The 144,179-nt window shown below is 38.4% G+C and overlaps 1 protein-coding gene and 2 long non-coding RNA genes across 4 annotated transcripts; 1 reads left to right on the plus strand and 2 right to left on the minus strand.

Moving 5' to 3' along the window:
• Positions 1 to 8,858: 8,858 nt before the first annotated feature.
• COL3A1 (collagen type III alpha 1 chain) lies at positions 8,859 to 62,769 on the minus strand. Of its 2 annotated transcripts, XM_064452029.1 has the most exons (51): positions 62,529 to 62,768; positions 43,973 to 44,178; positions 42,138 to 42,176; positions 41,412 to 41,537; positions 39,225 to 39,296; positions 35,656 to 35,721; positions 34,997 to 35,050; positions 34,743 to 34,796; positions 33,939 to 33,992; positions 33,728 to 33,781; positions 33,196 to 33,249; positions 32,626 to 32,670; positions 32,367 to 32,420; positions 31,353 to 31,397; positions 30,569 to 30,622; positions 29,972 to 30,070; positions 29,802 to 29,846; positions 29,584 to 29,682; positions 28,740 to 28,793; positions 28,495 to 28,602; positions 27,235 to 27,288; positions 27,015 to 27,113; positions 25,821 to 25,874; positions 25,365 to 25,463; positions 25,163 to 25,216; positions 24,984 to 25,037; positions 24,292 to 24,345; positions 23,884 to 23,937; positions 23,621 to 23,665; positions 23,431 to 23,529; positions 23,226 to 23,333; positions 22,616 to 22,669; positions 21,561 to 21,614; positions 21,408 to 21,461; positions 20,743 to 20,796; positions 20,298 to 20,405; positions 20,071 to 20,124; positions 19,530 to 19,583; positions 18,121 to 18,282; positions 17,887 to 17,994; positions 17,015 to 17,122; positions 15,793 to 15,846; positions 15,516 to 15,623; positions 14,864 to 14,917; positions 14,646 to 14,753; positions 13,527 to 13,580; positions 13,193 to 13,300; positions 12,243 to 12,519; positions 11,557 to 11,744; positions 11,126 to 11,368; positions 8,859 to 10,021 (listed from the first exon to the last, which is right to left on the minus strand). In XM_064452029.1, the coding sequence occupies exons 1-51, from the start codon at positions 62,605 to 62,607 to the stop codon at positions 9,875 to 9,877; spliced, it is 4,386 nt and encodes a 1,461-aa protein (XP_064308099.1). In that variant the 5' UTR covers positions 62,608 to 62,768; the 3' UTR covers positions 8,859 to 9,874. The 2 variants fall into 2 exon arrangements, with proteins under 2 accessions (XP_064308099.1, XP_064308101.1); XM_064452031.1 differs by lacking the exon at positions 39,225 to 39,296 and having other exon boundaries at positions 62,529 to 62,769.
• A 7,086-nt stretch (positions 62,770 to 69,855) lies between these two features.
• LOC135313691 (uncharacterized) lies at positions 69,856 to 87,602 on the minus strand. Its single transcript, XR_010373230.1, has 3 exons — positions 87,556 to 87,602; positions 83,570 to 83,720; positions 69,856 to 70,038 (listed from the first exon to the last, which is right to left on the minus strand). It is a non-coding gene; the product is annotated as an uncharacterized LOC135313691 (long non-coding RNA).
• Positions 83,187 to 85,251, plus strand: LOC135313690 (uncharacterized). Its single transcript, XR_010373229.1, has 2 exons — positions 83,187 to 83,244; positions 84,304 to 85,251. It is a non-coding gene; the product is annotated as an uncharacterized LOC135313690 (long non-coding RNA).
• Positions 87,603 to 144,179: the final 56,577 nt, after the last annotated feature.

Consider the following 144,179-nt stretch of genomic DNA (forward strand, 5'->3'; position numbering starts at 1 on the left):
AAAACTGATCACAGTGCTACTTTTTATTGGATACATGCCCAGTGGTTCAGCTGGGCAGTATTAATATTGCTTTATATACTATATAATTCAGAAATATTAATATTATAAAAAATAAAAACTGTTCTTGCTCCTTCTGTATTTCCTAGAGGACCCCAGCTCTCAATGTTATCATAGCCTCCCTGCTGCATAAGAGCCTTCTTGCAGAGAGCACTTTATACTGAGCAGTTCTGGATGCTTAAAATGTAAGGCAAACAAATGGAATTGATGGTTTAAGTCCTCTCTGAACAAAAAGTTTTTTCCGAATCACAGTTTTGGATTTATGTACCTCAGTTTTAGAGTGACTCTAAAGAGCTTACATTTGGGCTGAACGCTGCTCTTTCAGAAGGCTGGTGGAGCAGCTTAAGATGCATCTCCTCTACCTGCCTTCTATATAGACCCTTCTGTTTTGGAACTCCCCTCTAGCTCAGTGGTTATTCTGTTGTCTCTGGATGCATGAGAGCATAAGTGCAAATCTCATGGCCTCTCCCTCCCAAAGCTTCCTTGTAGCTATCATAAACACTCATATCTAAGTTTTTAGTGTTAAAAAGATTCTGTAGAGTACCAGGAGTACTACATGCAGTAGAAGAATGCATCAAGCAATACAGAAATGTAAGAAAAAATGTCACAGTATTATAGCTAGAAACAACACAGCCAAAGCCTACAAAATATAGGAAGCAAATAGAGGAGAATGAGGAAGATTGTTTTTTCTCTCTGTGAATGCAAGTAATGAGTCTACAAATGGGTTAAGAGCAAAAAGCATTATTTTTTCTTATTGCTGTAGGGTAAGAGCCCCTCGGTTTCTTTTATCTCCTGTAGCTGCCTGAGATTGAGCAAAGTAGTTACTGGACTGATAAACATTCTTACAATCTATGGTGTTTTTAATTTTTTTTTTCAGGAAATGAAGGCTCTACTGAAAGTTTAATACTCACTAGGCAGTTGGTCTCACTGAGAGAGGATATTTATAAAAAGAATAGGATTCCAGAAAGACAGAGTAAACCAATTGCAAAGATAAAACCAGAACTAAATGGAAGTATAGAAATGGTGATGGAAGAAAAGAAAGATTTCCTGCAAGTAGGCAAATACCATAGAGAAAACAAAGTAAAAATGATAGTATTAGGCCATGATGGTATTATCATTGTCTTGGTTTTAGCTGGGATAGAGTTCATTTCATGACAAAATGTAGAACAAAATCAGCAGTTCAATAGCTGAAGTAGAAGTGCTAATGAAACTGCAGACCCACAGATCCAGTTGGCCAAACTGCATGTTTATGATACAGAAAAAATAATCACTTTGATTCTGGATTATTATGTCCAGTCTGGAGAAGACTGAAGGGGGATCTTATAAATACTTATAAATATCTGAAGGGTGGGTGTCAAGAGAAGGGGACTGGACTCACTTTAATAGTGCCCAACAGCAGGACAAGGGGCAATGGGCACTAGTTGGAAAACAGGAAGTTCCACCTAAACATGAGAAAAACCTTCTTTCCTGTGAGGGTGCCAGAGCAGTGGCACAGGCTGTCCAGGGAGGTTGAGGAGTCTCCTTCCCTGGAGACATTAAAACCCTCCCTGGACGTGTTCCTGTGCCCCCTGCTCTAGGTGTGCCTGCTCAAGCAGGGGGGTTGGACAAGATGATCTCCAGAGGTCCCTTCCAACCCCTACCAGCCTGTGATTCTGTGCTCTGCAGAGTTCAGAATAGCGATAATGGAGACTTCTTGGGCAAAATTGCTAGATGCATACTAAAGAGTCAGATTCAGTTTCTTAAAAGGCAGAATGTTTTTAACCAGCCTATTTTACCTGCTGTCATGCTATTCAGAAATTTAGCTCATGTTAAAATCAGAGGTAATGCTTATTAATGTATGAAATAGAGATTGTGAGAACCATTATGAAGAATATAATGAATTATGATTAAGAATCACCGGCATTAAACCCTGACTTCCCCAAGACAACATATGTATGGTCACAAAGGGAAAACTAAGTACAAAAGAAGAGCTCTCTTGTGAAGCTGCTGCTCATTCCTGTGAGGTGATTATTGGCCAATACCTTTAGAAATAGTAAAAGAAACTGTCTGCTTTTTCCACAAGCCAAGGTAGTAAGGACACAGGAGAGTCAATGGGGGACCTGAGCAGGGTGATGCAAAGATTAAAACTGAAGCACTTTATAGATTTACACAACATGGGAGAAAACTCAGGGAGCTTGATTGCTAATGTATCTGTTGTGCTATGAGCTTTACATGTTTTATAATTTGTTGGGAGAAGGTCTGGAAAAGTTTTAAGCTACCAGGCAACACTAGTTTGAGCCAGATGCTGGAAGAGTAAATTTTTTTCCTCCATCACCCATAGTTTCTGGCACATTTTTATTTCCTTTCTGTTAGAGTAAGAAACCATCTTTCTGTAAGCTCTGGCTTAATGTTTCTTTAATATTTCATAATCATTATGGTCTGTTGTGGCCTTATCATCACAGAACAGTGCACTATCAAAAGTTTCTACTGTAGAATTAGTTTGTCAACTGAGGTATTACTGTCCATGCTCCAGGGAAGACCGTAACCTTATTTAGGAGTGTTTGTGCAGAAAAAAACAAACAAAAAACAAACCCATGTAAGTTCACGTCTGACAAAGCATCGCGTAACTGCTTTTCCACCTTAGTCAAATGAGTGAGAAAAATCTGACACAAACTGAACCAAATATAACAAAAAAACCCAAACATTATTAAGATTCTAGAAAATTCACCAAAATGTTTTTACATGTTTGGTAGGGAGCAATCTTCCCTGCGACAAAGAAACACAACATTGACAGAAGATGGTAACAATTGTAGGAGCTGTCATTGTAATTTAGGAGCCTCTTCCCTCTAAAGAGCATGCTGTGTCATTCTACACAAAAATCAGAGTAAGTCAAAAGCTTACTATATTGCTGCTATATCAATTCAGCCATTTCCTCATAGGAAACTTAATCTCTGCAAAGCGGATGCTACCAAACTGAAAGGAGAAAGAAGTAGACATTTTCAGGTGTCTTGGCGTTAGTATAACTGTCCTGGTTTCAGCTGAGATAGGGTTAAATTTCTTCGTAGTAGCTAGTACGGGGCTACGTTTGGGATTTTTGCTGGAAACAGTGGTGATAATGTGGAGATGTTTTAGTTGTTGCTTAGTAGCGCTTACACTGGTCAAGGACTTTTTCAGCTCCCCGTGCTCTGCCGGGTGCACAAGAAGCTGGGAAGGGACACAGCCAGGACAGCTGACCCCAACTGACCAACCATATGACCATATTCCATACCATATGACGTTGTGCTCAGTATATAAAGCTGGGGAAGAAAGAGGAAGGGGTGGGACGTTTGGAGTGATGGTGTTTGTCTTCCCAAGTAACCTTTACGTGTGATGGAGCCCTGCTTTCCTGGGGATGGCTGAACACCTGCCTGCCCATGGGAAGTAGCAAATGAATTCCTTGTTTTGCTTTGCTTCCACGCACAGCTTTTGCTTTACCTATTAAACTGTCTTTATCTCAACCCCTGAGCTGCCTCACTTTTACTCTTCCGATTCTCTCCCCCGTCCCACTGGGGGGGGGGTGAGCGAGCTGCTGCGTGGTGCTTGGTTGCTGGCTGGGGCTAAACCATGGCAATAACAAAGACAGTAAAGTTGAAATGTGAGTTATGATAGGAACACTCACAAAATCCCACTGAAATGGGAACATCTCCAGTGCCTCCAAGAGTGATCTTTTGATGTTTGCATTCTCAGTGGATGTGGACATGGATTCAGCAACAAAACTTAAGTTTTGACCCTTAATCCAGAGATGTCCATGGCATACTAAAAAGAAGTTATGCAGTTTATCTCATGAATGTCCTCTGGCAGAGAGAAGTTTTGGATAGGGTTAGCTTTGCCAGGCACAACTTATGGAAGAGAAAAAAGAAAAAAAAAAAGAGATTATGGCCTTCAAGGAAGGAGATATCACAGACAGGAGTGGCTGCTGTGATGGGAAAGCAGCAGTATGGGTTACAGACAATGCTTCCAGAAGACAGCCTCTGGGCTGAAGCTATTGCAAGACAACAGGTGGGAAGAAAAGACCACCAGGATTTTGTTCTGGTGGACTTCATTCATCCTGGAAGAGCAATCCTTCAGTGTAGGGTGAGCTATATCTTGCCTTCTCCCAGCAACCAAGTAGGCAGAAACACAGCAAACCTTTTCATCTCCCAAATCCAAAAACCTCCTGCAAAGTATCTTTCTTTTCTAATATTTTAAATCTGCTTTTAAGGTTAACAGCTTTTAAGAGCATAACAAGGTATAATCAAGGATATCTGATTCCAAACTCATGTTGAATTAAAATGCTAAATTATAATGAAAATATTTCATACATTACTGTAGCATAAGGTTTGTGCAACATGTGCCTCTTCACGCCCATTTACAGAAGAGAAGCAATTCATTTAAAAATCAGAGTCTGGTAGGCCTACATCTTTCCTGATAATGAGAAAGGGAAATGATTTTTTTTTAAAGAGCCGTTAAGGTTTCAGTCTTAGTTGAAATGGGTAGGTTATCTGTAATAAGAAATATATTGTAATTTGGTGACTACGATGAAGCCTGTGTAACCATCATAAATAATAACCAGCCCTCCAAAATAACACATTTTCCAACATATATAAATAATGCATTGCTGACAAGGAACGCTAGACATTAAATTTTTCTACTAAAGCTATCAGGACAGCCATAGCATGGCAAAGTGTGTGTTGGGAATATCTTCACCATTTACGAATTCAAAATTCTCCTTGAGCGCTCTTCTTCCAATTTACCACCCGCAAATAGAGGCTTAAGACTACTTAGCTAATATCACAACTAAGTGAGGGTTACAGATTATACTGCTGCTTATTTAAATGTCTAGCTTCTTTTTTTTAACAAAGTTTTTGCTAATTAGCTGGCTTCCAGAAAAAAATTCCTAGTAGCTATTCAAAATCTGAAACCAATCCCGTTAAAATCAATTGTTTGCCCTGACCTGGTTCTAGCTGCAGACTTACCACTGAGGTGAAGAGCTGCAGAGATACAACCTCACAGAGCTCACCTCTTGCTAGTGGCTGTCCTAGGAGGTTGCCGCCAATGGGGAGGCCTGCCGAAGCCAAGCTGTTTCTCCAACAATTTCTCATGCTGTACCATCAAGAGCTGTGAAAGGGTGCTTGTGCGGATTTTAAAGGAGTGCCTGGAGCTGCACAGAAGCTAGATATGATGGCCATGGAGAATATCTTACCTATTCCCCAAAGGGAGGTAAGGCTCTGCAAGTGAGTGAGTGATTCACAGGTGCTTATAAATTGGTTAAAATTAGGGCCTAATCAGATAGCAAAGTTTTTCTGTTAGAGAGGTTTGCCAGATTGTTGTCATGTTTTGGTTTTGTGGGTTTGGTTTGGTGTTTTATTTTTAAAACATAATTTCCATAAAGAATGTAGAAAATAGGTGTGGAAATAGTTCCTGTGCTGCAGACAATAGTCAGGGAGGTCACGTTCACCAGAAGAAAAGTGCTGTTGTCTTGTGAAAGAGCTACACCTTTAGGTGATAACCTGCAATTAATTGGAAAGGTGAAGGTCCATGGAAATATTTAAACCTAAATTAATGATATCTTAAAGCTGTTTGAGGCATGGTTTTTTGTTTTTCTTTTCTTGTTTTCCCCAAAGAGCCATAGTAATGTGGTGCTATGAAGTGTAAGAATATCACCTGGCATAACATATGACTGAATAAGAAGCGGTGGGTCAGAATGAGAAATTTCTTATATCAATCTTATTACTGTGTGGGCAACTTCTTTCCTTATTTTTTCATGCCTCTCTTTCAACTTTATGGCTCTGTTTCAGCAATATAGACTACAGTATTATTTTTTTTTTATTATTTTTGCTAATACAATTTTAAATTTATATGTAAAGGGAAGATGCACTTGATTATGTGCCTTAAAAAATCAGCTTAGCACTTGAAAGCAGGTGTTGGCGTTTCCATACTGCCTTGAAGGCCTTCTATTAGTTACCTGTGCAAAAGGGGGTTCTTCCCAGAAGTGCTGTAGTCTATGAAGTTGATGTGCCTCTCTGTAACAGTAATGGCGCTGTTACCCTCAAAGTAGCAGGTAAGTTTGTTGGTTTTTTTGTAAATTATATTTGCCATGAAAAATAAAAGCTAGAACCTTTTGCAGGCTGACACAATAAATCAGAGTAAAAAAATATTAGAATCTAAACCCTCTGAAGGCTATCCTTATTTTCTAGCTAATTCTTGTTTATTAACCTGATCTGTTTCATATTTCTATTATCTGTCAGTAGTGCCAAGAGAACTTGACTCTAAGAGGAATTGTCCAGAGGGTGGAGTGGTGTGGAGACACTGTGGCCAGGCTCTGTGATAAATGGGGACTCTGGGTACCATGGGGCTGGTATACTGCACGCTTGGCCAGACTCTGTGACCATGGAGCTGATACACTGCACATTTGCTACCCTGAGCCAACAGTCTGTCATGCTATTGACAAAATGCTGCCCTTTTTATCATTATAATACCAAAACACACCTCCATCTCAAAAGCTCCCTGTCTCTAAGGTGCAACCACCCCTCACTGGGCAAAGCAAGGAAATTTTACACCAATCATAATAAAGGTATGTATGACTAGTGTCACTCAAGCGCCACCTGAAAGGTAAAAAAAAAAAAAGTATAAAATAGGTTAAGAGAAAACGGGTGTTAGGGAAGATACCATCATGTACCACTCTGACTTCTGGGACCAGTGGATGGGCGAAACTCTCCCCCCCCCCCCCCCCCGCATTGGGATGCCTTTGGGTAAGATTTCAGCACTTGGTTATACCAACAGTTTCCCTGGGAAAACTTACTTAGAAACCACTCTATAGCTTCACTTTAAATCTCCAATGCATTAGAGTCACTTCATATTTGCTTAATGCACTTGCAGCCTAGCAGGGTTACTAATTTTCTTAGTATTTGTGTGTCTTGTAACCAGTAATTCTATCACCGGTAATCCAAAGAACTTGTGTATCTGTTGCTTTAATAAATTGTACTATACATTAATCTAGCCATGATCGTTCTCATTGACCGTGACCGGCCTGGGCAGCTGCCAAATTAGTTAACAACAAAAATAGACTCTTCTCTGTGAAGGAGTTTAGAAAGCAAGGGGGGGTCCTGGCTGAACCTCGTGACTCAAGGGTAAGGTCTCTCCTTAGCCACTCCTCAGACTCCTACTATTAACACAACAATTATCTCAAAGATTTTTTATAAAAAATACAGTGATATCAGACTGATGGTGGCTTTAGTGAGTGACCCTCTGAAAAAAATGACGGTATTTGGATCAACTAAATTATTTCGTGGCGGTCTTGGCTATTTTTTTGTGTTTTCTGCAAATGTTCCAGTAATGACCTTTTGTTAGTAGAAATTAGTAATCAAAGACTTGATGACTATAGGTTTTCTTTAAAAAAAAAAAAGCCCCCAAGCCTTCAGTTTTAAGGTTGAGTAATTGCTATTGGGCATTCACTCAGCCACAGTAGCACTGGAGATTACAGAGATGTCCATGCAGATTAACAGGTTTTTTCCAATGCATTTTTTTTGCAAAAGCCAGCATTTTTCTTAAAATTTTAACTCCAGTCAAAAGACTTCCTACCATGTAATATATGTCAGATTGATATTATTATGTACCTATAATTCTCATCTTCCATAACAGTAGCTATTTTCACCATAAAATGAGGAGATTGCTTGTGAAAGCCAATATTTTTAATGAATTGTTGGTGCTATTCTTTTATGTTGCATTAAGTACAGTCATGTCTGTGTTGATACTGCATTTGTGCTGCTAAAGTCTCCCCCGGCCCTCACTATTCTGCTTCTGTGTTGGCTCAGCCAAATTCTGTCATGCTGGAGCAGGGCAGTGTCTTGGCTCAGACTCAAATCTGGTGAGGTTTCTTAAAAAACAACATTTCTCTGCCCAGTTTTCCAGCTTGGCTCAATCCAGAAAGTGTTCTCAGAGAATGCACAATCCATAATCATCAATGAGAACCTTTAAGCATCTGAACTTTTTTCTCCCTAATTTTTATTGTCTGACTTGTAGAGGGTCCTTAATGACCCTGGGCTGTGGAGAAACATGTGGCAGTGTGTTAACAATGAGGGGCCAGGCTCTGTATATTCCTTCATAGGAAAGACTCAGTAGCATCTGAGAGGTTGCTACTGGGAGAGGGTTCATGGTCCAGATTCTGGTGTGTGGCTAGTTTCCGTCTTCTGGCCTAAAGCTCAGGCACCGCCAAACTACTATTGTAGTTGCATCTCCTTGACTTTTTGCTAAGATCTGGGGGTGACTTAGTTGTGCAGCTCCAATGGCCATAAAAAATATCGTGATGCTTAGATTGTCAGCTTCATCAAACTGCCAGTGCCGCTAGCCTGCATTGTAGGAGACCCTCAGGCCATTTATTTAAACTGCCATCTGAAAGAGCAGTAGCCTGTGACTGCCTATTTATTTAGATGAGGGCAGGTTTTTTGTGGGGGAGGGAGGATTAAGCGCTTATATTTTCTCCAAACTGATTTGCCTAGGTGCACAGGTGCTGTTTTGGATCTTGCTGTCAGAGCTGAATCCATGCTGATAGTCAAAGAAGCTCACCATGCTTGAAAAAAAGAGCCACTGGATGGAGACAAGTGGAAAAAAGTAAAAACGAAAATGTCATAGTATGATGCCATAAACTGCATCCCCCAGGATTACCAAGTTTTCCTTCAAACAAGTTATCTGAGAAAAACCATTTAAAGTGGTACCAGAATTGTGTCCTGGCTTATTAATTTGTTTGAAGAAAGAGATACAGAGAGTAAAAAAAAAAAAAAAAAGTCAATTTTATGAAAAACAAGGAGTTTTAAGATATTTTATTATGTGTCTCTGTAAGGAATAGACCAACAACCATATAAAAGCTTACAAAGATGATTAACCTTCAACACTATAAATGTGTTAACGTGACAGAAGTAGTTCACAATTTTGCATCTTTATTGACTTTTACAGAGTGAAGGGAGAAAGTTCTCAACTATGACATGCCAATGATGATATTTGACAGGAGACATTTAAAATTGCTTTAAATTCTTTACTTTTTTTTTTTTAAGCAAGTCAATAACCCTGACTTGCAGAGTTAGGAGTGAAAAATACATTAGCACCATCATATTATTCTTTTACACTTCCCTAATTTTAGTGGTCTTGACCAGCAATGACAGGAAAGTAGAGAAGCACCTTTGATAACAGAATACAATCCAACAATAAAATTATAGTGACTACTGCCATTAAGGTATTAAACTCTTAAAATACACTGTACTTTTTTCACAGCTAATCAGTACAGAAATAGACAATTTTGTACCAAATGATTCCACCAAATTGACCAATGGGTCCAGTGTGTTTTGATTGATTTGTTTGATTGATTTTTGGTTTGACTCATCAGACACATCCCAGTTTCTGTCCATGTTGAGGTAGTTGAAACAGGGAGGTCTTTCTAGCTTTACGGACTGCATCTTAGAAAAAAAGGGTAAACTTTGGTACTGGGAGCAATCAGTGCTTTGTAAATTGGCTAACATTCAACTAATAGAACACAGTGTTGTTTTATTAAGTGTTGAAGTTGTATTATAGCACCACGGAGACATGTTTTGAAGATGGAATTTGGTAAAAAAAAAAATAGAGCAAAAAAAAGCATTTTTACTGTACTTTGTGTAATAGCGAAAAAAAATAACCCTTGATATCAAATTGATTTTTCCCCCAGAAATTTTGTTAATAAATAACTGGGATACAGATGGTCACCTGTACTAGCTGACAAGGCTAAAACAAAGGAGCACAGTTGGAGTGTGAATCTGTTTGCTGGGGTTTCAGAAAGAGCAGGTTCTTTGATTTATAAGAAGCAGACTGGGCCAATGTCCACGCCAAATTCCTGATCAGGACCACCAATATCTATGGGTGCAATATCAACCACAGGCAACCTCATTGTCTTGCGCGTTCTGTATTCAAAAACTGTTTTACCCCATTCACCAGTGTGTTTCTGTAAGGTTAAAAAGAAAAGGAAAAACAAACAAAAAACATGTTAGAGAAATCAGTGTTGGGCTATAGGTGGAAGTTATCCTACAGTTTGCTAGATTTTATGCTTTCTCTTTCCTTAATAATGTGTCCCTCTCAACACCATGAGACTGGTTGCAGTCTTTCTAGAAATGAACATGAACATTATTTCTGGACATTTCATGTAAGGTCTTGTGGGGTTGTAGACCCCACGGCTCAGAAGGGATGGGATCCCTAGAACAATGTACAGTAGACTACTCCAGAGCCGTACCAGTGCCCCAATTTAGGACTGAAATGTGCTCTGCATACTGGGGGTTAGAGTAGCCATTTGTACTGTTTGGAAAGTGGTTTCGGCCTCAGCAAGCCGTGACAGCAGTAATGAGGTAGCGCTTCATGTTCATGTTAAAAATAGTGGCTGCAAAGTAGATGTTTTCATGTGTTTATGTATCCTTAAACAGCAGGTCTGCCATAGGTGTCAATGTCTGTTGTGCTTTTGGGACCTTAAAGAGCAGGAGGGAGAAACTGTGGATAGTGTTAGAGTTTTGTATTTGTTACTGAAAAGGCTGCAGATGCTCATTGACCAGCACGCTCATCAGTGTTACTGCTCCTCTCCTGTACTTTCTGCTGCAGTGAGCAAGGCACAGGGAAGCAATGTTGCAGCTGCAAAATGACTGTGTTTGCCCCTTTCCATAGTTTCAAGCCTATGGCTTGAATCAGCTAGCCTTGATTTTCTGGTATGACTAAAATGATTCCTACTATTCTTTGACTTTTACAGAGTGAAGGGATCAATGTTTTAGAATTGAGACAGGAAGGATCAAAACTTGGTCACTGTGACTTCACTGTCTTTGACTCTAAGGCAAGGAGATACCTGGGAAGCACAGATGTAAGTGGGAGTGCACCTCTCTTTCTACAGTTGCTACACTACTGCAGGAGTGACACTTCTGGTGCACAGAACCTAAGCTTCCCCTGCTAGGTGTAACTGTGTCCTTTCCTTACCCAGGCCATGCAAACCTCTCATCCTTTATTATGGGTCTAGTCCTCTAGAGGGAATTATTTATTAAACTACCATACTAAAGTCTTGTTTACTTACGGTACAGCCATCTTCCAGAACAGCATAAGTGAATTTGCTGTTTCCTTCAGCCTTGATCTCACTTTCCATAGAGCTCATCAGTTTCAGAGCTTTTTTAACGTTTCCGCTGGCTTGGTCCATGTAGGCAATGCTGTTCTTGCAGTGGTAGGTGATGTTCTGGGAGGCACGGCTGGAGAGGATGCGGAGGAAAGCTAGCTGAACTTCTGAGACATCCTCTGGAAGCTCAGGATCTCCGTAGCTGAACTGCAGAGAGCAATACATAAGCAACAGTTTTTGTTTAATCATGTCTGGGGACAGTCCAAATAGTTATTATTTCACACACTAAATGTTTCAGTTAGTTTCACTTCAGATTTATTTACCAGTACATTGTGATGTATGTGAGTACAACATGTGTACTACCTTTTGGGCTGTTAACTGTCATAATATCTTACCTGGAAGCCTCCATTCATAGATTCTCCAAACCAAATGTGTTTGTTTCTACTGCTTTCGCTGGTCCACCAGTTCTTCTTTGGCACAGTGCTGGGGTTAGCATTGAGGCATGTCTCACCAGTTTCCATATTACAGTATACTTTAATAGCATCCATCTTGCAGCCTTGGTTAGGATCAATCCAGTACTCCCCTAGAGGTTAAAAAAAAATGTTTAGGGGCTTAATATATTTGGAGAAGAATCTGAATGTGTTATGGTGAAGCTTATTTCTATGCTAGATTCCTGAGTCAAATTAGGAAGCATATTAATTTTGACAGAAGAGATGCCACAGAAAATAAGATGATGTACAAATCTGAGTTGATGGGAATATGGGAATACTGTAATATGACTGACATTTGAAATAAATGTAGAATTATACTTGTAATGGGATTTTTCCTATAAAATTATTTTTAAAAATAATGTTATTTTCTAAACATGGAAGGAGTGAAGTCAGTGCATATACTGCGTAAATGTATAGTAAAGTTTAAATTATTGCAGATCTCTGCATTTAAATACTCAAAGACAATAGCAGTCATAAAAAAAAATAAATAAAAAAACACCACAACACAAAAACCCAAAACTGAACCACAAACCCAAACCCCAAACAAATCAAGATCTTCTACCATTAGTAACAATAAAAACCTAACATACCACTCTTGAGCTCAGGATGGCAGAATTTCAGATCTCTGCAGTTACGAGCTGGATTCTTCTGTGACCCATCAGGACTAATGATATTTTCAATCTGGTTATTAATTGATTTCATTGAAGATATGATGTCTCCCAGATTGATATTATTTTCTTTTGGCTCATCTCGATATTCATACCCATAGCCTGCTGGGCCTTTTTCACCAGCCACAGTACCACAACATGGACCAGGAAGACCAGAAGGACCAGGAGGACCAGGAGGACCAGCCTGGCCTGGTGGACCCTAAAAAAATAGTGAACATAGCACTGAGTAGAGATCACAGGTTAAAACTAAATGTCTACGTTGGCCCTAATCTTAAAAAAAGAGAGAATTCTCACATAAACATTTAATTTATTTTTTCATTAAATAATAGCATTTACTATGCATAAACATCTGTTAGAGTTTCCAGGCCTTTATTTTCCCAAAATTGGAATTTTCTTTTCTTAATTTTGTCAAGCTGTGACTGCTCTTCTACCTGGGCTTTGAGAAGGAGCCCTTTCCACCAAATCCAGAGAATAACCATTTCTTGGCTATAGAAGAAATTAGTATGCCAGTGACTTCTGCAGTGCTGGCCTTTCTCAAGGAGTCTAGGAAACCTACTTCATAGCTTCCAAGACACAAAGGGAGTCTGTGTTCTGAAGTGAAGAGGAGATCCTGCCCTCCCATTATACCCAGAGATGTCAATGGTTATCTGAGACTAACATAATGTCCGGTGCATCAATATGCATCAATAGTTACACTGACCTACAAATGATCTGTATTTTTCTTTAATTTAGCCTTGATAGCTAGATACCCCCTACCACAAACTCTGTCCATCAAGTACAGAATTTTCTGAGGGATGTATTTAAATGGGAGAGCACGCTATCATTCCTGAATAATCCCTGAAGATTTGTTTGAGTGTGCACTATTTACTTACTGCAGGGCCACTTTCACCTCTGTTACCACGAGGGCCAGGAGGACCAATTGGACCTGGATAGCCACCTCTACCATCTTTTCCAGGTGGCCCAGCTGGTCCTGGGGGACCCTAGAACAATGTGGAACACAAATAATATGGTCAAAATAGTTAACCAGAAAATCTCAAATTCAGAAATACTTTGAGAGAGATTTCAAACATTTCTGTATGATTTAATCAGGTGTCTTTCTTCAGCTGTTGCCTGTTAAGATGGTCAATTTAAATTTTATTTTTTTTTTTTTTAACCAAACAGTCTGAATCTTCCTTCCAGTTACACTAGGTAAGGCGTTTTTCTTACCCTTGCACCTGAAGGTCCTGGACTTCCAATTGTGCCTTGTGGACCTAGGGGACCCTATGAAGAAAGAAGTAAGTCATACATTTCCCAGTAATATTTTGTATCTAGCTGAAATGTACCTTAGAAAGAGATATTGCAACATCTTTAAGATTATATGAAACTTATAAATGCAAAATGCTGCATATTACCATAAAATCATATTACCAGTAAATTTAAGTAATTTAACACTCATGTTTTCAAATGCAGTAAAAAATTTTCTCTAAGCATGCACCACAAAGAACTAAGCCATATATTTAAAAATTATTAATCATCTTGCTTTCATAGTGTATATGAGAATTTAACAGACTTTTCTTTTTGCTCATGTTAAGTGAGAACAACAGGTTATACTGTGTTGTTAAATAGGTTGGTATTGGTGGCATTTATAGATACCAATTCCAACTTTTTACCATCATTGGTAGATTAACTAGGTGAGTTTGGGTTCCGTGATTCTCACTTGTATCATGAGTGCTATTAATAGTACTTTCAGTATAATTCCCTCTTAAAATTTTTACTTCTTATAAATACCTCTGGCATGCCTGTCTATTACCCTTCAATCCTTGTGGCCATTATTAACTGTTCAAAAGGGTAATGCATGTTTACAATTCAGTAGTTTACTAAGTTTACAGTTTTGTACCTGTTTTGCCCTAATATTAATTACTGCAAAAGATGCATGACAGAATTGAAGTATTTGGACTCTGTGTAGCTTTTTCATGGCTGTCAAGCATAGATTTCTAATAGACAAATATTTCAACCCCTATTTCTATCTTACAATTTAATCATAAATAGCCTATATAAATGAATGGAAAAAGTGTTTGTTCCAGGCAAAGGCAGACATGTAGCTGAAAAGGATTTTAGTAAACCCAGCTTTAGCTCCTAGCAACAGCTTCCAGTTCTTCATTAACACTTATTTCAGGTTGATTCAGGGAATCTGGACTTTTGAACACATTTGACAATCAAATTACACAGGTTCTTTATACATATTTTATTTCCTCAGTATATTAGTTAAGGCTCACTAGTTCCCTGGGACCCAAACCACAGGAACTAAGAACAGCTGTAATTACCAGTCCAATAAAATATACTCACAGGAGGACCAGGGAGACCGGGGGAACCAGGAAAACCTCTATGACCCTTTATGCCGTTGCTGCCTCTTTCACCTTGTTCACCTTTATCACCACGAAGACCTTGGGGACCCTTTAAAAGTAGATTTGCAATAAATGGAATACATAAAGAAATAAGAAAGATACCCAAATAACAGGAAATAGTGAATGTCTGATATCACAAATACTTTAAATATGACTTACAGCAGGTCCTCGAGCACCAGCAGGACCAGCAGGGCCAGGAAGGCCAGGTGGACCCTGTCACAGAATAAAAATAAGATGACATCGATTACTTGGAGTTGACTAGACTGCCTTTATTTCCAGATAGTATATTCAAAGTCAACAGCTGTTCAGAAACAAGGGGAAGCTCCACACACACTATATAATCAGCAGGAACTTTGGTCAGTGCCTACTGCTTGTAGGCACTGATACATACCACATGCACTAGGCACCTTCATTTTGTGAGGTGCTCAGTGCTCAAGCTGTGCTAGTGTCAGCACTTCTCAGAAATAGTTGAAGATTTCCAAAATTACTCTCTTAGTTTAAATAAATAACATCGCTTGTGCTGCATAAGTACCAGATGGGATGGAAATTAAGACAGGGTCTGGTGGGATGATGTGCTCTTTGGCATCCTAAGGAATATGTGGATTTTGAGCTTAATTTATATACAGTTATCAGGAACATAAACTGTGATGTCTTTCCCCTTGATGTTCTTATAAAAGAGGCCCTCATTGCCAAGAAACTATGACAGTAACAAATGTATGACTCTTCCAAACTTCCACTTATTACAGCATGAAATGGGCTTTGCTTAGGAAACTTATATAAGTAAGCAGTAAGCTATTTAATTTGGTCTTACCTGAAATCCTCTTTCACCAGCTTTTCCAGGTGCACCATTGATACCTGCAGGTCCAGGGTGACCAGGAGGTCCTGGAGGGCCAGGAGAGCCACTTTCACCACGGTCACCCTGCAGATAGTCACAGTTAACAGGGTACAAAATTTAATGTTTTACAGAACTACAATGTAAAGAGTATATTCAGTAGAGGAACAAATTACATAGCACAGAAGTAGCTATGTATATTGTCATCTCTACATAACATTTATCTGGCAATCTAAAGATATTGGTGATTCCTTACTTTGCCTCCTGGGGCTCCATCACGTCCAGGCGAGCCTTCTGAGCCAGGGCTACCCTGACAGAAGAAAAAAACAAAAACAAAACAAAACAAAAAAAAAAAACAAAACCACACAACAAAGAGAGAGGTACAGTTTGCTCATAAGCTGGATGATGAATAGACAGCTTGTTTTCCATTAAGCTTAAATAATGCTCATCAAAGGGAAAGTTTTCAAGAAGGAAGAGTTCCTTGAGGTGGAGGGATCTATAAAAGATCTATCAGACCTACATTATTTTAGAATAGAATAGAATCATTAAGGTTGGAGAAGATCTCTAAGATCATCAAGTCCAACCATCAACCCAACACTACCATGTCTCCTAAACTATGCCCTGAAGTGCCAAGTCTACATGTTTTTTGAACACCACCACCTCTCTGGGTAGCCTCTTCCAATGCCTGACCACTCTTTCAGTAAAGAAATTTTTTTCAAATATCCAATCTAAACCTCCTCTGGTGCTGCTTGAGGCCATTCCCTCTGGTCCTATCACTAATGACCTGGGAGAAGAGACCAACAGCCACCTCGATACAACCTCCTTTCAGGTAGTTGAAGAGAGCAATAAAGTCTCCCCTCAGCCTCCTCTTCTCCAGACTAAACAACCCCAGGTCCCTCAGCTGCTTCTTATAAGACTTGTTCTCCAGATCCTTCACCAGCTTCGTTGCCCTTCTCTGGCCATGCTCCAGCACCTCAATGTCCTTCTTGTAGTGAGGGGCCCAAAACTGAGCACAGTATTTGAGGTGTGTCCTCACCAGTGCTGAGTACATGGGCATGATTTCTTCCCCACTCCTGCTGGCCGCACTGTTCCTGATACAAGCCAGGATGCTGTTGGCCTTCTTGGCCACCTGGGCACACTGCTGGCTCATGTGTAGCCGGCTGTCAACCAGCACCCCAGGTCCTTTTCTGCCAGGCAGCTCCCCAGCCATTGCTCCCCAAGCCTATAGCGTTGCATGGGGCGTACAGGCAGCGCAGTGTCTTGTTCAGTTCAAAGTGAGACAGAGACGTGCTCCACAGGTAGTAAAAGGTATAGTGGAGACAGCAGGCTACACCACCTTACATGAGGATGTAATCTGCCCAGGCCCCTGTGCATGAGGCACTTGAGGAAGGCTTTGTGAACCTTAAAGCATATTTAGTTCCCCAAGTCTCCTGTTAGTAATTCACAAGCTAGTGGGAATGTCTAACACATCCACTCACATCTCTGCCAGGCTCTCCAGGTAAGCCTCTTTGTCCAATAGGACCTTGTGGACCAGGAGGACCGCGTTCTCCTGGGACACCATTGGTGCCTGGTTTACCGTCTTCACCCTGAACAAAAAGGGAAAGGATTTCATTGCAGATAACGTAGTTAAGAAATATGATTATATTATACATCTTTAATTAAATATGCAGTGATTATGAAGGAGCCCTAATAAAGTGAAGGGCCAGTGTAACTTTGGTGATTGTGAATACTCAAAAGTAGAAGGATAAATTTTGGCCAGACTGGCTTGGTCATCACTAGTAATATTCTTGCAAGGACATTGAACCCAAGGAACGTTCCTTATTGTTTTGTCAACTAAGAAAAAGAAATGGGTATGTCTCTTCTTAAGTGCCCAAAAACAACAGCCAAAGCAGTTACAAAAATGCTGGTCTATCACAATATTAGCTATAAAATACAAACCAAGCTTCACACCACCTTTTCTGGAGGGAGGTGAAAGTATTTGCCTGTTTGGGTCATAATATTTAAGCAAAACACATATTGAGAATTAAATAAACAACGTGCGGTTGGTGAAACTATGACTCAGTTCTTGTCTCAAGAGGAGTTTGTAGCCCATTGCCCTCCTTAAGTGGGCAAAGCTGGTTATATACTTCTAGAAAATCTGATCCAGGACTCCGGGTAATAGAGACTAAAGACAACCTCACATCCTACAGCTGCTTGTAACTGAACATTTTAAATAACTGTAAGTTCTGTAGTTTCTGGACTAAAAATACAACACATTCACTACTTTTTGTAACACTAAGCTATTTTTAGCAGCTGGATTACAGTCATTGCATTAGTTTTGAGGCTATTGCTGCAGTGAATGCACTCTCACCTTGGGACCGGCCATACCGGCTGGACCAATCGGGCCACGCAGACCTGGCAAACCTGTGCCACCCCGGAGACCAGAGCTGCCTGGGTGACCTGTTTCTCCTTGTGGCCCCTGTTTAGGAAAAGGTCAGATCAGTCAATACTGAGGATCTTCAATGTTCAATAACTCGCTTCTTGTTTGTGAGAGACATAATTCCTGTCAATTAGTATAACAGTCCCTGGCTGGACATGTACTTACCCTTTCTCCTCGTGCGCCTGGTGGCCCTTTTTCGCCTGGTACACCAGGCTCACCTCTTACTCCAGCAGGTCCTGGACTGCCAGGAGCACCAGCACTACCAGGAGGTCCAGGAGGCCCATCCTTGCCTGCAGGCCCTGCATTACCTGGGGGACCTGGAGTGCCCTAAAAGGAATTTTAAACAGAAGAGTGTGAGACGTGTTATCTGAAACAGTAGCACACGCTTACTGGTGTTGATCTTTCCTCATGAAAGCTGGTCAGACTTGGTCCATTGCTTGAAGGTAGATTTAGGGTCCAACCTCTATGCACCCAAACCTGATCTGGTCTTATAAAGAGAATTCTTTCACCTACCACTTTCAAAACTTTTTTTTTTTTTCTCCCTACAGTCTGGGCATATGGTTTGCATAATACAATACCTGCAGAATGTGGATGCACAGTGTTTCTAATGCACCCAACACAAGATACACATTCCTTACCCAAGGGTCTGCCACAGAAATTTGAAATAGTTGCAGATCCCACTGATTTCTTGAATCACTCATGCCAGACACATTTAAGGTGATGACTTGGACACATGCAAAATGAATGTCTTTCATTAAAACAGTTAGCTTAGCCAATCAATGGAAAGAATTATGGTGACTTTAATGGCGCCTTAAATAAAAACTCTACTTTTTCTTTTTATTCAGCAATATTCTACTTTGCATCTGTCTGTAACCATAGGACAGAAAATAAACATCTGTTCATTCAAATATTAAAAAGTTTTCTTACTTTATATCTCAGTTACCATACAAAGGATAATGTATAATTTTCCTTTTAACATGGGTACATCCACTGTATTCTTTATACTTTGTATTAAATCGTTCTTATCTCAACCTACAACTTTTCTTACTTTTGCTGTTCTGATTCTCCACCCCATCCTACTAGGGTGGGGGGAGTGAGCAAGTGGCTGAGTGGTGCTCTGTTGCTAAATGGGGCTAAACTACGAGACCATTCTACTGGCAAATAAAAAAATTCTCAACAGTGATCTACAAAATGTAGTTCTGAAAATGCATACCAGTTCAAAATCCTGAACTGAATATTTCTTGCATCATAAAAGAGCAAGATAGAAGACAGCATGTCTACCACCAACAGAAATACTCAAGCACCTGATCCAGGAGAAGGACTTCACTAACTGATGGGCTTTGGAAAAAAACCCTAATAGAAGGAGGAGTATCAAGACAGTCCATGTGAAATAAGAGGAGAGTAAAGTCTCTTTTGCAGTGTTTTGCTAAGCCCCAACATAATATTCAGGGTGCTTTTGCTAATGTTATATTCGTGTCAAGGTATATACAGCTTAATATAGTTGAATATATTAATATATGTCCAAATATATCCTCAAGGTAAGAATAAAAGCAAAGGGGGATAAGACAACTTACAGTGTTACCAGGGGGACCAGGTAGACCACGAGCACCAGGAAAACCAGCAGCACCCTATGAGAGATCAATACTTTTAGTTGTCATTTTCTGAATATTAGAAAAACATTAACAAATAGATTTTTATACAACAGTTGACTTTGAATTATATTTAGCTGTTTTGCTTAAAATCTGATTAAAATGTCCTGGAAGAAGTTGATTACTTTTTTTACCTTCCCCCCCACTGGAAGGTCCCATATGTTCCTCAAAGGTGAACTAATGGGCTCTGAGGAACTTAACAGAGACAGCATGTACATCTAATAACTGTTGAGATAAGCCATGTTATAGCTTTAGGTCATTGTGCCAAAAGTTATTTTGGCACCTTACTTATATTAAAACAAGTATAATCCAGATTACTAAACACCTCAACTTTACTCCTTCTGGAACTCTTTGATTACTCTTGAACTGCAGATATTAAAGTTACTGAAGGTCTTGTTTTTCATTTACATCATGTTTGTTGTAATAGATAGTCATTTATCAGTGACTAAGTCAAAGAAATACTCACAGGGCCTCCAGGAGTTCCACGGTCTCCTTTTATTCCTTGAGGACCAGGTGGACCCTACATGGAAGTAAATAGATAAAGCAAATTATTTGATAAATAGATTAAAATTATAGGAAGTATCATTAAGTTTCAGACATCTCAAATGCTTGCCCTTCGGCCCAGCCACTTTGAGGCTGAGGAAGAACTGAAGGAACTTCTCTTTGTAGCAATAAGGAACAGCTAAAACTTACAGGTGCACCGGGACCACCTTGTGGACCTGCAGCTCCAGGGGGTCCAGCCTCGCCTCTTAGACCAGGTGGGCCTCTTTCTCCTTTCCCACCAGGTTCCCCGTTTTGGCCCTATAGAAAAATGATATTGTAATATTATGACTCAAAAAATGCAGATGATATCATTGTGATTAGAAACATTATCCAAGAGCCTTTCTGAAGGGAATTTAAATATTAAATTAAATGTGAATGCAGTTGAACGCTATTGGTCTACCAGTACAGGAATGGAAGCATAAATAAATGTTGCTTTATGTGTGACTGAATACAGAAAAAGCAGTAAATGAATCAAATGTATGTAGCAGATATGTATATTGAAGGGGTTACAGCAAGCCTTTTGGAGATGTGGATGAACTTAGAGAAACTAAAAACTGATAATCACATTTAATCACTTGTAAGTATTTTTACTTACTGGAGCTCCAGGGAAGCCAGCAGGTCCAGGAAGACCTTGTTCTCCTCGTTCGCCCTGTAGAAAACAACATGTCAGCAATGGAAGATTTTAGAGAGATAGGCTTCTCTTTACAGGTTAGAGAACACTCCCATGAGTACTGCTGAAGTTTCTTTGTCTTATCAGCCTTTGGAGGCAGAAAACCAAACCCAAAACAACAGTTACTCCTGAGCTCTAAAAAAAACTGTTCGGGAATTATCTGATAGTTATCTGAAGTGCGACAAACTGATCTCAGTTACACCTGTATAAACCCTGAGCACAATTCATGTTGTTTCTCAGATCCAACTCAGATCCAGATGTGCTGTTTTATCAATCTAAAATCTAAATATAAGAACAAGAGTATTTTTAAAACTTTATTTAGCTGTAAGACAAGATGGAAACAACTATTGCTCACACTCTTGCCCTGATCTGTCACTGCAGTCCTCTGACCCCTTTACAGTGTAAAAGACTTGATTTTCTGAAGTCCTTAGCACACGTAAATCCCAAGAGTCAACAGGAGCCGAATGTGCTTCATTTATTTTCAACTCAAGCCACAAGTATTCCTGTTAGGGTACGTGCAACACTGATGTCTACACTAGGCTAGAGAAGCCGTAGTAAAGTTCTACTCAGAGAAAAGTACTGTCACTTACAGGACCACCACGGGAACCCGCTGGACCTGGGCCACCTGCTGGACCAGGTTCTCCCTGTAAGGAATAAGAATGATTACTAGGTGTTTTTAGTCTTTAGACAGCCCTGAGTCTGACTGTTTATGGTATCAAACATCATTACAGAGGACGCTTTACCTTCTCTCCAGGTGGGCCGGCAGGACCAGGAGGACCGATGGGACCTACATTACCCTAAGAAATTAGAAAACAGTATATTTTGTATCAAAATAAGACAATGTTAATTCCTCTGTTTTGATCAATAACATTTATGTTTAAGTGTAAACAGGTTGCCAAAGATATTTAAATAGAAGTAAGTCTACAATGCCAGTGTGTTGTTGCACATTACGTTTTGGAGTGACACTGCCAAGATTACACCATTTTGCAATGTGAGAGATCTCCAATTGATTTATCTTTTTTATATTTTTCCCCCACCATCTAAACCTAATCCAAAATCACCTGAATTTAATAGGCCTCCTTCAATGGTAGACAGTAAAATTATCCATTGACCTAACTTTTCCTATAGATAATTGGTCCATATTTCTTCAGTATATGTTCAACATCTTGACTGGCTTCCTGACTTTTCTTTCTTGAGAATTTAATATGTACCCAATGGTTTGAACCACATTTTTGTATTTCTTCCAACTCATACAAGCTGCATTTTTGTATTTGTCATCCCTCATTATTTTGATGTATATATACTTGCATGTAGTCCTTAAATATATGTATTTCAAGTGTCTATTTTATGTGTATATGTGATAGAGATATATAAACGTATTGTATAAAGTAATCTGTAGAAGTATTCTATATGAGAATACTTACTATCAAGATGTCTTTTTTTGCTTCATTATAACCAGCATTTTCCTCATCAGTCAGCTAGATTTAGGAAGCTAGTAACATTTTCTCTACTTTTGTATTGGTGTTTTCCCTCCAAAATATTGTCCCAATTAATTGTAATCTTCTGCTTGCAAAAAAAAAAATATCTATTATATCTACCCTAGCAGCTGTAATCACAAAAACTAGTATTAAGTCTAATTTAGTATATGAAGCCAGATTTGCACTGCTGGAATGGAACACAATGGGATCACTATGTTACCTCTCTGTATGGTATTTATTCAGTATAAGTCTACTCATGTTCTAAGTGTAGACTATGTAAAGCTAAATGATAAACTGTTAGCTGTTTAAAGACTACTTACTCTCTCTCCTCTTGTACCAGGAAGGCCATCAACACCTTTGCCACCAGGTTCACCCTAGCAAGCACAAGATGTAAAAAGCATAAGCAAAAGGCAAGCATGAGGCAAGCATAAGGGGGAAAAAACAAACCAACAAACATTACTGAGGAGAGGATCTCACAGTGAGGGTATCTCAGATTTCCTTGTCGTGATCATACAAATCTAAAATTGGAGATGACACTCTGCCCAGTATTCAGCATCAGATACTGAATACTTTGATGGAAAAAAGCCCAAATTGATTCAAAATTGAGTCTATGTCAAACTGTTTGCCCATGGTATGAACTGTTCTAATTGTTTATTAGCTTAATTAGAACTGTTATAATGTACCCCTCCCCAAGAGATCTAACACAGAACAATATCTAGCATGTATTAAACCAGGTGAAAAATCCTATAGTTTTTTTAACATACAGGTCCCCTATCACACTGCTAAATCAACAGTACTGATACACAGTCAGTACCTCTGTCACCAGGCCAAAAGTGCAGACGTGAATAAAACCAGTGCATTGTGGGAAGCTAACAGTGAGTTAGCATAAAATTGGCAGATCGTGTGTGTGGGTGTGTATGTGTGTGTTACCTTGTCCCCTTTTGGTCCAGGACTTCCAGAAGGTCCTCTTTCTCCTGGCATTCCCTGTAAGCCAGGCAGCCCTGTGCCTCCAGGAGCACCAGGGGGTCCAGGAGGACCCTGAGAGTAACAAAAAATAATTGGAAAAGATTAAAAAAAAAAAAAAAGAACCTGAATGATGCACATAATAGCAGGAAGCAAGTAAGTCTGTGGGTACCTTGGCACCTTCTGAGCCAGCAGGACCTGGCCCACCTCTTGCTCCAGGAGGTCCTGGAAGACCCTGTGCACCACGTTCACCTGGGATACCATTTTCACCCTGTGGCAAAGAAATGTGTTATTCTATGTAGTCAGGCCCATAGTTCATTAGTTCCTTAATGTAATTATAGAACCATTGCTGTAGGGTTTACCTTAGGGCCGGGGAATCCGGGTCCTCCAACATCACCTTTTGGCCCCTGTTTATGAGAAAATAAATGCAGGTTGTCCATACACTTTACTTAGTAAATCTGCATTGTGGTTGGTACCCTATTTCTCTCACCTATTATCCCTTAAAGCAGACTCCTCTGCTCTGCAGAGTGCTGATTGCTGCCTGAATTTGGAAACGTCGTCTAAGAAGAGCTTTTCATATATTTTTCATTGTTTTAGAAAAAAATAAAAAGGAACTACTGCTTACTGGTTCTCCAGGCTTTCCATTCTCTCCAGCTGGTCCTGGTCCACCAGGCAATCCCTATATGAAGGAACAGTATTATCATCTCCTACATAGATAAATTATGCATGTTCCTATTTAGCAAAATTTTTTTGCATCAAGATGTGTACTTAAGTCATTCCAATCCTTTACAAAGTGGGAGATGCTAATTTGATAGCTAGAGGTTTTATGTGGCATAGTCTACTGAGCTAGCCATCTAAAAATTATGAAATACCAAGGAATAACTTTTGTCAAGTGGTTAATCTGTCTTCAAAAATATGATGACATGCACCCTAATGAAAATGTTTAGTTGCCTCCATTTTGAGTGTGAGTGTATGTGTATGTGTTAGTCTATTAAAAAGAATCAGAAACCAGTAAACAATAAACACACAGCACCTGGAGGCCGGGTGGACCTGGTGGTCCTGGTTCTCCTCTATCCCCAGAAGCACCCTAGAATCAAACAAAAGAGAGAGAGAGAAAGAGAGAGAGAGAGAGAGAAAGAGAGAGAGAGAGAGAGAAAGAGAGAGAGAGAGAGAGAAAGAGAGAGAGAGAGAGAAAGAGAGAGAGAGAGAGAGAAAGAAATATTCTGAGAACATTTCAACATATGAACAGCTCCATGCCACCTCTATCTATGTCTCCTTATCATGATCTGATGGTGATGATTGCACAATCCCGAAGATTAATGTATCTTGGTATTCTGGTATTTACTCTTTTCATTCCAACTGTTAGGTGTAATTCAGCAGACACATTTATACTTGATACTAGTCTGAAATGCTAGCTCTGATAAACATTAAAGGGAGCAATAATATGCTTCAATTTGAAAAGGTGGTAGATCTCCAAAAGCTCTAAATTGACTTTTCATTTCAACTTATACCAGGTATATCTGACCCAGGTTTCTCCTAACAAAGCTTTGAATATTAATTTATTAAAATAGCAAAGAAGAGGTCTTTCATTTGTCCTCACAAAACGACATTTCTTTATACCAGTAAAAGTATTTTCCTTCCCCTAAATTCACAGTGTCTAGCTGTAGATGCCAGACTACCTTGCCAATAACTGATAATTGCCTCTTATGGGACTACCACACTTACAGTAGGTCCAGGAGGACCCGGGAGGCCAACATCACCATTCTTCCCAGCAGGACCCTACACAAAGACAAAGTTAGGCTATGGGTATGGTTGATAAAATGCGAGTCACAAAATTATTATTAATCAATATTATGTCATTATTAAATTATTATATAATTAAGCAAAATGTTAATAAAACTTACAGGTGTTCCAGGTGGTCCACCAGGGCCTCTTTCTCCATTCTTACCTGGTGCACCCTTATAAAAGAGAAAGATCACCTTTAGCATACCTGCTCTGGTCAGCATACAATAACAAAGCTGCAGCACCAGATAGCCCCAGTATAGAGCAACTTAACAGGTGACTGATCAAACATAAGCACAGGAGAAGTGAAGAAATCCCACTCACCTCATTGCCCTTAGGACCAGGGAAACCCATTACACCTGGTTGACCACGTGGGCCTGGGGGGCCAGGTGGACCAGAGCGGCCAGGTTCACCCTGATTACCCTGGGATAAGCAAAAAAGAAATGAAGACATGGTGTCTGTTAGATGAAATAAATGAATATCCAAGACTCATTAAATAGTGAGTGAGGGTGAGATCAGGCTAGAGGCATTGTCATTCAAAACTTGTTATGTGTTTTGCATTTCAACTAATCTGTATTCTCTGTATTTTAAGTAGTAACAAATGACAAGATTTACAGAATGTTATTACAATGACACAGCATATAAAGTGCTCTGGCAATTAAAACAAACATAAAAAGAGGCAATTAATCTGACTGTGATAACAACCTGTCATATAGGTACTGTGGGATGAAGGTAAGTCAGTAGGAGGTCTAGTATAAAATATTTGCACAATGTACATACTGGAGGGCCAGGTTTCCCATCGCTTCCAGGGCTTCCTGGAATTCCGGGCAAACCCTGCAATTGAAGGGAAAAAGTGTTATTCTTCATTTTAAAATGTGTTGTATTAAGCTACAATACATAAATACAACTATATAAAAATATATAAAGATACATTTTAAACTACTGGCTTGATTTTAACCTCTTTAAAAAACTCCTCCCATTTCCCCCCCATTCCATTAAGGGGAAAGATTGGAGAAAGCTAACAAATTCTTTTGTTGGGAGTTTATCGCTTTCTCTGAGAATAATTGTATATAATCAAGGCATTGGACATTAATCAATGTGCACAAAAATTGTATTCTTCCATTATTTGGGAAGAAAACAGTTTCAGATGGTAACAGTCAAGGAATGAAACAATTTTGACTATGTACCTCTACTTAAAAAGCAATATAATTTATAACATATTTTAGTTAACTTGTTTTATATTTTTAAACATATTTTTTGTTATATTTTAAATAATTCATTTTTATTTCCAGTAAAATCTTGTTTAGCTCCCAGAAGCCCACAGTCAGGCTAGCCTTTGAATTTCAAGGTATTTTTTTGTCAAAGTTGCTAATTCTTAGTATAGCTCACAGGATGTTGTTACATTCTGTACATATTACACAAGAGGTTATCTATGAAAATCTGACCAACAGCTTATTTGCCTTAACTGCAAATAAGAAAGAAATATAAGTTAAATACTTAAGCATATTAAAATATTCAAATTAAGGTATAATTTAGTTATTTAAATGTTAAATTTAAGCCTACTTAATTATTTAAAGATGCATATATTTAAATACAGTAATCCAAATACCTAGTAAACGTAATAAACATAAAGCATTTCATAATAAATTATAAAAATTGCTTAAATGTAAATAGACAATACAGAAAACTATCCAATGTTAATTCACATTAAAGCCATATCTCAGGATAGTACATGTCATACTCTGAGAACTGAGGAGCATGTTAGGCTTCTTACAAGCTTCCTCACTCACTTGTGACAGATGTTCTCTGAATGCCCTATGTCTCTGCATGGTTATCTATTACACTATGAATATATGTACTCTACTTAAAGGAATGAATAGAAATTTTTTCAAATTGGACTCCTCCATTATATCAGCTGAGAAGAGACATCTCTAATAGAGTTTATCTCATTTTCTTGGAGATGTCCTGTCTTACTCTCATTCCGGGAAGACCTGGGCCTCCATCTTGTCCACGCTCTCCTGGGGGTCCACCGGGGCCAGAAGGACCTGGGCTACCACGTTCACCTGCAGGACCCTACAAACGAGATGTTGAAATTCACAGCAAGGAAATCAGCATCATATTGAATATAAAATTGTCCATTCAAACTCACATGCATCCTCCAGAAGTTTGGGGTTTTTTTTAAAGGAAGACATACCTTTTCACCTGGAAGTCCATTGCTACCGGGTAAGCCACGGAAACCGGGGGAGCCCTGCCAAATAAAAGAACAAAATATGGATCATAGGCAATATGACTTAGGTAATGGCAACTGTTTTTTTTTTTTCTAAACTATCTACCATTATTCACCATATTATGAAAATTAATGAAAGAAATAGATGTAAATGACATTTCAATGTAGCAAGAAAGCCTACAGAATTATTTTCACTTTGGATATAACCATCTCGTTGAAATAATAGCCCATCCTCCATTATTTTTAAACAGCCATGCATCAGTTACTTTACTGATGAGTTTTCTAACTTCATATCAAAAATAAAACAACACATTCGGTCTTGAACAATTATTTTCTTCTAATTCAATACTGAAAAGAACTCTATTGTATTGTTTTAATATTTATATTTACTATCTTCATTGCTTACAAGAAATTTGAGTTATAAAATTTAATTTGCAGCCCCATTTATTTAATTAATATGAATAATCTATTCACTATAATTCTTTGGTTTCCTCACAGCTTCAGCAAATACTGCAATAAATTCTTAAATTAGGAGTTATAAATAAGGCAGCACAATTTCCTTTGGTTCAGATGGAAACACAAATCTAAAAATTGTCAGGGTGTTGCTATTTGTTTTGTTGAATAAAACAATTCAGGAATTCCTTTGTGAGAAAGCTCTTTGGAAAGTTATTGAATCTGCTAGCTAAAAAACCTGTTGTCAATAAGTATGCTATAACGTAGAAGACATCCTGACAATATCGTTATTGACATTATCAACATTTAAGATCTATTGACAATAAACATGATGGCATGAAGCCATACCTTGAACGTAGAAGAAGTTGCATTAATTTCACTTTTGAGAGCTGAAGTTTTGTAATTGTTCATTTTTGTTAACTGAGAAGTAATTTTGAAAAAAATCTCCCCCACCATGTAGTTCTCACAGTTTATGGTTGCTTTTCAGCCCAATTTTTTTGATAGAACTTCCAGGTATCTAAGATCACTGCTTCTTCAATATAAAAAAAAAATTAATTAATTTAGTTCAGACTGAGATAGATCCAAGCGCTGCAATTCAGGTGAGGAACTAAATAAGAATTCTCCCCAGTTTCATAACCCAGTTTCTTATCTGGAATTTGCTGAGAACAGATATGGAGCCAAATTTCTCCTCAAAGTATTTTGAACACCAGTTTTTGCTGTCTCTGTATTAACTCAGAATGTACTTCATGTGCATGGTCATCTCCAGCAGCTTACCCTTTCTCCAGGTGTACCAGGTATGCCATTCTGGCCGGGTTCACCATTTGCACCTCTTTTGCCTTCCTCACCAGGAGGTCCAGGAGCACCTGGGGTACCATTTTCACCCTGGTAATAACAAAAAAAGAGCCTACCAGTGAAGTTAGAATTCACCAAAAAACCACTCCCCAGGTTTCATATGAGGAATGATTCAGGGTTCAGACTTCCTTGGACAAAGTCTTTGAACACATTTTAAAATCACTTACACGCTCGCCTTTTGGCCCTGGATCTCCTTTTGCACCATTCTTACCAGGTTCTCCCTAAACAGGATAAAATCCCATTAAAATTATGGATTGCAACAGGGTATTATTCTAGAGCAACTAGTGTACTAAAATACTAAGAAATAAACATGATATCTTTCAAATTATTGACTCACATTTATTATTTTACATTCTTCAAAGGAATTAGCATGCACTAGTTTAACCTGGATGGGGCGTGCATGCATGTATGGATTAATGAGGCTTCTTAAAAATTGAGTAAAGGAAAAAAGTGATCCTGTCTTAAACACCACTGAGTAAAATTTTATCTCTGTTTCTGAGTTATTTCAGACATCTTTGAGTCTTTTACTTGAAGCCTCTGAGTAGTTTATCTGAAAAAGAACTGTGTGTGCTGTAAGGCTTTCAGGAAAGAGCCTGCTGGGGTAAATGGCAGTGTAAAAGTAGGTACAACTCACGAGGTATAGCGGCCTGAGGACTCAGCCCATGGGAATTTAAACAGGTGAAGTTAGGATTTTAAACCAACAGATTTTGTCTAACATAGCCATTTTAGACAAGCTATTTTTGTTGTGTGTTTCAGAATTGATGGATAATTTAGGAAAACAAATAAATATTATGATATTTATGTGTAATTTTCTTATATAGCATTATACAAATGTGTGCCAGATAAATATATTATATATGTATAATAATAATTGCCTATTTTTATTGTAAAATAATTTATTAGACCATCTCAAGTGAATAGGCCAAATTAAAAAATTTATTTTTAATGGTATCAGAACTACTTCCACCATATTTGTTCGTACCACCATTGTAATGAATACCAGTAACTCACCGGAGTGCCTTTTGCTCCAGGGCTTCCACTTGTACCAGGAGGACCAGGAAGACCACGTCCTCCTGGCAGACCAGGAGCACCAGGAATACCAGCAGGTCCCTGCAGGGAGTGAACAGCAGACAGAGATGAAGAGATGATGGCATTGTTGGAATCCCAGTCCAAACGGCGGCCCTCACCAACATAGTGCAGCAAAAGACAGAGATACGAAAAGTACCCACCATTTCACCCTTGTTGCCAGGGCTTCCAGCTCTTCCAGGAGGGCCCTGAAAAAAAAAAAAAAGTATAAATAACTGATGCTGCTAACCTACGACTAAACTAAAGTACGTGTAGAGCTTCTTGAAGAGCAGATGGCACAATACTTCTCAGTTCCCCTGAGGTATTTAGGTACCTGAGGCCCAGGTGGCCCAGCTTGACCTTGAGGACCAGGTTCTCCTCTCTCTCCAGGACTACCACTAGAACCAGCAGGACCAGGAGGACCAGTTTCACCCTACAGAAAAACAGTAAAAGGAGAATATGAGTGGATTTTAGTCTTGTCTTCAGGGCAATCAGTATTAGCTTCATGGTTTCTTCCTGTACTGTGGCATCTTTGTGTGATTTGAGAAGGTTACCACCATCATCACCTGAGTGCAAGAGCCAGATCAGCATGGTGACCCTGGTGCTGAGGCACAAGGTACCCATGCACTCCAGCCAGCACATGCAGCACAGCTCCTCTAGTCGTGGGAAGTTCACTTGAGCCCCTCCTATAATGCAAAATAAAGCATTGGGTCTACCACTTAACCATGTTTTGGGGTGGGTATTCTTGGAAGTGATGAGAATAAGGTTTATCTTGTGCTGCATATGAAAACACAACAGTTCTAGGCTCGCAAACAGTGTAATAGCAGCCAGGAAAAGGAGGGGTTCATAAAATAAAGATGTATAGTGACATAGGCTGGCTAACTAGAGAAAGGACCAAATCCTGTATTAGTATGCATCTTTAGCTGAATACCTTAAAACCTGGAGAGCCTGGAAATCCTGAAGTTCCAGGGGGACCTGGGGGACCCTTAAAAGTGAAAGAAATACTATTAATGCAAAAGGTAAAATCCATATGGAATTAATCTTAAGTTAAATATATGTCTGATTATGAGATTTTCCTCTGAGTAGGGAAACACCTGGCAAAATCACAAATGTAAATCATGTTGTAGAAGTTTGGCTAGTCTTAAAATATCACACCTACATCTAAGTTACCCTGACTTTTTACATGTTCAGCTAAATTTCTGTGCTGTAAATTTAAAACTCATGAAAGCTTTCATTAAAGAGTTTAAGTTATAAAAAAGTTCAAAATTTCTTCTAATTATAAAATAGGTTTAGGAGAAAAAAAAAAGCTAATATAGCTGTTACACATACAAGTGGGCCTGCTCAGGTTTCTAGGCAGATGGAAGAGAAAAATTTTTGCCCACCTCAGACAGCGAAATAAAATATTTGATTGAGACCATGCAAAATTTGATCTGTATAGAGAACAGCCATTCTATCCATCTATATTTGTACAATCTGGTTTGGATTTATGCATTTTCTGATTTACAGTTCTCCTATTGCACTGTATGCTTCAAATATCTTAACCAACACATTTATGAAATATAATTCTGTGATTCTGTGATAATTAAACAAACTGTTAATTCTTAAACCAGTGCACCCCCAGTTTTGGGTTTGCCAGCGCTGCAGAATATCAGGTAGAAGTAACTAGTCTTGTGCAATACAAATGCTTAAAGTCAAACATCTGTAAATCATCTTACTGGTGGGCCTGCTGCTCCTGGAGAGCCATCTTTGCCATGGGCACCCTACAGAAAGAAAAGAGGTATTTGGTACAGAGCACTACCCCAGACACAGACCCCACATGTTTTACTGCCCATGACTCATAGACCATATTTTTGTGTCCGTACATTCCCACTTAGTTGACCAAGACCCAAGGATGCCTCAACTGTGAAATTCTAAAATAATAGGTAACTAAATATTTTGTGAAGAAATATCCAATGTGACTTGTACTGTAATGATGAGACAGCAAGATGCAAAAATGTATCCTTACTACATTTCTTGAGGAAGTGACAGTTACAAAGCATCATCTGTGAGGACATTCTTAAGGTAAAATACATAAGATCACAACAGACATATATTTCAAAGTAACAGTTACTTCTAATTCACATAAAAGATTAAAATCTCACTCCAAAAACCTAACAAACAGTGGTAGGATTTAAATCCTGCTGACTGTCTTTTAGACATGTTAGACCAGGTCCGCTGCTCAGGTCATGTAGCGTTTGTATGAACAAGTTGCTGGTTATTATATTTTAGCTGTACTTTGCTATGAAATATGACTTCTTTCAGAGCAAAGAATGCATTCCCTAATCTCAGTCAAAGATGAATTTTATATTTTTCCTGCAAGTTACTTCTGAAATTGCAGTTTTTCCTCTCTCTGCCTTCTGCTGCTGCCCTTTGCTTCCACTCCTCCTCCCTATTCCTCTTGGCTGAACCTGAGCTTGTGCTGAAACACTGAACTCTCCCTCAATGTGGAATCTATTAATTTAAAAACAGGAAATAGAGAATAATATGGTGAACATGTTGTGAGTTAGAAGTGTTACATCTTTAACTGGGGACTGAAAAGTTTTCATGTATGATTTCACAGATGTTATATAGTTTTCTAATCCTTTGCATTACAACTGTTTTAATGTAAATCTATGAAGTTGAGAATTCTCAATGTATTGAAACAAAATACATGCTGCTCCTGCATAAGAACAACAGCTGCAATTACTTACAGGACCACCAGGATTCCCAGGTCTTCCTCTTTCGCCAGCTGGACCTCTCGGTCCCTAGAAAACATAAGAAAACAAGTCTGTTAAATGGCTTCCAAAATAATATGGCTGAACGAAGAGACATTACTCTTATTTGCATTATCTCAGTATTGTTCTATGCATGTGGTGGGGTAATTAAAGTAAAAAGAAAGATAAGTAACTCAGTTATATGGGAAGTGCCATTGGCACTTGCATTTAAATACTACAGGATACATATATTTACCGGTTGGCCTGGTGATCCATTTGCTCCAGGAAGACCAGTTTCACCCTGTTATGGAAAGAAAACACCAATGACAGAATGAACTTTGCTGAGAACATTTTTTGGTTTATTCACACTGACGAGACATAGAAACAAGACACGCCAATCCGTTGCCCCTTTCTGCATGGTGCTGAGTATCCTCAGCATGAATTGAGGTCTGTGAGGTCTGAGAAGTCTAAACAAGTGCCAGAACAAAATATTTAAATAGAAACAAACAAACAAACAAATCAGGAAGACTCAGTCCTTTAATAGTATGAAATAAAGTGAGATGATCCAGGCATGTTTTTCATTTTGGAATCTCATTTTTGTAACAGCTGGAAAATCGGGACATGATGTTGTTCAGAAATTCTGACTCCTTTAGAATGGTTCTCATGCTTTTAGTGGAGATATTCAATCAGTTTGTATAATGTTTAATGGATTTTTATAATTGCAAAATATTTGCATATAATTGTATAATATGCAAAATGTAGATAAATAAAAAATGACTGAGGGTTTTGCTCTATCTATTGCAAAGATGATGCTACAGTTTTTTACCTTTGGACCAGGAGCACCGCTGTCGCCTTTGGCACCATCTTTTCCATCGAAACCCTGTGGGAAAGGGAAGCCATATCTGTGAATAGTATTCCTTTTGCATTCTGAAAAACTTAATTGCTCTTGGCAAAATATTAACCTTCAAGATAAACCTGTATAAGTGGGTTTAAAAAATATTTTTATAATAATATTTTATAATAATATTTTAATATTTTAATAGTGCTATCATCAGTTGGAACACATTTTGAAAGAAAATTCTGGATCCTCCATCTCTCCATGGCCAGTTAAGAGAGGATGTTTTTCTGGAGAGCATGCTTCAGCCCAACATTTGGGATGGAGCTCCACAACTGAGGTAACAAGATAAAATTTAACAGTCTCTGTTATGGAAGGCCAGATTACATTGCTCAGAAATTGATCTTTAATTGTATGAACCAGTCTCTTTAGCTGGGAATTGATGACTGAAAGAGCACAACAGTGCAACACTGATTCAAGTGGAGTAACAGACTCAGCTGTACTCAATATACTCAATACTTACTCGTTGACCTTTCATCCCAGGCATCCCAGGCATTCCAGGGTGGCCCTTGTGACCCTAAATATGCAGATATAGAAAGATCAATAAAACCCATACATACTGTATGAAGGGCACAAGCCAATGTTTATTGTGTATCATGTTCACTTGACCAACTTAAAATGGGAAAAGAAAACCTTTGGTTAAAACAACATTTTTATTGGGTGCTTTTCCATACCGGTATTCCAGGGGTTCCACGGTCTCCATTTCTGCCTGGTCTTCCTGGTTCTCCCTATCGAAAGAAAGTAAATTTTTTTGATTGCTTTGCTATTGCTTCAGTTCTTTGCTTCAGGCAAAGAACTAGGCTTAGTAGGCAGGTCAGAATAAGCAGGTGACATTTCCACCAAATCCAATGGGGAGAATTATAGCAGGGTGATGGTTCAATATATGACTAACTTGTGAAAAACCATTGCCAGAATTTATAAACTCAATTTCTAACAAGATTTCGTTTAATATCTAATTTATTTCAAGCCAACTTTTAAGAAGAGATGATCATAGAAAACTTATTTTTCATGGTGAAACACTCAAATGGACCAAAACTTTAGCTGATTGTCTCGCCTCTTACTATTCCTATTTAGGACTTCCAGCTGTGACACAAAAGATGTTTTTAACAGCCTGAGCTCTCAGAGCCAGACTTGAAGGGAGCAGACAACTACCACTACTGTCTGTTTCTCGTTATAACTGCTAATTTATTTTGCACTAGATCAAAAGAGGGTATTTAATGCTTAGGTTTTCTTTTTTCTTCCTTTTTTTTTTTTTGGTTGTGTCAATTAAATTGCCTGCTAAAATTGAAACTTTTTTTGAATAGATATTCATACCTAATGTAAGCCATATCTAGTTCTTACAATCATGTTGTCAAATTGAGAAATAGGGAGAGGTTAACAATTCTTAAATGCAATGGTATCAATGTGCTCTGCTATCTTACTGTTTAATGAACTTTCTTCCCATTTATTAGTCACTGGATAAATAATAGTGAACTTACATCTTTTCCTGGTGGACCAGCTGGGCCTATCGATCCAAGAGGGCCTGGAGGTCCCTGTAGAAAAATAATTTATATTAACTATAATATCTTTCAAATCAAAAACGCATTTGCTGTCATAAAATACATTTACACTTGACATACATGTAAACAGAGATGATGAACTGTAAAATTTCAATCCAATCCAGTGATGACACTGATTCATGCTTGTAAGATCATCCCTTTAACATATATAGTGATAGGTAATGTATACGTACAGGAGGGCCAGGTTGTCCTGGTTCTCCGGGGGAACCTTGGTATCCAGAAGAGCCCTATAATCGAGCAAAAAAACAGTTAAGATGTGAATAGTGACATGCCTCATTCCATGGTGCTACTACATTTTATAACAATTTCATAATTGTAAGGAAAATGTTAGTCGGAATTGTCACCAAATGACCAAAGGTGAAACGGCAGGACCAAGCACAATACACCTCCATGAAAACAGAATTAAAACTACTCCTCTGAAAGGAGATGCACATAAAAAAACTCAGACCCTTTTTGTGTTCATGGACAGTGTATTAGGATTCCCACTTTCCTTTATCTCCTGAAAAATTTTTGTATGAATAAACATTTGGGAATATTAACAGAGGATGATAGGCAGTGGCATGTCTTAAGACAACCTTAGGTGGCACCCCACAGAATTCCAGAAAGTGCAGAGGAACACACGGACTAAAGCAAGCATGGTATATAGCACTCAGCCACCGAGTCTTGGTGGTATATGCCCATGGTACAGCCCAATTAATAGAAGATGACATTTATTCATAAAATTCTTCAGCAGAGATTTAATCAGCTGAAAATATAACTAATACTTATGACAGAGAAAATGAGAGGCTCATATAAAGGAATGAGATGATAGTGAAAAATTAATTTTACTTACAGGAGGACCTACAGGACCAGGTGGGCCAATGGGGCCAGCGGGGCCGGGGGGTCCTGGAAAGCCAGTCTATAGTGTAGGTTAAAAAATAGTCATTATATTAACGTAAGATAGCTATAAAGCTTAATGTAGTTGCAAGAGTCACCAATAACTGTGAAATAAATTTTTACACATTAGTACAGAGAAAAATCCAAGGTGACATGCACTTGGTGCAGTAAAAAAGACAAAGCAGTATATATACACATTATTAAAAACATTGTTTAGTGCCTACAGTCCCTTCAGAAAGGGTTTCTCTTTGCAGCCTTAGCTAACATACTCCACAAGATATTTTCAAAGCTGTCAATTTTTTCTTTTAAGTCACTATTCCACTTCTCTGGACACCCAGAAGGATGCTCGCAGCTCAGCTTTTCATCTACCTAAACTGTCAGGATAGATAACTGGAACTCTTAATTTGTTAAACAGGGTAAATGAGTTTCACCTTCTCTGCTCTGTAACTGAGCTTTATTAACCTAACCCTACATCTTCAGTGGTGGAGCCAAAGTGTACTAATAACCTTGGCTTGCTAATCTGTTGATGCCAGATTTTGCTTTCTAAAACTAATTTTAAAATTTCTCACCTGCATTCAGGAGCTATATTACATATACATATACGACCCATTAGAAGAACCTTGTATGATAAATCGTTTATGACCCTAGACTTCTTAGGACTTACAGGTATACTGAATTAAGGCCATATTCTTGTTACTTGTTAGTAAGACAACCATTTTCACCACTGAAATATATTCTGAACTTTAGAGTACTAAGCCATAAAAAATAAATGATATCTGGACTAACCAAAGGACTCAGAGGATGGAATCTCAATATGCATGTGTCTTAACTCAAATCAGTAATATTGTTCCTTATTTTAACTGGTAAAAAGGGAGTAAAGTATTAAAAATATTAATAAGGAAATTTGCAATGTGGGAAGAGTGTTACTATTTCTACTTCCTGTAGCAACAGCCACAAAAACATTTATACTGGAAAACAGAAACTATTTGAAAATTAGCACAGTGGTTTGCTGCAGCTGTATGTAGTTCTTTCAAAAAAAGCTTTTGTTAAATTAAACTCTAGAGCCAAAACACTTGAAGTATATGAATTACATGAGAATCACTGTGTGCTGCAGTACTGGCAGTATATTCCATAGCTTAATGTTGTACACAATGTGTTTCATGGGATATTGTCATATAGCATCAGAATAGGTTGTGTATTATAGATGTACAGGAATATAATTCTGCTAATACAAGAATAATAGGATAGCTATACTATACTGGTATACGTAGTATAGTATACTACCATACTACGCATATACTATGTTTATTAGTTCACAGATTGCCTTTTGTGGAAAACAGAGAATCATTGTAATATTTGCTGTTTTCTAAGGCAGGGAGTACAACAAGTGGCAGAGCAGTTAGTGTTGGGGTAAATCAGGTTGCATTCAACATGTGAATACAACAAGCTGTCCCTCACTGCTAATTGTTAGAACTTATTTGGTACAAAATAAATTTGGACTTAGCATGAATTGAAACCATCAACTCATCAATTGCAATCAATTAATTAGACTTATGGCTATAAACAAACAAGATGTTATTTTTCTTCAAGATACACACTAAGGAGATAAACTGAGAGTTAGGCATGGCATTTGCTTGCTGGCAGCATCTCCAGACTGTGAATAAATGAACATACTTTAGTTAGAATATGTGCACTGGTGGAAAGAGGCAAAGGCAATGTGGAGATTATATGAGCAAGTAAAGAGAAACTGAGATGTAAAGTACAAATTCAGTCTACAAGCAGCATAAAAGCTACCAGAAAGACGGCAGTGGAGAGATGTGTGACTGAAGGAATACCAGGCACGGTAACCACCCATGGACAAATACTGGTGCTATAGCTGGCATTTTTTATTTTATTATCTTCCAAATTATTTTCAATTATTTAAATCAAAAGTTTAAGTTAAAAATGTTAAATTCTATTTATAAATTAACAAATAAATTAATCTATGTTATATTAGTGATAAATATTATTCAGTTCTAGTGAGTTCAGTCACATCTGCCTGTAGCTGCTCTGTTACTGGCTTTGCAGTCTTGCACTGCATGATGCAATATAAAAGAACATATGACCTGAAAGCATACAGACAATTCTTGCTGCAGACATTCTAGGGTTCCCAATTAAGTCTTTTATGTTGTTTTTTTTAACCCAAGTCCAGGGATCAGAGCACAAGAAATCACGAAGGACCTCAGGGAAGAATGCCAAAATAGAGAGGAGTAACCATGTGTGTTAGCTGAAAGGTATCTTGGTTATCTGCCTGATTCAGCACATCCCATGTTAAGACACCCAGTAGCAAAATGTAGATGATGTGATAAGCTGTGGGCAACAACCGTGAGGAGCTGAAAGTGAATAAATAAATAAACAAATACAAAAACAGATGGTTGAAGAAGACCAGTGCATGGATGATCATATTAGTGAATGAACAAGGTAGAAATAAACAGATGAAAATAAAGGTGAGAAAACAATGAACTATATTTCAGGAAAAACAGCTGCCATGATAAGCAAAATTTATCTCACAAGATGATCTGATGGAACCCTGAGAAATAACACGCTTCCTTGGAGCTGCCTTGATGTGTTACAACATGTGATACCCAAACCTTGTTAGGCAGCATTGGTCTGAAAATAATGATCGTGCTTAATGAAGCAGCAGCCAATTTCAAATAATCGCAATCCACCACATCCTCTATATAGGAGATTGCCTGAATCAAGAACACTCCATGTCATTGGTGACGAATATGTCTAAATCCTAGTGCCTAAAAGAAAAATCATGAGGTGCAGCATTTAGGTTTATTTTATACAGGAAGCATAGCTCATGCATTATGTTTTCAGGCAAACCATGCTTTATCTCACTAGAAAAACTGTGAAAAGCTTGGGCTAGGCCTAGCAGGCATATACAGCATCCTTATCCTGAATAGCTGTGGGTAAAAAAATTATTGTAAAAAGAAAAAATAAAAAGCTTCTGAGATTAAAAAAATATTATAAGAGGGGTTTACTCACTTCTTATCAGGAAAATTTGAGTTGTGGAAAAGTAAACAAGTATGGAGTATCATACTGAATAAAGATAAAATGCTGCTGAGTGGTTAATGGAAGACTGGAGTCAGTAGAAGAGGTAAAAAAGTGGTGAAAGGGAGGGAAGCAATTAGTAAAAGAATATCAAAGCAGGTAAATGAGGAGGGTATGCAAGGGAGAAAGGGATAAATGTTTAGGTACTGTAAGAACGTGACTCAGAGAGAAATTAGGAAAAAGAAGATAAAAGGAAAAAAGAGAGAGAAAAGGCAAAAACTCCAGATAATCTATAGTTACTTTCTAGAACGATATCGCCAAGCAAACTGCTGCCTTACATCACATTCCACTTGCAGACAACAATTAAATTAAAACTTAGCTTGTTAAATTAAAATCAGGATACATACACATCCAAGGCATAATCTAAGAGCAGAAAATTTGTTCTTTAAAAAAAAAGGAAAGGACAGAAAAAAGGCTATATCATCTTACAATAGGCTGTGGGTAAATGATACCAGATGTACCAGCCTTCACATCATAGGAGTCATACTGTGGAGAAAAACTCTGTAAAAGAAATAGAGAAAAACAGAAAGAAAAAAGAAAAAAAAAAAAAAAAGAAAAAATAGGTGATTGCTACAAATCAAATAAGTCTTTTCTTACGTTGGTATGGCAAATGTATAGAAATAACTCATTTGTATCCCTTGGGTAGTACTTGTTTGACATATAGCTCCCAGATTTCTAACTCAGTGCCAATATCTTTCTCTTGTGGTCATGGTAACGTTAGCTCCCTACGTTGTGTGTATCCAGCTTTCATCTTGATAGCTGGGCCTCAGCTGAGCCAAAAAATTACCTCTCTCCTCTTCTGATTCTTGTTTGACTCCTTTCAAGCTTCCCCCCCCCGCATTTTCTTTATCAGCCTCTTTTCTGTTGGCCTTAGTTGTCACTCAAGGAAGTTGATGAAATGTTTTCTGTTGCACTAAAGAATGCAACAGTTTAACAGTTTATTATTAGTCTCCTCATTTCTTTCACCTGTCATTAGTGAATGTCTCATTTCAGAGTGTTTTGTAGCAAAAATCTCTTACTTATGTATAAGTCTCTCCTTCCCTGAATTACAAATTTTGTTTTTTACCTCATGCATGGGAACTTACACATCCTAGAAAACTGAGCATTACACTTTTTCCTAATGCCATTTACCATCTTTCCCTTTCTCCCTTCCCATTCACTATGTCACTCCAAATAATTCAATCATTACTTTTGAGCCCAAGCAGCCAAGCCTCAATTATTTTGACAATTTATCTTGAAACAAATGGAAGCTCAGCCCAAGGCATGGAGTGAACACATGTCCTGTGGGCCTTTCTGAGGGCAGATAGCATCTTTGACACACCCATTTAGATAAAACGTTGTTTAAAAAAGGAGAAAACTATAAATTCTACAGTCAGATTTTCAAGGAATTAACCTGTAAGCCTCTTAATTGGCATATGCTGATTTTATTATGCAGATGTTAGCAAACTTAGTTGAATAACATGGCATCAATGCAGTTTATTCATTAATGGCCTGTAGGTGGTTGATCAGGAAAGGCTGAATATATGCAGTTTTCTGCCTGATAACCCAAACTGCTGTGGACCTAGTTGCTTCTCTGACCAGGTACAAGACGACTCCTGTGCTAATGCTGTCAACCCTCTTGCTGGGATCCAATAGCATGTCTTTGATACAGTGTTGGAGTGGGTGACTAATTCAGCCTATCATCGTCTCCTCTCTCTGCATCTGCTAACCACAACCCAGTAGCTCTCTTGGCATGTTATTGTGATGTCCACTGAGACTGGTTAAGCAACCCATGGGTGCCTCCCCCAGAAACTCAGTCCTTCAGATATAATCCCTTTCAGAATTAAGTAAAACCAAGACATCTTTCCTCAGCTTTTGGCTTACCTGGTAGTGGGAAGCATACATGGAAGCTATAAATAGTGACCTATGTTCAAAAGCAGCAATTGTTTTAACATAAGATTTTTAAAAGTTTTGTGCCAAAGCAATCCCATCTTGTAAAGCTAGGCTTGCTCAGTTGCATGGGAGATAATGTAATTAACAAAGCACTAGCTGTGGCTCAGGTCTCTTAACAAATCCAACTGCACAGAAACTTTAGTTCAAATTATCTCTCTTGCTGCCCAACTCTTCAGAAGAAAATTCAAGATTCAGTGGGCCAGAAATAAAGAGGGAGCATGACAAATAGTACTTACATGGCACTTCCCTGCAAGCAGAGAATCTGTGTTTTGGTCTAGTCTCCTGGGAATGTTTCTTTATTAAACATGTATTGGGTAAAATATAGGAAAGGAAGTCAGTTCCCTAACCATTAAGCTTGAGGGGATATACTTCCTCCTGCACACTTTCTTTCTGGTCAGATTAATTTCTGAGTTACATATGTCCTGCATCAGATCTGGCTCCAAAAGTTTTTAAAAATAAGATAAAACAGAGATTTAATTGCACTCTAGACAAATTTTGTGGACAAACCCTCAAAATCACAACAAAACCCTACCTACCACTCAGCTGTGTTTTTCAAAGGCTCAAATGAGAGACAGATGCCCCCGAAAGGAAAGTAGGTGTGAAGGTGCAAGGGCTAGGTGCCTACAGTATTGCTTTTTATGCTTATGAGCAACAAGGTAGAAGCTGAATATAACAATGACTTACGCCTCCGTTTATAGTGGGACACGACTGGCAGATCCCAGGGGCGCCAGGGGCGCCAGGGGCTCCAGGACTTCCTGGCTGTCCTGGAGGCCCAGGGGCACCGTTTCTGCCTGGGAGCCCAGGAGGACCCTGCAAAGACACAAACAGAGCAGATACAGCCATCAGCCCTTGCCTCCAACTGCAAGGGCATCGCAGGATGAATCCTTTCATGTGTAACAAAGTCTGTGAGATTGTGGTGGGAAACTTTCTCTGCTAAACATAACTAAGACCACAACCGAACATTCAGGAAAGACATAGACAGTAGACAAAATTCATATATGGAAACACTTCTTAGTTGCTGGAGCCTTATTACTGCTGATATTTGATCAAACACACTACAAATATTAAACAGGTCAATTCCTGAATCTAAAATTATTACTGCTAGTGGAGTCCATAGCTTATGGGGTTTTTTTTTTTTCCTACTGGGAAGAAATATAACAAAAAATAATAATTGTAATACAGTTTGGACTAAACTTTCTCTCTTTCTCTCTGTTTTTCCAGTTTAAATTTTTGAGAGCTCTGTTGAAGCTAAAGGGCTACTTCAGAATAACTATATGGCACAGTCCTGCAGACAGTGCAGATATCAATGATAGCTGGATATCTCAGAAGCTTGAATGGGATATATAGCGCTATAGGAATTGGCTCCTGATTTTGTTAATTTCCTTGGGAAAGAAAAGAAGCTGCACTTACAGGGTCTCCTTTCGGCCCTCCATTGTGTGGAGGAGAAGGCTAGAAAAAAAGGAAAAGTAATTACATTTAGAAAGAAAACCAAAATACAATAGAAAACTGAATATATATATATATAAAACAAGAGGAAAACATATTTAAACATTGGAATATAGATTTATCAAATGAATTCCATTTATTCTTATTCATTATATTTAAAAGCCGTGGGGTTTTTGGTCAATCTTTCATTTACATTTTCTCAGTTCATCCATAAAGCTACAGCTTTCTTGTAGGCAAAAAAAATGGCACTAGTGAAGTCAGTAGAGCTTTGCCATCGAGTATAATGAGGACAGAAGTCCACTGTGGAGAGTTGTAAGGGGCGGTTTTCTTGTATCCTTTTAAGTCCAGCATGTTAAGTGTGACAATGTAGCTAATTTTAATTTCTCAGATCTACTCCTCCAATTCAATAATTTTTCAATTAATAGTTCAGTTACACATCTTGATTCTCAATTAATAGTTCAGAACAGTTTTTATGTATTCAGCTGCTAGTAGTAGCAGAGAATATTCAGCTGAAACTATCTTGGATCTTTCAATATGGCATTTCCCTATATACCATCCAGGGTCAGCACGACAGCTTCCAGTGGGCTGACCAAACTCATACATATCAAAGACAGAGGCTGGAGGAATTAGTCCACATGTCCTTTATTATCAGGAACCACAGAACTGATAAAAGAGTCTCTAGAGTCAACAAGAGAGGGAGCTGTGCTTATATCTCCAGCATGCTTGCATGTACCACTCATTTACATCCTGAAAACTGTTCATTGAAGTAGCTCAGGTAATTCCAGGTAATCCTGGAAGCAGTAGAGTTGCACTAGCATGGTGAAACTAACACTAGGTGATGTATTTGTATATGCCATTTCATGTTTAAGCAGGTATACTAAAGAGGCACAGAAATACATCTGCTCCCTTTCTCTTCCATATACACATCTCTTTCACCCTCTTTTACCTTCTGGATAAGAATCTTCAATGTGCCTGTGGAAATCTATGTACTTTAACAGAATCTCATGGACCTTAATCAAGGATGAAATGTTCAGATAACCTTAGTGCTCAGTATAGATGGTGCTCTCACTGAAGCGGTTTAGGCAGGGGACTTGGCATGAACTAACATTCTTGATTTTCCTGAGGTTAAGTTGCTGCAACTAGTTTAGATAATGTTGGTGTCTATAAACAAGATGATGATAAATTAGGGATGTAGGGCTTGAATCACCTTTCCTTTACAGGGCATTAAGTCAGCAATAACTCTGCAAAAGGAAATTTACTCTGTGATGATGTAGCACTGAGTTGATAAGAAATGCAGACTCTCAGTGTGTTGTGAAAATTGTCTAACTTGCTTTGGCATTAGTTTCATGGATACAGACTGAGCGTGTAGTCAACAAATAAGCTGTTTGCATTATACCTATGCTTCTCTGTAAGATGAAAAATGTAATGATTAGTTGTTGCCCTCTGTCCCTTTCTACTATTTATCTGTGCCTTTTGTCTGTGTAAAACTGGGTTGAAGGACTTCATCCTTTCAGCTGCATAGCCCAAAGGACTAACAAGTATTTTGTCAGATCTGGTACAAATTCTCTGACAGAATACAGAAGTATTCTTGAATTTAACAAAAAAGATAGAACTCTGTGAAAGCTTAAGCTGATTTTTTATCTGATCTGGAAAATTTTGCCTGTCCTACTTATTTGCCTAGAGTCAGAAAGTCAGAAGCTTAGCATTTAAAAAAAAAAAAGTATCTAAAAGAAAATGAATGGAGACTGACATGGATCAAGGTGGCAACACCAAAGTAACAACATTGAGAGCAAACTTACTGTTGCAGGTTGTGGTGTTGTTTGTGGACAAATTGGACAGCACTCTCCAAAGGGAATCTCTGGGTTGGGACAGTCCAGCTCCTGATCATCACAGATGATGTCATCGCAGAGAACAGATCCCGAGTCACACACACAGATTTGGCATGGCTCTGGTTTCCAAACATCCCTGTCAGCATAAAGCTGCCCAAGATGGGTACATCCTGCGACTGGAAAGAAAGACAAAATAGTGTTCAATATTATTTCAAATGTGTTTTCCAAATCAAAGATGACTAACATGAAAGCTGTTGGATAGTCTGTTTTGTTTTCTACTGTAATATAGTTTATGCATGTGAACTAAAAGGCTAAATATTTCTTTTCAGACACTGGGAGGATCTGTTACATTAAATGCAGAGTCTGCTCTGAATCTATAAAAAGACATCAATGGAAACCTCCTGGAGCTGATCCAAAGACCAATTAAATCTGTGATAATCTTCCGTCTCAAGTAATTTTAGTGTCAGACTGAGTTACTGTGTAATTAGCAACTGAATTCTCTGCCGCAGCTAAAAAGAAAATGTGCCAAATCTCTCAAACAAGTGTATCATTGCCCCCCATGTGCCAACATGAGCACTCACACTTGGATGTGGAATAAGTCATCTGTCAAGCAGGAACTCTTGTCACTAGAATCTTGCATTATTAGTTAGCACCAAGTGTTTTTAAAATGGTTTTTTGAAAGCCAATGTATGTGATACAGCTAAAAAAATGTTCACATTAATTGCCCAAATTGTTTGCCATTAATGTGTCATCTGGCCCTCTCAAATGTTACAAGCGTCCATATTTTCAGAAAAAACATTGTTCATCTGTAAAATCCATGGCTTTGTGAATTCCTTCCAACAGCTATTCTACTCATCAAATTTGTTGTAGATAATGAATTCGAAGAGACTGATGAAAACCAGCATCAAACATTAAATTTTGGGTTTGTATTTTCTTAGAGAAACAAGATCCAGGAACCTGGTCATTTAAGCAACCATGAATATGAAAATAACACTACAAAGTTATACAAGTTCCTTGTAAGTTTTGTAGAAGTCTCAGATTGCAAATAGAAGTATCACTGAATATCTTGAATAACCGAATAAGATGTTTTCCATGAATAATTCAAAATATTTACTTTACAAACACAAAATTCTGGAGAAAGGACTATTTGTGTATCTACATCATCCTTAAAACTTTAGTATCAGAATAAGTTATCTACTACACAACACCCTTCAAAAAGGAAAAAAAAATGCCAAAAGATGTAATTCAAAGCTCTGACATTAAAATTATCACTGGCTCCAGACAGAAAATTCTGAATGCCATCAAATTGTCGTAATGGTCATAATTACATAGTATGAGACTGAGTCCAAATTTATGGTGCAGTCCATTCCTATAGGTTATGCAGTCCCTTCTTCCTTTCTCACTTGTAACATCTTTCATCTCTGTTTTTTCTCTTTTCCAAGACTGAGGTAAGAACACTGGTCTCTTTTTCCTCTTTACATGCTTTGTTTTTCTTTCTGTCTGTATTTGTGGGTATCTGCATACCCACACCCATGCTCTTTGGCATATTATCCACTGGGATGTGTTTCCTCCCTTCTCATGCTTCCGCTTCAGTCCTTTTTTCTCTGTTAGGTTTCATCTTTCCCATAACACATAACTTCCCTTTTCATCTTCCCTGAATCCTCTTGTCTTTTGTACTTGAACAGTTCACCTTCTTTACTGCCATGTACTCAGCTGAGCTTAGGTTTTTTGGACTCTGCTCCCTTCCCAGTGTCTCACTCAGCTGCTTTTCCTTGTCTGTATTAACCTGACTTTTTCCTCTATGTCACCCATGAAATTCATCAACTCCTTGTATGTGCTCTGTCAGGGTAATCGGGAATATAACCAAGACCTCCTGGCTCACTGAGTGGAAAACCAGCGTGCGGGTCTCAGAGCAGGGTACTGCATGGGACAGGGGGTCTTTTTTGCCAATTTCAACCCCACTACAGGCTTCCTGTGTACACCAACTTAGGTTACATTTGCACTTCAGCTATAAAAGAAGCAAGCAGGAAAATGTTGCCTGGTTTTGACTACCAGCTTGGTTAGAACAACAAGATCCAAAAGGTTTCAAAAATCCTTTCCAGACCTTTTCAAGCCAATATTTTTTTCTGTGCTTGATGTCAGCCTGGGATCCATTATTTCATCCTCCTTTGACAACACAGAAAATCTTAAAATCTGAAACAGTGCAGCAGCGTATGAAAACTAATCCCCCTCAGACATTTTCTATCACTTAGAAATTAGCTTTTTCCTTTTCCCTTCACTTCTCCACCTTTTGGGCCTCACCAGAAACTTCAGGCCCTGCACAAGGAAGGTGAATAACTCCTTATTTCCCAGACAGTGTCCTCCTCACACCCAGCATGACACAGGGTCATGGCATCAGATGCTGCTTCAAAGGACACTGCCTAACAGGCAGTATCTCTGAAGACCATCTAGACATCCTTTTTTTTAGTCTGACAAGCTAGATTTAGTTTCTAAAACAGTTGCTTAGCTTCCCAGCTCTCACACCACAGAATCATGTCTGTGGATCCCAGTTAAATAAGCTGATTCTCTGCTTAATTAATTGCTGACTGTTTCTGCCAGAAACATTTTCCTCATTTAACAAACCAGGATTTCACTGTGGGCACTTAGGGAAAAAACAATCTGCCCAGCCTTGTAAAGAGTTATGACAAAAGTTTCCTGACAAACAAGAAGGCTGAAATGTATTTTAAAAATTAGATGTGCAGTGTTATGAATAAAATCTTTTTTACTGTCTCTCATGACTAGTGAAAAAAACCTGAATTATAAAGCTGAGCAGCTCAGTGTACGAGTCGCTTGCTGTATACAGGAAGACCTCGAAAACAGTATACTGTGGGAGGCAGAATACCATCAAAGCTCCTGGGGGCATTAGAGCTTGTTATCCACCTGTAAGGAGCTGGTTGGATACACCCTAGAGAGCATGGGTGGACAAAGGTCCACTTCACCTGAGAGCGATGCACTCAGCTCTCATTCTGCTTAAGCACTTCCCAGCTACACAGGTTAAAATGTCCTTCTCATTTACAAACATAATGAGGAAGGGAAGAGATGATTTTTCATTAGTTTAGGACAAAACATAGTTTATATATAACTGTTAAATAAAAATACAATGATATAGGTCTAAAAGAATTAATACTCTTACTGTGTGCACATGTACAGTTATATGAACTGCATAGACATATAAAAAATGCATACTGTACACATACTTCTGTACCCATAAGATGTGTTTATTTTTAATATTCAGATTTTAATCTCTCTGTATCACTCTGTTATAATTTCAAAACTACAATTTTTTTTAAACTATGTGTTTAAGACAGCAAGGTTCTTATTCACTAGGAAATCCCTATCCAAGAATTTGCATTTTCATATGTCATTTTTTTCTTCATCCTTACTTCATTTTCATTGACCTGTTTTGTTATTTCCAGGGACATGATCCTGCTGCCTTACAGTGAAGAGAACAGTGTGAATGGGGAGTAAAAAAGGGCCATCTTTTCCATATTTTTGCACTGCAGGTTAGAAAATGTGCTGTTTTCAAGACAGCTGCTCTTTTCTGAAGCAGAGGCTTTTCTCAGTGACTAATTTTTCATGCTGAGAATACTCACCTTTCCATATTTTAGTCAACAATATTGATGAAAATAATGGAAATTCAAAATATGTCACAAAATGACTGACATAATTTTACAGTAATAAGGAAATAAAGCAGATTTCTCTGCATTTTTACAAGCTCGTCATTCAGTTATTCTACAGTAGATGGCATCATTTAACAGAAAGAAAAGCCAAAATTGGAGACATCTGGATATAATGACATTTATATTTGCCTCTAACTTTCTGGACATTGTTAAATGAATTAAGAAATAAGCTAGGAGAGCTGCAATGAAAATCATTGCAGCCTTTGGCAGAATGAAAGTATTAAATAGGTTTCCAAAGGAAACTTACATCTGGGAAGACTTAGTCTGTTCAAGACACCCCCTTTGTGCCCAGATGTAGATCTATGTGTCAGCATGTTATGACATAATGCATTTTGCAATGCTCATAAAGATTAAACGTTAGCTCCAAAATCCTTTGGAAAGCTGATTTGTGCTAAAGCACTGACAAGTAACATATAGGAATAATAAGGTTATAAAGAAGTTGACTTGCCGCCTTCTAGGCCCACAGTAAAACAGTCACCTACTTGCTTTAGCCAGCTTTTCTTGCTGATTCCTAAACGTATATATTAGCCTAAGATTTCAAAAAGTATTGGAACTCAACAGTATTTGCCTATGGCAATGCAAAATCTTATTCTTCTTCCCAAAGCCCTAAATATGGTACCTATACAATACTTCACTTCTATGGCAGTTATTGCAATGTTTGTTGAAAGCTGTGTCAATCTCTAATTCATTGTACAAAACATTAAAGTTTAGTATTTGGAAGGCTGAATAACTTTGCATTTATGCTGTTTACCGAGCACTCACATTTTTAAAGACTTTGCTGTGAGTAGCGTTTCCCTGGACCAGCCTAAAAAGTGAAGAAAAGAAAAAAAAAAGGTAACACAGTCTTTGTCATATGCTGGTTTTGAATTATTTCCCATTTTCTAAGCAGACTAACAGCTGTATGTAAGCAATCCAATAGGGAAATCTGAAATGAAAATCACCATTTAGTCTCCAAGGACCTGTAAGTGTGGTGTATAAAAAAGCCCAAATGTGTACAGGGGGAAACAAATATGGTTGTTGTAGGCCTGAAGGATGACAGATGTCATAAGGGACATAATCCCAACTCCAGTGAGGTGAACGGGAATTTGTTATCGAGTGCTATGACCTGAGAAGCTGACCTGTTTTATAGTTGCTTTTGGCTTTGCATTTGTGCAAGTGCTGTGATCACGACTTAACCACATTTATATGGCAAAAGGAAAATATCTCCTAATAGTATCCTCAAAAACCACAGGCTTTTCCACTTTGGACAAAGCAAGTGTCCAACTATTGCATTAGCAACAGACTCACATATCCCATTTGTGACTAAATGGTTAGAAATTAAAGAACATCTTGAACTTGTCTGGTTCTGCCTCAGAAAGGGCAATAGTCCACACAGAGGTGACTCACGATCCTCCAGCAGCCACTCAATGATGCCTTGGGAAGCAAAACCAAGGAGCTTTGATCTGTGAGAATCTGATCACAAACACAATGAGTCAAGCAAACAGTTTTTGATGTTATTTAAAGTGAATCTGGTGACGGCTAAAGCACTGAGATGAAGGCAGCCTTGCCTCTGGCTTTGACTGGATCCAAAGTCTGCTGAAGCTAAGAAGGGTCTTTCTGTTGCTTTTTATGGACTTTTAACTGTATAAAGCCTGTTCCTTACTCTGACTTGGTTTTGGCCATTTGCTTTACAGGATGGCTACTTCGAAAATTGTTTTTACGTTTCTCCTCTAGCAAATACATCTATTTAGTGTGTATTCCAGCACTGCTTTATATATTGTTTAAACAAAGGACAAAGTAGAAAGGAAATATATTGTTCATTCTCAATGGAAATGCTGTAACTCTCCCCTACACTTGAGTAGATGGAGGAATCAACTCCAGTGTCTGCAGCATCGTCGCTTTCCATTTACTGAGCAGAAAAGAATGCCATGGCGTCTACCTCAAAGCAAATGGTTTGGGCTCCCTGTCTGGTATTATGATGATGTTTATAAGAAAATCAAACATCCTTGTTCCATCCTGTGATCAGTAATGGAAACAAATGGACTCTCATAACGAACTAATTGGTTTGCTGAGCCAGAATGGCCTGGTTTGTCCGCATGTTCTCCTGTCAGGTAACACTCAAAAAGTCTGAAATAGTGTCTGTTTCATAGAAGTCAGGAAAAGGGGTGGAAACATATGAAAAGAAATAGTTTAACAAAAATTTTTTTTTCAGCTGCAAGGCCTACAAACAGTCTCTCAGCTGGAATTGTCTTAAAACAACCAGCTAACTAATGGAATTAGTTTCACATGGTGAATGAGGACGTAAGGGTCAATTTGGGCATACCTACCTATTAGGACATTTTCAGATTTAATGGTACTGATGTAATATTTTGTAAGGCTTGTCCACCATTTGATTGGAGGTATCAGGAATGACACCTCATTGATGAAACACTTAAATGCAGGCTGTGAGAGGTCAGAGTGGGTCCATCTTAAAAATCCTTTCCTGCTCTGTGTCCTGTAGGAGGAAGAACTACTATCAGGTGGAATGGAAAAGGAGTTCACAGAATTACGAAGTTTCACACCAAAAAGGATAGCTACATCATGTGCTCTCAGACCAAAACTGAAGCTTTCTTACTTCTCGGGATGCTTGTCTGCCAAAAAAGCTGTTGTTTGAACAGTTCTGCCACTATGCCAGTCTCAGTCATTTTCCTCTTTACTCAGATACAGAGCAAGAAAGAGAAAGCAGCATAAAAGAATGCTGTTAATCATAATACTGTAATTGTCTGTCAGAGGTATTGTGGGAAGGAGACACTTTCACCGGCAATTTATCGAAAAGGCTGGATTCTCAGGCAAAGGATCATTATGTCATGTAGTCAAACTGTCCTTGCTCTGAGACCCACCCAATCTGACTTTCAGATTACAAAATGGAAAAAAAAAAATCCAAACCCAGGCCTGCACTGGTACAAACAAGTATCTGCATTTTAAACAAATCATTGCTTGTTCTTTTCATTCATCTTTATAAGGTCCAAATGTTGCAACTTTTAGAAATTTTAGAAATATCAGGGTTAAAAAATATCCTTACACCATAATTGCTACCAAGTAAAACACAAAATGCCTCTATTCTTCTTGCAGATTATTGGCTTTTTCCTAATCATTCAAAGTGTGATTTATGTTAAGAACTCTACTTTTTCTCCTTTATCTTCAGAGGGCTGCTGTTCTTCTGAAAGGTAATATGGTCTAACGTAGCTGAATCTGTCACGTTGTTCTGTCTCAACATTTATGTTTCACGGATTGGTCTGTCCAGGCACTCGCGTTGTCATCCCTGAATGACATTCTTCATGCAACTTCTAAAGGGCACCCTGCCAGATAAGCGTTGCTTTGAAATAAGAACCAGCGATATCCCATCAGTAATACTGTTACGCAATAGCCCTACTGGCTTCAGCTGGTGTCTGACATGAAAAAAATGGCAGAAGAGTTTTCTTGTTTCAAAACTGCTAATAGGAAAATAAAAGTGCAAGGATGGTTTTTTTTGTTGTTTGTTTACTTGGTGGGGGTTGTTTTTGGCAGAGCTGTCATTTCAAACTGAGTCACATGAGGGGCAGGATAGAGCAGACTGCTGTACATCTATCACCTTGCTTTTTTTGGGGCATTGCCCAGAGGACTGTTATACCTGTTTCTGAACTTATAAAAGTAATTTTGAGAAATACATCTGATGGATGCAAGAGATGGCTATACTCTTTTTCTTACTATTAATTCCTTGACAACATCAGGGCCTAAATTGTTTTTTGTAAGGGAGGAAGATATTCCTCATTGACCAGCTGTACTGAGGCGTTATTCCGGGATTTCCTCTCCAAAGTCCTCTCTCAGCAGTTTAACTCTGTAACTCAGACAATTATATTTTTACTTCCGTCTTCTCAGTAGAAATAGACCTTTTTTGCTACAATCTGCAGAATGTGTGTCATTCATTCCTGATGAAGGGTAAACGCCGCCTGAGCAGAACCTCCCTTGATTTTACTGGGCTTTGGATCAGACCTAAAGAACATCAACTTCCAATTATTCTTGTGGGAATTGAAGATCTTCAGTGCCTGACAGATCAAACCTTTAATAAAGGTAACTGCATTAGAGCAGAACAATCAGTAAGTTAGAATTTAATCTCAATTCAGTGCGTTCAATACCTTTTAGAGGGATCATTGCATAATTTTTCAGCCACTCTTCTAATTATTGGTAAAATGCCTATGAGGTTTTTCCATCCCCTCTATTCTTACATTACAATATTTTTTGGCACATCACTTTTTGTGCCATTTGGTGTCACTCTAAAAATAAGCAGCAGGCTGCAATCACTTTATTTGTGGCCATCCCGTTGTAGTGCTGGCATAAATTCTCACTGCTCTGGAGTAATCTGATTTTAATGTGCTTCTTGTCTTTAGAGTGAATGATGCCAAATGGCATGAAGGCTTGTGCCTTAAACCAAGAAGAAACTGATATAAATTCAAGGTCTGATGTGATTACTGAAGATTTTATGGATTTATTAGTTTCCTTAAAGATACATCCTACCCACTCCTTGGGCAGTCAGTGAAAACTTCTACAGTCAGAGTCCAAGTGTCAAGGTAATCTTAATTTTGAACACTTAAACACGTGAACACTTCCAATTTTATTCCATTAAAAGCTGGTCTAACATATTTCTAAAGAAAAGCAATAGCTTCATGCTCAACATTATTAGGATCAATTAATTGGAAAAATTACCAAAATCCAGAACAACATTTTGTCAGGAATTAAAAAAAAAAAAAAAATCACCCCAAGGTATATCTCAAAGACAACACTTCTGCATTGCCAAATTTATCTAGGACCAGGAATAGTTTATAATATTGGAGGGTTCTTTGCACCATTTCTTACAGTAGGTCTGTCCTGGCAAGAATAAAGGAAAACTGGAAAAGTCGTTGTGTACAAGCAAGTTTCCCAGACTGTACAACCAGTCTGACAGATCCAAAGCATCATGAAAGTGAGATTCAGCTTCTGAGCCACTAAGTGAAAGGGAACCACTGGAAACTGATAGTTGTTACAGCTTGTTCTACATAGCAACTTGTATAAAACACTGAACTGTAACTACTTAATTCAAGCTAATTTCAGCTTCTCGTAAGATAAAACCCAAAGGCTGTGAGGGAAAAAAAGTATGATTTTTGTTTTTCATTGCCTAACTTTGTAATTAAAACAATTTTTATCAGGTGATTAAAGTTTCAAGTGGGACATGATGTTCTCTTTCCCCTTAATTCAGTGAGAGGGCTAACAATTTTATGCAATATTTTTTCTGTGGTTTTCCTTGGAAGAAATCAGCTTGACTCAATGCTTCTCTCCTGAGACTGAAACAGATGGGAAATGTAACAGTGCAGTATAGTACATATGGAAATATTCTTTATATTTTCAGATATGTTGGGACTCCATGGCCATAGTGAATTTACATGAGAGATGAGTAAAGCAGCAGGGGGTCAAATTCTACACTAACATTACTCCCTGCAAAATTTTATTGATTTCCCTGTAATTTCAGAAGTTGGAAGTAAATGAAGGGTTTGATTCTTGTATTTCATATTCCAGTGATGGATTAAAGAACTCTGGACTATTGTCTAAAGAAAAGAATCATATCTTTGGCTGCCAATAAATTAGTTATTTGTAATTCAGAATATTGGGGAAGGGAGGGATTCTGAATGCACAGAGCATCATTAACCCAGTTTCATCTGCAAAACCGTTGGTATTCATTCACTCCTTATTCCAGTTTGTACTAATTCACCCTTCATCCATTTTGGGCAGTTGGTTAATTACAGATGGAAGTATTTGAAATTCTTCTTAATCTGCCTCATAGAGGATATTAAATGGCTATTTGTACACTGGTTACAATGTTCTTATTGTCAACTTCCTAAGGCTACTAAAGTAAGTATTGTGAGGGTTTTCTCAGGGTACCAAAGACAACTTTCTTAATTTTGGGGCCACTTTTAAGCATCAAGTTCTACGTCTATTTTTCAAGCATGAAGACCTAATCTTCCTACCTAATTCCCTTGTCAGGTGAAAATCCGCACTTTTGGTGCGGTGAAGAGCCTGCAAGCACAGAGCTGACTTTTATTAATATCAGAGGTCAGAAGCATTGCTACTGAAGCAGCTCCCTGAAGCCTGGCACTCATTTAGCTCTCCCTGCTCTGTGCAGCAGCAACGTCTGCTGGCAGAGGGAGAGAATGAACAGTGCTGTGTAGCAGAGGAGGGCTAGAACGTCTTCAGCAGACACAGCCAGATCCACCAGAGTTTATCTGCCAGAGTCCTTAAAAGGTATGAGTGGAAGAGCCTGAGCAGAAGAACACCTGATAAATGAGGAGGCTCTATACTTTTTTGATTCTCACTGAAGAAGTTTACAACACACTTTCTCTCCTCAGCTGCTCTAACAGGAAAAGAATCAGTGGGACCTAAACGCCTCTCTTCTTTCCTTTTTCTTTTTTTTTCTCCCCCTCCATGTTTTGCTGTTGTGTTCATACAAAAAAGAGGGATCTACAAAGCAGACCACCCTGCCAATGACTAAGCCACCAACAGGCTTAGAATATTGTGTAAAGAATCTTCAAAATGTCTGAGCAGATTTCAATTACCCTTTTCAAAGATTTGCAATTCCCACTACACAGCCTATTGTTTGCTTTTACTAGGACATTCTTCTCTTAAACAGCTGGCACAGAATGACTACCGCTCTGTAGGGAAACAAGCAAACACGATTTAAAGCCAAACAAACAAAAAACCATAATTTTTTTTTAAAAGAGCCTCTAATGAACATAGAAGTGTTTTCTAAGATAATATGAATTCTACTTTTGCTGCTTATAGCTGAAGGAAAGCATGGGGGATGCAGTTCATTCTCCTTTGATTCTCAGTGTGGCTATTATACTGAGCATCAAAGGAACAATGAGCGATGCTTCCCATATTTTCCGTTAGCTGTGTTTGGGTGAGCAATTGTTCCTCTTGAGTCTGTTTGAAAAAGGAGCTGCAGTTTTGCCCTTGCCTCTTTTCCTAAAAGAAAATGGAAAGAAGGAAAAGAGAGAGAAGAAGAAGAAACACAAAGGGAAAGAGTAGAGGTAAAGAGATGTTTGCAGCAGACAACCTTCTAATGTACCGACTGGTCACTGGCCATGAATTGCGGGGAATTTCACCGGGAACTAATTATACCCAGAGGATTTCCAGGAACTACCAGTGTTGGATTGCTGTGGGAAGTAGCTTCCAGACACAGATCATCCTTTCATATCTCATGCTGCAAATGTGCATGGGGTGTTCCTGTGAGTCTGCTGCCCTTCGCAGCGTTGGTGCTGGGAATAAAGCGGTGCCTGAAGCCACCATGGCAGCCCTCGGAAGGTTTGCACATGGAAGGAAATCTTTTGCTACCTGGCAGGAGAGCAGAGGTTCCTGTGCCACCCTCCAGGGTGGGATGCACGGTGACTGAAAGAAAAAACCAGCAGCAGAAAGGGATGTGTCTCCTGTGGCCGTGGACAGCTTTGTGTTATGCTGAAGGTCATTCTGGTACAAACTCAGCTAAAGTCTTAAATCTACAAGTCACATCCTCTATTTCTTAAGAGTCATTTGGGTGCCCCTTTAGCTATAAGAGAAGGCCTAGGCTTTCAAAATAACAAAACACATTCAGCCTTAAATATATATCTTTCCATTATCTTTACATTCTTCCTGTTCAATGTCCTGTGCATGCTTTCTCCTCCCTGGCAGACATTTCTTCACAGAGCACTTGTGTGAATCAAAGCAAGACAAAAATGTGCAGACATGTTAAAGGAGGTACGTTTTCATTCTCATTCTGATAGTTCATTTTTAAATGAAGGGTTTGACGTAAATGAGGGAAAATGGAAGAAGTCTCTTACCTAATCTGAAAGGAATCTCTTCTGCTGTACTTTCACTAAACAAAGCCAGAAGTCCCAGAGCTGAAGTTTATCCAAACTAAAGCCAACAAACGGTTGTTGTTGAAGGGGTTATATCATGTTTTCCATTGTCATTTTGACATGAAACAGGCAGAGCCTTCAACTTTGCAAACTTGGAGACAAGAAGATTGGCTCTGAAGTGAAAATAAATAAATAAAAGCAGTGCTTGGATGTAGGTTAGGTTTTCTCAAAGCAAAATGGAGAGAACCTTCCCTATGAAATACAAGATGAGAAAAATAATGACTGCTTGAAAATATAAACGCAAAACAAAATTTACCATGCCTCTGAGTGAAAGATGTATTGCTCTACAGTCACCAATGGAACTCATTCCTCTTTGCACTCTACCGGCATTTAAGATAGTGTAAGGACACTTATCTCTGTTATATTTACAGAAGAGACTTTCTGACTCCTGTAATATGTAACTTTTTACTGCCTCTGGAGATTATCAGTTCATCAGCCACAGCCAGGAGAAATGTAAAGGTTAATCTTTGAAATAGTTATACAGTCTCAAAGCAATTTGAGAAATATTAATGGCATGGTCCCTACACATAAATATGGGAATCTTATTTCCCTGAAACACAAAGTGTCTGACTGTGCTAACTAGAGAAAGATAAGGAAATTCTGTGGCAATTCCTTATGGACTTTTCCAGGGACAAAGCATCTCTTGTCAGGGAAGCCATGGAGAGGACAGGAAGTAAAGCTTCACAAACTCTGTGCATCAATGGAAGAACTAAAATCCATAGAGGAGAAGTTGTCCTGCAGCAGTAACTAACTGAGAGCACTGGCACCTGTATCTAGTAGCAGAATGGCCATGGGAAGCCAAATGCAGCACCTCTGTAACAGAGATCACATTGCCATGAGCAGTACAGCCCCAGACAGACTTCTTTCTATGAGGAATCCACTGGATCCCCTGGGTTAGTGTTGGGCAGCATACTTAGGGCTAGGGGCTGCAGCATTTTTCTGCCCCCATCCACACTCCCCTCAACAGCCTGACCTGCAGGTACAGAAGCAAAATAAACACTTCTTGCATCACAATTGGAGAAGGAATCACATCTGTGCCCAGTTCTCCTTCCATACAGATATACTATCATGGATGTGTCAAAGGAGGGGCAGGTTAGTAAAGTATTGTGGCACGTAAAATACTGACACTAAAATTTTTGTTCCCTTTTGGGTTGAAGGTTATTTATAATCTGTCAAAGCCAAAATCAGAACATCTCAGAACTGTAGACATACAGGTGGTAGGTACTGAACTCTAAACCATGTTAAAGTTGTGCAATCTACAATTTGTCAAGTTACCACAAGGAGAATGAGCTAACAGTTGTCATGCTGAATCAGAAAAGATTTTATTATACTCTTTTCAAATTTGAGTTTTATTTTTCTGGCTGTTGCCAATAATAAATTGAATGTTGCTCCATCACATCAAATTTCTGCAATGATGTGGGAATCTAATCCAGTTATTTCAAGACCAAAAAAACACATTGTGTTAATAACATCTCTTTACTATTGCCAACAGTTTTCCTTTTCTTAGCTGAGATCTTTTGCCTAGTCTCTTCAACAAGCATGACTAAAGGACAGCATAATCTGGAGTATTAATGGACATGACCATTGTACTGACTTCCACTTCTGTGGGATTTGAAGAATTATCACTTCTGTGTTGGTTTTGGCTGTGAGAGAGTTAATTTTCTTCCTGGTAGCTAGCATGGGGCTGTGTTCTGGATTTGTGCTGAACACAGTGTTGAGAACACAGGGGTGTTTTCGCTATTGCTGAGCAGGGCTTACACAGAGTCAAGGCCTTTTCTGCCTCTCACCCCACCTTACCAGAGTGGGCTGGGGGTGCACAAGGAGTTGGGAGGGGACATGGCTGGGACAGCTGACCCCAACTGACCCAAAGGATATTCCACACCATAGGGTGTCACGCTCAGCATATAAAGCTGGGGGAAGGAGGAGGAGGGGGCGATGTTTGAAGTGATGGTCTTTTGTCTTCCCAAGTAACAATTACATGTGATGGAGCTTTGCTTTCCTGGAGGTGGCTGAACACCTGGCTGCTGACAAGAAGTTACTTATTAGACTGTCTTTGTCCCAACCCATGAGTTTTCTCACTTATACTGTTCTGATTCTCTCTCCCATCCCATCATTGGGGTGCAGTGAGTGAGCAGCTGGGTGGTGCTTAGTTGCCGTCTGGGGTTATACCATGAGAACTTCAGCAAATTAAAACTTGCAACTGTTACAGCAGCTGTAGCTTGTGCTTTTCTCCAGATTACTGACCTACCATAAAAACATCAAGAGCAATACAGTTTTCATCATGCCTGTCTGCCTGGGAAAGCACGCTTTGTTATTGTTTTTCCCTACTGGTAGGCTGTACCTTTCAGCTCTGAAAAGACTGCTTTTAATCCAAAATGCTAAATGACAGTCTGCATCATTTCCAGTTCTGACCTATAGCATTTTTTTCCCAATTATGAAGCCAGGTATGTCCCATTTCCTGCACATTTCTGATTAAAACAAGGTTTGAACAACATTAACACATGACTGGGGCAACAACTAATAGATCTATGTCTGCCTCGTTTATCAGCCAGTATGTGAAACAAAAAACTAATAGTAACTCACTATTTCTTTCTCTTGAATAGCATTAATTAAAACTAACACCCAGCTGTTGGGCAAGGCTGGCATCAGCTAAGATTTTGCAAGTGACACCTGGCTGCCTACTGCAAACCTCAAAACTTTGGCAGAAGCTGGAAGAGGAAATAGGATCTGTTTGTAATCTGCAGCACTAAGAAGGGAGCAAATGTAATGACTCTGAGGCATCAACAGTAATATTCATGCCAGAGACAACGCCCTTCTACCTCTGTCTCTTCCCCCTGTAATAAAGCAGTGGATGTTTCCAACTCCACCTCCTCTTTTAAAAAAATCAGTCTACATAGACTTGGTCTCAAATCAAAAACAAATCTGGAAAATAATGAAAGGGATATATAATGGTCTCATGTTCCTAAGGCTAATGCCTTCCAGGGATGCGTGATCTAAAATGTGTTTATGAAATTTGTCATATTTCCAAGAACATATATATATAGAGAGGGGGTGGATTCCCCAAGCTTTCATTTAGCATGATTTTTCCAGACTAGAAAGGAATGTTTCAATTTTCCTAAGAGTAACCTTGCCTGCCATCTGCTTGGTAAAAAGTTAAAAAAAATGGAAGAAGAGTGGAAGACCCCTGATCTTTCACACCTTCACATAGTCCAGGTTACTTATGATGGTGTAATTATCTGTTGGAACACAGACATACATCATCTAGTTTTACCTTCAGAACTCTGGAGGGGGACTTTTCTGTGTTACCAAAACCTCTGAGGAAAGATAGTTCTGACTGTCATTAGCATTACTCTTAAACTAGATAATTTATCAACAAAGACTATGCAATGTTGCATATAGGTAAGTGATAAAATGTCAGTCTTGTAGTCTCACAAACAGGCTACATCTGTGCAGTACCCATCTTCTTAATTACCTATGTGATATTTTCCACTTAATAAAATAAGAATACAAAATGGCTAAGCCAAGCAGTTTACTGGTTTTCCTAAAATATCATCCTTCTTTTCTGTGGGATCAGAAATGGGGGCTCAGCATAAAGAGTTCTTTGCATGCTGCCTCCTGAAACCTACATGTAATGGTTATACTTAATTTTAAAACTGTAATTTGCAACTGAAAGTAATATGAAAGGTCAGTAAGTCTTCTCAGAGATATTTTAGGATTCAGTCATTACCTTAGAAATGAGCTTCCCAACAAAAATTCCAAGATAATACTTATATTACAAGCAAAATACTAAATTACATCACAGCAAATGTATTTGGAATAATAATGAAGGGTTTCTAGCTGTGCTCTCACACTGATTTTAGAGCAGCAGTGTTTTCCTTATGACTTCAGTGAAGTTCCTCAAGGACTATGGGGTGTATATATGAGAAGTGTCACGCTCCAGGTGACTGAGGTGTCCTTTATCCATCTCAGATGCAGCTGAGACAGACCCAAATCCATCTGACCTCCCTTTTGGCACCAATGTAAGCAGAGCTGTGCATGTGCTTCCTTTGAGTCAGCGGAAACCGCCAAATACCTCCAGTTTGTCTAGCTAAAATTTGTGCTGTCTTCTGGAAGTAGCTGCCTTGTTTGAGCCTGCAAACTCAAGACAAATGGGATAAATGTAAGCTGTAAGGCTAGCAAATCCTTGCACAAATTTTTCTGGCTGGGTAGAGGATGGATTTCTGTCCTAAAGAAGCATTTGAAGTTCTTATACTTTTTGGTAGTTTAATATGCAGGATCTAAAGGTGCCTTCAAATGGTGGAACTGAATACACATTGTTAGAATCTGAATCATCTGTCATATCTGAAGCACCAGCTTCATGTCATGTCAGCCACCAGGAGGCATTTTATCTTGAACATGGTCAGGGCTTGCAAACGTCTTATGTTAGCTTGACATATGTCAGAAAACCTGAATTGTGTCAAGGGGATTTAATTTGCAAGCTAAAAGCATCCTAGTGAGTTACCAGGACATACAGTTTTTGTTCATGGAAGTCATAGAAAATTCCTTGCTCCACAATATCCAGATCCTGGGCTTTTGAAAAGGTTCAACCTGAGGCTGTACTCAACTCTCCATTCTTAGCTGTTACAGCAAGACAAAGAAACACATAGCCCAGAGGTACATCTGAATGTCCTAAACTTAGTGTATACCGAGCAGTTTCCTTAATATCTTGCCAAGTCTTGTCTCCTGGCAGGCTTTCCCAAGGAAAATTTTATATTGACTTACATTTGATACTAACCATATAAACATTTTTCTTGACAAGAGAGAGAATTTTAGCATGTCTGGAAATTCTCTTCTGAATCATGGAAAATTTGGCTTCCCAGTCCATCGCTGCCCTGCACACAAATTGGTGATGCTAATAATCAACTCTTTCAATTATTATTTTCTGTGAGAAAAGCATATTCAAATGTGTGGAAAGGAACATTCCAGAGAAAGGACAGAATTTGATATTTTAAGGGATAGCTACTGTTTTATCAGTCTCTCTGTGTAACCTCATCCCTGTAAGTAGTATGGAAGTTAGCCCAGTAAGGAAATGTTACTGCACCATGAAATTGGAATGTGTCAGCGAAATGAGAATACTCCCTCACACTTCATTTGTATATTGTTCCTCTACCCAAAATTTACCATTTCTTGAGTCAAATATGTGTTGCACCTCAGAAATGTCCAGGGATAAGACCAGAACGAAGGAAAAGACCTGGCAGTCAGCGTGGATTTGTTTATTGGGAGAAACAAAACTGTTGTTCCTTCTTTTGACATTGGATGGTCCCTTCCACCTTATCTCTCTGAAGACATATATATATCCACATACATAATGCATATTAAATATAAGCAGTATGTATATTATTTGCTGCTGCAAGCAGGGAAAACTCACAACATACTTTTGCTCAAATTTTAGATATTCTTCACTGAGAATTACTGAAGAGACATTTTGTATACTGGAAAAGCAGAAACAGAAAAGCATCAGTTCACAGTATTTTACGTTTATTCTCTACAGAACATCATCATATGCACTGGGGTTTTTTTCAGATACTTTACTTCACAAGGCTTAGCCTGTATCTGTATTTGGTGAGGGAGGCTGGTATTTGGGCACACTGCTGTTGCAGACGATGTTACCTGATTTGCCCATGCAGAGCCCCCTGGGCTCGAACTGCTCCACTGCCAACAGCCTGCTGGTGGACTCACAGTCACCCCCTTGGCAGAGGTGCCTTTCCAAGTATGCTGAGGCAGACAGATTTGTCATCAAATGGATAAAGTAATCGTTTTCATTATTTGTATCACACAGACTAGGGTAGGGTGTGGTTTTAAAGGCATTTGGCTTTCCTTTGTTGCACTACTGTTTATTTGGCTGCTGCTTATCTAGTTATTTGCAAAGTTATTCATTGCCTTGATGCAGGAATAAATACTTTGCAGATCTATTATATTTACAAGTAAGAAAAATGTTTTATCTTAAGGAAGATGTGCTTTACAATGTCTGGCAAGCAGGAACAGAGCACATCCAAAAAAGGTCAGCTGTACTTGTGGAATGTCATCTGTTTAACTTAAGTACTCACATAACACTTATCTTCACTCTAAGTTGAATTATGGTATACAAAGTATTTTTCCCCCCTCTAAATTCCATGTTAATTCAGTTTTTAGTGTTCTTGCTTTCTGTAAACATGCACACACATACTTGCATGGACTCCCAGATACCATCAGCTGCTGATCAGCCTCGTGAGGGACCAAAGCAGACTGCAGATGCACAATTCAAACTATTTCAGCTGAGGGAATTAATTTACCATCCTGCTTTATGTCAAAGTAAAAATCCTGTAAGCTGACATATTTTCACATATCGCTCTTAAAAACTGTTTCATCAAAACTGTGGGAACTCTTTTCCGCATGCAAATCATTTAAACAAACCCCCACGCTGCCAGTGGAAAACACACAAGTACAAAGGAGAACTCCAAGTAAAAAAGCTGGAAGCAAAGACATATTGCTTGTGACAAATAACTTCTAGGCAGGACAGAGCTAACAGTACAAATGTTATTCCAAAAATTAAAATAGATAGTTTAAAAACTCTCCGGTGTCTGTAACAGGAAAACAAGTAAGAACAAGAACAAATGCAGCTAAGGCAGACAGCACTGTACAGTCCTTTTAACCACAGAATAAAGCAAAGGGAAGAGAAACCTTTGGGATGGTAATGCAAACTCCTGCAGCTTTCAGCTTCAGCATTAAATATCTGACTCTGCTGGATTAGTGAAGGAAAAGTGTTCTGGTGAGATTTGTGAATACACATTTCTTACAAGTGATTAAAATAATTGGTGAAAATAAAAATAAAATAAAAACATTAAATCATAAGAAGCTTGAATTACTCACCGTCTTGTTGTGCCAAAATAACTGAGGGTTGAAACACGGCAAGAATGAGCAAAGTTACTTTTTGCACAAAGCTCATCATGTCTAAATATTAGACATGAGACTCTCTGTGCAAAAATAAAAATGGGGGTGGGGGAAGAAAAATCTATTCAAAATAGCAACATCGGTTGTTCCCTGCCCTTCCAGCACCGGGCCATGTACAGAACTCAGCCACAAGCATTCCCCAGCTTTGGCCTTAAATAGGAAAAAAATTGGCTTACTTTACTTTTCCACCCCCTTTACTGAAACATGAGAAGAAGACCCATCCCCTAACAGTAAATGAATGATTAATATTTCTCTTGGCTTTACAGAAGAATAAAGTCAACTAAACAAGATACACAGCACATCTGGAACTTTTGTGTGCATACGAAATGCATGCTGAGACTGTATATGAATAGTTAGTGTGCGCTGTGTGTGAGATATATGCACGTGAAAACAGAAATCCTGTGGTAAAGCCTCTGTGGTAAAGCATTTTTTCATGTTAATTAGGAGTTAACGGGTACAGCCCAAAGAGGATTTTAAATTCTTAGTGCTGCCTAACAAAGATAAAAAGTAAATACCTGATGTGACCACACAAACTGAAAGAATCCCGGAAGTGGAGGAGCAAACCTGGGTATTTCTGCTGATGAGCAGAGTTAATGAAAGGGAGGCCTGCAAACTGCCACACTTCTGTTCCAGTTCTTTTCTCACCATCTCTGCCTCACCCCATGATTTTGTGTAACCTGGGGAGAAAGCAAACATAAAAAAATGTATGAAGCAAGCAAGATCCCAAGTCAGAAGCACCAATCTCCCAAACCAAACTTTTCAAATAATTCTGTTTGATGCTGTCGTTAGAACATTTGAAAGGAATGCAGACCAAGTACCACCTTTTTCTTTACTGTTAACTGCTCAAACAAGAAGGTATAGTGGACAATAAAGAAAAAAAAAAGAAATGTTGAGACTACTAATCCATTTTAAGCCTAGTTCTTTCTTTATTCCATGCAAAACTTTACTAAGAATAGGATCAGACCGCACAAACTTTTCCAAATAATATGGCTTAAACAGATTTTGTTATGAATACAGTTTTGCTGGGAGTATAGCTTTAAATACAGGTTTGGGAGACTCGAAAGTAAATGCAGAAGGCTGTCACAGTGTGCATCTCTGCTAAAACAATGACCAGACTAATTGCTACTCTCAATTGATTAATTTGATCCAGGTCATTAACTGCAGGAGCGCTCATTCATTTGTTCTTAAAGTGTTGCTGAGATTACAGTGACCCAGGGAACCATCCCTCTTATCAATAATTCCTTAATGTCATGAACTGTCACCCCAAAAACGGGACCCATGTTTCTGTATGCATAACAAAATGAGAGCATCTTAAGGTTGCCTTTTAATCTGATGGGTGTTGGGTCTAATTTCAAAACCTATTTATCTGAAATATATTTGCACTTAAACTGGAAGGTCCTTTTCTGCTGGCGTCACCTGAGGTGGAAGAGGTTGAAGCAAGTATGAAGAGATCTAAAGTAATTTGATACCACTTTCAACATATCCTGAGGGCCTCTTCTGTTTTTTATACACTCATAAGGTATGAGTAGCTTGATACATTTCAAAGAATTAAACTAAATTTACTGTTTATCGAAATCGCATCTAGATCAGATTCTTATTGCCACCGTGTTTTCTGTATCAATGTCTATACATTCATCACAATAACTGTTTAACATACATGAAATTTAATGAATGTTGTATGGTAAGTATTCACATTTAAATAGCCAAGGCAAAAATATGAGAAATTTGATCATGGTCTTTGACTTAAAGCCACTTTCATATTGAATTCTACAAATATTTTCAGCCCATTTGACCACAATAAACATTTCTCTATTTTTCTTAAGTTTATCCTTTCAAAAAAAGAGATCATCTTTCGTGACTCCCTTATCTTCACCAACATTTCCCTTCAATTTTTACAGAACACTTGATTGATTGAGTAATATTTAAATTGTAAGAACAGTCCTAGTTTGTTCACCTTGGATATTAAACTAGTTTTTAACTAGATTATGAACGCAGATCTATCCATGATACCTATTATTTCCCATAGACATTGGACTATCAATCTGTGTGCTTGAATTTGTACAGAAATGAAACTGTATAGAAGCATAACCAATATCACTTAATGATTACATTCCATAAAAACCCAAAATAACCTAGGGACCTTATCTTCCTTGGGTCTGCAGTATATTTGCTGTGGTTCAGCAAATAATGAATGGGAATGCTCAGCTACACTGGGATTTCTTATTAGTGCTACCTTCACATAACAGTGGTTGTAGAACTGATTTTATAATTCTAGTGTAAAGCCCTGAGGCAATTGCCATTTACCATAATGAGTCAATTCCTTTTGACTGGGCATTCAATATTCTGTGTTGTTTTAATTACCTGGCCTGAACAGACTGTGGCACAACAACTTTTCTTGAACATCCATGGCTGCTTTATGATCAAAGGCTTCCTTTTGATATCCTCTGCACAGAAACAGCCCCCCTAGAAACGCATCTGTCTTGATTCTAGAGTCTTGCAGGCAGTTTGGAGTATTTAGTAAGTAGCTTTTCGTTAACGCTCATCTTCCCAAGGATGTAATGTCTTGGCATCTGGAATAAACTGGAAAAAGGTACTTATATGATAATTGGAGCACTTTTGCATGGGGGAACCTGAAATAAATACTCATAAAAGTTATTGAGCATATTTCCACTTTACTGCTGACACCATGAAAGATGTGTAGACCAAAACCACTGATCAACCTCTAAGTCAGGTGACTACAGTATTCATGCTGCTCCTGCAGTTTGGGATTCCTTGTTTCACAGCAGTGTTTTCACAAAGTTTCACAGAAAGAAAACAATGCAAATAGTTCAAAGAGTGACCAAAAGCACGGGGGGAAGGGGGAAAGAAGAGGGGAAAGAAAAAAAAAAAGAAAGGCTGCATTTAGGTAAGTGTAAAAAAACTTTATTTTTATTCTTTCCCAAATTAGTGAACCAACACACACTGCCAAGATGCATCTATGGCATAGTTTACTCTTAAAGCCTACTTTTTAAGAACATTTGACCTACAAAAAAAGCTGAATCTAGAGCCACTAAACAAAAAAACCCAAACCACCATGTACTTCTTTAACCATTCCTGTTTATGTGCTAGAAGCAATGCAAATTATGACTGATGTCTTAATGGACAATTACAGGAGTTAAGGTGGTCAAGTCAATGAAGTTGCTTCACTCTTCCCCCACTTTTCCATTTTCACTGAAATTATTTCCTAAGAAAATTGGAAATCAGCTTTTGAGATGCAGTCTCTTGTTCACACACGCTCTGTTTTCAGCTTCGCACAGCTTCCATGGTTTTCACAAATGAAAATTCCCTTTTTTGCAAAAGTCCTGTGCAGATTAAATAAAATCCTTCATCTGAGTCATGCTGGGAACTAACTGTGGTACAGCACAGCTGTGAAGGCTCTTAAGGCAGAGCCAACATTATGACTGCATACGGGTGAAGCAGACAGCACCCACAGCATTTTCTCTTCGCAGCAGGACGGACACAAGCCAACCTAGTTTAATGACCTTTGGGTGTACCAAATACTGGGGAATTAAAAATCTATCGCCAGGGCGTGGTTTTTCTGTACTGAACACGCACCTACTCTTGTCGCCAATGATGGAATCTGTTAATTTGGAACGCTGGCCCAATGCCTTTGTGAGGATGCTTCTTCTTTTCACCGAGGTGTCAGAATTATTTTACATGGAATCCTTTCTTCTTGTTTCTAATTCAGAGTTCCACTGTACAGTTGAAAAAACCCAGACCTTCACTATTCAAAGAAATACCACAGTCCTATCGGCCTAAGGAAGTAGGTTAATGAAATGGCTATCAGATTTTGTGGTAGGAGAGTGTCTTGTAAAGGCTTTTGTGCCCTACAACTTGTGTTTGTTGGATATCAACGTAATGTAAAATGGCAGAAAATATTTATAAATTTAAGAATAAACTTGGCTGTGAGTACATATCTATGTTTAGTTTTACACAATCACAAAAATAATGTTTTGCTATATCTCTAAGTAACAAAAACCTGTTAAATTCACCAGAAGAGCAGTCTGAGACTGAATTATCATAAAAGTAGGTTATCCTTTCTACCATGGGGTTTGTGTAGAAAGCTGGGGTGCATCATGCAAATAGAACAGTCACTCTATTGGCTCTGCTCAGGGACCAGCTGCTGCCTCTGTTGTCTCTGCTCAAATCACCATTGCTTCAGACAGTACATGCAGTTCCCAGAAGGGCTCTAGTGTACTGTACTTCGGCTGTTGGTTCATATGGGACCTCAGCATAGAAAGGTTCCAGGTTTTAGGCTTCCGCACTAGCAATCCAGCATATTTTATGAACATTTTTATCTTTTTTTTTGTCTTTTTTAAATAAAAAAATGAACAATAACTGTAAGATACAGCCAAGATTTTAATAAAATGGTTTCACATTTTTCTGTTTGCTGATTTATTGTTTTTCTAATGAGAGAATATTCTTGTTTGAGTTTACTAAAGAATAACAAAAGGCCATCCGTACTCATATGACTCATCCTTTAGAAAAAACAGAAAACAGAAGAACACAGGATTAAATATTTTAACTCTTGATCTGTTCAGTATTAACATGATTGGAAGCAAAAGAAATACCAAGGCAAAACAATTGAATTTTTTAAAAAAGGCCATTCTAAATGAAGGCCACTGTAGATATGCAATTAGGTCAGAGAACATGGCAATATGAGAGTCTTCCACTAAACACGAAATCCCTGTCTGAAAAAAAAAATGGAACAGCAGTCTTTAGTAATAGTGTCGGACCAGTTTTCACTGGCCGTCAGAACAAGGCAGGTATGACGTTCACTTCTGGACTGTAAGGGCTCCACGTGTCCCAAACAGCACACTGATTTCCTAGAATGGAGAAACAGCGTCCAGCTGCTTTTCTGGAAGGAGGGGAAGTGTACCACGCTGGGGCCAGCCCTGCTGCTGCTCATGCTGGTGGGTGGGTGGCCTGGGAGGCTGACTGCAAGGATTCTCTTGACATCTATTTTATGGGATTTCTTTTGATCCATGACCTCTTGTCACATTCTTTTCTCTGCTCTTAACTCTAGTATATTGTCATGGAGCCCATCATACATCTGCTATTGGAAAGTAGCGGCACTTATGAATTAATCTGTCCTATTTCACGCATAGAAGAATAACTTGAGACCTTAGTTTAGATATATGGGTTGATCTATCCTGCTTTTCAAAGGTACCTTAAAAGCACCTTTCCTTTCAAGATAAATCCTGTCCTAAGAATATTAAATTACCAACTAGTATTTGAGAGTCTGTACTAATAACATTAGGCATAATGGCAGATAAAGAAGATATATTAAAAAAAATTACAAATAGGTATGCAGTTATACTACTGATCCGAACTAATCTTATGGCTTGCAATTTTGTTTTACTATTACAGAACAGAAAAACCCTAGTTCAAATATATCAACTATATGTCGGTAAGAACTGTTTGGGCTGATAGGCAAGTCTGGGGAAGCTTTGTTAAATACTCTGATTAAAAAGATACCACAAAACTACCCCAAAGTAGTAATGACAAAGTTGTGGTGGACTCTGGTGACCCAAGTTAAATAGTTAGGAAGAATCATGTCGAAAACAGAATGAAAATACCACACATTCATTCTTTTTCATCCCTGCAAACTCTGTGGCATGAAGCGTGGTAGTAATATAATTATTTTTACTTGAAACACTTATGCTAATGAATTGGATTTAAACTATTCTGTGAATTATAAAATTGTTATGCCTCATTCGAGATCCATTTAGTCTTCGTTTCCTGAAGACAAGAGATGCTTTCTATGTCCTTTCCTAACAATTGTGTCTCATGGAAAAGTGGAAGTAAATAGAAAAGAAAAATAGATATTTTTTAATTGAAACAATATAACAACATTTTTGTTTTTTTAATAAAAAGCTTTGAGGTGTGAAATCTTCTTACTCCTTATTATAAGAATGTATTTTTCTCAGCAGGTCATTTTCTACACACATGGAAAATTGAGAAAAGTGTCTACTCCAATGATTAAATCCGTATTTGAAGGTATTAAACACCCTTTTTTCAAATAGCAAGATAGTGACTAGCTTGGTATGAATATAATGAAAAACAAGACTACAAGAGTAGTTTTGTGATTAGAGAAGGGTACCATAGTCATGATTTTGAGAACAAAGAATTAAAAGCATGCCTTTAAATGAAAATACACGTAACCCCACCTTCCCAGACCTAGCTGAACACCTCATCCTCAAAGGGCTTTTCCACCAAACTCTTGCTAGAGATCAGTCAAGCTCCAGGACCCACACTATCGAAGAAATCTTGCATGCAGAAAATTAAAAGAAGCAGCAGTGGAAAGAATCTCAGTGAATGCCACTATATCTGATTAGTGTTTATTTTAAGATTAGAGATCTGGTCTGGGGCGTTCTTTCCTGATGGTAGCAGTTGTTTACTGCAGTGGCAGTTTTCAGCCAATTCAATAGATGTTGTAGGAGAGAAGGAGGGTCTCGATGGCAAAGAGATCCCTCAGTGGGAACTAAGGAGTAATCAGATGTCCCCTCTCGTGGGTAACGCTGCATCTCGTTGGCATGGAAAGAGTGCCAATCCCCAGCCACCCACCCTGCATCTCCCCCACTGGCTTCTGCTTGTTCCCAAGGCCAGCAGAACACACAGCTGTCAGGAATTTATGAAACAAGCGGACTCGTACCCAGGACTGAAAATCTGACCTGCTGTTATGGAAATCTCGGATTCTTTGCACAACAGAGAATTAAGCCTGTTTCCATTCCCAGAGTTTCTGGTGTTGTTTTTGATTTAGAAATTGCACTTCCTAATTTATAAAGATCAGGAGGTCAGTGTTGTTATTGTACTATCTTTCCCATAAGCTGCCTCTTTATGTTTTACCATTTGTGAACAAAACCACGCATACTGTTATTTTTCCAACTCCCAAGATATTACCCATGACCATTTTAACTACTCAGAAAGTGGAGGAAAGATTTTCCTTTGAAAGGGTAATGAAATTTCGAAATGACTAATTATGCATACCATCTCTAGATCTCTGAGAACTTTATCAAGTGTCATCTTTCTGCTAAGCAAATGGAAAACCACAACTTAAAGATAGAATATTTTCTAAAAATACAAAATAAAGATATGAGCAGAATCCTTGCCCTGATCTGGTGCCATATTTAATGAATTACAGTTTATGGAGATTGTCATGTGCCTCAGATTTCGTCCTCACCTGCCAAGTGACACTCACCATTAATGCTCAGAAACAAAACTGGCATTCCCATCAAGGTCTTGGTGCCTTTGAAACCAGAGTTGTCCCACCAGAGAGTGAATCAGTAAATCTATTTGAAGCTTTATGCTGTTGATTCTTTAGACCTCTGCCAAGGTCCAGATAGTGCAGATCACTAGATTCAAACTTTCTACACTTTTGGCTGCATTTCTGAAGAAAAAAAAAAAAAGACACTTCTTAAATACAGGCACAGTGTACAACACAGTTCTGAGGATGCGATTAAGTAAGATTCTCATAATGGTTAACATCTCTGAAAATTTGCATGAGTACAATCTACAGAGAGCTTGTGTTGGTTTTGTCTGAGAAAGGGTTAATTCTCTTCACTGCAATGCCTGTAGTGGTCGGGGACCTTTCCGGCTTCCCAAGCTCTGCCACGTGGGCGGGAGGCTGGGAGGGGCGGGGCCACAGCCAGGGCAGCTGACCCCGACTGGCCAATGGGACGTTCATCCCATACCACGTGACGCCGTGACCAGTGCATTAATGGGGGCAGTTGGTGCATAGGAGTGGTTGCGGCTCAGGGACTTGTGGCATTGGGTCGGTGGGCGGCTGTGTCATGTGTGGTTTGTTTTGGTGGTTCAGTCCCCATCCCCCCACTAGGTTTCATGCCTCTCATTGTTTTCCTTTCTATTGCATTGTTGTTGTTTTATTTTAATTATTAAACTGTTCTTATCTCAACCCATGAGCTTTACGCTTCTGATTCTCTCCCCCTTCCCACCGGTGGGGGAGTGAGCAAGTGGCTGTGTGGGGCTGAGTTGCTGGCTAAACCACAACAGTCTTTTTTGGCACCCAACGTGGGGCACAAGGTTTGAGATAATAACAGCTGCTGGTCACAGCACCATGTTCTTGTTTTTGCAGTTCATGTTAAAGATTGGTGTTGGTTTGTTTAGTCTGCTGTGTTCTGCTGTGATTAGTAATGCTTTGCCTAAGAGATTTGTTATGCAAACACTGGTTTTCAGCTTCAACCAGTATTTGGGGTTTTTGCTGAAACTGTTACTGTACGTTGGATACCATCTTGTTGAGGCGATTAGCAATTATACCTCCTCCTCTGAGAGATTTTCTATGGAGGAAGTATGGAATGGTATCATTGCAACTTTCTTCTATGATGTCTCCGTCTTTATTACAACAACCTTTTTGTATCTTGAACATCCTTGGGTAGATAAGATATACTTATTGCTAGCTTTTGGGCATGTTGTTTTGGTTTTGACTAAGCAACTTAAGAATATCACCCAGAAATCTGCCCCAAGGCTTGATAGCTATGAGTGGCAGGGCATGTGGGATAGCATGGGCAAATACCTAGGGCAGTGGGCACCCCCAGTGTTTTGGAGTTTCACCCCTGAACAAGTGCAGAATCCTGAAAAACTAGTAGAATATTTGGAGAAGGTATGTTGTTACGCTGGGAACTCCAGAGAGACACAGATAACTGCAACGTGCTGGGGCCTGGCCCATGAGTACCAAGCCCTGCTCAACAGTATTCAGTGCTCCCAAGGGGAAGAGGTCTCTGGATTGAAAGGCAAAGTGACAGGCACTGCGGTCACTCAAACCCCCAGGACAAGCACTGTGGCTACTCAAACCCCCACAACAAGTACTGGAGCTGACTCAGAGGATCAACCCGTGCCAGTATCAGTCGCCCCAATACACAAGTCGAAATATTGGAAGCGGACGTCAACTCATTTAGAACGGGATGATGAAGAAGCTGCTCCGATGCTGGGATAATGGGGCCAGTAGCCTGGAATTAGTGGGAAAAGAACCAAACAACTGGGATCCCTTTCTGGGGAAAGGAGCATTGACAAAGCAATTAGAAAAGGGGCACAAGCCCTCAGCCTCTGGAGGCTACTCCTGTCAGGTGTGAGAGAAAGGTACCCCTTCAAAGAAGATGTTACATATTGCCTAGGAAAATGGACAACCATGGAGAAAGGCATCCAGTACCTAAGAGAATTAGCCATGCTTGAGGTGATTTATGGTGACCTGGACAATCAACAGTCATCCAAAGTTCCAGATGAAGCCGAGTGCACACGACCCATGTGATGGAAGTTTGTATGGAGCGCACCATCCTTGTATGCAAACTCATTGGCAGTAATGTCCTGGAGACAGGATGAGGCACAAACAGTGGTGGAGGTGATTGATAAACTCCAGGATTATGAAGCAAATATCTTTTCCTCACTCATCTCTGCAGTGGAGAAACTATCCCGAGAGGTCCAGCAGCTCAAAGAAGATCTGTCCTACTCCCCACCTCTACAGAGTAGTGTCTCAGCTGTTAGGAATAAGCGTCCTTTTGCTCGAAGGAGAGGATACACACCATGGGCCACCCTATGGTTCTACCCGCGTGACCACGGAGAGGACAGGAGGTAGGATGGCAAGCCTACCTCGACCCTAGAGGCACAGGTACGTGAGCTGCAAGGAAGAACAATCACTCAGGGAGGTCCTTCCAGGAAAGCTGCTGCTCCAGTTTGCAGCGAGCAGCTCCCCAGACAGAGGAGTAGAAGTGCTGATTTTATTTCTGAGCTTAATAGAGAGACTCTTGATTCACATTTACAGGAAGTGAGTTGCGAATGCCGTGATCAGGACTAGAAGGGCCCTGCCTCCAGCCGGGTGGAGGAAAGGGGTTATAACTGGCCTTACTGGACTGGATCCAATGGCCTGGCACATCCGATCCACAGGATTATAAAGCTTTAATGGACACTGGGGCACAGTGCACCTTAATGCCATCAAACTATATAGGGACAGAACCCATCAGTATTGCTGGAGTGACAGGGGGATCCCAAGAGCTAACTGTATTGGAGGCCAAAGTGAGCCTAACTGGGAATGAGTGGCAAAAGCACCCCATTGTGACTGGCCCCGAGGCTCCATGCATCCTTGGCATAGACTACCTCAGGAAAGGGTATTTCAAGGAACCAAAGGGTACAAGTGGTCATTTGATATAGCTGCCTTGGAGACAGAGGAAATTAAACAACCGTCTACCTTGCCTGGTCTCTTGAAGTACCCTTCTGTTGTGGGGTTGCTGAGGGTCAAAGAACAACAGGTGCCGATCACCACCACAACAGTGCACCGGTGACAATATCGCACCAACCGAGACTCCCTGATTCCCATCCATGAGCTAATTCATTGACTGGAGCGTCAAGGAGTCATCAGTAAGATCCACTCACCCTTTAACAGTCCCATATGGCCAGTGCGGAAGTCTACTGGAGAGTGGAGGATAACAGTAGACTGTCATGGCCTGAACAAACTCATTCTACTACTGACTGCTGCTGTGCCGGACATGTTAGAACTTCAATAGGAACTGGAGTCAAAGGCAGCCAAGCAGTAGGCCACAACTGATATTGCTAATGCTTGCTTCCCAATCCCTCTGGCAGCAGAGTGCAGGCCACAGTTTGCTTTCACATGAGATCATCGTGTGGGGCAACACAGCGGAAGAAGTTTTTGAGAAAGGAAAGAAAATAGTCCAAATCCTTCTGAAGGCCAGTTTTGCCATAAAACAAAGTATGGTCAAGGGACCCGCACAAGAAATCCAGTTCTTGGCAAGATGGATGTCATCAGATCCCAATGGATGTGATCAACAAAATAGCAGCCATATCTCCGCCAACTAGCAAAAACGAAACACAAGCTTTTTTAGGTGTTGTGGGTTTTTGGAGAATGCATATTCCAAATTACAGTCTGACTGTAAACCCTCTCTATCAAGTGACCTGGAAGAATAATGATTTCAAATGGGGCCCTGAGCAACAACAAGCCTTTGAACAGATTAAACAGGAAATAGTTCATGCAGTAGCTCTTGGGCCAGTCTGGGCAGGACAAGATGTAAAGAATGTGCTCTACACCACAGCCAGGGAGAATGGCCCTACCTGGAGCCTCTGGCAGAAATCACCAGGGGAGACCAAGGTAGACCCCAAGGGTTTTGGAGTCATGGATACAGAGGGTCTGAAGCCCCCTGTACTCCAACTGAAAAAGAGATATTGGCAGCATATGAAGGGGTTCAAGCTGCTTCAGAAGTGGTTACTGAAGCACAGCTGCTCCTGGCACCCTGACTGCCACTGCTGGGCTGGATGTTCAAAGGAAGTGTCCCCTCTACACACCATGCAACTGATGCTATGTGGAGTAAATGGGTTGCAATGATCACTCAGCGGGCTTGAGTAGGAAACCCCAGTCACCCAGGAATCTTGGAAGTGATCATGGACTGGCCTGAAGGCAAAGATTTTGGATTATCACCAGAGGAGGAAGTGATACGTGCTGAAGAAGTCCCCATATAACAAACTGCCAGAAAATGAGAAGCAATATGCCCTGTTTACTTATGGGTCCTGTCGCCTTGTAGGAAAGCACTGGAGATGGAAGGCTGCTGTATGGAGTCCTATATGACAAGTCACAGAAACTGCTCAAGGAGAAGGTGAATCAAGCCAGTTTGCAGAGGTAAAGGCCATCCAGCTGGCCTTAGACATTGCCGAACAGGGAAAGTGGCCAGTGCTCTATCTCTATACTGACTCCTGGATGGTGGCAAATGCCCTGTGGGGCTGGCTACAGCAGTGGAAGCAAAGCAACTTGTAGTGCAGAGGCAAACCCATCTGGGCTGCCACAAGATATTGTGGCAAGATATTGCTGCCCGGGTAGAGAACCTGGTTGTAAAGGTACATCACGTAGATGCTCACGTCCCCAAGAGTCAGGCCACTGAAGAACATTGGAACAACGGCAGGTAGAACAGGCTGTGAAGATTGAAGTGGCTGAGGTGGATCTGGACTGGCAACATACGGGTGAACTGTTTCTAGCTCAGTGGGCCCATGACACCTCAGGCCATCAAAGGAGAGATGCAACATACAGATGGGCTTGTGATCGAGGGGTGGACTTGACCATAGACGTTATTGCGCAGGTTATCCATGAATGTGAAATGTGCGCTGCAATCAACCAAGTGAAGCGGGTAAAGCCTCTGCAGTATGGGGGTCGATGGCTGAAATATAAATATGGGGAGGCCTGGCAGATTGACTATATCACACTCCCACAAACCCACCATGGCAAGCGCCATGTACTTACAATGGTAGAAACAATGACTGTCTGGCTGGAAACGTCTCCTGTCCCCCACGCCACTGCCCGGAACACGATCCTGGGTCTCGAAAAACAAGTCCTGTGGTGACATGGCACCCCAGAGAGAACTGAGTCAGACAACGGGACTCATTTCTGAAATAACCTCAGAGACAGCTGGGCCAAAGAGCACGGCACTCAGTGAGTGTATCACATCCCCTGTCACGCACCAGCCTCTGGGAAAATTGAAAGGTACAATGGATTATTAAAAAGTACACTGAGAGCAATGGGGGGTGGAGTGTTCAAACACTGGGATACACATTTAGCAAAAGCCACCTGGTCAGTCAACACAAGGTGATCTGCCAGACAAGCTGGCCCTGCCCAGTCAGAAATCTTACATACTGTGGAAGGGGATAGAGTCCCTGTAGTGCACATAAAAAATATGCTGGGCAAAACAGTCTGGGTTCTTCCTGCCTCAGGCAAAGGCAAATCCATTCACAGGATTGCTTTTGCTCGAGGACCTGAGTGCACTTGGTGGGTGATGTGGGAGGCTGGACAAGTCCAATGTGTGCCTCAGCGGGATTTGATTTTGGGCGAAAACAGCCAATGAACTGAATCGCATAATGCAAACTGCAATATAATATTGTATGTCATCCTTATGTTGTATCAATAATATCATAGTACAAATCTCCCAATCCATGGAAGATAAACTGATGAAACAAGCAAAGTGCAGCAGTGATGGAACGATGACTGACTCGGTATGTAGCAACCCAACACCACACACACCAACTCTCCTGCCCTGAAAGACTGATACGACAGATGGAGCCCAGAGTCACAGGTGCAGTGGTGCATGCCTGTAGTCCCAGCTACTTGGGAGGCTGAGCCCGCCGGATCACTTGAGCCCGGGAGTTCTGGGCTGCAGTGCACTATGCCGAGCGGGCATCCGCGTTAAGGCCAGCATCAATATGGTGAGCCCCGGTGAGCTGGGGGATACCAGGTTGACTAAGGAGGGGCAGTGCCAAAAAAGACTGTTGTGGTTTAGCCAGCAACTCAGCCCCACACAGCCACTTGCTCACTCCCCCACCGGTGGGAAGGGGGAGAGAATCAGAAGCGTAAAGCTCATGGGTTGAGATAAGAACAGTTTAATAATTAAAATAAAACAACAACAATGCAATAGAAAGGAAAACAATGAGAGGCATGAAACCTAGTGGGGGGATGGGGACTGAACCACCAAAACAAACCACACATGACACAGCCGCCCACCGACCCAACGCCACAAGTCCCTGAGCCGCAACCGCCCCTATGCACCAACTGCCCCCATTAATGCACTGGTCACGGCGTCACGTGGTATGGGATGAACGTCCCATTGGCCAGTCGGGGTCAGCTGCCCTGGCTGTGGCCCCGCCCCTCCCAGCCTCCCGCCCACGTGGCAGAGCTTGGGAAGCCGGAAAGGTCCCCGACCACTACAGGCATTGCAGTGAAGAGAACCCTTTCTCAGACAAAACCAGCACAGAGCTGTACTGCTCTTGATGTTTATGTTCCAAGCTAAATCAGGCATTGCAATGCAAAAGCTATCAACAAACTAACAGATTTCACTGACTGATAAAAAAAAAATCAGTACAAATATAATTGATTTTTTGCCCCATGCCTGTGCTTCTCAGTAAGCAAAGTTCCTTCCATTTTCATGATTCAAGGTCATTGCCTTAGGGAAACAACAGAAAAAGGATCTTGCCTGATACTTTCTATCAGTCTCTGCTCTGTTGCTTTTTAGCCTGGGGCGAACTCAAAAAAAAGTTTTATAGTAGTCTTCTGCTGGTGCATGCGTGCACGTTTGCATGGGTGCGACATGGATTTTGGAGAACAGTATGATACAGAACAAGCGCCCTGTAGGTTATGAATTATGAAAAAAGTACTGACAAGCATATTTACTTGTTCCACCTCACAAAAGAGAATAAAAGATCATTCCTTTTTAAACAGCCTTGTAGGTTTCTTTTACACACCCTTCACACACACAGCCAACTGGCAAGGTGCCTGGCTCAGGGATGTGGGGGCTGGAAAGCAAAAGACCCACTGACGACTGTTGCACCAGGAATTCACAACAGCACCTTGAAACATTAGTAGAAAAAGAAGCAGCAAATTTGCCACATGTTGCAACAGGTTGTCACATGATATAGCACTGTTGTGAGACCTTCATACTATTTTATAGTCACCTTCTGTTGTTAAATGGTGAAAACAGTGCCTGTGTGTTATGCCACTGCTGCACATCACTGTTTATGAACTTCTACTGGGACAGATCCCAACTATCCTCAAAGTTAGAGCTGCTCTTGCTTTCCATGTTAGCAGCTGCCTCCAAGACAGGTACCTCCTCCTGCCACACCAGGCTCCTGGCTGCTGCAGGTGTCATGCGCTTTGGCAGAACCAACTGTAAGGGCACAAATCATCAAGAAACATAAAAAAAATGGAAGCTGCATAGTATATTTGGTAAGAATTTATAACAACTACACTGTATAGTCTAAAAACTGACACCTGGAGATGTTAGCATAAAGAAGTTTTGAATGCCAGTACCTCTAATTTAAAATAAAAACTCACAAAACATATCATAGTAAAGCCTGAGTGTACCTACCCCTCAGTGCAGATGACATTATGATACAAATAAAACACTAGTTACAGAATTAAATTTGTTTGTGCTGAGGTAGCTACCCAAATCCCAGAGAACTTGTCGTCTAGTAAGAAGGCAAGCTATATAAAGTAACATATGGTCTGAACATGACCCTGCAAAAAGTTGGAGCTGGAGCATACAGGCATTTTTCAACACACTCACCATAAGTTCATGATAAAGAAGAGTATGAACAAGCTTAGTTAGCTATGCCCCATAGTACAAGGTGTGTGCATGTTAAGTGCAAACTTATGGCACCATCGTTTTGGTGATCAGAGGATTTTTGAATTTTAACTCCAAGCAGCTTTGTAATGATGAGCAGACCACGTTCAAAACTTTGACACTGGATTTTAGTGATATTCTTTTTTGTTAATGTACAAATAAAATGTCATGTAGGTGAAAACCCAACATATTTAAATCAAACATCCAGACATATGCAAGAGCTGGAGGAGGGAGGAATGGGGTCTTTTCTATTTATTTTTTAAAAACTTTTCAAAGTTAGAATGAGGTGACTTTTCAGAGCTTTTCTTTAAAACCTTATTGAAACACTGTTTTCAAGTAAATGACAGTTAGGTAAATTCACCTCACCAGTATCTTTGGAAAGCTGCAAAGCTCTCAGTAGCAATACTTTAATATTAATAAGAAGTTTCTAATATATTACTGGTAAAAATACATCGGTAGCATGGATTGCATTTTCTGCTAGGCAAAGAGTAAAAAATAATTCAAACCATAAGAATTCAAAGAATTTGACCTTGAATAACTTCTAATGTTATCAATCTAACAATGTGCACTAGTTTTCCTTTGGACCTAGTGTATTGGCTATTTTGGAGTACAACGAGCAAGCCAGTTTTAATCTATTTGTGCAGAGCTAATAACCCCTCAAAAGGGGAAAATTACTATTAGTCCTTCCCAGAAACATTGCATCTGGTTCTGTAGGGAACTGAGGTCTGATATTCTGCTATGTTTCAAACGAAAAGGAAATTTTGAAGATTCTTTTTAGAACAAATCAGAAGCCCAAAACATATAGATGCTCATTACGCAAACATTAAAGTAGATATGAATTACATTTATAGACACATCTAGGTCATTCGTTAGAATAATGAACTGAACAGTGGAAAGAATGCATAAACAAGCAAGAATCTTGCTCTACTTTTTTTTTTTTTCCTGCGGAAGAGTCAAGTAAAAATGGCATATGAAAGAAGTATTATTCTGTCACTGTAGAGTTATTCCCACCACTTCAGGAATGGCTGTGGGAAATTATGGTGGATGTAGAAGAAAATGAGAAGAGACTGTGTTCTGCAATTTTTAAATGGCTGAGTAACACATAAGCCAGATCCCTGAATACATCAAACACAGTATAAACATCACAGCCCTTTGATGTCAATACAAAAATACTTACCACCTTCCTTACTGTTGAAGCACTTTTGGCTTCCCCAAAGTTACGCTTATGTATCTAGGCTGGCTTGATCCTCTTGGGAATCCAGGTTCAAACCCATCCAAATTATGCTTTGCCAGGCACAAAAAAAGATTTTTTAAAAAAACTACCGTCAATTTGTCTCAAGAGACCTCCTACTAGGAGGTAGAAATAGGACCCCTAAATATATTGCTCTATTTCCAACAGTAGGAATCTGTAGCCGCCTCTGAAAGATAAGGCTCCCAACAGCATTTGGATATACCTGCCATTTTCATTCACTGCGTTTTCTTTTTTGGAATTTCTGATCTGGTTCTCACTCTGAGTACACATAATTTGATTAATGAAGAGCACCACTAACACCTAGAGTCAAGTTGGGCAAAAGGAAAAACCCCAACAGTAAGGTTTAAGATGAGCTATTCAGACCTGTGCTGCCTGAAGAACCTGCTTTCCAAACCCCTCAGCCCCTGCCCCCGGAGGGCTATAAAGCAATCCCACAGTCAGCCAGCAAGGCACAATTTAGACACCGCATCAACAAGTTACTACTTGGTTGACCCTGAAGGCTCTCAGCTATCCTGAGGGAATCAAGAGCTAGAAGTTGCTCTTTCTTTTACCATTTTAGAATTTCAGTCATCGCACTACTGATTTTTTCTTTTAACTGCTTAACACAATAAAAAATTAAGGAAATCTAAATCAGTGCTTCCTTGTGTGCTGCTATTTCACCGCAAGTACATCTGTAGCATGAACAGAGAAGTTTACCCCAAAGAGCTTACAGTATTTCTTCTTTGCCTTTTGCTTTGACAATTAGGATGAATTCAAATTAACTACTCAAGTTTCATGTTTTTAATGTTAATTTCAGATATAAGGAATATCCATGCTTTTAGGGACACCTTGCAATTTTTAAGCCGTAAGTATAGTAAAATGGTCTTAACATGAAACTGTAAAGTAAGTATTTTAAAATGTTCCTCTCGCATGTAATATATTCACACATTAATACAAATACTTTGAATATTTTCACTAGTGGTCTTTATCTTTAGACAGCTTTATTTCCATGAAAACGTGTTTGCCTGCAATGAGTTACCATATAACCTCTGCTGAGTTAACTGGGCAGTTCTGCCTTTTTGTTCTCCCTTCAAACATGACTAATGATAAGCATCAAAAGTATTACCTTTCAAATCAGAGAACTGTAAAAACAAACAGAGAGCATCAGCACACAGAGAGTGAACTAGCAAGGTGTGTAGGATGGGTCTTGCTGGAGTGACCAGGAAAAGGGATGCAGGGTCTGAGACTCAGGCTTTGGTAGGAACTGGATCAGGCAGTTATGCAGGCAAAGGTTGATATTTGAGCCATGGGCTCTGTGAATGGAAGGAAAGTATGACCTCAGATCACACTAGGACAGAGCAGAAACGCAGAAGGGCTGACACTTCAGCCCTGCCAGCTCTCCTGGAGCCCTTCTGCTCTGGGAGCAGAGAGGCATGGTGGGAGCGTGCAGGAGGGCTGGAGCGACTCTGCTGCTGCCTCCTGTCTCTAAACTCATGGGGCAAAGCCAGCAAAAACAGAGCAGCACATTTTCTTTAGCACATGACAATCTCCACCCATGGAACTGAGCTGGAGTGAGACACTTTGACAAATTAATAAATGAAACACGATGTCTGAAATAAATTAATATAAGGACCGACCCATTTGTGCTCCAGAACACACTCTGGAATCATATAACCCTATAACAAAAACAGTTCTTGGACCTTTAGCTTTTGCAATTTAGTGCATCCAGAAGTTCAGGGATATGCAAGTTTTGAGCTTTTAAAAACTTTCTTAATTAAAAGACCTTGGAAATTAGGTGTGGTTTTTAATTGCATCGATTTTTATAATGATAAAACTATATATTTGAATATCAGACAAATAACTTATTTTCATAATGAACAGGACAATAACAGTTACATTTCTCTGCACTCTTGAGAGCCAGCCTATTTATTTATATATTTTTATGTTTTTAGCATATTTGCTTGGACCAGATGTTTTTTCTTAATTGTCTTTGACTTATCTACCTGAACCTAAAATCCATTATTTGAAAAAATTAATCCCACCTTGTTGATCCTAATGACACAAACCAACTTTTTAAAAACATGCAGTTTCTTTAAGGTGTACCTGTCTTTTCTGCTTATTAAAAGTTTTTTTATACATAATATATTTTAAAACAATATGTTTTTATACAACATTTTTTATTATAAACTGGCCTTGCTTTTCAAAGGTTTGGTCTGTTTCATGAGATGACTGCCTCAGAAAGCATATTTGGATGTCCAAGTTATTTTCACAATTGTTAGTTACCCGTTCCCCAGTCTCTGTGTACTTTGGGAAGTACAGGGCTTGGACAGAGTCACAGATATTGAGCTGAGACTCTGAAAAGCAAAAGAACCACTCACAAAATGACCAGCCAGTTACTTCAGACATTGCTGCAGCAGAAGCAGAGAGGTATTGATCCGTCTGCTAACCTTTCACCGATCCACTCACATAAGCAAATTTCTGGCATGTCTAGGAATAAAATGACCTTACAGTGAATCTCTTTTTCTGCATTTGATCTTCCTGAAGGACACGTTTATTTAAAAGATGCTTTGATGTTTTTTGAAAATTTATGACCAATGACTTGACTGAAAAACCGCCTGGAGATTTCTTTTATAGGACATGTATTTTTTTTGCAAAATTTCTTCATAAATTTATTAAAAGCAGAAATAACATGTGTAAACTCAGGGATTACTCTAACTCACCTGGATAAATTGGTATTTTTGGTGCTGCAGACATGAGCTTATGCAGTGAGGCAGAGAAACTTTTATGTTATTTAATAGGTTGCCCTTAGTTTATCTGAAAACCTTAAATTAATACATTGATTGATTAGTTACTAAATGCCTAACTAAAATCAGGGTGAAAGCAGGTTAGGAATTTGAATCAGGGTTGAATGTTTTTGAATTCTCAACTTCAAAAATCCCTCTGGTGATCAGAACACACAGAACTGAGCACTAATTCTGTAGGGGAGGGTTTGCAAAAGATGCTGGGTATTTCTCTGGAATGTTTGGATTGCAGTTCCTTTATCCTGGCCACACCTGCCTTTTCCATTCTGGGCTGAGTTTTACACCTCTGCCCTTTTCACTGTCCTGCACTGTTTTTTTTCTGCCTTCAATGTTCCTACTTTATATTTTCTATTCAGATAACCCAAGCAGAGACATAACTGGTATTTTTAAAGAAAACACTACTAATGCACCATTTCCTGCAACCTTTTCAATAAAAAGGTCCCTGGTATTTTCTAACTAGAAAGTTTCAGACTGTGGTTGACTGTGTTTTCTGAGCCAGTTAAAAAATCCAGGTAACTAGATATCTACATTGCATCTGCAAAATTAGCTTCTGCCTATTTTGGCATATATAAAATTATGATTTTGTTTATTATGCTTAATTATTTTTTTTTCCTAAAACCACCCATAGTAGTATCTGGACATAAAAATTAGTCATGAGTCCTCAGTTTTTGGTATCATAGTTCATCACTTTTCTCTTCCCTAATATGATAATCTTCACGTGGCCAAGAATCTTTTTTCTTACAAAACATTTCACTGTTTTCCTCTACAGTGATAATTATCAAATGTCCTTTTAGTACCCTTACCCAGCTCATTAAAAACCACTTTCCAGGCTTTTTTCCTACCTTCTGTGAAATTAAGCAGTATAACAATGTTTAAACACAACTCTTTCTGCATGGCTACAAAAGTTTACACTAAAGCTCCTCTCTTTTGTGGAAGTCTTAATGTAGAGACGCATGAAAGTTTTACAAAAATCATACAAAAGCTCTCACAAAAGTTAAGTAATTTCTCTGAAAGTATTTTTTTATTTTCCTGGAAGAAGTGAAAAATATTTTCTTCCTGACCTCACTATTAAATAATACACATTTTGTTATTGTACGCAGCACCTCTTTTACTTTCTGAATTCACGTCTAATGGAAGTACCACCAAAGCCCCTGTACAGTCAGCGAAACTGTAGACTTCATCAAAGAAAACAATGTAAAGTTTATAAAGTCCCATGAAAATTGATACATATGGAAAGTTTGCTGTAAATTAAGTTGGGAAGACTTGTGTAGAAAAAAACTCTGAATCTTCAGTGTTCTGTTTATTTGATATTGAGGTTTCATTGTTTACTTTACATCAGTCTGTGTTTACAGTGGGTTTGTGGACATTAGATTAGATGGCAATAAGATCTGTAAAAGCCTGGGAAAAAATGAATGGTTGACTTATTTCTAGAAAACTCTTAAACGGTAAGTAACATTCAATATTGTAATGGCTACTAAATGTGTGTTATAAATCAGGTGAGGCAAAAAAGTTTCTGCTGTTTCAACAGCTGAACAAAACAAAACAGTTCAGAATGAATCACTTTGGGTTTTTTGTGGTTGGGGATTTTTTTTCAGCTATAGGGTATTCTTTTTAAGGTACTTATGTCCAGAACTCCCGCCCCATTCCGCAGAGCCTAAAAGAAACGGACTAGAATTTGCAGTTTGATGTCCTAGATTTATGTTCTATCTCAAATACAAAAATAAGACATTTTTATTATTATAACTAATATATTAGAAAATCAAAGCTCACTTTCTCGATTCAATGGAATGATTTGAGCTAAGGTCTCTCACTTTCTGGGTAAACGTCCTTCAAGGTGAACAAGGTATTTTGAAGTAAGTACCTCTTGGTTCCTGTTGTCAAACCTGACTTGCTCTCGTGGAGACCAAGCAATCAAGGTAACCTAGAAAGCAGTGATAGGAGAGGTTGTGAGTGACTGAATTAAAATTGTAACTGTTTGTAGAAATACCGTGTTTATAAATGTCGCAAACAATTACTTCTGTGTATAAATTATATTTAGCATAAACATCTTTTGACATTTAATGTGTTTTCTAACTGTGTGTGGAAACGGTGTTCAATTCTGTAACTGTGCTTTATATATGTATTTATGCTGGGGCTCTTTTTTTTTTCACCAAGGTTTTTGCAACAATTAAAGAGAACTGAAATATAATATCCACGGTATTAATAATACACAGTACGTGTCCATATGTTAGGCAACTAGTGGATAAACAGCAAAACTTAGAGAGGAGCAATTTCTGAGGTCTTACATCCTAACTGAGTCTTGAACAAGAAAAAGTTTCTCAGAATCCCCAAACAAAGACACTGAAGAGTTATTTAGAGACCTAACTGAGTGTTTTCTCCATTTTGGAACAGATCAGTTGCAGTTTGTTTGCAAATGCCTTAAAAGGTGGAGGAAAGATGAAAGAGCAGACCCTGGATATCAATACAGATATTAATATACCAAATAATTTGTGTTTCCTCTACAGCTTTGTGAGCAGAGCAGTAGAAGCTATGGACCTACTATGTATATCCAACTAGGAAAAGACATTAATATTTGATTCTGTAGAAACCTTATGCCCGAAAGGATTTTAAGTAGCAGAACAAACTATCATTTTTGTGATAGCACTGAGAGATCTTCTGGGGATCCTTAACTATCTTGTAATCTGCTACATTGATGAAAGGTTGGAGCCTGGTTTTGAGGACTGAATCTCATTAAGATTCTACTGGTGGGAACACAGTAACTGTAAATCAGTCAAAATCCAAGAAGCATCAGCCCTTTTGCAGGAAAAGAGAGCTGAATCAGGATTGAGACAGTGTGGGAGATGGCCCATAGAGCCTTATCACCATATTGTTACAGCATCTTGCAGACAAGAAAAGCTCTGGTCTGGGGACTATGTTAATAAAGACAATGCTGAGAGAGAGAACTATGTTTCTGAACAGTTTAAATTGTTAATTTTACCCTTTATCCTGTTCTACCACCTATAGAGTGAACTATGAAAGTTCTGGTGCAACTGAATTAGATGAACAATTGAAGAATTAACTTTAAAAAGTTTTTTAGTTTTGATGTAATTTTAAGCCAAAAACACTGGTTGCGGTCTCTGTCTGAAAGAACGTGCAAAATCTCCCAGTCTTTATATTGGCTAAGTTGAACAGGACATGCAGAATTCCTTCACAGAATTTGTGTCTAAACCGATAAATCCTGCTTCGCTTTGTACATGGCATAAAATGCCAATAACCAAAGAATTAAAAACTGCACTGTGGTGCACAATCATGCACTGGCAGAGGGGTCAACTAGACGACCTAAAGCTGACCCTTTCCACTTCTATTCTCCAAGATTAGGTAAGTATACTCATGAGAGTAGTCTTTTTATTAAAATGCCAATTGATGATGAGCTTGTTTGGAAAAATGTAAATTTTTGTAAAAGAGAGAAATAATTCTCCATGTGACTTGTGAGGTGTTGACACAGCATCTGATGGCATCCAGAGCAGTAGGCAACATCTACAGAAAGACCAAACCAGAGACCTGTTTTGACTACATAATTTAGCAAAACTAATAAATATTTCCCCTCTATATGCCAGGAATGGAACAAAGGAGAACAGTTTGACACATCAACTTTTTCAGTTTTCAGTAATCTCGGTAATATTTTGTAATGGTCATGTAATATTTGATACAAATGCAATGCTCTCCTTCACTTTTCTACTTTTATTAGGAATTTGGACTTTTAGCATCCTGTTACATGTGAAGACCAGTCACAATAATCCTTTGCCGAATTATATTAAAATGTTTCTTTCTGCATCTCTTCTTTGTAACAAACTAACAGGATGAAAAATGAAAAAGTGTCAGAAGACTTACAGGGATTTCTGGACTATTAAGATTAGGAGTGTAAAATCAAATTAAACTATCTGGTTACATTTAGCTTCATTGTTTTACTAAAGCAACTGTACTATTCCGATTGACATCTCCATTCAGGATGGCTGCTGGTCGTGTTCTCATGGCCTGGGTTAGAATCCACTAATTTAATCATTTCAGGAACTATTACATGGTAGATGCAAGCTTGTTTCTTGCATGGTACTTATCTTGCTTCTCAAAAGAAATGTGCCTTCCTGGGAAATAGGCTAGTGTTCACTTTGGATTATTTTCATTGCAAATAAGTGATGTAGAAATCCTTGTTAAATAATTTTGAAATTTTCTTAGATAAAATTCCTTCAATCTTTGTGTGTCCCCTGATTTACTTAGTCCCAGCCACTACCATGTGCTGATGTGAGCTGGCTAACACTTAAGGCAGGCACTGCCCGGTACATATCTCTAGTGAAATGTAAACAGTACTTGAGTGAAAGCAACAGAGAATTTGATGGACATGAGAAGGCTACAGAAAGATGTGAACAGTGTTACCATACTTCGATAATAATTTTTTTATGCAAATATGCTCTGATTCCGTCAGACTCTGTGCCATAGATGTTTCGATTCTCTGAAGATTTCCTACCTGCTTTTTATCTGGACTGCATAGTAATTGAGGAAATAGTGCAACCATTTTAGTTCCAAATGTCCAGAGTTTTACTGAAATGGGATAACTAAAAACTGCTTGTGTGCATTATGTTCCACTGATAAAATTTCCACTTTCTATTGCTCATGTAGTACTTGAAGTATAAACTGAATGTAATTGTACTCCAAGGTACAAAAGGCACAAGTCTGATCTTTCCTCAAAGACTGGGCAAAAAAAGAGCTACTAATGTTAGGATATGCTACAGCATGTTCTGTACATGATTTGGATGAAATAGGAGTGAATAAATTATTAGGCATTGCCATTTCCAGTTCCTACTTGCCTTTTTTTTTTCCCCACAATACTGTAAACCAAAAGCCTTGCAGATTTTTCCACATGCAAGCTTTATAACATTCATTACAGCACCACAAGCTGCTGGCAAGGACAATAATCTTCACCAGAGACAATGAATGGGTTCCTCTTTATTTGCAGATCCTGCCACACAACTGACTCTTCTTTTTTCTTTTCTTTTTTTTTTTTTTTTTTTTCTTCTTTAATTTCTGTACCATCATTGGGCCCTGTAGAACAGATTCTGGATTGGAAGACGTAAGGGCAGTCTTCTCAGATGGGGCCGTTCTGCAGCTGTGAGAAGCTATAGATGATAATGCACCGTGTTGAACTGTGCTGAACGATGGGTTTTCAACATTGAATACCATGAAAGAAGCAGCTGCTGCTGCCTGGTTTGGCAAGAAACATATTTACTAACTTAAAAGATTTCTAAAAGGTGTTGATTTAGAAAACAAGATTCAAAGTTTCAAAGTAATAGGACTACATTACAGAGTCATATCCTATAAATTTAAACAGTTAAATTAAGCTGCTTTTAATGAATATAAGGCAACATGATGTGGTCTTAAAGGATTGTAGTTCTTAGACCACATGTTTTCTTAGGGGATGTGAGACACTACCTAAGGGAAAACATATTTCCTGACAGCGTGGGTAGCATTAGATTTTATATTGAACCTCTTGTAAAGCTGTGTCACAGAAGCTGGTAAAAAACATACAGCTCTTAGCTTTGCTACCTAGTATTTCTCCTTGAATTGGTGTTGCTTTCTTTGTTAGAGAGTAATTCTCCACAAGGGTGGTCAAGGAATAAGATTTTAGTAAATGTATGTTTTACACCAGAGACCATCTCAGTGTCTGGGTATTTATGATCACTTAGGATGTAGGAGTTGTTTCTAAAACACACAGAGTTACTCACTGTGTGAGCGTCTTCATATTCACACTGAACAGTCCAGGAATCAGGAACTGAAAGTAAGTAAACATTGTTACACATTATTACATGGGTACTTATGCATCTGAATCTCCATAATGGGGATAAAAAAGACATGAACTCATCCAATGGATGATATTGCAAAACATTAAGCTGAGTATGAGTATAACAGAAAGTGAAAGGAGATACCTTGTCTCACTTCTGATGTTTGACTCCACGTAGAATTATGGTACAGGTGGGTAGGTTGGGAGTATATTTAAGTATATATAACTCTTAAACCAGAGGTGACGGTGAAACAACAACTTCACAATGGGAGAAGAGAATAAGTAACCAGCAGGGAATGTCAGACTATGGAAAACCCATTCCCTTAAAAAACAGTTGTTGTCACAGCTCAGTATTAACTAGTCATAAGGCTTATGTCAAAAGAGGTGGACAAAATTTTAAAACACAGACATGACATAAAGAACAAAAATGGCCAATTCAGTGTCTTCTCCTCAGGCAGATTAGATAAAAGTTCTACAGCAAAATGTACCAATCAGTTAATTGTAAGGAAACAGAACAGGACTCTTAAGTAACTCAGAAAACAAATGGTGTGAGATCTAAAAGTGGCTGACTACTAGCTTAACTACTTTTGGAGCAGGATTACTCTACTATCAAAATTGCAGGGGCTTAACACTTCTGTATTCTCAACTGTGCATCATTTAACCAGAGACTTGGTTGGAAACAAAGAAAACAAATAAAGCAAAACATCATTAGCCCTTTAGTCTTGTACAGAATGAGGAAGAGTATGAAACTGGTATATTCAGTAAACTAAAAGAACAGGCTGAAAATCTTTTCTGAAGTACAGCCTTTGGAATGAATTAAAATAACATACTGTGCATATTTATGTGGTCTGCGTCTCGCTCACTCTGTCTCCATAGCAAATTTCATCTGCTCTTGGCTTCTATGCAGGCAAACTGCTTCTTCATGTCCTAAGCTGATGACACAAAGTCATTATTAAAAATAAGTCTCAATTTTTCTCTAAGAGCTTCAATTTTAGTCTGTTTTTACATATTCTGATTTCTGCAAATTCCTTAATTGTGGAAAGAAAATACTATGTGTTATTCCTATCTAAGCACACCGATAACAGTAACATCAACCTTTCAAATGTCCTGGTCTTGTTCTTGTCACAATAACTGTGGTGTACACAAAGCCCTACAAAACTTAAGAACTCAGTACATGTTTTATTTCTGCAATCATAAATGTATGGTTACTATATTCTATACTTATGTATCCTCTATAGTATATAAATAATTTTCTTTATTCCCTCCCCATTCCCCTCCTAATATTCCCTGAAACAACCTGCTGCCATGATACTTTGATTTCAATTTTAAGAACTCCGTAGTCAGAGGGACTGCTTCACTGTGCTTCAGACAGACATCCACAATCTTGAATGCTTTTTGTTATAATAATTATTGATTATTTATATTTCCATGTAGTCCTATAGTTGCCCAATGTAGTTATTAACACTTGTAAATTTAAGTGAGATGTAAACAATAGATGCCAGGAGATTTACAAGAGAAATCACCTGATTCATAAATATTTCCTGCCATTTAAGACTAACACATAAACTAGTATTGTCAGTGTGGCCTTATTTTATGAGGAAACAAACATGACAGGTAATGTAGGTATCAGATAAGAAAACTGTCACTCTCCCAGGCAAAACATCTCTGTAAATATGGGATGTGATATGTCCAGCTCATGTGCTATGTTAAGAGATGTTTCTAGAGAACTATCAGTTCTCTAGAACTGATAGTTGCAATTTAGTACTGAGTTAATTAGCCTGACTTCTGGTTCACTACTCCATACCCCATGTTCTTTCCTTCATTGAATGTGTTACATGGTCAGAAACATAAATAATTTCACTTAACACTGCCCTTTTAATGATGAACCACTGTGTATCAGGGATTTTTCTGCCAAATACTATATGCATCATTTACTTAGAACAAGAACATTATTTTCCTTATATTGGATCGGACTAAAGGCCCTTTTATCCTCATATGCTAGTTTGAGCAGTGACCAACAGCAGATCCCTGGGGAAGAGTGGTAGAGCAGGGCAATTACAAACGGATACTCTCCTGGAGTAAAATTGCTTCTAGCTATTTAGAGCTAAGGGTTTTCCTAAGCCACAAGTGGTGTTTTGTGTTTAATAGTTTCCAAAAGTGATTGTCCTTTCTGCCCCCTCCCACCCCCCCCAAGTCCTCCAGGAGCATTCTGAACCTACGCAAAGAGTATTCAAAGCATCCCATGGCAAAGCCCATGGCCTTGGCAGTTTGAACTGTGTTGTGTGAAGAAATAACCCTCTTGTGTAGTTTGATACTGCCACTGGCTAGTTTAATTTGATGCCCTTTAGCTCAGGGCAGCACAGAACCATTCCTTATTTATCTGTTTCGGTCTTCTTGTTACTTTATAAAACACTATAAAAGCTTTCTCCGACCATTTGCTTTTCAGGCTGAGAAGTGTTGCCCAAGTAGTTGTCCTCTAAACAATGTGTGATCTCAAAGCCTTCTTTGGCAACAGGGACCTGGAGAGAAACAGAACATTTCCCTTCCCTTTTTTCCCCAAAAGAGTTCAGCTTGTCAGCTGTATGACCACTATTTGGTGGGCAGCCCATTGATCATCATACCAGGAACAAGAATTACCATCTGCCTTTTGAGAAAAACTTAGAACTTACCCAAATCAACAGTGAGAGCTGGGTCAAAAATGGGCAGAGGAGTGCCAGAATATTTCATGTAAACTGTACTAGAACTTGTTCTTTTTAGAATAGTTTCAGTGTTCCGTGTGACATATTTTTGTGTTTTGTTTTTTTTTTTTTCCGTCTTTAAAAATTATAATGTAAGACTGCATAACCATAAAGGTCACATGACTGTTGGAAACTTTTATGTTGCATAAAGATTTGAAACCTTTAAAAACCACAGTGAGCAGTTTGGTATTATGGACAATAATCACTAGAAAGTCCAGAATACTTTCTTCTGCAAAAATTAGCTGGTTTGGTTATGGTTGTTGGAAATAATTGGGCTGAAAAAGAATCCTCTGACACACTCATCAGAAGATACCAAAACATAAAAAATAGTTTTCTGAAAAGAAAACCTAACAAGATACATTTAATTGTTGCCTGCTATATTTTAGCATCATATAACCAATTCTTTCACTCTGTTCTTTCAAAATACTTCCTAACTTCATTTATTGTTCAACATCTAAACTTCAGGCCAGTCATGAGCGAGAGCTTCAGCAAAATTTATTGTTACTGAATGACAAAGCTGGGGTATCATCCCTTCTGTCTGTGCACTGCCTGTGCACTTCATCCTTTAAAGTACCATGTTCATAAAGGAATATGGACATTTCAGTTCCAAGTCTCACCCGTCTCAACTCAGTTCTCCATTTCAGTCTCTGTTGCGTATGCTGGCTAACTGTTTTCTGAGAGGTTTAAACACCAAAATGATAACTAATGCCAAAAAAAATGGCTAAATTTAAGGAAGCAGAGAATCACCACAGGCTGCAAAAGCATGTCATCACAAACAATTCAGCCAGCCCCACCTTGGTTGAGCTATATTTTTCTACTTTTGGCAGATTAGAAATTAGGATATACAGGAAGAACAGGGATTTCAAAATGCTGAATGAATAATCATGTTCATATATATGTTGGTACATGGATTTGTTTAATTATAACTGAAAACCTAAGAGATGGGTAGCTTTAGAATTGCTTGTTCTTCCAAGGTCGTCAAAAGTTCAAAGTTGTTTAAATGAGCAGTGTTCCTGCATTTTTTACTGAGATTGCCTACAGTAAATGCAACAGAAAACTATGCTTATTGTTCTCAAATAAAAAGTAAAATAGGAAATTATTCACAGCTGAGGTTAGGAAGAGATGCTATGGTAATCTAATGGATTACAGAGAATTTGAGCCTTGCCTTCTGAAATTATAAATAAAAGATTATGATACTGCAAAAATGATATGGAAAAGAAAATATACAGAAGTCCTACAGAAGAAAGGTATCATACCACCAATCTTCCAGTTTCATATGTCTTAAACACAGGGAGTTTATATGCAGGAACAAAAAAATTTTCAAAACTATCTATTATATGAAAATTAACAGCCCATCACCACAGCCTTAACTGTGGCAGCCTTACCTCCTATCATTTTTAGAGACACTTAACTCTGTGGCTGCAAGAAAGTTTAGGCTTACAGGCTTAAGCCTTAGTTGCAATGTGGGTAAATAGGGGCAGGGAGATTTTTGAAGTTTGTAATATAAAAGAAAAAAAAAAAAGAAACCATCTCTTTATTCGATATGGGCTATTGGGATTTAATGTTAATAAGAAACGTGAAGAATGCCTCTGGCTTAAACATATTCAGAAGCTTTCTAGGTTGTATTTCAAGAGAAGCCTTTTATTCACATTAACCTGGAATTCCATTTCTCAGGCATTGCTTCTGATTTTGTTTCGCTTCTCTGTCTGCAGATTAGTATACCAGGGAAGTTGCACAGATCTTGTTTGAGGTTGTCATGTTTAGCTTTCCCATATTTCCCCCTAATTCTCTAAAAGCAAGAAAGGTATTATGGTTAAACAAAGTCCTAGTTCAGCAAAGCTTTTACATTTAGTAAACACCTGAATAATCCCAGTTAGGTCAGGACAACATTTCACAGAAGTGCTCTGCATAGTCTAAAGCCCTATGTTCTGGATTTTCACCTAACCTATTTAGGTAAAATTTAACATAACCTATTAGTCTAAACTTAATACTCTAAATTAAATGCTCTAAATTGAATCTTTATTAGGATGTGAACAGTTCTATGCAAAGAAAAAAATATAAACAATGGGAATAAAATATAGGCATCATTATGTGGTTTTACTAAATATTTTGTTAGATGTTTCAGTGACAAAACCTGCAAGAAGAAATACAGTAGCCTACAGGAATACTCTGCTTTTTGTGTGCAGATAGCACTCAGCAGATAACAGTGCTGGACTACAACACAGATTGTCAAGAAAGTTGTCTCTTTGAGCTCATGCAGACATTGTTCGCTATGTATAACACAATCAGTGATAAAATACAAGCATGTAATCTAACTAGTAAAAGGTGTTCTTTCACATCATTTATTGTTTATCCTGACAACAGACTGAAAAGGGGACTAGGATGAAGGACTGCAATAACTATCAGTATGGTAATTCATAAATGTACAGCAGATAGCATGGTCTAATGGTTCCTGAGGATTTCCCTGGTGTTCCAGTTTGGTAAGAAAAAGAATTTGTGGCAAAGAAGAAATTAAAACCCATGGATTTCTGAATGGCAAATGAATAACTGAAGTAAAAAGATTGCATATATTACACAAAATGTTTTTCCTCTCTACTTAGCCCAAGATTTTTTGGAAGTATGTTTTGTGAAGGCCAAGATGCAGAGACCAGAAGGAATGAATGGAAAGGTCAGTCATGTGCAGCAGCAATAGTTTCTTCTGAGAGCCTCCTGTTTTGGAGGACTTGTTACTTTGCTCTCTCCGATCACAGCCTTTTAAATCAACCTATGTCAGCTGCATGGCTGCCTTCCATACATTCCAGCTCCCTAGGAACACGGGTTGGTTGACTTGCCAGAGATGTGAGCTGAAGTGTGGGAAGGTTCGTGTCCTATAAAATAATTCAGCTATGCCAGACTAAAGTAATAGCCAAAATCAGAGGAGCCTATATTTTTTAAAGTGAATAAAGCAGTGAAATACCATTGGAGAGGCTAAGAGCCTTTTACATACAGAGCTGCAGGGCTGGGATATGGGAAGCTCTAGCCGCAACAGTGGTGCTCCAAGCAATATTGAGCTACTCTCCTTATTCCCTATAGCGGTCCTCCTTGCGTGATTTTTATGCAGTGCAGATAGCAGCTAAAATTAATCAACTTGAAAATATATTTTAATAATAAACTGAAAACTCTGCAGTATCATTAACCTTCTATGTTTATTAGAGGCTAAAGTGGCAAAGCAAGATCTGCATTTTCTTTCAATGTGCCTTCACTATAGTATCTCAGAGGAGATATATATATATCTAGATATATATGTAATTCTTCCAAGCATGTATGTTAGAGGTGTGCTAATGGAAGAACCAGGTTTTAAATGGCATACCTCTATTAACACAAAATGCCAGGCAGAACAGGCATAGATGCCAGAGCTCCTTCCTCTCAGTCATGTGCTTTTTTCCTAGCCAACTCTATATTAAAAAAATGAAACTACTTAAGACGTTGTCTGTGGAACTCAGTTGAATATACATTCAGATGCAACAAACTGACTTTAGGACAATCAGTTGTTTCACATATAGGTATTAATAACAAGATGAAAGTTACCCAACTGTATTTATAATCAAAATGACTGGTGGCTGTTAGCTATTCCTGGAGCAAGAGATGATGAGTGAGAAATTATACTAGTGCAAAGACAAGATAAAATAAAACAAAATCATAGGTATAAAAGATGTAAGAAGCATGAACATATTTAAACTAGTCACAGGGAGACTTCAGAAAAACTTTCAGGTCACTGGTGTTAATAATATGGCTTATTTTTTCTTTCTGCCTACATGAAAGTCAAGTCAGAAACTTTGTTTTTCAGTCTGCACTCGGTATGAATTTTGTCTTTGCAACCTTGCAAAATATAAAGTGTATACATATATGGATTCTTAAAGCATTTGAAGAACAAAGCTTAGGTACCTCCCGAACAACTTCACAAACTCAGAATTTTTACAGGATACCAGAAGATGACTTATAAATAAAAATAATTTACTTCGGAAAAACAGGCAATTCTTTCTAGTGTTCACAAAGAGTGCCAGTTTTCTCAGTTAGAACTCTGTTAAGACTCTTTTAAGATGACATTTACCAAGAAAATTAGCTTCTGAAGTTAATAACCAGGATCTGAACCTGACAGACACATTATACATTTTAGAGAAAAGTTTTATGTTCAGTATCTTTTAGGTTTGGTCCATCAAATGTTACTCTAAACTAGTTTAGGTTCCTGAGAAAAAAGACCTTCAGAAGAGCATTCTGAACATAGGGAGAAAGAGATGATTTGAAGGTGCGCAGGGGTCTAAAGCAAAAACCAGAAGCAAAGATCAAGCAAATGGAAAGAGACAAGGAAGCCTGAATTACTCAGAGGAGTTTTCTTTTTCCCTCTAAAGATTTCTGAGAGTAAATTCAGTCTTCTACATTAGAAATCAATGGGATATCTGTTAGTTTTTGGCTAAGAGTATACAAAATCAGGACAGGAGAAAGCAAGTAGGGACAATAAGAGGAAACAGAACTAAAAATATTTACAAAATATTGTCCTGGTTTCAGCTGGGATAGAGTTAAATTTCTTCGTAGTAGCTAGTGTGAGGCTGTGTTTTGGATTTTTGCTGAAGACAGTGGTGATAATGTGAGATGTTTTAGTTGTTGCTAAGTAGCGCTTACACTGGTCAAGGACTTTTTCAGCTCCCCGTGCTCTGCTGGGTGCACAAGAAGCTGGGAGGGGACACAGCCAGGACAGCTGACCCAAACTGACCAACCATATGACCGTATTCCATACCATATGACGTCATGCTCAGTATATAAAGCTGGGGGAAGAAGAATGAAGGGGGTACATTCGGAGTGATGCCGTTTGTCTTTCCAAGTAACTGTTCTGTGTGATGGAGCCCTGCTTTCCTGGGGATGGTTGAACACCTGCCTGCCCATGGGAAGCAGTGCATGAATTTCTTGTTTTGCTTTGCTTCCACATGCAGCTTTTGCTTTACCTATTAAACTGTCTTTATCTCAACCCCTGAGTTGCCTCACTTTTACTCCTCCGATTCTCTCCCCCGTCACACTTGGGGGGAGTGAGCGAGCTGCTGCGTGGTGCTTGGTTGCTGACTGGGGCTAAACCATGACACAAAATATGTATCTAAGTTTGTAATAACAAAACATGTGGAATAAATGAATAAACACATTTCTTCTGTATTTCATAAATAAGTGAATTATGAAAAGTATGCAAAGAAGATACCTTTAGCATTTATAAACTAGCATAAAGAATTTAGTCATGAAGATAATTTTCTCCTGAAAGTACAAAAATTGTAGCATCATTGTTTTGAGTTATTTACATAGAAGTCTCCCGTTAAACTCTGCTAGAAGTCTAATTTCACCTTTTCTTAGTCTGTGCCTCCTCATGCATGACCAAAAACTGAGCAAAATTGATTAAAGTTTTGTTGTGTGTCAAGAAAAAGGAGATCATAATAGGATGAAAAATCTTATGTCCACTCAAGTCCTTGGCTAAGGTATGGAGCTAACTTCCAAGAAATGAAGGATGAATGCAGTACCAAGCTCAGCCTGAGAGCCAGCAATTCTGAGTGGCTTGAACTGAATCATGGTCAACTATAAAAGTGTGTAATGGTGGCAAGCCTCTAATGCCTGTCTCACTTTACAAAGAAACAGAATACCTGAACAGCTTCTCTAACCTGAGCAGAGCCAGGCTTCTGCCCACAAATCCTTACCTCTGCAAGGATTTCCACTGACATCATTGGACTGTGTAGGTAATTGTCCATGCAAACAGATTTATCTGCAGGTTATGGGCCAGAGTTCATGTCTGCTGGGTTGTCTGGCTTGCTCTATTCACCTGGGAGTCTTTTCAGTTTTGTATATTAAACTTTGCTGCTCAGCCTCCAGAAATTTTCCCTTTTCATTCCTCTCTCCAACTGACTGCTGAATTCTTGGGATGGAAAATGCCAGAAAGAACAAGACTTTCTGAAAGTCATACTTCGTGAAGCAAGACTTTGGCCTTATCCTATGCCCACTGAAATCTTGCTACATATATAAAGGAGAACAAATACATGAACACAAATAATTGAATTCAGATTTAGAATTTGAAAAAAATTTTAGAGAGAGATGATAAATGCTATGAAGACTGTTTTCAATACCTAGGCTTCACCACCTCTATTAAAAGGCAGGCCTGAAAGAAATTCTACTCCTGCTGTTCCTTTCTGTGCTTCCAGCAAAGCAGTAAATCAGAATGTGCTACTTGGAAAGTTAGTTATAGAAGTCCAGGTTATTTGATGGCATTTACAGAGATCTGGCTTATATTTAAATTATATACTGTATTTAAGTACTTAAGAAAGAGAGATTCATCCCATGATACATGATAATTATAAGCAGTATTAAAAGAAAAGAGTATTTTAAAACAAGAATTCATTATGATTTTCATAAAATTTGAAAACAGTCTCCTAAATTACAAAATTATGCACCAAGAAACCTTGTACTTAATTTATGCTTAAAAAAACCCAGAGCCAAAATACACCATTGAAAGCCACTCTTCCAGGCATGCTTACTTATATGACTTGCAGACAGAGTGTCCTAATGAGCGAAAGGGAACAGAAATGTTACCCTTTCAAGATTTGACCAGTTTTACGTTCCTGAGCATTTTGCATTTGATCCTGATTTAAGACTTCAGAGGGTAGGATGCCTCCAAAGAATTTTCTTTGAGTGCTTCATTTCTACTCTAGTGGGATAACCCCACAGGGTGTTCCTGGTTTCTCATTAGGAGTCTGATAATTTTAAGTAGGAAATCAGTGAGCGGTAAAACTAATGATAGACTTCCATTATGGCTGTACTTTTAAAGAGACAAAGAAAAAAACACTAGGAGATAACCAGAATCTGGTACCGAGTGTGACTTCTGCTGTAGCACAGATCCTTGCACTTTCTTTGAATAAATACCTGGGTCAATTCAAATACTTGCCTGGAAACTATGACACTTAGCATTCATGGATACCCTGACTGTTTCTTCACAATCTCTCAAGTACTATGCAGAATAGACCACTTTGAAGCAGGAAGGGCTTCCATGCAAGAGCTAAAGTTCCCCTCCTGGAGATAGAGCAAACGGTACTTACATGTCTTATTGCTCTGGACTGTATCCAGACCATTCTGGGTGCATGACTTTGAATGAAGTTCATGCTCCCTATGACCATACTGTCAAGGGCCACTGAAGTAATGCGTGCCTGCTCTGGTAGTGTGCTCTTTCTGGTATAGACCTAGGTGACTGCTCTTCTGCAAGTGCTGCTGTTTCTGTCTCACTCCTATTTGGCCTACAATTTATAGAGACTCAGCTTGCCAGATTACAACTCTGTGCTGCAAAAGTGTTTTTTTTTACATTCAGGTTACTTGGCCAAATCTGTCTGTCATTATCCAACCACGATAACTGTTACAGGTTGAAAAACTAGAGAATAGAGCGGATGGTTATACTTGGCTGATGTAAGAGCTTTCCTATACCTCTGTAATGGTCACTTTTAATAGCAAGCAAGCACTAAAAGTTGCAGCGACTGAGAAATCACATGTAGAGGTGGACTTAAGCCACAGGATTCATGCCTGTGTTCTATTTCATTTCCTTCCCATACAAATTTAAGAATGTTTAGGTCTGTGATTCAGCTCATGGTGAAGCAAAGGAGAACCCTGACTTTCAGACGACAACACGATAGTCCATATGAAGATGAAAACTGGGGTTTGATCTCTTCTCCTTTGCAGTAAAAACGCTTAATGCAAATGAAGGTGGTGCTGAGCATGAAGGCATTGTGAAGGATGAAATTAATGTTCACATCCATTCCCACTTATGTGGAAGTGCCAAACTGCCTCAGAACTTCAGATCTGACAGAACTATGTTGTCATGAGGCAGCATATCAAAGCAGCAGCTGTAGCTTCAGCCTGGTTTCCCCTTATGTTTACTTCTGATGTAAATTGGGGGGGACACATGACTGAAAGAAGTGTAATAGGAAATCTTGAGAGAAATGTGTGATATTAATTTGGGATTCTCAGAGAAAAGAATGTTTTTAGAGTGATGGAACCTCAGACTATTTTTTTTTCTTCCCAGATGCCTATTATCACTCAAATATTTAAAAATTGTTGCTTTATCTCTCCTCGTCTTCCATTTTGCTTCATAGAAATTTCATAGGGCCTGCCTAGAGCCAACATAAATCAAGAAGCCTCATTTCCAAGTGTCACTGTCATACCAAGGGAGAATGGCTACTGCAAGAAAGTACAGTTGTTAGTATGTATTAAAAAAACAAACATACAAAGAAACAAACAACAAAACCCAACAGATTCTCAGAGAAAAATTTAAATTGGGTTTCAATGGATATAAGCTCTGAGTATTTGGGACATCAAGTCCTATTCACTTCAGTCAAATTTGGCCACCTAAGTAAGACAGAAGTACTTAAAGGGTGTGAATCAAAGTCCTTTTATTCCTTTTATTCCTTTCTCAACTACTTATCAAGAAAAGATAAGGTAAAACAGAACAGACGCATGCACCTGTTCAAATGCTAGAAAGAATGACTTGTATGTCATGTTTGGGAAGCAAAAATGAGATAGAAGCTTGATCACGGTGTCCACATACACCATTTCCTATGCCAAAAATAAAAAAAAAATGAACAAAATTACTGAGACATATAATTTAACTGTAAACATCATATTGTGTAAATAGATAAGAGAAAAAGAAGAAATTAAGAAAAGTACAGAGAGGAGGGAAGGAAACTAAGTATGCTTAGACAATGGTCTAAATTAGGTGGTAATTATGCCTGGTTTACGTCTGAAATTATAAACCAGTCTGTAATCTTGAAGTACACTTAAAATAATTTGGGTGAAATTAACTTTTGTTGCAGGTAGAAAGCTATGAAATAATTAACTGTAAACAAATATGAAATTATTTTGATTAATTAAAAGTCTGCAGAATATCACAATGAACCTTTGTCTTCTAAATAGCACCTTTGAAACATACACTTCCACCAGACAGGCCTCATTTCAAAGGGAATAAGAAGTGAAATAACCCACAGTGATTTAAAATATTATTAATTCCAAGAATAAATAAATAAATTTTATTTTGTGCCCCAAATACATCTTTGCCAAGTTAAAGTATAAAAATGTGCCTTTTTTCTCATTACTTGATTACCTAACAAACACTTCAGAGGAAAAAATATTTAGGCAAAACCATTAAAAACTAGCAGAAAGAAAACACGCATCACTTGAGGGAAATGAATTGATTCTGTAACTCAGATCAAGTAACATAAAAAGCTGCAAAGGATCTAGGCGGTCACTTCTATCACTCCTGGGTAGGAAAAACTCTTAGTGAAATTATTTGTTTCTGTCAGTGGGAAACAGGTCCTAGGGACTTTGAATCCTGTTTTTATGTAAATTTTACTTCAGGCACTCAAAAAAGATTTCACTGGATTTTGTTAGAGTCCATTGACACCACTGAGGCCAAAATTGGACTGAAAACATAGTGTGCAAATGAAATACATCTAAGAGCTTGAGAGCTGTAGCAAACAAAATATGATAATTGAGCTTGGCTAGTAATATAATTTACAAAAAGTATTGCTTGCCCATGTATCTGGACAGCATCGATATTTCTTTTAAAGCAAAGAAATTTTCTGAAAATCAAATTCCCTCACAAAGCTCTATCTCTATATTAAGACTGATTTTGTTTATTGCAATTTTAAATGCCTGACACGTGGACCAAGATAAAATTTTTAGTGCTTTTATTTTAAATAATTCATTCTATAACTGTTATTTATATATAAACACTACTTTTTCAGATCTGATTACACCTAAAAAATACCATTTTATGTTAATGGACATTAGTCTCTCAGCAAAGGTGTCATCCTACCCGCAAAAATGCCAAAGTTGTGGAGACTGCAGTAGGAATAAATGGAGAACCTCTGGTATACAGTGGTGCTGGTGAAAGCACTGAAAACACTAAAAAGGCCTAAGGCAAGCCAAGGCAAAAGTTTCTCCCTAGGGAAATGAAAATGTACGTCCTTTCAGACTGATAAAGGAATGGAAATCACATCTGCATCCACTTACAGTGGAACTTTCCTTAGAGCTTTTAAAATAGGCCTATATGAACAGAAGTTAAAAGTGGTCCCCTGCAGTGTGTATGTGTACTTGGGCACACGTGTTCCATATAGCACTAGGTAACTCTTTTTGCCTTGTTTAAATTGCAACAACTATTAAAACTGGAAAGTTATCAACTTCTGAAGAATGCGTTATATATGCTCCTAAAGCATGTACTGCACTGGGGCTGCCTTGTGTTTAGTCATTCAGCTGTCTATTTCTGAGATCAAAATCAAGTCTGGGTAAAAAACAGGCTCCGAGTCATCTAGATAAAGGCAGTTCTGGACATGTTTGTTTGTTTTGTTTTTCCTTTTTTTTTTTTGTTTAAGTAGAGTTTTGGTCTTAGTAGGCTCAGTTTACCTAGGTTTTTCTTGGGTTGCTAAGCACAACTTAAGGTTACTTATCTGATGCATACTACCCCAAGCCATCAGCACTGTCAGTCAAATAATGCTTGAGGGAAGTGTAGCACCAGGAGAAGCAGCATCAATTTGAATTGCTGGCACTGTTCCTATTTTGTTGATTTGGTGAAACTTTGACCTCCCTAGTCCTGCCAGCCAGCGGGATTCAGTACCCAAAAGTCTTGCATCCTCCTCCCGGCAGCAGCAGGCTAGGTACTGCACAACTGTTCCTAATGAATAAGTATTTCCTTCCTACTTAATACAAAACTAATTTTTCTAATCTGAGCACTGGAAAATTAATTCCATTGCCATTTTTTACAGGGTCATACAGGTTTTCTACATCTTTGCATGCTTTTTCCAATGTCTCCTAAAGACTGCCTACAATTTTAAAACTAGTATTAGACATATGAGCATGCATAATACACAAAGAGGTGAAAGGGTCTACATTTATTAAATGACTTTTTAGAAATTTTTATATGCTATTATCATATGACATGAGAGGTCCCTTCCAACCCCTGCTATTCTGTGATTCTGTGACTCTGAAAGAACTCCTGCGCATACTCCAAATAGCTTATGCAAATGAAACACACAAAGAGAGGAAAGTCCAGTGTCATGCTTAAGGTTTGCTCATATGCAGAGCTGACTTTGCAGTGAAACTGAGCAGACAACTTTCTCTTAGAACAGCCCTCCTATAAATCATACAAACTTCTCAAACTCTGTTAACAAGAGTTGCTTGTTCAGGAAGCTGAAGTGTTTAAATAAAGCTGCATGCGCATACATGAAAAATTCAGACCATAATAGGATACCCTATTTTATATCCTGCTTTGCTAATCACTTATCTTGCATAAAAGGAAGTGTTGATTTACTTGTTCAGCTTTCCTTAAGACATTCCAGACTGAAGCTAATACCACAACTAATATAAAATATGAAAGGCAAACTAAACAGACTAAGAAAAAAAAATAGTGCTCAAGACTGCATTTGCTTCTCAAAATTAGTCATGTAGAAAGTGGTATGATTCTCAAACCATGTTTTTACTAGTGCTAGCCAAATCAACAATTTGCATTATTTCTAGTGTTCAGCGTGTGAAGCAGAGCACACAGATGTATGCCTGTCAACTTTTCCAGTACAACACAGAAATATTTTCCTTCCACAGAGAACTAGGTCCTTGACTCAGTGTCTTAGTAAGCAGACGTTATTCATTATAACACAACACAGCTGTAATTCAGATTTCATTTACATTACTTTCTTTCAATGAGTCAAGCTGCACATTTAGATGAACAGAATACCATGTCCATAATATGTTTTAGGGAAAAGAATGGAAAGTTACTCATGCTTTTTAAGTGGTCCAAAGGGTTACAGAGATGGCTTTCTCAGCATGCCTAACCTAACTGCACTTCATTTAAAGATAATAATAATGCTGTTTATATATATCCCTAACACTATCATGGCATATTGGTTATAATGTCGAAGGCTTAAGTGTGTTACCCCGCACAGCCTTTGCTATAGATGTGCAAACAGCAAGGCTGTTTCCTTTCTGTTGCCTCAAGAACATGGAATATACTGGGTGGGGAACGATTTTGGTTTTGTTTCTTTTGCCAGAGGCTTATAACAATAATGGATAAAATGAAAAAAACAACAGAATTAGTAGTGAAATAAGAATAAAAGCTAAATCGATCTTTGCCTATTAGGTAAAATTCCCTGTGTCCAGCAGAATACAGGGGACAGGTTTGCTAATGTTCTTAGTACCTCCTTTTACTTCTACAGCATAATGTGTTGATATCATGTAGTGGATTCAAGATACTTTTTAGCTATGGCTTTGAATAAAACTGGGTCTTCAGCTCTATTAAAGTCAAAATAAACATCACCCCCACCCCCTGTTATTATTTGGGTTTGATTCAGTCTCTGTTCAACTGAAGTCTCCCTGAAGTAAAAGAAGACTAAGTAAAGTTGGAAAATCCAAATGAATTAATGAGCCTTGTTTGATCTGTGCCTAACACGATCATCAGTACATAACATTAAATAATACAGATTGATCTTAATCTTCAGTGATTTTACCAGGTTTCAGTGCTTCCACTTGCAGCTATCAGAGGATCAACATTACAATAACAAAAGACATAAAAGGAAAAGGGGTTTGCAAATGATGCTCCAAAAACAGTTCTGAGAAAGTTGACTATGGAACCTAAGATCAACTTTAAAATGTGCACAATGGGGAACACACGTGCAGTGTGAACTACAGGTGTTCCGGAAGACACAGAAAGAGTCATAGCTTCTACGGAAGCCTTCCAGAGGTTCAAGATAATGCATATCACCTGTAACACAGCAACCACCACAGATGGTCAAGACTACCTGTAAGTCTTTCTGGTATGAAAGACACTACTTTCAGCAGGGAATTTGGAAGTGAGGACCAGGCAGCCTCACCTTACTGCAACTCCCAAAAGCATGCTTCAAATGCTTGCCCTTCAGCTCCCACCACTACTGAAGACGGCAATTCTGGCTCTAAGCTGCCCCAAAGCATACTCCCACCCCTCAGCACAGTCAGAGCTCCCACAATGCACAAAAATCTCTGTAGCTGGGCACAGTAAAATGGCAAACTTCACTTTGATTCAAGATGAATGCAATATTCATTGTATTACATGCAATACATGTTCCTGCAACTTCAGGAAGGGATGGAGGCCCAGAACAGGCCAGAGCAGGTTGCAAGGTGAGCTCCATAAACACCATTTTGTACTGACCTGAGGCACCAAAAAAAGGGATTTCAGCCAGGTGAGGTCTAGGCAGTACCAACTTTTCCACAGTACATCAGGCATCTCTCAGACTCAAAAACTGTAGTATAGCAGCTATACTCAGGCTGTAATAGCCTCTACCACTGGTCTGGTAGGCACCTATTAGGAAATGCAACCCTGAGGTCAAGAAGTTCCACTTAAATATCAAAGGTCCTTCATTTAAACCAAGAGGCATAAAGGTACATTTTTAAATCTCTTTATGCCAAGGACAGTGGCCGCAGGCTAAGAGATTTGAGTGATGCTTCAAAATTGTTCTGAAAAGTGAAAACCTGCCACAGGTTATATCACCTTGAACTGTACAAATATAAGCAATGCATAGAATGCAACAGATGTCCTTCAGGTGTTCCAGGTGAGGGAAAGACAGGGTTTGACCTGTCATTACACCCACAGGCTGAAGACGCTGTGGATCATCCCAAACATAGCACTTCCCACAAAAGTGAAGGCTCAAGATTATTCTCAGGAGAGAATTGGGTGGCTGATACTATCAACAAGGATGTGGAACATGTGCACTATAATGGTAATACCACATGGTATTTAGGAGACACAGTAACTTTAGACATGGTGAAGCATCTGGGTTACAACACCATATAGCATCATAACTATAGATCAGTGAACAATATGCTGAATTTCCAACTGAAACCCAATTCATAAATACATGAGAATGGAAAAAATAACCAAATCTACAACTAAAATCCCCCAATCTCCACAATAAAATAGTTAATGAATTAATTTATTACTTCTGGGGAAAAAAAACCCAAAACACCCCAACAAAAAAAAATATTTAAACTGATCTATCAATTTCCAGTTTCAGAGGCACTCCACCCTACCTTATTTCACTCCTATGGTTCTACCTGTTTTAAACAGTTCTGGTTATCTAAATAGACATAGTTACCCATAAGCTGCTAAAACTGACTGTATGAAATCCCTACATTTTGTCTTAAATAAGCAAAAGAAAAATAAACTCTTAGAAGATGAAGGATTTTTACATTAAAATTGCTAACTTGAATAATATTCAACACTGGGTCTGTCCAAACTGCAGTGTAATTTGTACAATTAGTTCATAAAGAGTTATCTTAAATATATGTAAAGCAAATCCTGTGCAGCAAAACCCTGTATTAATGCCTCTCTGGAGCTCAAATAGACTATCCGCTTGGACCTTAATTTTATTTTAAGCCTTCAAAAAATGAGAAGCTAACGAAGAAGGGCTATAACTGGGAAGACAAGCCTAAATCACACCCACAGGCTTTGCAAAAAATGTACTATCCTTTGAAATCACTAGGAAGAGTATTTAAGAGTTATATTTTCACAGACTAAGATGAAACCTGTAAACACACAGTTATTTTCAGGGAAAAGTTTTGATGTGATGTTACTCTTCAGTCTTTCCTGGCACATACTTTTTAATGTAAGCCTAGAACCTGACCTCATGGATTGCCAGGCAGATGTTAAGCATGCAATGTTAGGATTTAATCTTACATGGCCTAGTAGAAGGGATTTTTTCCTCCTTTATATCTCAGGACTGTTTATCTTTTCTCAGGCAGCTTCTGCAAACATGAAATTGCGATCGCAGAAGAAGTTCCAAACTTAGATTGTGTTTACTTTTAATTGTGCAACTAATTAGTCTATGGATTAGCAACAAACCATACGGGATCTTCTAGTGCTCTAGAAATCTGCATGTTCAGGAAGATCTTTGGAGGTTTTTTAATTATAAAAACTAAACAATCTTAAGATTTCTCAGTTTTCATTCACCGAAATAATTTGGGCCAACTGGTAACCATCTGCCTTTTTACGCAATGTAACATTTACATTTCATTCATGAAGATGCATTGCCCTCCTGCTGTACTCCTTCAGAAACTATACATTTGGTCAATGGGTCACAGCTCAAAATTATATCCAAAATAAGAAAAAATGGGGAAAACAGGTTTCAGTCATACAACAAAACTGCTGTATTGCATCCGACTATTCTGACTTCCATCTGCCATAGTAGCTAGTATCCCTTGCTTCCAAGAATAGCATAAGACATTCTTGCAGAGCAGCTACAGAATAACAAACCATAAAATTAATCTTTCCTCCTGATCTGTCGTTGCCAAAGCTTTGTTTATATACAAATATATGTAATTCATTCCAAACTTTGTTTCTTTTTTGCTGTACTGTAAGTATTTTGTTATCTGTCATTTACTATCAGTTAAAATCTTTGAAAAGTTTATGATTCTTCAGTATGCATTTTTATTTAAGTTTGAAGTAGAATATTTTGAGAAGCAAATAAAAAATTTAAATTCAGCATCTTGGAAATTGTCTATGGCAAAATGCCATTAGTGGCTCTTCCTTCATGCCATTCATATACAGTTGAACAGCATGGGTGTGGGTGCTCCTAACTTCCATTTCAAGCCTTGCCTGTTACTGCATTAAGCAAAACAATTCATTCACTAAGAAGAGCCTGCTTCTAGTACTTTATGTGTCTTCATCATTTACTTGTGTTTCTAGAACGTTTAGAGCATGTATTTAACACTAGAAAAGGTAAAAAGAAGAATATTTTTATTTTTGTAAATATATCAGACAATTCTCTATGATAATATAACATTAAAACACCCACTAAAATTCCCAGGTCTCCTTCTTTCAACCACTTCTCTTCTATTAGAGAAAGAGGAGCAAACACTTTGGTTTTAACTCCACTCTGTCCACCCCAGTAACAATTCCACTGCTTTCAGCGGGCACCCCGGAGAGGGGTCTGTCCTGCCACTTGCACTAAAGGTGTTAGGTTATGTGATGTAATTTTTCCCCAGTCATATGTAAAAACTCTAATTTCCTCAGACTTCTTATTCTTTAACACAGAAAGGTACTGTTGCAATACTCTTTTAGATTAAATTTACATACCAAAGGGAAGGATGAAAAGAAATAAAAATTAATCAGTAGCAAAGTACAGCAGTGCATATCTACCTTTGTAGGTAACAGTGCAACACACGCTGACTAAACTAATTTACTTTTGGAGTTAACAATCCAAAGGAACCTATGGAGGCTACCAGAATTACACACCTACATCTTTCAAGCAGATTCCTGACCTAAAAAATTGTACTATCAACTATGTCATAGAAATGTTTGGGTGAAGGACTCACACTGCAGGCAGGTAGAGAGAAGGGAAAGGGTCGAAAATGAGAAGTGGAAATTATTAGAAGCAAAAAATCTATAATATTCACTGCAGAACATCCTCTCACAAAACTGCATGCCTCAAAGTCAAACCACCTGGAGTTCCAGATACTTATCTTGGGCCTGATTTGAACCAGACCTATAGGTACCCTACCACTTAAAATCGTAAGAAATGAATGGACTGACATATATTCCTAAAGCTGCACAGTGTGCTGAGAACTTGACATTTTTGCAGGTTGTACTTCAAACCATTACTATTTTAAAGTAAAAATAATCATTACATTTCTGATTGGTTTTCCTTCATTCTGAAAGAAATCTGAATAATCTGCAGTAGTTAGAGATAAGTATTAAGGGAAGAGGGTGACTCACTACAATGGCACGATGGCTAGCCATAGTCATTTTGAAGCTCAGGAGCTCTTAGTAATAAGAATCTGAGTGCTATTAGTTTTTCTTTCAACATAAACAGATGCGATAAAACAGAACACATTTGGTTTTACTCTTGTGAAGTCACTGCTTCTTTAAAGGTCTTTTTCTACAGAGTGTCATGTTTGTTTCTGTTCACCTGTTGTGGCCTTTCTTTTCTTTGATTGGGTTATTTTTGTTTTGTTCATCTTTTTTCCCATCAAATTCAGCTTTTTTCTTGTTAATACTAAAAAGCTATAAACATCCTTTCTCCTAATGTTCTAATGTCAGCTCTACTTACTCCAACACTTCATTTTTTGCCAAACTCCATTTAGGCTAAAACAGAATTGTAAGGAAAGAGTCTGAAGAAGCAGGGCATACATGTAGAAGCCCACCAGAAAGAAAGTCCCAATGACAGGTCACCCAGTCTATGCTTTTATCACAGTATTCTGAGAGGCAGTCGGTATGCATCACTTAGTGACTGGAGAGGAACAGGCTCCTTTCCTCTTCTTCCCCGAGTGATTCTTAGGGATACTAAATCTGAAATGCCTCTTTCCTTATTTCCTACTTTTTAACATTCACACCCTCTTCTGCATCTCTCAAAACACTCTTTCTTCAGAGAAAACTCTTCTGCACTCCTCACTAAAAATTTCTGCAAAAGCTTTCAGCTGCATCTTGCGTTTTTGCCCTTGTTTCCCTATACTTCAGAGTGAAATGTCTCATTGTGTGTTCCACACAAGTGTGAACAGCACTTAGCTGGCCTGCCAGAAAGTTTCTAGTCTAAGTGGTTCTGGATCCAGTAAAAAGAAAAAGGGAAAAAACATTCATAATATTTTGGTGATTATTTCTTCCCTTTTTTCCTTTAGTGAACTCATACTTAGAATCCAAAGAATACCTATTTATCCACATATTTTGGTGCAAAATCTGATTGCTGCTTACAGTATGCATGGCATGTATAACATGTTCTTAAATCATCTAGGAGATCATGAGAACTTTCAGCTCAAAAAGGAAAGAAGGTGAATTCTGAGTAGTGTTTCTGCTTTGCCATGTGAAACAAATTGTTTTTCTCAACAATTCTAAGAAATTATTTTAATGATTAAACCAGAAAAGTTTGCAGTTTTTTGATTAATTTTATTAATCATTCTTAATAGTCTCCAAATTTAACTAATTAAAAATGGAGACCCTTGTAGAGTTTTTGAAAGATAATTTTATCCAATAGTTACATAATATGACTCATGAAGCTGAAATGAAACATACAAATAGAATCGATCTTCCACACTAGCCAATGGGCCATTGACCTCATGGGAGCACTATATGCTCTAAAAATTGGCCTTTTAGGAAAGAGGAGTTTAGCCTATGAGAAGATTAATTAGACTTCAGAAGAAAAGAGTTTGATAGTGATATTTTCCTCTTCTAAAAAGGTACATATTCTCCTTTACACATGATTGCTTCTTGGTGAAAAAGTTTGGATATATTTCTACTAATATATTATGGTGCCACAGAAGCACTAGATTTGGTGTAAAAGAAGGAAGAACAGAGTCCCTAGGGAAAGATAAATGTTTATACTGCAGAAGAGTTGCATGTCTGGTACAGTAGCATTTCCTTATCAGGATAAGTCATTGCTAAATTCTTATCTGGCATTTTTATCCCCTCCCATATCCCCTCTTCCCTGGCTTTGTCTTTTAAAAACTATAGGTAAATTTGATATTTTAAGACTATATTATGACATCCAAAACTGATGTGATTTGAACACAACAATTCTATATAACTATGCCCTCAAAACAACTCCAAACATTTCTAATTTTATATTTGTAAAATAAAACCACTGTTCATGGCATTAATGTTTTAGAACCTTTCAAGTAGATTTTTATGATTGATATTAATATGTATTAATGGGAACACTCATGCTCCCTAAACCCAATGTGGAACAGACCCTCATGTAAAATAAGAATTAGAATGCATGATTACATTAACCAAGAATTCCTATTAAACCTTGTTTTGCTCTATTTTAGGACTTAATTATTTTTATAGCTGTTTAAAAATAAACACTGCTTGTTTTCTATAATAGAGAGAAATAAAATAACCCAGATTAAAACAATAATGATAAAGTCAGGACAATTTGGATTTAAATGTGCAACATTGGCATACCAACATCTGGATGGTTTGTTTTCCAATTCCAACTTGTGCGCTGGATAAGCATATCTGTGTACCATCTTATACATGATTACTCAGAGCAATGGATATCATACCAGCTAGGATAAAAACAAACGACTGTCTATTAGATCTTTCGCACTCTGGATTTGTACTTATGTAGAATGACAGTTGGTTCTCGTACTTGTAGATGTTTATATGGTTCATGCTGTCCAGTAGACAGTTGGGATTTAACCTTTCTTTTCCTTCACTTAGTTTCTAAGCATCACTGGCTGCATTCTCATAAGCTTTTCTGATTGAAGAGACTAGGATCAGCCTCCAGTTTCGATGAAGTACTTTGCTTTCTTTGGTTGTGTATGTATGGCTCTTTTGGCCCACTCTTTCGATTCAGTGATATTACAGACCATTTAGACTCCATGTTGCTATCTTATAGTTTCCTGATGAAAAATTTAATGCTCTGTCATTTTTAGTGTAATTTTCTTTTACTAGTTACACGATTTATTTTTTTTTTAGTAGCAAGTTGCAACTGTGAGCATGAGAAGGTTGCTGTATATCCAAAGACCTGCAGATAGACAGACATGACTATCTGAGGGGATGAAGCCCTGAATTCCAAAGACACATACTGCAGCAAATGAAATGGAGACAGAGGTTTCCAACACCTCATTTTCTTTGGTTCATGCTTGCACAGCACTTACATATAATGGTAATATGAACCACGTTAATGCACATGTGTGCATAAGACCAGTCCTGTGGAAATATTCAGAATTCCTAATGGCCCATTATCTGAAATTACCTCATCACAAAACTACTTCAGCTGATTTTGGCTTAGGCAGAAATGACCCAGAGAGCTGAATAACATGTGGCTTAGTTAAGATAGCTCTGAAAAGATTACTGTAATCTTCAGCAGCACAAATGCTTTATTCTTAGTTGGATTAAGTAAATTGCTACCTGCTTCTAGCCTGTAGAAGCTAGCTTACAGAAGCTTCTACATGGGTTTGCATAAGGGAAGCTAGCTTACAGAAGCTAGCTTCTAGCCTAGTAGCTACCTGCTTCCGCCACCGCTAGGTGCAAAATGAACTCTTCTAAGCTGTTTTCAGTTACGCTCTGGTTCTTTGCACAGATGTCACAGTCCCATCACACTTGCATTATTTGTCCTTTCTTGGATGCCAAATAAATGAAATTTCTGACTCATTTTTACACAATATCTTCCCCAGCTGTCTTTCATTAATCTTTTTCAGAAGATCTGTGTATGTTTGCTTTGAAATAATTATTTTCTCCTAAACTCCCATTAGACTTTCCTTCAGGTCAATGTATCATCTTTTTCATTTTTGTAGAAGCTGTGTCAGTTTGATCATCCTTCAGAAAATTCATGTTGCTGTACATTTCTTTGACCATTTTTACAAACTTATATTTAAATAGTGGTAAATTTTGAAAACCTAACCCATTGCTCCACTCTTGCATCCTATCTTTTGATGAACCCGCATAAGAGGTTGTCATTCTAAAATTACAGATATTAGAATGTCATCTGACATCTACAGATTGTCATTCTAAGATTATTTACTGATTTTTACATCTAATCTCCCTTCTCTCTGTATTTGTCTATCCTCCCCAGCACTGTCTGTTGCTTACACTTGTAGAGAGGTTGTGATGCCTGGCAATCTCTTGTATAATACAAAGTCTTCAAAACAAGGCAATGATATTTGCTCATTTTAAAGTTCTTTGGGGAAGTTAAAAATTTTGGTTTATCTTAATCACATCTGACGAATTGTGAGACAGCATCAGCTTCACTGACATCTGTGATGACACAGACACATACAGAAGACAAAAGTCTACAGGCATCTGTACCCATCTGTTTTCTGACTGCTGTCCTGCTAATAGCTGCATGGTTCTGCTGCCTCTCAACTCCCCGGCTCCTTGCTGACAAGGTGCAAGCTTTCTTGACTTAGTGCAAGATCCAACTAGCTTGTGAGAAATCTCAGAAGAGGAATTTCTTGGAAATAGGGATGAGACCAGAAGCACAGCAGCCAGCAGTCAGACTGACCTAGCTTTAAAAAACTTGCTGTGTGAGTTCAGCTGTGTGCTGACTGTCAGCTGGAAGTAAACCATCATCCATCCACAATGTGAACAGATCTTGTGGGCGCTCCATGTCCACCTCTATATAAATTCAGAATGGTTCAGTTTAAGTCACTTATGGTTTTTAATTTATATTTCTTAACCTAATGTGCCCTGTATCCCAGAAATATGGCTCCTACCATTTATAATGTGTTGCAACAAAACTCTTCAGAGGGAATGTTAAGAGAAGTTTTTACTGCTCGTTTTATTTGCAATCTACACTAACTTTAATGACATTGTGTTGTTTCTTAGCAGCATTTGAGTTATGTAAAGAATGCATTTCTGCATCTCATGCTTTCTTGTTGAATATATTATAATCAGACAGTGGATGCAAAAATCGCTTTCTCTTGACCAGGGAACTGATATTATTGATGGAATACTGTAGGTAGATAAATCCAGGGCTGGATTATTCTTAGCAGTACTTTAACCAGCTTTTTTTTTTCATTCTTTAAATATCTGAAATGCTGATCCTTCCATTACTTACTGATGACTATTCCACCATCACAAAAACAATCCAAAACTGTGCTGGAAAAGGCTATAAAAATCAGTTTGTCATTTGTGATCTTTTTATTTGATCCTGAGATCAAATCATTGATTGAGTATGAATGTTCACAACTCTTCCATAACACCCATTTTATCTTTAAGCAACCAGAAAAGAACTTACAGATTGTGGGTTTTGGCTGACCTTGTGAAGTTTGAAAGTCTAGTCCATTTCTCCTCTTGTCTTCCTTTTGACAAACTGTATTCCAAGAAGTAAAGCAATGCTGTGATAACTCTAAGGAAGCAAACAAGAAAACATCGTAGAAGTTTTCAAAATGTGCACAAAAACAACTAACCTGGAAATGAAGCTAATACTACAGAAACTCTTTTCATGCAGCTGTGTTACAATAGAGGGTCACTTTTAATTGATATGTTTCTCTCTACTGTTGTACAAAAGCCTTTGCGCATAAACACCTGCTTTGTCACACATCTCCAATCTATAAACACTGCAAACATATAAAAAGAACTTGATTAATGTCAGACATGTAAATTTCATTTTGTTGACAGTCTTCCAGTTTTTTTCCCCTCCAGATTTTCTCCTAGAATAAGCAAGCTTTTTTTTAAGTAAAAGCCATTTTTGCATCCAAGATTTTCTTCTGTATCAAGTTAAAGGCCAATTTAAACCCCATTCCCCTTTGTAGTGCTCCTCACACTGTAAGTTGATTGAAACAGTGATGCTTCAGTTTCTAAGGGCTAGATAGGGAGCTCTTTTTCTTGTATTTCAGTCTACCTGGAATTTGCTTTGCATTTTGAAATCAAAACGCCTGACTAAATCCAAAGAAAAATCTCTCAGAATAACTGTTCCAGCAAGACACACTGTTACTCTGCTGCCCCTTGCAAAACTGAAGCCAGCTGTGCTGACCTCTGAGGAACATTTGCAGGCTGATCGCTGCTACGGGAAAGTGAGCTTAATTGCACTACTCCCACCCCCCAACATCATCACAGTCAAGACAAACTGCAGTAGAAAGCCAGCGGCTCGCTGGAAACACTCATATGGTGTTGTCCATGTCACAGCTGTGCCTGCTCCCCTTGCAAAGCTAAAGAGGGAGCAACTTCTAGTGTGTGTGGTGAGGAGAAAGTGGGTGGCCAAAGGTTAGAATCCAGAGCTCACCACAACATGGGAAAGGTTAGGCAGCTGCACTCACATCTACACCTTCCCTAGTTAGTAGGGGTTTTTTTTACTGATGAGCTAAAACGTTGTCTTACAATATCAGTTTTCAGTTTGCAGCTTCAGCAGGATGAATTCAAAGAGCAGCTGCCAGCAGTTTTACTTCATTCTGGCCCACACCTAATCATTTTTTCATACCAATCTGCAAGAAATATTTCAGCCAAGAACTTCAGGCCCAAACCTGTTGACTTGAGATACTTGAAATGTGATTATGCTTGTGTTTACACAATGGCTTCTTCAAAAATGTTAGGCTTCCAAATGTTATTGTTCTTAAAAAATATATTCCAGCCTGCATCGCCTTTGCACTGAATTTCAATGGACTGATTAGGAAGTGGCAAGTGATATCTGGCCACCACAGCAGCCAATGGCTACGCAGAGCTGCAAGTTAAACTTGAAGGGTCTTGTTCGACAGAGTTTTAATCATAAGCCAACAGCTCTCAGAAGCTCTAATCTACATAAATTAGAATACATATGTAACACCACACAGTTTCTTGAACACAACTCCTTATTTCAAGGATATTTTCCTGATGATATAATAGTAACTAGGAATAAAGCAATGGGAAGCATAATGCATTTACAATGCTGATGCAGAAGTATATATACTGCACTGAACACAGACTCACACACACACATACTCTAAGACCATACCGGTAGCATCATCTTTATCACATTTGCCCCAAGTGTGTCATCACATAGTTCCACTTTTGGAGCTTTGTACAACTCTAGCCCCTTCCGTTGGAATTATCCAAGATCAAACTCTCTATCTCACACTGACATAGAAGCAGTGGAAGAAGGAAAAATCTTAGACAGAACAGTTCTGACACTTCTGAAAATGATGCAAAGGAGAAGTTTGTTTTCTTTTAAAAAAAGTTTTTACATCTCCAAGCTAGGGAGCAAAATGTTGAAATTTGACAAGACATGGCCTAACATATTCCACTTTTATTGTGAAAACCCACCAAAACATGCTGAACACATAAATGTTTGAAACACTAAGCCTGAATGTGCTCATTGGGATTTGTCTCATCGTCATTACTCCAGAGACCCCATCTGTCCTGGAATCCAGCCAAGGATTCAGCAGGGATCCTCTGCAACTGGATCTCTGGGTTGCACTGGACTCTGCAAAGTCAGGGCACTGAGATGAAGTTCTTGCTCTCCTGTATTTTCAGTAATTCATATTAGTAAAGTCTTTAGTCATTGAACTGTTATTCCTAACAATTAATCTTATTAAGCTGTTATCAACACCTCTGTAAGCAATGTGGTGCTCAGCTTGGTCTGGCTGATCTTAATCTGTGCAGAAAACTGCTTATGAGGGTTCCCATGTGCTTGAAAGCTCCTCTTGTACCAAGAAAACAAGAACTACTGAAGATATAAGCATAGCCCTGTCCACTATTCTTCAGGCAAGTATGGGAAGACCATCTGGACCTATTTTGGTTCTTATCAAGTAGCAGAGGGTTCCCCCCCCCCCCTTTCTTTCCAGTTCTTTTTAAGTGACACATCTACTAATGTTGTTTAGCCACAGCTTTCTGCCTTTGCCAGGATGAGTTTCTGCTGAGCAGTACACCAATGTGGGAGGGGAGGGGGAAGCTTAATTGCATCTCCAGCTTTGTATATTTTGTGTAAGAAACCTCACTGTTTTAATAATGGGTATTTCAAAACACCTTCATTTAGTTTTTCTAAATATTTGCCCAGATTTCAAAAGCCAGAGAGATCATTCAGGAAGGAAAGAAACTGGTGAAGCAAAGTTACTTAGGTAAAATGGACTGCACATTACTTAGAACACTCTTTTTTTTGGGGGGGGTGGGGGGGGTGGGGGGTGGGGGGGGGGGTGGGGAGGGAGGGAAAATACATTTGAAAAAAGGAACAGATAAAAATTGAAATTTCATCACCTTGATGAGATCACACTTGATGAGAATCACAGGAAGAAAGGTTTCGGCTAGAAATGGACAGGAAGCAAAAAGGAATAAAAAATTAACTAGAAAGTGACCAAGTTAAAGTTAGAAGACATTTGCTAAGTGGAAAATACCAAGTACTGTATTAATGGAAAAACTTGCCTATCCTTATACACAAGAAGAGTCAAAACGGCTTACCATCCAATAGATCATGAGACTTCACTCACTTTTATATGCTCATGCATCTCCCCAGTTAATAAAGTATTTTGTGCAACAATCACAGTAAATAAATAGAAGATGACAAAACAAAATTAAGGCATTTTATACTATATCATGTACATAACAGGCTAGAAAGCAACAGACTCTAACGTGCTAGGTAGTTAAATTTCCATAACAGATGTTTACTAAAAACTGTAAATAATAGTTATCAATGTCAACTAACATCATGCAGAACATCACAAAGAAAGGAAAGTTTGAAGCACTTAAGAATTTGCTTAGTGACAGATAAAGAAATCAGCCTATTCCTACAATATACCAGCATATAGCTACAGACTTTGGTTTGTCTTGAAAATTGGGTCATTCATGTGCAGAGACAGGATGTACCATTCTCAACAGAGGGGTATACAAGATATATCCCTGTAGCTCCTTTCACATTATGCAGTGATAGTTAAGATGAGTATGGATGAAATGTTTGAATATTTTGATAGAGCAGTGAACTACTGAGGGAGCATGGTAATTCCATATAGCTGAACTGTCCATCCAAAACATGTATTATTTGCATTTTTAAAATAATTAATTAAAAACACATTGAATGTAGTAAAAGGTTTTTCTTGTCAAGCTTGACAGCAAACATGTAAGTCAATGTTACGTGGCCAAGATATTCCAAACTAAGTGATCATTTTAGGTGCCCAATCTGACATGAATAAAAGCCCTTATTTACAGGAGATACTCCCTACCAACCTCCTTAAGGTCAAATTGCATAAGAGGTGAACTTAATTTTCTTTTTTCTGTATTTTTGCCTCATAAATGCTTGCAGTATTGACAATATTCTGGACTTTGATTGGTTCTGTTTGCCACAACTGGTCTTTATAAGAATCAATACCCAAATACTGATATCTTAAATCTTAATATTTTACTGAGAAGAATCAGTCAGATTTCTTCTGTTCAAGGCAAGAGTAGGTGATGTAGTCCAGACATGTCTCACATAACTGAATCAATCAGAAAACATTTCCATACAATACATTATCAAGGTTTACCCTTTATGAATATATTTATAGCAGTAGCATATATTACTTGCCTTCTAAACACTCAATGAACTCTACAGTCCTTCCAAATATTCCCAGTGTTCCCATTTTACTCATTCTCCAGCTTGTTTTTCTGCTAAATATTTAATTTGTAATCTTTTTCCAGTTCAAATTCCCTTGACTGTAGTAAGTAGCTTTTTCAAGCAGGCATATTGCTTAGCAAGAATGGCATCCATACAAAATACTTACAACATAGATGCTCCCTCCATCTGAAATACTCACCTAATGCCTAAGTGAGACTCTCTTCCGTCATGTTTTCTGGTGTACTTAGAACATCTACAGTCAAAATTCCTGATCATATGCCACTTGCAGGGACAGTGCAGAACTTCCTGGTATTAATACCAAAGAAAAGAGGCTCCATGCATGCTAAAGCTCCACAGTATTCAGGCTCTACTTCTACCCTAATCTGTCAGTATGGAATCACAGCCATGACACTAAGATTTCCATTCCAGTCTAATCTCATATTTTTAACTTGTCTTGATTTTCCCATGGAGATGAATTTTCACACACACACAAAACACCACAAAATCCCCTGTATGCAGCAGTCATGGAACTGTTCTGGAGAAAACTGGAACCAATCCAAGCCATTTGAGTCAGAAAGTTTGAAAATTTTCGACTTTCTGACTCTTCGTGAAGTGGTTTGTGTACTCGTAGCTTTGTAAGAAGAGTTTGCTAGAAGTTGCTAAATTATGAAGCCTTTATTCACAAATCACTTGGCAATGTCTACTTACATCCTCTAAAAATCTAGGATTTCCCATTCCGTGGGATGTGTGAGAACACAGTAGCTCCCACTCTGTTAGAGTTAAAAATAACAGTCATTATTTACTTTAACTTGCATCTGCACAGTCCAGCCCGTTCCAGTGCAAACTGAAGGGCACCTGTTGACATGCTCAAGGGCAAAACTGTCAGTCTGAATAACAACATAACAGAGCAAGAGAGGCTGGAGGAGTGGGCTCACTGGGCTATATCAATAACAGAAGCATAGCCGGTAGGTTAAGGGAAGTGGTAATTTCCCATTATTCAACATCTATCAGACCACATCTAGAACACTGCATCCAGTTTTGAACCCTTCCATTCAGGAAGGACACTGGTAAACTTGAGTGAGTTCAGCAGAGGGCCACCACAATGGTCAGGAACAGGCGCACTTGCCCTGTGAGGAGAGGCTGATGGAATCGGGCTTGTTTAGCCTGGAGAAGGAGCAGCTTCAGGTAATTCAGAAGATGGAGCCAGGCTCTTTGCCGTGGTGTATGGTGGGAGCATGAAGGGCAATGGTTATAAGCTGAGAAGAAGAGAAGGTCAGATTGGGTAAAAAGAAAAGTGTTTTAATCATGAGGATGGAAACACTGGAACAGGTTGTCCAGACTGGTTATACAGACTATCCAAAACCTGACTGGATAAAGCCCTAAGATATTTGGTCTGACCTCACAGCTGACCCTATTTTGAGCAGAGGGTTGGAATAGAGACCTCTTATATTCCTAAATGTACATATTGGCATACGTTTGTCTGGAAGTAATTGGCCATAAACACTGCACAAGAATATGCAGATAATGTAAATTATAATCTACCCAGCATTAGACTCTGGCTGGCTTTGGGTAAAACCCAAGCCATGGGCTTCTCATTCCTTAGGATGACCTGGACCAAGCCGAAATTGGGCTCTCTGTCTTCCCATGACCTAGGGCCCTGGACAGTTTCCCACATCGTGTTCTCCTTTAGGTTGTTCACCTCAGAGTTGCAAACATATAGGATATTTTTAAGGATGGTTAGAAAGAAGGATTGAAATATCCAAAACCAGTATACAGTTAAAGTTAAAAACCAGTCCACTGAGCAAACAAAACCTAGATAAACTATTTCAATATTTCCCACTGCTATTACTGTGCCATTTACATTGTGATTCATGTAAGATTTATGTGTTACTAGAGCAAATTGCTTTGCAAGGTAAAGTAAAATTCTCTTAAGCCAGATACCCCTGTAGTTGGCTTTTTTATGCTTCTAAAAGGAGTTTCCAACTAACAGATGGTAATAATTTAACAAAAGGCATGTGACTAGGCAGATAAAAGAAACTGCCTGTATCTACAGTCGACGAAGGATCCTATGCGACTACGACTTCTGTGTTTGGGAATACTTCTGCCCGGCACTGACCATGCTTGCCTGACTATCCATACTTCATGCCACTGCCAGGGCCTCATTCTACTTGGACTATACTAGCAGATATGGGAGCATGTATTGGAAACCTGGAGAGCTAACGGTTCATCTCTGCAAACATTATGCTACTACTATCAGGGAAATTTGAAACACTCCAGTTGAATTATACATTTATACACACAATGCACCATCTCTGGAAAAAAAACCCACACCACCTCAGAAAACCCCAAACCAAACCCAAACAAAAAACCAAACAAACAACACCAAAAAACCCCAAACAAATCCCACCCCCACCCCCCCCACCCCCAAACAAACCAACCAACCAACCAACCAACCAACCCGAAAAACAGTGAAACAACCTTTTGGGACTAACTAATGCGTCTGCTGGGAATAGGTCTTAGAGGACAGTTTTGGAGACAAGTGCTTTGCTGGAGATCAAAGCTCTGGGAACCGCAAAGCAATCTGTGCAGTAAATCATCGTTTGGAGGGAGAAATGTTGCAGTTTTCATGATGATAAGGTCTCTTTAAATCAATAAGACCTAACAGCGCTCACTTACACTGGAGAGGTTAGAGCCCTCGCTCAGCATAGCAGCTGTTCCTAGGAATGATTTGTTATTCTTTATCAGCTGCATGATGACTCTGTCCAGGTCACAGCACACATTTTTTTAATTCAAAGACTCTGGCCTAGAACACTGCAGCTGGCTTAAGAACGCTTCATCTTTTACTTGCAATCGCAGAGGAGGAAAATAGTCCTCAGTTTGGCTGATGCCTGTAAAACACTGGTTCCAGACAACTTCCCTTGCCTGGATAAAAATTCATGTTTGACTTTTACAAAATTTGGTTAGAGATGTACAAAGTTTGTCAGACAAAAATACAATACCTTGCAACTCTACTTGTACCTAGCATCAATTGAGGTGTCCCTCAATCTGTTGGGACACAGATGTTATGCAGGCATGGACATGCTGCATGGGTATTTATAGGTACAGAGAATTCATTCATCTTAGGCTATCTGTGTAGTTTCACTACAATATGTGCTGTACATCAGTAGTTTACTAAAGTATGATTAGATAGTACTGTTTAGTCACAATGGTGGCCAAGTGGACAATGCATAGGGAGGGGTGAATTATTTTGTTTTCTCCCAGTTTCCATAACTCACCTTTCCTACTTCTGGCTTCTCTCTCCAAATAGAACTCCCTCCCCCTGCCCCCTATTTTGGCGAGCTTCTTTATTACACGTATTATTGTTCTGTAGAAAGATTGTGATTAGATTTGTCATGCTTACAAACTCCTAAATTTAAGCATAATTTTAAGTGACCCATGCTTACATGTTCTTCTTCAAAATTGTACAAAAGTTACATGTAAACTCTTTTTTTTTTTTTAATTGTTTTCCCTGCCTTTGGCTGCTTTGTAAGGAAACTTTGTCAGGATTTCTTGATGTGAAGTGTTACAGTAAGGTAATTTTTTCCTTTTAGAAAATGTTATTTTCAGACAGGGTTTGAAAGGATTCTACAGATGAGATTTATATAACTAGCTATTGATTTTAAAGGTAGGTAAACTAAAAAACTGAAGCTCACTTCTTCTACCCATGACAGATGTAGTAGTAAAGTATTTTATATGTACATGTAGGAGAAATTTTTTTGATACAGAGTGGTTCCACAAGGAAGGAGAATTTGCTTTGGCCTTTGAGCAAGAGCTGCATTAAAGGGTTTCAGTGGCTCTCTGTTCACTTATTGACTCATTAACAAACCACCACTCCATCTGACTGACCAGCCAGCATGAAGGAAGCTATAATTTTATTAAGTACTGACACAAAATTTTCCGTAAAACTGTACTAAATAACTTAAGTCATCATAAATAATGCTAATTTAGGTGCTCCTCTCTGTATATTCCAGATGAGAACCACAGCAAAATCTCTTGAATCTGAAACACAAAATACAGCTGCTTTCATTCCTGATAATGATTCATCCCTGAATAGCTCCCAAGAGGGAGAACTGTAACACAGTGGAATCAGGAGTTACCAGTGTAATCATGAAAGATCACTGTCAGGATGGAATTACTGTACTCTGTGTACTCTCTCACATTAAAGGGAAGACACTATGTTTTACTAGCTGCAAGCATCTTGCCAACAGATCCCTTGCAACATTTGTGGCACTGTCTTAAGAACTGCTCTACTACAGAGCCTGTGCTTAATCCCACAGGCATAAATCCTAAAGCCTCAGGCAAGTATTTGCCTGATTTAACACATTTGCAATGGTTTGAAACAAGAGGTTGACAAAACATTCTTCTGAGATTCAGAATGTGTTTTAAAATTGGACTAGATAATTAATTGGTGAGTGTCCTCTCTGGACAGGGTGTGCGTACAAATAAGAGCCAGTCAGTGTGCCCAGTCCCACCCTAAGCGTCTCCTACGACATGTGTCCCACTCTCCCACTGTCTTCTTGGTGATCGCATGACCCCCATTACGTGGTGCCTGCCATTTATTGGTCTACATCCACTTTAGGCAAAATCATGATCATCACATTATTGTCACCACAACTGGACACAACGACCTCCTCTTAATGTTGGTATTCTGTTCATGGGGTGGATTATCAAGCTCATTCTGGTGAATGTAAATGCTTTCTCCTGTCATCCAATGCTTATAGCAGTGAAGAAATAGACATAACTTCTATATGTGCATTTTATGTAGGGATGCATATTTTGTGGCTTAGAAAGAACAGAGGGTTTTTTGGGGTAAAGAGGCTTTAAATTTATGTTTGTCCCTCAAGATTTTAGGAATTCAGAAATACAGAAAGCCTACAATTCAGTTCCAAAATTGGATGTTTAAAAATAAGAATAAAAATAATTACCCATTCAGTTGGAAAGAAAATTTATGAATATACACATTTCCCTCTCTAATTTTTTCTGTATTTAGGACTCCAGGTCATTAGATTAGTTAAAACCATGTTGCTGTGGCAATTTGCAAAATGGGCAAGTACAGGTCTTGGAAGAAAAAAAGACAGTGATGACATAGCAGACTGGATAATACTATAGGATATTTTAAGCCCTGAAAAAAAAACCCAACAAAAACAAACGAAAAGTGAAAAATTTTATGTGCATAACCTAAACATGAGTAAAAGTTACTGCAGGCACAGACAGAACACCAGAGGAGGAATAACAATATAACAAGGTATTATTTCTCTTACAAGTCCTTTTAGGTGCTGCTAAACACTTACAGTGCAGAACCGCAGGCAAGATTAATGTCTTTTGCCAAGCACTAGACAAGCCCTGAGATACCATCCTGAAAAATTCACAGATTGTATTCATGTAACTGCGAATTCAAATGTAAATGAACAATTTCAGTTTTAGACAAATTACTGCAATGTCCATTCTGCACAAATATGAGACAGAGAAACAGTTCAAACCTCCCCAAATACTTAAATCTACTTTTCCTTCTATGGTTCTTCTGTTTTATCTTTTGCTTGGAGAATGCAAGCCCTACAGTATCTACATAATTAGAAAATGCTTTCAAGAACTGTTAGAAAACTGTAGGGTTGTTTTTTTGGTTTTTTTTGTTGTTGTTTTTTTTTTTTTTTCATTTTTAAATAATCAATATACAATGTAGTTACCAAATTGCAGAGAACCCATTACATCAAATGGGAAAGTCTGAAGCAAGAAGGAGAATTCCCCAAAGAGTTACTGGAAAACACAAGAGCTGGCCATATACCCATTTTGGATATGAAAGGGTTTGCAGTCATTTCCACTGCCAGAAAGGGTCTATCTGACAGAGTAAATGAGGTGTTCCTTAGTGAAGACAACCACAGTTAGTCACTAAAATATTTTCCTGACTATGAAAGTCTAATGTGGTTTTAAAACGTCCAACTGATAATAGTAATAGCAGTTTGCTATTTGGAATATGCATTTTTTTCATGGGAACAAGCGCTATAATTCTGTATAGGTCTTTAATTTCATAACACAGATGTTACTTGAGCAATTGTGCAGCAACTTCACAGAAAAACACTAACACTACTTGAATTTAAAAAAAAATATATTTAAGAGCCTGAAAGCTAACAAGAAGATGTTAAAAGTAATCTTGACTGGACAAAAATCTTTTTGTAGCGCAATTTGAGCAGAGCAAAGAGAAACTGCTGCCTTCAGAGACAGAAAGCATAAGCTGCTAATACCAACTTAATGTTTTATACACTTGACACTATCCCTGTTGTATCTAGGCATCCTTGCAATTTGCCTGCTGTTCCTTTCCTTTTCTGCCCCCAAAGTCTGACTTGGCCTTAGTGGTTTTGGTGAGAGCTTTGCCACTGAATTGAGTAACTACCTGGTGTTTCTCCCCTTATAATGTTTGATAATTTCAGCAACACCTTTTACTACTAGTATTTCTGATATCTATTATTGCCCTTCTTACATCGTTTCTATGCAGCAGTTCTGTCCCTAGCTCATTGTCTTTAAAGTCTTTAAATTTTTTTTAAAAAGGAAAGACTTAATAAATAAATAAATAACGCACCCTACCCCCAACAACAACAAAGAAAACCACCAACAAACAAACAAAAACACAACACCAACACCCCAGTCCCCACCCCCAACCCCCACTTCATTACTCTTCCCTGCTCCCAGGATCATAATTTTGGTGGAATCAAGGAGTCTCCTCTCTTTATCTTTCCCTGTAAACTGTCCATATTCTTCAATCTCATTCATTTCTCACTGTCTTCACTCTCTAAATCTCAGCCAGTTTGTAGCCACCTTTCCCTCTGATTACAGATAGCTTCTCTCAGTCCCACTGCAAATGAACCTTTGGAGTCCAAGATGGAAATATTAAAATCCATTTTTATGTCTCAACATTGCTAACATTTGTCTTTTTTCTAAATCCATGTACCTTGTATATTCCAGCTGCAGGGTTATGCTCCTTATGCTTGTATACAAAGCATGTGGAATGTGCCACCTTCTTATTACAGCATTCATTACTGCATTTCTGAAATACTAACAGTTTACATTTTCAAGTTGTTCACATTTCACATTAGCCATCTCATTTCATATTTGTTTTAGAAGTCTTTATTGTTTAGTTTAATCTGTTCTTTATTTCAGCAGCTCTTCCATAAAAATGCATTGCAAGGGTACTGTGAGATTTTTGTTTGTTTTTGACTGTGTCTACTGTTCAGCATCCATTTGGACACATACGTAGGAATTATTACAGCATTGATGAACAGCTACACCTCCCTCAAACGTATCTCACTTTACATTCACACTTTACAACATTCCATTATTCTACCAAATCCTAATTATGCTTCCCTTAGTCTTTATTTTTGACTGCTGAAAATTATCTGTCTGACAAATACTGAAAGTACATAGAAAAAGATAACAATCAAGTCTTCTTGCTTTGTTTCTTTTCCTCATGTTGAAGTTTTGTAGCACTAATTCCCATGCTCAGTCTCATGGGGAAGATTGGCTTTTCATTCTATTTTTGTTGTCATCTCTTGGGGACAAGGGACAGTTATATTTGTTATTTAGAAAAGGTCAATTAAATCTATAAATCCCCTGGAACTGCAGTATTAAGTCTTGTACCCATTCAGCCCCTTGAGTTTTCAGCTCTGCAGGAAGCCCACAGGGATAGCAGGCATATTTTCCCAGTAAAATCCTGAGCATTGAAGTCTTGAACTTGGGTCTTATTTTAGTGCCACAGAACGTAATTTCAGGTTTGGACGAATAAAGTCTAAAATGTTTGCAGTCTCAACAGCAATTCTTTATGACAGCTATTACCAGAATGGGTGACTTAAACTCCTGAAGGCGAGGTTGCTCTTTCCACAATACTTCAACTAATTTGTAGTTTGTAGCTGCTTTCTCTCTTGACCAAAGCCATAGTTTGCCTGATGTTAAAGACAACACTTCTACAGAAAAATAAATTGAGTATCGACACCAAAACTCTCAGCTAGGCAGCTGTCCCTTTGCTTTCCCAAGAAACATGGGAACTGGAGGAACACTTGGTACTTTTAGCATTGAGCTGACTAACAAGACAAAATACAACTTATTCAATGGCTCCAAGCAAACATTCGGCACAAAATAACAGTGATGGAATTCATGAAAGTCCTTGAATCCTACATTAATAATAAAAAGACTGTGCCCACCATCTAAGTATTTGGCAAAAGAGATACAGAGAACCTGTTCCCCTGAATCAACTATTAGAAAAGTATGAAAGTTGTGCAACAACAAGATCTAGACAACAACCTTGACGTTACCTTTGCACTGATCTCAAGTCTGCCTCATGCAGGATCAATTCCTTTTCAGAAATCTCTTTAAATTGTGATACTGTTATCCTCTTTTTCCACCATGTTGGGGCTGTTTGCAGGAAATTACTGGTATAATACGGTAATATCATGGAACAATCACAGTAAGAACTACCAGGGAAAATAGTATCTGGTGCTGGATTATTTTCTTGTCCTACATGTGTATGTTAATCTGCACAACAAGCTGGCTGATTTGCTGCAACAAACTCCAAGACAGAATCTCTATAGCTGCATTAGCATAACGCTGTAGCTGAGTTCAGATCACCTGCCATGAGCATCACACAACAGCAGACAGCTTCTGGCCAAAGCCAAGCTCTGACAGCCAGTTTGAGGAAGGACAGAGGAGTTCACGTCTTTATTTGCTAGTGTTGACATCTCTGCGCCTGGCATAACAAGTCTTCTGATGCTTTTTTAATCTGTGGAATAATTCTAGCCTCATTTCTCTGTCCAGAATTTCCAAAGAAGCTCAGAATATGAAAAAATATTATTTGAATGGGTACCTAAAACCATTCGGAGTTGCTTCTTAGCAAGGAGACTTGAAGCATTCTGGAAATAGGAATGTCAATGTGCATTTCATGGTATGTCCATACTGAATCTCCTTTCTTCTATTCCTTTTCTCTCTACCTTTGTCCCACCTCTGATGTGTGACCTACATTTAGATTGACTGGGCAGCATGTTTGTGACTTATTTTCCTTTCAATGATACCACCAAAATCATCTTTTCTCCCCAACAAATATGTACCAAAGCTTATATACAGCTTATAATACTCAGTTACACATCTACTTAATTAGTACTACGGAGCAACAGTGAAAATTGGGTTAGATTAAATATTAAAAACAATGGCTTTTACAAATATATATATAGAGTGACACAAGCCCTTTGTTTGTTATTGACAGAGGTGTTATTTGCAATGGCCTCATTTTGCCTTGGATATTAAGACTATGGTTAGGACAGACATTGGATGACTCCTGCATAATAGTGTCAGACATGTCAAGGAGTATAAAGAATTTCTCCTGGTCATGAGAAAGAATTTTCTCATGTTCTTTTGAAAGAACATCTGGGCTTGCTCATGCAGAGATGTTCAGGAAAGACACAATTAGCTATGTGAAGATAATGAGCATAAGTTAAAGCATATTCAAAATCCAAACAGGATCATCTGCAGGGGGTTTTAAGATGCTACAGCTTATGATCACTAATCCTCCACCAACACCATCCAACACCATAGCTGTCCTAAATATTTCCACATGGAGCTGTCTACGTTAAGAAGAATCCCTCCGGATTCAACTGATTTCCATAAAACAAAAGCTAAAAATCTCATCAGTTGCACTGTTCAAACCACAGAATTTCACTTTTTACACTGGAAAGACTTACTCGTTCGTCTTTTGTAAATGAAAACTGTCTCACCAAAAGTCTGTATAATACTATTAGAAAGTGAGTAACAAGACATTGTTTATTGCTGCACTAATATATCTAGTCATGACCCACATCAAAACCATTTTGTATTTTCTCCAGTGAAGTTAAACTTCCAAAACAGAGGATAGAGAAGTGTTTACTTATATAAAACAACTGTTTAACAAAAGAAAAATACTTATCCAAAACGACTCAAACACCAAGCTTGTTGGCCTGCATTTTTATTGTTTTAAGGACATTTAAAGCAACCCCTTTGGTTTGGCTTAAGGACTTCAAGCAATCCCAACAAGCTGGGCTCAATGGGCTCCACTGAAATATAATATTCATTTAATTATTTAATTCTGAAAATAATTATTGTGCTTTCAGGGGCAGAAAGAAATCCAAAAGGCAGTATCACAATGCCATACAGCAATGGAAAATTTTGTATCTGATTGCCTAACAATGAATTTTGGCTTTACAGAGATAAGCATGACCCACAAAATGTAAAAGAAATCCCAGTCCTAATAAATAAAATACCTCTTTCAGGTGATAGAGTTTTTGATTCAGAAAAAACCTGTGGTGGCTTCAAGAACTCACTATCCACAAAAAATAAATATACCCAACATTTTTGACTTTGGTTCTTAGTTTGCTTACATCTTTTTCTATTGTGTTCTCAGCTAGTCTATAGAATTTTAATTTCTGCACTTAATACATTTCTTGCTTGTGCTATTTTAATGAAACCTTGTGTCAAAACCTATGCTTCCTATAACTATGCTGAAGTTTGAGAAAAGAAGGATGAACAAGCCACTGAGGCCTACCTTTCTAAAATGAATGGGATCTTGGAAATGCTTATTCTTCCTATCAAAAGAAATGTACATTCTGTTAACAATTGTTGTTTGGCTAACCAGACACAGAAAAAGTTAAAGCAGTGTTCTGTCTCCATACGTAATGATAGGGGGAGTACCAGCAGACTGACTAGAGAATAAAACATTTGACATGAAAAATGACAAAGATTATGAAAACCCCCACATTTTTTCCAAGAGCTGCTCCTTGTTTTTTCCTAGCATGATGGTAATGCCACAAAAGGTGAATTTTGTTTTGGGTTGGGTTTTTTTAAAAAAAAACCAAACAAACAAAAAAAACAACAACAAAAAAACCCATACAAACCAGCATGACTAAACTTTTCAGAGTTTTGCAGCATAGATACAACAAGAACAAATCTCCAAACCTATAATACTACTCTTCAGAATTGGAATGGAAAAACAATTGCTGCAACAGACACCTACAGTCTTATTAGATTGACCTCAGCAGTATGTGAGATTCAGGACACATTTTTAAGAGAATATTTTAAAACACTGACATGACTGGAAAATGAGGTAGAATGAAACATGCACCTTACAAAGATATATTGCACCAGGTTAAGTCAGTATCTTTCATAAGACAAATGGTATTCAAAACAAAGGAAATTAAATAGATCTACTATATCTAGACTCTACTAAAGTATTCAGTATTACATCACATTGATTACTGTTTGTTCTCCTGGATTTCATACACAAAAGTTGTTAGGAGGGGGGGAAGTTTGGCTAAATGGGAGGTAACTAGTGGTGCTGCTGAAGGAGGAAACAGGACTCTCTAAATGGTTAGTTATGAGGCACATATTTATAATGTTAGCACTAAGTAAATGATCAAACTTGATGAGTTAAAGCTGGCAACATTGTCAGCCACTATGCGAAGTGACCTATCAAATTTGATAACTCAACAATAGGTACGGTAGAAATGGAACTAAGCTAAGTGTAAGAAAATGTAAACCCATGCACTTCTGGAAAAATAACAAGAACAAGCTCATCAGTTAAGACCAGATGAGGATTCAAATGTGAATGCAATAGGTAATCACAATAGGAATATGAAAGGTAAACACCAGTTGACAGAGTGTTGGAAACTTCCCTGTAATACCAAACAAGCAGAGTGTGGATTGTTCTTGTTTAAGAAAGATGAATTCAAACAAGGATAAACTGAAAGATTTTTAGAATTATAGGAAAACAGTCCACTATCTTGCAAGATAAAACAAAGTTTTGCTTGTTCAACCTAATGAAATAAAGAATAGAAAAGTTATAATTGCCATCTAGAAGTTTATTGAAGCGATTATTAAATGGCAGAAAAAAAAGCTGTTTAGATACAAAGTACAGGTTATAGCTACAACAAGAGGAGACAGGTACAAATTTACCATGAAAAAATTTAGCTCATGAATTAATGAAGATTTATAATCATTCGGGGGAAGGAGGGAGAGATTTGATCTGTGTAGGAACCATTCATTCCATTTTATTCACAGTGGTTGAATGAAAACATGAAGACTGCCCTCACTGACTCTGGAGTGCTCTTCCAGTCCTGTGAAACATGTGAACAGCAGCATATAGAGGTGCACAGTTTCAAACAAAAATGTAAGTTTTCAACTTGGGAAGACGTCCTGTGTACAGGAGTAAGACAGGCAGATAAGTTTCCTGATTTGTTTGATCAGGAAAGATCCTTCTATTCTTATTCCAGTGTTGGCAGATGCTTAAGCCTGTGACTCACGTGTTCCAAATCACTTTTCTACATACTAAATCATAAATGTCCGGAGGAAGTTTTATACTTCCCAGACTAAGAACCTTCTAAAACAAGATATTGATGAAAACAACTCTCTCTGCAGAATACCCAGTTTTGACAAAAGGAGAATATTTTACTAAAATAAAAGTATATTGAAGATATTTTTGCTAGCTTTACTAGTCAAACTTCTAAATAAAAAGGCTAAACATATTTCAGAACTTATGATGGTGGTCAGGATCAAACCATGAAATGACATCTTACAAAGAGTTTAACATGTTGAATCTGCTCTACTTTTGGATTGGTGAGATTGCAAAACTGAGGTTATTGTATTGACCACTCTTTGTAGCTATAAGAAGCTGAGTTTGTCAGTTTATAGAATCTTCATTTTTAGTGGTTTCAGCTGAGAAAAAAGTTGCACATGTTTGACTAATTAAATAACAAGAGGATATTAGTGTTGGTTCACAAAATGACAACAATGTATTTGGTAAATTAACTCAGAAGGCCAAGATGTATAGGAAAGCAAATGTTTCATTTTGCATTTGGGATGCTGAGGAAACTTGGAGTCATTATGCTGAATATTATTTGCCAGATCCCTTGTTATTATATATCACACTTTTTATGATGAAGTCAATAAACTGCTCTTAATTTACACTAACCAAAGATCTAATCATTATAAGAAAAAAAAAAGATTAATATGTATAACTATAGATCATTAAGATGCTCTTTCAGAGTAAACCATTCACATTTGTTCTCTCTGTTCCTGACTAAATATCTTCCCATTTTCTGTCTTACAATGTTAATTGCCTATCCTCTTTATTTTTAGCCTTTTATTATTTCCGTCTATGTTTACATGGAAAATCTGAAGATTTTCTATCTTGGATGATGAGTGAAAACCAAACACAATTTTCATTGTGAGGCAGAATCCCACAAAGCCATAAATGGAAATCAAAACAGCTAAACGTATCTATTAACAAAACAATAATTCCCCGGGCTTTTAGAGCTGACTTAATTCTTCTCCCATCAGAAATTACTGTTAGGACAATGACTTCCCTAAAACCAGACCAAGTCCACAGCAAAGGCTTCTATTATAAGACTTTGCACTGAATGGTAACACAGAGGTGTCTTTTTTTTTCTATGTTTATCCTGTGGCATTGGCTCATTATTTTCTGTTTGTTTACCTGTCCTTTTCCATGTTAGAGCTAGGTTTGTTTTTTTTAACAGCCTCACACCAAGATGCATTTTCATTACTTAACCCTATTCATTTCATTCATTAACCCTATTACTGTTTCTTAGGTATTTTAGAGCAACTCAGGTGCTGTCCTAAGTGAAAACTGTGCAGCTACTGGTCTGGTTCCACAACTGTCAGCTTTTCCAATAACATTGGCATCAAGTTCACAGTTATTAGGTATGCTCTTCCTAGGAATTGCAAGTATCACTTCACTATCTGTCCTACAAAGTACCTATTCTCTAACAAATACTATGATAATATACTACTATACAGATACATAGTCTTTAAGAGGTAACAATTTCATTTTTTCCAATCATCTCTATATAGGTCTGGTAACTACACAATGTTTCTTCTTTTTTCAGGTGGTCAGTCATCATTTTTGCAGTAGGAAAGCATGACAATATTAATTAATAATGTCCTACTACTACTTAACCTCTTTCTCTTAGGAGTTATGCCAGTTCTACCAATAAACAGAAACTATTCTGAAGTCACATAACACTGAAAAGAAAGAATAAATCAGTGATTATTTATGCATTGGGTTATATCACCAAGTACTTGGAATTTTTTTTTTTTTAGCAACCATTTTTATAATAAGTTACAATCTTAAGAAAAGGGTGACAACGATGAGGCGACTCCCAGAACAGTGTGTACCCCATGGCACTACTCAGTCATAGGAATGACTCATTTTGTGGCTTCCTCCAGTCACAAGAGGTGTGAAAGCTATGACCTTATTAACTTAATTTAAAAGTATTCCCTCTCATCAGTTTAATCTTTTGACAACCCTAAACAAATGCAACTTGATAAGAATCAGTACTTCCAGAAAGTGGAATTCCTGAAGCAATTAAAGAAGCATAATTACACTTAGTACTCATGAAACAGAGCCTCTGCCTTGTTTGTAATGAAAATGAGCCATTTGTTTTGGTACTGAACCTGAGGACAGAACAGCCAGAGGATTTTTGTGTAACTACCAAAGTGATAGCCAAGAAGTGATAGTGCTAGCCCAATGTAGCAAAGATTTCCAGTATACTGTTCTTAAGGTTCATTGACTTCGTTCATGCCTTAAGAACTCTCCTGATTTGGTGACTTCATGTAAATTTTGTGCAAGAGCCTTGAAATTGCATTTGGGCATGAAAACACTAATTAGGAATGGAAGATGAACATTTGCCATGATGGTCAATTTAAGGGGCAAAAATCAAAGCCAAAAACGATACCTTGATTTAAGCTAGTCATACTGACAGTCTTACAGAGCATACATGAAGGAATTTTAGAGAGATCAGCACCCATGCTTTACTTCAGTCAACACCAATAGTTTTGGTTCCTTAGAACCATGGTACTATAGAGTCCAAGTTTTGGTGCATGCAAGATAACTCTACTAAGGTGTAAGACATATGAAAGAAAGCAACTACAGAGATTTTAGGACAGCTGGAGTCTAGCCTATGTTTTGTTTCAAAATCAGGGTTACACGTCAAAACCCAAACCAAACCAAAAGTTTAATGTGGTGGAATGCAGTAAATTCAAAGTGATTGCACCATTCCTTATTTATTAGCACTCTTTGAACTAATAGCATGCAATTAGTTAATTCTATAAACATCTAGTCATTATCTAAGACAGTACTTCATGTGAGAACAGCATTCATATATCGTTTATGTATTATGGAGCCATTAATGGCAATGAGCGCATTAACACTATCCTGCAGCTGTTGGTGGATGTACAAGAGAATGCCACATCAACAAGGACGTGACTGAAGACTCAAAGCATAAGAAAATGTTTGCCTTAGTGCAGGAAGAGTAGTAAGGCTTAAGAACTTCTCATCACTGGTAGATTAAAAGACAGCTGTATACTTCTGGGTTGCTTAAGCAGCTATGTATGAGCTTAAGCATCATTTTCTAAGCAAAGAAAAAACTTTGGCTACTGATCCAGAACCTCACTTTCATAGAATGCCTTAATTGCATTAGTAGGTTCCTTTATTATATAGGCTATTATCTATATTCCAAAATCCTTTGGGGTTCCTGTAAGTCCACTAATAAGTATTTCTTTAATATTGCCAACAGGGTGGACTAGGATACTATTAAGCAATTCAGAACAAAGTGGTAGACTAGAGTATTAACATGGATAAACTGAAGCCTAAACAGGATTCACAGAGTTTACACATGTTCTGTTTTTGGTAATACTGCTCATATGACCACAGAATTCCATTAATCAAGGTGCTGATACAAGAATTACGTTGCTACTTCAGAAACAAGTTTTCTGCTTGGCTATCATCTGAAATTAAAATTCTGGCATGTAAATGTAACCACGCAGCGCTAATACTACTTAGACAAAGACTTCTTCTCAGTGCCTATTTATGTTAGTCACTGTAAAAGTAATTCTCCATTACCTGCAAAGGGCAAAGAATACTTTTCTGATAACCATACCAAAGAAAAAGAAAACCCTTCCTGTAAAAAGTTGCAAAGTACCACATTTTACCAGTGTGGAATCCTCACAGCCCAGAGGATTAACCCTGCATGTTATTACAAAGCTTTCTGATGACCAAGTTCAGCATTGCAGTCCACTGAAAATCTAATGTAATCTATAATCAATCTTTAAAAAAAGAGAAATATCTCTGCATAGCTTTTCTAGAGGTTTCCAAAACCATAAACAAACAAACAAAAAACCAAACCCCAACTGTAATGAAATAAAGATAAATGTTCTTCTGTTCCCTATTTTTATTTTTAATCTGGCAAAGAGTTAAAACATCCAGTATTTTCCAGAAACATTACATCTTCCTATATTTATGCTTTCTTTAAACCTCCTATATCCTTCTGTATTTTTACAGCATAACTTCTCTTTATGTAAAATAGGCCAAATAGCACATAATTGCCCTTCTGTATAGAATATTTTGCTTTATATCTACTTCTGTCAGCTTCTATGTTTGCACAAAAAATGTGATTCCAGGTATTTACACTAGAATTCACTGTATTCCATGGAATCAAATGGATTATTTTACTTCCTATGTTGCCAATGTACTCTTTTGCTAGTGCACATTTATCTTCAAAAATATATAGATAGTATTTCTTTCTTTGTTTTGTTTTGTTTTAAGTAAGTATAGTTGATCTTGCACTTCAGGAAGCTAAGCCCACTTCTCTGTGTTTACCTTCTCTGACCATTATTTCACAACTCCACTGGAGCCACTGTAGAACAACCTCAGTTGTGCTAGGTCTCTCAGGATAAAACACTTTACAAAAACATGAATGGGGGTTAGCTACAGGTTTAGGGTGTACGTATTAGCTGCGAGCTGTTTCTTCCTTGACTTCTTCCAGTGTTCACCCCTTCTCCCAAATGGGCACAGGAGCATAGATAATGAGCACCAAAATAAGGCAAGATGAGAAGATGATAGGATTCAACTTCCACCTGATGCAGAGGAAGAAGAACTCAAGTACAGAAAATCCCTTCTCCATAAACACGCAACATAAACATGTGGAATATATGGCGTTATATCCTACCATGTTCTTCGCAGAGTGCAAACCTCAACTTAATACCTTATATTTATTATTCTTGTCTTTCCTGAACAGAATTAAATTTGTACAACACAATACTTTTACAATCCATGCAGAATGTACTTGCAATCTAGGATGAACGGTTTTTCACCAGTATCCTTATGGTTTACGCACCCCTCTGTGATTTCAAAATTGTCTTGCAACACTGTTGAAGGTGATGCTCTGCTCCCACAGCAGAGTGGCATGTGCATGAGTGGCATGCATTGAAGTTCTCAAGATTCAATATCTCAGTAGGAAAGACTATCCACCGAGGAAAAGCAGATATATGGTTGCACTACTCCAACTTCAGTGATTGTGAAATGCAGCTACCAATCTGACATCACGATAATCCAGTCTTGAACTGAGCTTGGGGTGGACAGAGAACCTGCTGGAGCACAGTCAGCTCTACCAAAATACAGCAGTCTGGCCTTGGAGCTGGGTGTGTTGGACACAGTAAGAGTGTGCAATTGCTGCAGATCTTTCTGTTCCTTTTTAGAGATTTTATCAGTCAAAACTTCATCAGAAATAAATACACAGACCCCATGTTCAAAGACATGACTTCTTGACTACCAAAGACTTTGTTTTGGGAGAGAGGGGTGCATAAGAAGAGCACATTAAATCACTGACTATTTTTTTCTCTTGGTGTAGAAATTTATGCCCTGCGTTAAAATGTTTATTGATTGTTTGCCTCCTCATCACTTTTCTTCCCACTTTATCTGTTTGAATATACAGCTTAGAATTCATTATTACAATATGCATCCAAAATTACTTGCAAAATTTAATATTACTGAGACATTGCCAGTTTGAATAACCCTATTTAATTAAAGACATATTTCCTCAAGGACAAGAAAGGTAATCTTAATGCATGGAAAGAAACTAATTGAAGAGACAAGGAGCTTGATAATGCATTAAAAAACAAAATCAAAAGTTTTGAACAACTGAACAAAATGGGTGGCAAGGAAAGAATAATCTGTTATTAAAGAACTTAGAATGGTAATTGACCTACACAAAAAGAAAAATGGAAGAGTGAAAACAAGCATAAAATTGGGTGATATGTAAGTAGGTTTTCCTTCTTTCTTTAATGTGCTGGACTAAAAAAGCTGCTGTGATTCTCTGCTTATTCAGCTATAAAGTTGCTGGAGGAATCAGTCTTGTTTGTATGAGTGCTCTTGATTTACAGGTGCACTCATACTAGATTTCTGTTATCATTTAAAAAAAAGTGTTTCAAAGGACATAATAAATTACTTTTGTATCTTTAGAAAGCAACCGGGATCAAACTGGCCTCCCAGTCTACCTCACTACTGATGCAATACAATACAGGTTTTGTTTTGGTTTAGTGGAGTAGGGGGGTTGGAGGTAAAGCAGTAAGGTTAATGTCTCTTGAACTGTTACTAGTACATGACTCTGCCATTTTCTATTTAAAGAGAAACCTGCAACTTGATTCTTTAGTAGATTTCTAGATTACTACATTTCTAATTACTAAATCTTTGAAGTATGTTTTGAGACGTACACTTGTAATTTGAGTCTAGTTTCATTTGTACCAGTGCAAATCCTAAAATCAAGTTGCTTAAGAGATCATTATACACAGAAAATAATGTATAATGCAAACTAAGATTATCATATGCTTTTTTGTTGTGTTTTTTGTTGTTGTTGTTGTCTTTTTTAAACCATAAGTATAGCTGACTTGTCATGTTATATTTCTATTGTTAGTTCAGCTGATATTAATTTTGGAAAATATAAGAAAAAGCACTGAGATAAGAAACTGAATAAGGAAATATTTGAGATTATATGGGGACAAAAGAATATTTAAAGTTTAGAGGAGAAGGAAGTGAACTAACACTATTACTGCAGTTTATCAATATATCACTAAAAGCATAAATATTTTGTACTGAAGACTAAGTAAGGTACTTCACCTTCAATATATACAATGATCAGGTCATTAATAAAAGGATAAAAATATAAATAATAAAATTAAACATTACTGGGGATAAGCAAAACAATTTATATATAAGTGTGAATAACTGGTATATATTATTTGGGAACTTAGCGGGTTCAAGAACAACAGTTTCATGTTTACTAGGGCCATCCAAAATCTCATTAAAAAGTTGGGTAAAATAGAAGGTTACAATTTCTCTGTGACATGTATTTTTAAAAGGGATAATTTAAATAAAAAATATTTTTGTTGTTCTCATCACTTCAGTATTACTAGTTTCTTTGGTTTGGGTTTTTTTTGGTGTTGTTTTGTTGGGTATTTTTTGCCAGAAAGCAGAAGAGAAAAATTAACTTATTGAGCCATCATATTGAGACAAACTTATTGATGCATCTGATTCCTCTGGATGTATATATCATTCTAGCATTACCGTCCACAAAGAAAACTCTCTGAAGCTAGCCAGCTAAAGTACAGCAGTTAAAGAAATATAAGGTTAACTGAAATATTTCTGAGTGTCTCAGTTAGGAAGTATACATGTTTTAAAGCCAGATAGCAGAACCCATTAGAACCGTGCTGAAGAAAATTTTAGTTTTGTTAACAAAGCCTTTGAACTTGTGAATTATTTATAACATGCTAATATCAAATAATACAATACTATTAAAACTCTCAGACAGGAGAAAAGCTGAATTTTGAAGTGATGCAGCTGATGTCTCTCTTCCTCCACTGTCTGACCTGTGGAAGAGGGAGAGGAACCTCAGTAATGGGACAGTGCAAATCAGAGCTGAATACAACTGCAGAGGTGGCAGAAAGATGGCATTGAATGCGATGGTAGATTAGCACCTGGCAACGTAATGACACATGCTATCCGACTTCCAATTCTTTGGAGTCCCTGAAGAGACATTTTCCAAATGCAGTAGAAATGCATAAGATCTTTATCAGCACATCTTCATTTTTCATCTCTGTGGGCCCATCTCGGATAGATTTATTCAGGATAAATAGCACTCTATGGTCCAAAGAGTCCTTCCAAAAATATTTTGCATGAGGAATCAGTACTTGTCATGAATAGGGTGGTCCTTCTCAAACAAAAAAAAAAAAAAAAAAAGAGGAAGAAGAAACAAAATTTGACCTTGTGGAAGGTCTCCAGCTCTCTGAAGTAAACATAAGCATATCAGTCTTTACAGCAGGACATTGTATATGATTATTTTTTTTTTAATCTCTAAAACCAGTATTTGCACATAGATGTTAGCTTTCTGAATCGGATTCTTTTTCTGGCAGTTTTGAAGGCCATCTTGTGGCCATGGCATTTCATTGTTGTGCCTCAAAACAGTTTGTTTTGACAAAGGGACAAATTCTGATCTCATAGCTGTATCAGTCAGTACTAATGCCATGGGAGATAACAGCACAAGTGGGTTCAAGTGAGGTAAGCAGTCAAATTTTATAAAACAAACTCCCACTCAAGCTGTACAGTCATTCTGCTTATATTAAAATTGAAAACGGGATTTTTTTTTAAATAGGGATTTGATTATTCATATAAGGAAGGTTTTAAAGCATAAGGGATTCCCACCAGTAACAAAATGCTGGCTGCTTTGCATACTAGGTGACAACTCCAGCTCTCACACACGCATTAAAGTGGCCCAACACTCAGGGTTAATCAGGTATTGGGGTGTCTAATGAGGCAGTTTTGAGTAACCATAGTGAAATCTCTGATGAAACAGCCTTGACATTTGCAACAGAATGCTATTATTGCCTCAAGGAAGGACCTGAAGGACTTTATCCAAATCCTCAAGGTATCTTTTCCTGTGTTGCATATGCAGTCTCACAGAAGCCAACAGGAATTTGGTAAGTGAGGTAAGGGGTGGGATGGATGTTAAAAAAAATTAAAAACCAAAAAAACCCACCACCAAACAAAAAAAACAAAGAAAAAACCTGAGGAGAAAAGGAACAAAGTACTTAAAAAAGAACTGATATGGCATTAATAGATGCACACCAGAACACTTCTAAAACACCAATGTAACATAAACATCCTTCTCCAGACTTCATGGCAAAAGATTTTGAAAGATTTTACGTAAAGATGGTGCTTTTACAACACACACAAATGCACATTTTTTAGGCTCTGTAAGTACAATAATGCTTTTTACTGTATTATGACAGAGCTATTTTCTCTTTCCAGATTCTTAGCTCTAATTCACATCAAAATATTCATTTAATCTGACTATTTAGACTATTTTGAACACATTTTTAGGTTCTAAACAGAATGGCATGTTGTTGAAAGTCCACGTTAAACCATCTTTAATGTTTTGTTTTATAAAAACTGATCTTGACAAGAGAGAAAGTTCAGCTTATTCTTTGTGGCTTATTTACCTTTTGGAAACAACAGATTGTAACAGAAGTTGTAACTCCTTTCTGACGATGAGCCTCTTAGTAGCCAATTATTTTTCAATTGACTAAAGAAAATTACATTCCAAATCTTAAAAACACCAAATATTTCTAAAAGGATAATATTATACATTCTGGCCTAATTTCTTTAACTGTAAGAGCCTTTAGTGTTACAGAATCTGGTACAGTAGGACAGTGATGAGGGGGTGATGTCCTTAGCTAATATTGCAATGGAAATAATAATGATACTCTGACAGCTGACACTTTCAGAGTCAATTTTAAAATAAAAATAACTCCATAAAACAAAAATTATTTTTATAATTCTAAAAATGCTAATGAAGAAATAATATACTTTCAGTCTTGGGTCTGATGAAAACAGTACAGCTTAATATTTATGTCAGTTTTCCTCAGAGCTTATCAAAGTGTTTATTAACTATGGGCCTTACTTTGCAGTGACAACACACAGACATGGAAGACACACTTGCTACAAGCCCTACCCTAAGTGGCTGGACAAGAATATCTCATCTAGCAAGGCTGAGTCTCACAAAAACTGGCAAATCTGCTATGCCTGTACCCCCTAGTCCCTCTCCCTGGTTGCCCAAAGACTCTGGCCGAATTTGGTCTACATCCACCTGGCAGCTCCAAGCCTGGCTTCTGCCACATCCTAAGAGAGATTCTATTTGTGTCCCCAAAAGTGAACCACAAACTTCGGGAAGTAGCAGTGTCTCCACAGTGGAACATATGAGAGGTGCTTCTGATGAAATCACATTGTGATGTATTTATAAATCCAGCGAGATTGATTGAAAATGCATGCTGGGTGAAAGAAACAAGGGGGAAAAAAAGTTCATTGTCACCTGGAAATGATTTACAAGACTGTGCTTCTCTTGGTAACAAAATTAAGATTTCCCAAACATGTAAACATTTCTCTGTGAACTGCTGAAGTTTCAGGCTGCAGTTTTTAATTTTTCTTTGGGCAGTCAGGAGAACAAATCTGGTCATCATCATGTCACCACAGAATAGAAAGTACTTCGACTTGGCCGCTGACCTACTGAGCAGGTAATCTGCACAGTGTTTTGAACAGGGACTGTCCAGGATGCTCAATATTTCATTAAACACATATTTTCCCCCTGTCATTCAAGTTTCAGTAGTTTGCAAAACAATTTTTTTTTTCCTTTTAGGTATAGTCAATAGGACACCTGTATTTCACAGCAATAAGAAACACCCAAGCGAGACGGAAGATGCCAAAGGCAGAAAGGTACTTATTTATAGCAATAAGAAATATATGTCAGCATCAGAAGTAAAGGGCCAAGCTGCATAATTATAAACTGTCAGCAATATTTCTAGATTTTCACCAGACTAACTCATTCCATGTATTTTGTTGGAATAATTTTATTGCAACTGCACTAAGAAAAACAATTTCCACAAATTTCAACTGTTGTAACAGTGAAAGATATATTTCAAAGGTTGGTTTACAGCTGGCCCCTAATGCTGTTAAATAGAAAAGGGCAGCTCTGTTAGAAGCTGAAGCTGTTGTGACTGTGGCCACTGAAATACTGGGTCTCTGGCTTCTCACTAAATCCCAACTGAAAGAAACCATGCCTTTGTAATTTCCAATTTCCCTTGAAATTTCAATTTGTTTTCACTTTTTTTTATCATTTTCAGTTGTAAGGCTGTAAGAAAATATCTATATTCCAGTAAGACTGTCCAAAATCATTAAAAAAACCCCAAACATTTATCAGTGTATGCAAAGGCCTTTGGGGCAGATGCATCTGAAAACAGTTCTGCAATGACTAATACATGAAAGCTGTGACTGTGAAGGTTTGAGTGTTACAGAGCCTTCAAACCAGGACACAAAGGACCATAGTTTGTAGCAATGCCAGGCACAGTTCTGGCAATCAAGGAGAAGCATTAACTGTAAGCAACTAAGAGAAAATAGTCCCTTCTCTTTGTCTAAAAGCAACAATAAAAAGCCTACCCTCGCACTTGCTCCTTCAGAAAGCATCCTTGTTGAACAATAGTTACAGATGCCTGGAGTCTTAAGTACCCAGGTTTACTTACCAAATGTTGAACCTGAAAACCACTACCAAGTTTACACATGGCAAAGGCATTTTTGATGTCTTTCTGACCGGGTCTGGTTGGGATGGAGTTAATTTTCTTCATAACAGCCCATATGGTGCTGTGTTTTAGTGTGGCAACCAAAACTGTCTCAATTACACACTAGTGTTTTAATTATTGCTGAACAGTGCTTGAACAGCATCAAGATTTTCTCTGTTTCTCACTCTGCCCCAAGTGAGTAGGCTGAGGGTGGGCAAGGCGTTGGGAGGGGACACAGCTGGGACAGCTGAGCCCAACTGACCAAAGAGATATTCTATACCATATATCATGCTCAGCAGTAACATCTTGGGGGTGAGAGGGGGAGGAGTCTTTCCAAAGTAATCGTTACTGTCAGTGAGTTTTGCTTGTGCAGTGCTGTGACAAATTCTTTGGACCGGCACAAACTGCGTTCAGTGTCTTGCTCCACTACATATTTCCTTTTATGGCTTCAAGCATGTCACATAAGCAAAGGTTTATTGACTTAAATGAGCCAGGGACATGGGAAAGGTAAAAAAAATAAAAATGAACACAAACATCTAATGTAGCTAGACTGGCAAAAGCCTTTGAACGCACAGTAATTTCCATTTTCATGGGGAAAACTTGCATGGGTGAGACCCAAAGGAAACCTTCTGTCATCATAAACAAGACACCTTTTTAACATTGATGATGCCTTACTCTTCCTGGCTAAATATATACCGTCCTCCTAAGATTACTCTATCCACACCCACATAGGAGGCATCGTAATAGCCTTCAGAGCATCCCATTTTTTCCATGGGCAATTAGATGTATTCTGGTTATCCCATCCACCATTATAGCATCCCCACAAAGTTCTTCCAGAATTTACACCACATGAAACTCCACTCACATGAAGTGCATTGCTTCCCTTGAACTGCTATCCATGACTTTTTTATAAGAAAGGGATATGGGGGAAAAAAGGTGAGCTGCAGTCTAGATCTCCTAGCCGACAGCACGCCATGCAGGTCAACCTCTGCACCTGACAGGGCACAAGAGCCAGCAGCCAGGACTTCAACTTGCTGCTTGGAGGCAGCAAATGCCTTGGAAAGAGAGATTCCACCTCATGGCTTACTCTCCTTGATTAGCAGACGGGCTAATAAGATTTTCTTTGGAAAGGCTTTGGCTAAGGGCACTAATACAAGACTGTTGTGATATTTTTACAGGCACTCTACCAGATAAATTAAATAGCTGAGAAAATCCCAATCAGCTTCACACAAACAGTGAATTCAAGCAGAAGAGAGCATGGTCTGCATAGCCATTCCAAATTCCTTCCTAAATCAAGATTAGGGGCTATATGGCAATAGAGGATAAACTACCCTCAAAGGAAAACACCAAAGAAAAAGGAAGTCTATCCAAGCCTCCCATTAGGACCTTCAGGCCTGGTCTTAAGGTAGGGCTTTTAGATAAGCTGCCTTTGTAAAAGGTCCTACAGAAGTTTAGAATAGTCTTATTAAATGTGTGCCTGTTCTAAAATCTACAGACCATCCCTTCACTCATTTCTACATTTTTTGAACTGAAATAATGTGGAGGCAGAAGAGATGCATCCCCAGATTCTTTTCAACCTCAAAATCACTTTGTGTGCCAACCACACTTTGTACCAAGTCCAGTGCTATTATGGTCATGCGAATCTTCAAGAAAACCTAAAGCATTTTCATGTTTAATACCCCTCACCAAATACCAAGGCTAGGCTGCAGAAGCTGGTGCAGGAACTTAGTACATCTCCCTGAAAGGACTAAGTGAGGCTGTGGCAAACTATGATCAGCCCCAACACAGATAACTCAACTAATCCAAGAAGACTGAGAGGCATGGCGTGAAGACATGATGGTGCGCACTTTGCAGTGCTGCTTTGTAGCATTTGTATTAACGTACTTGGAGTGCTCTCAATCAAGGTACTCTCAGCTTTGCAATTCTGGGTACAAATAATTTTCTGTAATATTAAAAAAAAAAAAAAGTCAAAGGACCATGCTGTCTTGAATATGATTACAATTTTGTATGGACAAAATAATTGCTATTTGGTGTAATTCCAGGAATCAGTTTGCCCTACATTTTCAAACTATAATTTAAAGAAAAATAAGAAACTGCATAACTTTGTCTATCAAATCACATGAAAATATTTTCAGTTCATACCTGAAGTCTTGTCACTGAAATCAATAGATTTACGTGTCAGGTTACCTAAACATGGAGCACCTGGATTGGGATTACATCCAGTCCTTAATGGATGACATCTTTCCTGCCTTTGGACAGTAACTTTCCATTTTTTAACATGGAGTGACTTTGAAGAGAAATCAATGTACAAGTAGAAGCAGTAAACATGGTGAGGAAAAAAAGGGAAGACACAAACAGTATTTAGTTCTTTCCAGGAAGATCCTGAATGACTCTGTTATCAGAGTGTTCGGCATCCTAGAAAGCAAGGACTACCTCCCTCCTCCTACTCCTTCGGAAACTGAGCCTGTTTTCTCCCTGCTGTTTCTTGGATTTTCTAAGCACCAAGAACATTCTTCTCATTGAGCTCAACTATTTTCACTCAGGGTGTTAAATTTTATAGCCTGAAATAGAAGCTTCTGAGTGCAGCATGAGTTTTTCAGTTATTTTAGCATTGCAAGCTATTTTTTCTACCATCTTCCAGAGAAAGAATTAAATCAGGAGAGGAGGGAGCCTTTATTAAAACTATTTATTTTGTCCTCTGCAGTGATTTCCACAGGTATTTCATCTAGTCTTTCATTCTACATATACAAATACTGATGTAACATTTATTAGTCTGTTTATGTATTTTATGTAACGTTTTTTGTCCTCAACACTTTCTTCACCTTTGTCTTTACCAACACTGTTGGGTCCCAGGCTTTGGGAACAAAATTGCTGGTTGATCCAAACACCGGCCCACTGTCAGTGAAGGAAGAGTTAGTACATGAATTACTACAGGAGCTTGACCCCTACAAATCGATGGGCCCTGACGCCATCCACCCGAGGGTGTTGAGAGAGCTGGCTGACATCATTGCAAGGCCACTCTCCATAATCTACAAGAAGTCATGGAGAACAGGGGATGTCCCAGAGGACTGGAGGAAGGCAAATGTTACCCCTATCTACAAGAAAGGCTCAAGGGAGGATCCAGGTAACTATAGGCCCATCAGCCTTACTTCAATCCCTGGGAAAGTTATGGAACGAATCCTCCTGGGGGCCATCACAAGTCAAATGAAGCACGTGATTGGGAAAAGCCAACATGGCTTCACTAAGGGCAGATCATGCTTGACAAACCTGGTGGCCTTCTGTGACAAAGTGACTTGCCTGGTTGACATGGGGTGGGCAGTGGACATTGTCTACCTGGACTTCTCCAAGGCCTTTGATACGGTTCCCCACAGTCTTCTCCTGGAGAAATTAATACGTTATGGCCTAGACAAGTGGTCTGTGCAGTGGGTGGGGAACAGGCTGACAGGCTGCACCCAAAGGGTGGTGGTAAATAGCTCCTTTTCAAACTGGCAATCTGTCACTAGTGGCATTCCCCAGGGATTGATATTGGGCCCAATGTTATTCAACATCTTTATAAGTCATCTGGATAATGTTATCAAGTGTAGCTTGATGAAGTCTGCAGATGACACCAAATTGAGTGGGGAAGTAGACACTCCAGAAGGGAGAGCTGCTCTGCAGGGCCACACCTGGAGTACTGTGTACAGTTCTGGTCCCCGCTATACAAAAAGGATGTGGACAGGCTGGAGAGGGCCCAGAGAAGGGCCACCAAGATGATCAAAGGACTGGGAAGCCTACCATAGGAGGATAGGCTGGGAGAGCTGGGTTTGTTCAGCCTTGACAAAAGGAGGCTTAGAGGGGATCTCATCACCATGTACCAGTACTTAAGGGGCAGCTACAAAGAAGCTGGAGACTCCCTTTTTACGCGGAGTCACATGGAGAGGAAAAGGGGGAATGGACACAAGTTGCTGTTGGGGAGATTCCAATTGGACACCAGAATAAAATTTTTCACAGTGAGAACAGTCACCCATTGGAATAATCTCCCCAGGGAAGTGGTTGACTCGGCCATGTTGGACACCTTCTAGACTGTGCTCTTCCTAGAAAGGTTGGACTAGATGATCCCTGAGGTGCCTTCCAACCTGTGATTCTGTGATTAGAGCAAACACATTTTTTTGCTTTGACACAGCTGGAAGTTCTTTGGAGGTTATTTTGTTGTTGGTTTGGTTTTTTTAAATCAAAATACATCACTATATAGCATCATTGGATATAAATATAGCTACAAAGAGCTTTATGGAGGACATCTCTGTGTCAAGGAATATTGTTTTGGAATAGAAGGGTGGCTTCCCCCACTC

This window comes from Phalacrocorax carbo, chromosome 5 (assembly GCF_963921805.1).
Source record: "Phalacrocorax carbo chromosome 5, bPhaCar2.1, whole genome shotgun sequence".
NCBI lineage: Eukaryota > Metazoa > Chordata > Aves > Suliformes > Phalacrocoracidae > Phalacrocorax > Phalacrocorax carbo.

Bases quoted from the DNA above. Each gene is read 5' to 3' on its own strand.
- COL3A1 (XM_064452029.1), bottom strand. From the start codon at position 62,607: ATGATGAGCTTTGTGCAAAAAGTAACTTTGCTCATTCTTGCCGTGTTT. The intron at 23,334-23,430 runs GTACCCACAGAC...TGTTACTCTCAG, and splicing joins CTGGCTCAGAAGGTGCCAAG to GGTCCTCCTGGACCCCCTGG. The intron at 15,624-15,792 runs GTAAGGAATCAC...GACTATCTGCAG, and splicing joins ATGGAGCCCCAGGAGGCAAA to GGTGACCGTGGTGAAAGTGG.